General features: G+C 47.1%; 93 pseudogenes; 2 read left to right on the forward strand and 91 right to left on the reverse strand.

Moving 5' to 3' along the window:
* Nucleotides 1-25,203: 25,203 nt before the first annotated feature.
* Nucleotides 25,204-25,322, reverse strand: LOC143936500 (5S ribosomal RNA; annotated as a pseudogene).
* A 404-nt stretch (nt 25,323-25,726) lies between these two features.
* LOC143936461 (5S ribosomal RNA) lies at nt 25,727-25,845 on the reverse strand (annotated as a pseudogene).
* Nucleotides 25,846-26,395: 550 nt separating this feature from the next.
* LOC143936801 (5S ribosomal RNA) lies at nt 26,396-26,514 on the reverse strand (annotated as a pseudogene).
* A 333-nt stretch (nt 26,515-26,847) lies between these two features.
* LOC143937067 (5S ribosomal RNA) lies at nt 26,848-26,966 on the reverse strand (annotated as a pseudogene).
* Nucleotides 26,967-27,083: 117 nt separating this feature from the next.
* On the reverse strand, nt 27,084-27,202 carry LOC143937781 (5S ribosomal RNA; annotated as a pseudogene).
* A 286-nt stretch (nt 27,203-27,488) lies between these two features.
* On the reverse strand, nt 27,489-27,607 carry LOC143936520 (5S ribosomal RNA; annotated as a pseudogene).
* A 107-nt stretch (nt 27,608-27,714) lies between these two features.
* LOC143936390 (5S ribosomal RNA) lies at nt 27,715-27,833 on the reverse strand (annotated as a pseudogene).
* A 5,869-nt stretch (nt 27,834-33,702) lies between these two features.
* On the reverse strand, nt 33,703-33,821 carry LOC143936639 (5S ribosomal RNA; annotated as a pseudogene).
* Nucleotides 33,822-33,929: 108 nt separating this feature from the next.
* LOC143937188 (5S ribosomal RNA) lies at nt 33,930-34,048 on the reverse strand (annotated as a pseudogene).
* Nucleotides 34,049-34,155: 107 nt separating this feature from the next.
* LOC143936450 (5S ribosomal RNA) lies at nt 34,156-34,274 on the reverse strand (annotated as a pseudogene).
* A 107-nt stretch (nt 34,275-34,381) lies between these two features.
* On the reverse strand, nt 34,382-34,499 carry LOC143937125 (5S ribosomal RNA; annotated as a pseudogene).
* A 107-nt stretch (nt 34,500-34,606) lies between these two features.
* On the reverse strand, nt 34,607-34,725 carry LOC143936580 (5S ribosomal RNA; annotated as a pseudogene).
* Nucleotides 34,726-35,272: 547 nt separating this feature from the next.
* Nucleotides 35,273-35,391, reverse strand: LOC143937672 (5S ribosomal RNA; annotated as a pseudogene).
* Nucleotides 35,392-35,499: 108 nt separating this feature from the next.
* On the reverse strand, nt 35,500-35,618 carry LOC143937426 (5S ribosomal RNA; annotated as a pseudogene).
* A 109-nt stretch (nt 35,619-35,727) lies between these two features.
* LOC143936881 (5S ribosomal RNA) lies at nt 35,728-35,846 on the reverse strand (annotated as a pseudogene).
* Nucleotides 35,847-36,182: 336 nt separating this feature from the next.
* On the reverse strand, nt 36,183-36,301 carry LOC143936549 (5S ribosomal RNA; annotated as a pseudogene).
* A 108-nt stretch (nt 36,302-36,409) lies between these two features.
* Nucleotides 36,410-36,528, reverse strand: LOC143936338 (5S ribosomal RNA; annotated as a pseudogene).
* A 108-nt stretch (nt 36,529-36,636) lies between these two features.
* Nucleotides 36,637-36,754, reverse strand: LOC143937236 (5S ribosomal RNA; annotated as a pseudogene).
* A 547-nt stretch (nt 36,755-37,301) lies between these two features.
* Nucleotides 37,302-37,420, reverse strand: LOC143937715 (5S ribosomal RNA; annotated as a pseudogene).
* A 327-nt stretch (nt 37,421-37,747) lies between these two features.
* On the reverse strand, nt 37,748-37,866 carry LOC143937463 (5S ribosomal RNA; annotated as a pseudogene).
* A 107-nt stretch (nt 37,867-37,973) lies between these two features.
* Nucleotides 37,974-38,092, reverse strand: LOC143936748 (5S ribosomal RNA; annotated as a pseudogene).
* A 111-nt stretch (nt 38,093-38,203) lies between these two features.
* LOC143937229 (5S ribosomal RNA) lies at nt 38,204-38,322 on the reverse strand (annotated as a pseudogene).
* Nucleotides 38,323-38,659: 337 nt separating this feature from the next.
* On the reverse strand, nt 38,660-38,768 carry LOC143936873 (5S ribosomal RNA; annotated as a pseudogene).
* Nucleotides 38,769-39,077: 309 nt separating this feature from the next.
* LOC143937635 (5S ribosomal RNA) lies at nt 39,078-39,196 on the reverse strand (annotated as a pseudogene).
* Nucleotides 39,197-39,304: 108 nt separating this feature from the next.
* On the reverse strand, nt 39,305-39,423 carry LOC143937190 (5S ribosomal RNA; annotated as a pseudogene).
* Nucleotides 39,424-39,530: 107 nt separating this feature from the next.
* LOC143937441 (5S ribosomal RNA) lies at nt 39,531-39,649 on the reverse strand (annotated as a pseudogene).
* A 320-nt stretch (nt 39,650-39,969) lies between these two features.
* Nucleotides 39,970-40,088, reverse strand: LOC143936696 (5S ribosomal RNA; annotated as a pseudogene).
* Nucleotides 40,089-40,421: 333 nt separating this feature from the next.
* On the reverse strand, nt 40,422-40,540 carry LOC143937438 (5S ribosomal RNA; annotated as a pseudogene).
* A 460-nt stretch (nt 40,541-41,000) lies between these two features.
* On the reverse strand, nt 41,001-41,119 carry LOC143937269 (5S ribosomal RNA; annotated as a pseudogene).
* A 108-nt stretch (nt 41,120-41,227) lies between these two features.
* On the reverse strand, nt 41,228-41,346 carry LOC143936802 (5S ribosomal RNA; annotated as a pseudogene).
* A 108-nt stretch (nt 41,347-41,454) lies between these two features.
* On the reverse strand, nt 41,455-41,572 carry LOC143936778 (5S ribosomal RNA; annotated as a pseudogene).
* A 13,307-nt stretch (nt 41,573-54,879) lies between these two features.
* LOC143937432 (5S ribosomal RNA) lies at nt 54,880-54,998 on the reverse strand (annotated as a pseudogene).
* A 1,002-nt stretch (nt 54,999-56,000) lies between these two features.
* LOC143937352 (5S ribosomal RNA) lies at nt 56,001-56,119 on the reverse strand (annotated as a pseudogene).
* Nucleotides 56,120-56,226: 107 nt separating this feature from the next.
* LOC143936407 (5S ribosomal RNA) lies at nt 56,227-56,345 on the reverse strand (annotated as a pseudogene).
* A 334-nt stretch (nt 56,346-56,679) lies between these two features.
* Nucleotides 56,680-56,798, reverse strand: LOC143936704 (5S ribosomal RNA; annotated as a pseudogene).
* Nucleotides 56,799-57,365: 567 nt separating this feature from the next.
* LOC143936874 (5S ribosomal RNA) lies at nt 57,366-57,474 on the reverse strand (annotated as a pseudogene).
* A 309-nt stretch (nt 57,475-57,783) lies between these two features.
* LOC143937646 (5S ribosomal RNA) lies at nt 57,784-57,902 on the reverse strand (annotated as a pseudogene).
* A 108-nt stretch (nt 57,903-58,010) lies between these two features.
* Nucleotides 58,011-58,129, reverse strand: LOC143937192 (5S ribosomal RNA; annotated as a pseudogene).
* A 107-nt stretch (nt 58,130-58,236) lies between these two features.
* LOC143937442 (5S ribosomal RNA) lies at nt 58,237-58,355 on the reverse strand (annotated as a pseudogene).
* A 320-nt stretch (nt 58,356-58,675) lies between these two features.
* LOC143936697 (5S ribosomal RNA) lies at nt 58,676-58,794 on the reverse strand (annotated as a pseudogene).
* A 333-nt stretch (nt 58,795-59,127) lies between these two features.
* LOC143937439 (5S ribosomal RNA) lies at nt 59,128-59,246 on the reverse strand (annotated as a pseudogene).
* Nucleotides 59,247-59,706: 460 nt separating this feature from the next.
* LOC143937270 (5S ribosomal RNA) lies at nt 59,707-59,825 on the reverse strand (annotated as a pseudogene).
* Nucleotides 59,826-59,933: 108 nt separating this feature from the next.
* On the reverse strand, nt 59,934-60,052 carry LOC143936915 (5S ribosomal RNA; annotated as a pseudogene).
* A 108-nt stretch (nt 60,053-60,160) lies between these two features.
* LOC143936779 (5S ribosomal RNA) lies at nt 60,161-60,278 on the reverse strand (annotated as a pseudogene).
* Nucleotides 60,279-67,879: 7,601 nt separating this feature from the next.
* On the reverse strand, nt 67,880-67,998 carry LOC143937433 (5S ribosomal RNA; annotated as a pseudogene).
* A 1,003-nt stretch (nt 67,999-69,001) lies between these two features.
* LOC143937666 (5S ribosomal RNA) lies at nt 69,002-69,120 on the reverse strand (annotated as a pseudogene).
* Nucleotides 69,121-69,454: 334 nt separating this feature from the next.
* LOC143937283 (5S ribosomal RNA) lies at nt 69,455-69,573 on the reverse strand (annotated as a pseudogene).
* A 108-nt stretch (nt 69,574-69,681) lies between these two features.
* Nucleotides 69,682-69,800, reverse strand: LOC143936985 (5S ribosomal RNA; annotated as a pseudogene).
* Nucleotides 69,801-70,137: 337 nt separating this feature from the next.
* On the reverse strand, nt 70,138-70,256 carry LOC143937713 (5S ribosomal RNA; annotated as a pseudogene).
* A 333-nt stretch (nt 70,257-70,589) lies between these two features.
* LOC143936384 (5S ribosomal RNA) lies at nt 70,590-70,708 on the reverse strand (annotated as a pseudogene).
* Nucleotides 70,709-71,036: 328 nt separating this feature from the next.
* LOC143937724 (5S ribosomal RNA) lies at nt 71,037-71,155 on the reverse strand (annotated as a pseudogene).
* A 1,222-nt stretch (nt 71,156-72,377) lies between these two features.
* Nucleotides 72,378-72,496, reverse strand: LOC143936972 (5S ribosomal RNA; annotated as a pseudogene).
* A 108-nt stretch (nt 72,497-72,604) lies between these two features.
* Nucleotides 72,605-72,723, reverse strand: LOC143936856 (5S ribosomal RNA; annotated as a pseudogene).
* A 988-nt stretch (nt 72,724-73,711) lies between these two features.
* On the reverse strand, nt 73,712-73,830 carry LOC143936333 (5S ribosomal RNA; annotated as a pseudogene).
* A 6,557-nt stretch (nt 73,831-80,387) lies between these two features.
* LOC143936330 (5S ribosomal RNA) lies at nt 80,388-80,506 on the reverse strand (annotated as a pseudogene).
* A 334-nt stretch (nt 80,507-80,840) lies between these two features.
* LOC143936551 (5S ribosomal RNA) lies at nt 80,841-80,959 on the reverse strand (annotated as a pseudogene).
* A 108-nt stretch (nt 80,960-81,067) lies between these two features.
* On the reverse strand, nt 81,068-81,187 carry LOC143937065 (5S ribosomal RNA; annotated as a pseudogene).
* A 109-nt stretch (nt 81,188-81,296) lies between these two features.
* On the reverse strand, nt 81,297-81,415 carry LOC143936416 (5S ribosomal RNA; annotated as a pseudogene).
* A 545-nt stretch (nt 81,416-81,960) lies between these two features.
* On the reverse strand, nt 81,961-82,079 carry LOC143936303 (5S ribosomal RNA; annotated as a pseudogene).
* A 335-nt stretch (nt 82,080-82,414) lies between these two features.
* Nucleotides 82,415-82,533, reverse strand: LOC143937706 (5S ribosomal RNA; annotated as a pseudogene).
* A 12,980-nt stretch (nt 82,534-95,513) lies between these two features.
* LOC143937185 (5S ribosomal RNA) lies at nt 95,514-95,632 on the reverse strand (annotated as a pseudogene).
* A 108-nt stretch (nt 95,633-95,740) lies between these two features.
* Nucleotides 95,741-95,849, reverse strand: LOC143936871 (5S ribosomal RNA; annotated as a pseudogene).
* A 107-nt stretch (nt 95,850-95,956) lies between these two features.
* Nucleotides 95,957-96,075, reverse strand: LOC143937652 (5S ribosomal RNA; annotated as a pseudogene).
* A 302-nt stretch (nt 96,076-96,377) lies between these two features.
* LOC143936276 (5S ribosomal RNA) lies at nt 96,378-96,496 on the reverse strand (annotated as a pseudogene).
* A 108-nt stretch (nt 96,497-96,604) lies between these two features.
* On the reverse strand, nt 96,605-96,723 carry LOC143937151 (5S ribosomal RNA; annotated as a pseudogene).
* A 107-nt stretch (nt 96,724-96,830) lies between these two features.
* Nucleotides 96,831-96,949, reverse strand: LOC143937537 (5S ribosomal RNA; annotated as a pseudogene).
* Nucleotides 96,950-97,284: 335 nt separating this feature from the next.
* Nucleotides 97,285-97,403, reverse strand: LOC143937696 (5S ribosomal RNA; annotated as a pseudogene).
* Nucleotides 97,404-97,511: 108 nt separating this feature from the next.
* Nucleotides 97,512-97,630, reverse strand: LOC143937230 (5S ribosomal RNA; annotated as a pseudogene).
* Nucleotides 97,631-97,738: 108 nt separating this feature from the next.
* On the reverse strand, nt 97,739-97,847 carry LOC143936872 (5S ribosomal RNA; annotated as a pseudogene).
* A 107-nt stretch (nt 97,848-97,954) lies between these two features.
* Nucleotides 97,955-98,073, reverse strand: LOC143936898 (5S ribosomal RNA; annotated as a pseudogene).
* A 302-nt stretch (nt 98,074-98,375) lies between these two features.
* LOC143936706 (5S ribosomal RNA) lies at nt 98,376-98,494 on the reverse strand (annotated as a pseudogene).
* A 334-nt stretch (nt 98,495-98,828) lies between these two features.
* On the reverse strand, nt 98,829-98,947 carry LOC143937350 (5S ribosomal RNA; annotated as a pseudogene).
* Nucleotides 98,948-99,055: 108 nt separating this feature from the next.
* LOC143936768 (5S ribosomal RNA) lies at nt 99,056-99,174 on the reverse strand (annotated as a pseudogene).
* A 109-nt stretch (nt 99,175-99,283) lies between these two features.
* On the reverse strand, nt 99,284-99,402 carry LOC143937667 (5S ribosomal RNA; annotated as a pseudogene).
* Nucleotides 99,403-99,493: 91 nt separating this feature from the next.
* On the reverse strand, nt 99,494-99,612 carry LOC143936800 (5S ribosomal RNA; annotated as a pseudogene).
* Nucleotides 99,613-99,703: 91 nt separating this feature from the next.
* Nucleotides 99,704-99,822, reverse strand: LOC143937318 (5S ribosomal RNA; annotated as a pseudogene).
* A 108-nt stretch (nt 99,823-99,930) lies between these two features.
* Nucleotides 99,931-100,049, reverse strand: LOC143936769 (5S ribosomal RNA; annotated as a pseudogene).
* Nucleotides 100,050-100,158: 109 nt separating this feature from the next.
* Nucleotides 100,159-100,277, reverse strand: LOC143937668 (5S ribosomal RNA; annotated as a pseudogene).
* A 91-nt stretch (nt 100,278-100,368) lies between these two features.
* On the reverse strand, nt 100,369-100,487 carry LOC143937131 (5S ribosomal RNA; annotated as a pseudogene).
* Nucleotides 100,488-100,578: 91 nt separating this feature from the next.
* LOC143936301 (5S ribosomal RNA) lies at nt 100,579-100,697 on the reverse strand (annotated as a pseudogene).
* A 255-nt stretch (nt 100,698-100,952) lies between these two features.
* Nucleotides 100,953-101,071, reverse strand: LOC143937150 (5S ribosomal RNA; annotated as a pseudogene).
* A 335-nt stretch (nt 101,072-101,406) lies between these two features.
* On the reverse strand, nt 101,407-101,525 carry LOC143937719 (5S ribosomal RNA; annotated as a pseudogene).
* A 2,247-nt stretch (nt 101,526-103,772) lies between these two features.
* LOC143937577 (5S ribosomal RNA) lies at nt 103,773-103,891 on the reverse strand (annotated as a pseudogene).
* A 515-nt stretch (nt 103,892-104,406) lies between these two features.
* LOC143937458 (5S ribosomal RNA) lies at nt 104,407-104,525 on the reverse strand (annotated as a pseudogene).
* Nucleotides 104,526-104,858: 333 nt separating this feature from the next.
* Nucleotides 104,859-104,977, reverse strand: LOC143936716 (5S ribosomal RNA; annotated as a pseudogene).
* Nucleotides 104,978-105,539: 562 nt separating this feature from the next.
* LOC143936577 (5S ribosomal RNA) lies at nt 105,540-105,659 on the reverse strand (annotated as a pseudogene).
* Nucleotides 105,660-105,769: 110 nt separating this feature from the next.
* On the reverse strand, nt 105,770-105,888 carry LOC143937662 (5S ribosomal RNA; annotated as a pseudogene).
* A 498-nt stretch (nt 105,889-106,386) lies between these two features.
* LOC143936489 (5S ribosomal RNA) lies at nt 106,387-106,505 on the reverse strand (annotated as a pseudogene).
* Nucleotides 106,506-106,838: 333 nt separating this feature from the next.
* Nucleotides 106,839-106,957, reverse strand: LOC143936799 (5S ribosomal RNA; annotated as a pseudogene).
* Nucleotides 106,958-107,065: 108 nt separating this feature from the next.
* LOC143936855 (5S ribosomal RNA) lies at nt 107,066-107,184 on the reverse strand (annotated as a pseudogene).
* A 107-nt stretch (nt 107,185-107,291) lies between these two features.
* On the reverse strand, nt 107,292-107,410 carry LOC143936321 (5S ribosomal RNA; annotated as a pseudogene).
* Nucleotides 107,411-107,711: 301 nt separating this feature from the next.
* On the forward strand, nt 107,712-107,830 carry LOC143936776 (5S ribosomal RNA; annotated as a pseudogene).
* Nucleotides 107,831-107,938: 108 nt separating this feature from the next.
* Nucleotides 107,939-108,057, forward strand: LOC143937268 (5S ribosomal RNA; annotated as a pseudogene).
* Nucleotides 108,058-120,219: the final 12,162 nt, after the last annotated feature.

A 120,219-nucleotide genomic window follows, 5' to 3' on the forward strand; every position in this document is an offset into this window, starting at 1 on the left:
AGGGCATTGCAGGGTATTGCAGAGTACTGGCAGGTTATGTATTGCAGAGTATTGGCAGGGTATTGCAGAGTATTGGCAGGGTATTGCAAAGCACTGGCAGGGTATGTATTGCAGAGTATTGGCAGTGTATTGCATAGTATTGGCAGGGTATTGCAGAGTATTGGCAGGGTATTGCAGAGTACTGGCAGGGTGTGTATTGCAGAGTATTGACATGGTATGTATTGCAGAGTATTGGTAGAGTAAGTATTGCAGAGTTTTAGCAGGGTATGTATTGCAGAGTATTGGCAGGGTATTGCAGAGTATTGGCAGGGTATTGCAAAAGATTAACCGGGTATTGCTGAGTACTGGCAGGGTGTGTATTGCAGAGTATTGGCATGGTATTGCAAAGGATTGGCAGGGTATTGCAGAGCATTGGCAGGGTATTGCAGAGCATTGGCAGGTTCTTGCAGAGTACTGGCAGGGTATGTATTGCAGAGTATTGGCAGGGCATTGCAGAGTATTGGCAGGGTATTGCAGAGTACTGGCAGGGTATGTATTGCAGAGTATTGGCACAGTATGTATTGCAGAGTATTGGCAGGGCATTGCAGAGTATTGGCAGAGTATTTCATAGTATTGGCAGGGTATTGCAGAGAACTTGCAGGGTATGTATTGCAGAGTATTGGCAGGGTGAGTACTGCAGAGTATTGGCAGGGTATTGCAGAGTACTGGCCGGGTATGTATTGCAGAGTATTGGCAGGGTATTGCAGAGCATTGGCAGGGTATGTATTGCAGAGTATTGGCAGGGTATTGCAGAGTACTGGCAAGGTATGTATTGCAGAGTATTGGCATGGTATGTATCGCAGAGTATTGGCAGAGTAAGTATTGCAGAGTATTGGCAGGGTATGTATTGCCTAGTATTGGCAGGGTATTGCAGAGTATTGGCAGGGTATGTATTGCAGAGTATTGGCATGGTATTGCAGAATATTGGCAGGGCATTGCAGGGTATTGCAGAGTACTGGCAGGTTATGTATTGCAGAGTATTGGCAGGGTATTGCAGAGTATTGGCAGGGTATTGCAAAGCACTGGCAGGGTATGTATTGCAGAGTATTGCCAGTGTATTGCAGAATATTGGCAGGGTTTTGCAGAGTACTGGCAGGGTATGTATTGCAGAGTATTGGCTGGGCATTGCAGAGTACTGGCGGGTATGTATTGCAGAATATTGCAGGGTATTGCAGAGGATTGGCAGGGTGTTGATGAGTACTGGCAGGGTATGTATTGCAGAGTATTGGCAGGGTATTGCAGAGTATTGGCAGGGTATTGCAGAGTACTAGCCGGGTATTGCTGAGTACTGGCAGGGTGTGTATTGCAGAGTATTGGCATGGTATTGCAAAGGATTGGCAGGGTATTGCAGAGCATTGGCAGGGTATTGCAGAGCATTGGCAGGTTATTGCAGAGTACTGGCAGGGTATGTATTGAAGAGTATTGGCACAGTATGTATTGCAGAGTATTGGCAGGGCAATGCAGAGTATTGGCAGAGTATTTCATAGTATTGGCAGGGTATTGCAGAGAACTTGCAGGGTAAGTATTGCAGAGTATTGGCAGGGTGAGTACTGCAGAGCATTGGCAGGGTATTGCAGAGTTCTGGCCGGGTATGTATTGCAGAGTATTGGCAGGGTATTGCAAAGGATTGGCAGTGTATTGCAGAGCATTGGCAGGGTATGTATTGCAGAGTATTGGCAGGGTATTGCAGAGCATTGGCAGGGTATGTATTGCAGAGTATTGGCAGGGTTTGTATTGCAGAGTATTGGCAGAGTAAGTATTGCAGGGTACTGGCAGGGTAAGTATTGCAGAGTATTGGTAGAGTAAGTATTGCAGAGTATTGGCGGGGTATGTATTGCAGAGTATTGGCAGGGTGAGTACTGCAGAGTATTGGCAGGGTGAATACTGCAGAGTATTGGCAGTGTATGTATTGAAGAGTATTGGCAGGGTATTGCAGAGCATTGGCAGGGTATGTATTGCAGAATTTTGGCAGGGTATTGCAGTGTATTGGCAGGGAATGTATTGCAGAGTATTGGCAGGGAATGAATTGCACAGTATTGGCAGGGGATTTCATAGTATTGGCAGGGTATTGCAGAGTACTGGCAGGATATGTATTGCACAGTATTGGCAGGGCATTGCAGAGTATTGGCAGAGTATTGCAGAGTACTGGCAGGGTATGTATTGCAGAGTATTGGAAGGGTATTGTAGAGTATTGGCAGGGTATGTATTGCAGAGTACTGGCAGGGCATTGCAGAGTATTGGCAGGGTATTTCACAGTACTTGTAGGGTTTGTATTGCCTAGTATTGGCAGGGTATTGCAGAGTATTGGCAGGGTATGTATTGCAGAGTATTGGCATGGTATTGCAGAGTATTGGCAGGGCATTGCAGGGTATTGCAGAGTACTGGCTGGTTATGTATTGCAGAGTATTGGCAGGGTATTGCAGAGTATTGGCAGGGTATGTATTGCAGAGTATTGACAGGGTATTGCAGTGTATTGGCAGGGAATGTATTGCAAAGTATTGGCAAGGAATGAATTGCAGAGTATTGGCCGGGAATTTCATACTATTGGCAGGGTATTAAAGAGTACTGGCAGGATACGTATTGCACAGTATTGGCAGGGCATTGCAGAGTATTGGCAGAGTATTGCAGAGTACTGGCAGGGTATGTATTGCAGAGTATTGGAAGGGTATTGTAGAGTATTGGCAGGGTATGTATTGCAGAGTACTGGCAGGGCATTGCAGAGTATTGGCAGGGTATTTCACAGTACTTGTAGGGTTTGTATTGCCTAGTATTGGCAGGGTATTGCAGAGTATTGGCAGGGTATGTATTGCAGAGTATTGGCATGGTATTGCAGAATATTGGCAGGGCATTGCAGGGTATTGCAGAGTACTGGCAGGTTATGTATTGCAGAGTATTGGCAGGGTATTGCAGAGTATTGGCAGGGTATTGCAAAGCACTGGCAGGGTATGTATTGCAGAGTATTGCCAGTGTATTGCAGAGTATTGGCAGGGTTTTGCAGAGTACTGGCAGGGTATGTATTGCAGAGTATTGGCTGGGCATTGCAGAGTACTGGCGGGTATGTATTGCAGAATATTGCAGGGTATTGCAGAGGATTGGCAGGGTGTTGATGAGTACTGGCAGGGTATGTATTGCAGAGTATTGGCAGGGTATTGCAGAGTATTGGCAGGGTATTGCAGAGTACTAGCCGGGTATTGCTGAGTACTGGCAGGGTGTGTATTCCAGAGTATTGGCATGGTATTGCAAAGGATTGGCAGGGTATTGCAGAGCATTGGCAGGGTATTGCAGAGCATTGGCAGGTTATTGCAGAGTACTGGCAGGGTATGTATTGCAGAGTATTGGCACAGTATGTATTGCAGAGTATTGGCAGGGCATTGCAGAGTATTGGCAGAGTATTTCATAGTATTGGCAGGGTATTGCAGAGAACTTGCAGGGTAAGTATTGCAGAGTATTGGCAGGGTGAGTACTGCAGAGTATTGGCAGGGTATTGCAGAGTTCTGGCCGGGTATGTATTGCAGAGTATTGGCAGGGTATTGCAAAGGATTGGCAGTGTATTGCAGAGCATTGGCAGGGTATGTATTGAAGAGTATTGGCAGGGTATTGCAGAGCATTGGCAGGGTATGTATTGCAGAGTATTGGCAGGGTATTGCAGTGTATTGGCAGGGAATGTATTGCAGAGTATTGGCAGGGAATGAATTGCACAGTATTGGCAGGGAATTTCATAGTATTGGCAGAGTATTGCAGAGTACTGGCAGGGTATGTATTGCAGAGTATTGGCAGGGTATTGTAGAGTATTGGCAGGGTATGTATTGCAGAGTACTGGCAGGGTATGTATTGCAGAGTAATGACAGGGTATTGCGGAGTATTGGCAGGGGATTGCAGAGGATTGGCAGGGTATTGCAGAGTACTGGCAGGGTATGTATTGCAGAGTATTGGCAGGGTATTGCAGAGTATTGGCAGGGTATTGCAGAGTACTGGCAGGGTATGTATTGCAGAGTATTGGCACGGTATGTTTTGCAGAGTATTGGCAGAGTAAGTATTGCAGAGTACTGGCAGGGTAAGTATTGCAGAGTATTGGTAGAGTAAGTATTGCAGAGTATTGGCAGGGTATGTATTGCAGAGGATTGGCAGGGTGAATACTGCAGAGTATTGGCAGTGTATGTATTGAAGAGTATTGGCAGGGTATTGCAGAGCATTGGCAGGGTATGTATTGCAGAGTATTGGCAGGGTATTGCAGTGTATTGGCTGGGAATGTATTGCAGGGTATTGGCAGGGAATGAATTGCGCAGTATTGGCAGGGAATTTCATAGTATTGGCAGAGTATTGCAGAGTACTGGCAGGGTATGTATTGCAGAGTATTGGCTGGGTATTGTAGAGTATTGGCAGGGTATGTATTGCAGAGTACTGGCAGGGTATGTATTGCGGAGTAATGACAGGGTATTGCGGAGTATTGGCAGGGGATTGCCGAGTACTGGCAGGGTATGTATTGCAGAGTATTGGCAGGGTATTGCAGTGTATTGGCAGAGGATTGCAGAATACTGGCAGGCTATGTATTGCAGAGTATTGGCAGTGTATGTATTGAAGAGTATTGGCAGAGGATTGCAGAATACTGGCAGGCTATGTATTGCAGAGTATTGGCAGGGTATTGCAGTGTATTGGCAGGGAATGTATTGCAGAGTATTGGCAGGGAATGAATTGCACAGTATTGGCAGGGAATTTCATAGTATTGGCAGAGTATTGCAGAGTACTGGCAGGGTATGTATTGCAGAGTATTGGCACGGTATGTATTGCAGAGTATTGGCAGAGTAAGTATTGCAGAGTACTGGCAGGGTAAGTATTGCAGAGTATTGGTAGAGTAAGTATTGCAGAGTATTGGCAGGGTATGTATTGCAGAGGATTGGCAGGGTGAGTATTGCAGAGTACTGGCAGGGTAAGTATTGCAGAGTATTGGTAGAGTAAGTATTGCAGAGTATTGGCAGGGTATGTATTGCAGAGGATTGGCAGGGAGAGTACTGCAGAGTATTGACAGGGTGAATACTGCAGAGTATTGGCAGTGTATGTATTGAAGAGTATTGGCAGGGTATTGCAGAGCATTGGCAGGGTATGTATTGCAGAGTATTGGCAGGGTATTGCAGTGTATTGGCAGGGAATGTATTGCAGAGTATTGGCAGGGAATGAATTGCACAGTATTGGCATGGAATTTCATAGTATTGGCAGAGTATTGCAGAGGACCGGCAGGGTATGTATTGCAGAGTATTGGCAGGGAATTGTAGAGTATTGGCAGGGTATGTATTGCAGAGTACTGGCAGGGTATGTATTGCGGAGTAATGACAGGGTATTGCGGAGTATTGGCAGGGGATTGCCGAGTACTGGCAGGGTATGTATTGCAGAGTATTGGCAGGGTATTGCAGTGTATTGGCAGAGGATTGCAGAATACTGGCAGGCTATGTATTGCAGAGTATTGGCAGGGTATTTCAGAGTATTGGCAGGGCATTGCAGACTACTGGCGGGGTATGTATTGCAGAATATTGGCAGGGTATTGCAGAGGATTGGCAGGGTATTGCAGAGTACTGGCAGGGTATGTATTGCAGAGTATTGGCAGGGTATTGCAGAGTATTGGCAGGGTATTGCAGAGTACTAGCCGGGTATTGCTGAGTACTGGCAGGGTGTGTACTGCAGAGTATTGGCATGGTATTGCAAAGGATTGGCAGGGTATTGCAGAGCATTGGCAGGTTATTGCAGAGTACTGGCAGGGTATGTATTGCAGAGTATTGGCACAGTATGTATTGCAGAGTATTGGCAGGGCATTGCAGAGTATTGGCAGAGTATTTCATAGTACTGGCAGGGTATTGCAGAGAACTTGCAGGGTATGTATTGCAGAGTATTGGCAGGATATTGTAGAGGATGGCAGGGTATTGCAGAGTACTTGCAGGGTATGTATTGCAGAATATTGTAGAGGATGGCAGGGTATTGCAGAGTACTTGCAGGGTATGTATTGCAGAATATTGGCAGGGTATTGCAGAGTATTGGCAGGATATTGCAGAGTACTGGCAGGGTGTGTATTGCAGAGTATTGGCATGGTATGTATTGCAGAGTATTGGCAGGGTATTGCAGAGTATTGGCAGGGTATTGCAGAGGATTAGCCGGGTATTGCTGAGTACTGGCAGGGTGTGTATTGTAGAGTATTGGCATGGTATTGCAAAGGATTGGCAGGGTATTGCAGAGCATTGGCAGGGTATTGCAGAGCATTGGCAGGTTCTTGCAGAGTACTGGCAGGGTATGTATTGCAGAGTATTGGCAGGGCATTGCAGAGTATTGGCAGGGTACTGCAGAGTACTGGCAGGGTATGTATTGCAGAGTATTGGCACAGTATGTATTGCAGAGTATTGGCAGGGCATTGCAGAGTATTGGCAGAGTATTTCATAGTATTGGCAGGGTATTGCAGAGAACTTGCAGGGTATGTATTGCAGAGTATTGGCAGGGTGAGTACTGCAGAGTATTGGCAGGGTATTGCAGAGTACTGGCCGGGTATGTATTGCAGAGTATTGGCAGGGTATTGCAAAGGATTGGCAGGGTATTGCAGAGCATTGGCAGAGTATGTATTGCAGAGTATTGGCAGGGTATTGCAGAGTACTGGCAGGATATGTATTGCAGAGTATTGGCACGGTATGTATTGCAGAGTACTGGCAGAGTAAGTATTGCAGAGTACTGGCAGGGTAAGTATTGCAGAGTATTGGTAGAGTAAGTATTGCAGAGTATTGGCAGGGTATGTATTGCAGAGGATTGGCAGGGTGAGTACTGCAGAGGATTGGCAGGGTAAATACTGCAGAGTATTGGAAGTGTATGTATTGAAGAGTATTGGCAGGGTATTGCAGAGCATTGGCAGGGTATGTATTGCAGAGTATTGGCAGGGTATTGCAGTGTATTGGCAGGGAATGTATTGCAGAGTATTGGCAGGGAATGAATTGCACAGTATTGGCAGGGAATTTCATAGTATTGGCAGGGTATTGCAGAGTACTGGCAGGATATGTATTGCACAGTATTGGCGGGGCATTGCAGAGTATTGGCAGAGTATTGCAGAGTACTGGCAGGGTATGTATTGCAGAGTATTGGAAGGGTATTTTAGAGTATTGGCAGGGTATGTATTGCAGAGTACTGGCAGGGCATTGCAGAGTATTGGCAGGGTATTTCACAGTACTTGTAGGGTTTGTATTGCCTAGTATTGGCAGGGTATTGCAGAGTATTGGCAGGGTATGTATTGCAGAGTATTGGCATGGTATTGCAGACTATTGGCAGGGCATTGAAGGGTATTGCAGAGTACTGGCAGGTTATGTTTTGCAGAGTATTGGCAGGGTATTGCAGAGTATTGGCAGGGTATTGGAAAGTACTGGCAGGGTATGTATTGCAGAGTATTGCCAGTGTATTGCAGAGTATTGGCAGGGTATTGCAGAGTACTGGCAGGGTATGTATTGCAGAGTATTGGCAGGGCATTGCAGAGTACTGGCGGGGTATGTATTGCAGAATATTGGCAGGGTATTGCAGAGGATTGGCAGGATATTGCAGAGTACTGGCAGGGTATGTATTGCAGAGTATTGGCAGGGTATTGCAGAGTATTGGCTGGGTATTGCAGAGTATTGGCAGGGTATTGCAGAGGATTAGCCGGGTATTGCTGAGTACTGGCAGGGTGTGTATTGCAGAGTATTGGCATGGTATTGCAAAGGATTGGCAGGGTATTGCAGAGCATTGGCAGGGTATTGCAGAACATTGGCAGGTTATTGCAGAGTATTGGCACAGTATGTATTGCAGAGTATTGGCAGGGCATTGCAGAGTATTGGCAGAGTATTTCATAGTACTGGCAGGGTATTGCAGAGAACTTGCAGGGTATGTATTGCAGAGTATTGGCAGGGTGAGTACTGCCGAGTATTGGCAGGGTATTGCAGAGTACTGGCCGGGTATGTATTGCAGAGTATTGGCAGGATATTGCGGAGGATTGGCAGGGTATTGCAGAGTAATGGCAGGGTATGTATTTCAGAATATTGGCAGGGTATTGCAGAGTATTGGCAGGGTATTGCAGAGTACTGGCAGGGTGTGTATTGCAGAGTATTGACATGGTATGTATTGCAGAGTATTGGTAGAGAAAGTATTACAGAGTTTTGGCAGGATATGTATTGCAGAGTATTGGCAGGGTATTGCAGAGGATTGGCAGGGTATTGCAGAGTATTGGCAGGGTATTGCAGAGGATTAGCCGGGTATTGCTGAGTACTGGCAGGGTGTGAATTGCAGAGTATTGGCATGGTATTGCAAAGGATTGGCAGGGTATTGCAGAGCATTGGCAGGGTATTGCAGAGCATTGGCAGGTTCTTGCAGAGTACTGGCAGGGTATGTATTGCAGAGTATTGGCAGGGCATTGCAGAGTATTGGCAGGGTATTGCAGAGTACTGGCAGGGTATGTATTGCAGAGTATTGGCACAGTATGTATTGCAGAGTATTGGCAGGGCATTGCAGAGTATTGGCAGAGTATTTCATAGTATTGGCAGGGTATTGCAGAGAACTTGCAGGGTATGTATTGCAGAGTATTGGCAGGGTGAGTACTGCAGAGTATTGGCAGGGTATTGCAGAGGATTGGCAGGGTATTGCAGAGCATTGGCAGGGTATGTATTGCAGAGTATTGGCAGGGTATTGCAGAGTACTGGTAGGGTATGTATTGCATAGTATTAGCACGGTATGTATTGCAGAGTATTGGCAGAGTAAGTATTGCAGAGTACTGGCAGGGTAAGTATTGCAGAGTATTGGTAGAGTAAGTATTGCAGAGTATTGGCAGGGTATGTATTGCAGAGTATTGGCAGGGTGAGTACTGCAGAGTATTAGCAGGGTGAATACTGCAGAGTATTGGCAGTGTATGTATTGAAGAGTATTGGCAGGGTATTGCAGAGCATTGGCAGGGTATGTATTGCAGAGTATTGGCAGGGTATTGCAGTGTATTGGCAGGGAATGTATTGCAGAGTATTGGCAGGGAATGAATTGCACAGTATTGGCAGGGAATTTCATAGTATTGGCAGGGTATTGCAGAGTACTGGCAGGATATGTATTGCACAGTATTGGCAGGGCATTGCAGAGTATTGGCAGAGTATTGCAGAGTACTGGCAGGGTATGTATTGCAGAGTATTGGAAGGGTATTGTAGAGTATTGGCAGGGTATGTATTGCTGAGTACTGGCAGGGCATTGCAGAGTATTGGCAGGGTATTTCACAGTACTTGTAGGGTTTGTATTGCCTAGTATTGGCAGGGTATTGCAGAGTATTGGCAGGGTATGTATTGCAGAGTATTGGCATGGTATTGCAGAGTATTGGCAGGGCATTGCAGGGTATTGCAGAGTACTGGCAGGTTATGTATTGCAGAGTATTGGCAGGGTATTGCAGAGGATTGGCAGGGTATTGCAGAGCATTGGCAGGGTATGTATTGCAGAGTATTGGCAGGGTATTGCAGAGTACTGGTAGGGTATGTATTGCATAGTATTAGCACGGTATGTATTGCAGAGTATTGGCAGAGTAAGTATTGCAGAGTACTGGCAGGGTAAGTATTGCAGAGTATTGGTAGAGTAAGTATTGCAGAGTATTGGCAGGGTATGTATTGCAGAGTATTGGCAGGGTGAGTACTGCAGAGTATTAGCAGGGTGAATACTGCAGAGTATTGGCAGTGTATGTATTGAAGAGTATTGGCAGGGTATTGCAGAGCATTGGCAGGGTATTGCAGAGTACTGGCAGGGTATTGCAAAGTACTGGCAGGGTATGTACTGCAGAGTATTGCCAGTGTATTGCAGAGTATTGGCAGGGTATTGCAGAGTACTGGCAGGGTATGTATTGCAGAGTATTGGCAGGGCATTGCAGAGTACTGGCGGGTATGTATTGCAGAATATTGGCAGGGTATTGCAGAGGATTGGCTGGGTATTGCAGAGTACTGGCAGGGTATGTATTGCAGAGTATTGGCAGGGTATTGCAGAGTATTGGCAGGGAATTGCAGAGATTGTCAGGGTATTGCAGAGTACTGGCGGGGTATGTATTGCAGAGTATTGGCAGGGTATTGCAGAGTATTGACAGGGTATTGCAGAGTATTGGCAGGGAATTGCAGAGATTGGCAGGGTATTGCAGAGTACTGGCGGGGTATTTATTGCAGAGTATTGGCAGGGTATTGCAGAGGATTGGCAGGGTATGTATTGCAGAGTATTGGCATGGTATTGCAGAGTATTGGCAGGGCATTGCAGGGTATTGCAGAGTATTGGCAGGTTATGTATTGCAGAGCATTGGCAGGGTATTGCAGAATATTGGCAGGGTATTGCAAAGTACTGGCAGGGTATGTACTGCAGAGTATTGCCAGTGTATTGCAGAGTATTGGCAGGGTATTGCAGAGTACTGGCAGGGTATGTATTGCAGAGTATTGGCAGGGCATTGCAGAGTACTGGCGGGTATGTATTGCAGAATATTGGCAGGGCATTGCAGAGGATTGGCTGGGTATTGCAGAGTATTGGCAGGGCATTGCAGAGTATTGGCAGGGTATTGCAGAGTATTGGCAGGGAATTGCAGAGATTGGCAGGGTATTGCAGAGTACTGGCGGGGTATGTATTGCAGAGTATTGGCAGGGTATTGCAGAGGATTGGCAGGGTATTGCAGAGTACTGGCAGGGTATGTATTGCAGAGTATTGGCAGGGTATTGCAGAGTACTGGCAGGGTAATGCAGAGTATCGGCAGGGTATTGCAGAGTATTGACAGGGTATTGCAGAGTATTAGCCAGGTATTCCTGAGTACTGGCAGGGTGTCTATTGCAGAGTATTGGCATGGTATTGCAAAGGATTGGCAGGGTATTGCAGAGCATTGGCAGGTTATTGCAGAGTACTGGCAGGGTATGTATTGCAGAGTATTGGCAGGGTATTGCAGAGGATTGGCAGAGTATTGCAGAGTACTGGCAGGGTATGTATTGCAGAGTATTGGCAGGGTATTGCAGAGTATTGGCATGGTATTGCAGAGTACTGGCCGGGTATGTATTGCAGAGTATTGGCAGGGTATTGCAGAGTACTGGCAGGGTATGTATTGCAGAGTATTGGCAGGGTATTGCAAAGTATTGGCAGGGTATTGCAGAGTACTGGCAGGGTATGTATTGCAGAATATTGGCACGGTATGTATTGCAGAGTATTGGCAGAGTAAGTATTGCAGAGTACTGGCAGGGTAAGTATTGCAGAGATTTGGTAGAGTAAGTATTGCAGAGTATTGGCAGGGTATGTATTGCAGAGTATTGGCAGGGTGAGTACTGCAGAGTATTGGCAGGGTGAGTACTGCAGAGTATTGGCAGGGTATGTATTGAAGAGTATTGGCAGGGTATTGCAGAGCATTGGCAGGGTATGTATTGCAGAGTATTGGCAGGGTATTGCAGTGTATTGGCAGGGAATGTATTGCAGAGTATTGGCAGGGAATTTTATAGTATTGGCAGGGTATTGCAGAGTACTGGCAGGATATGTATTGCACAGTATTGGCAGGGCATTGCAGAGTATTGGCAGAGTATTGCAGAGTACTGGCAGGGTATGTATTGCAGAGTATTGGAAGGGTATTGTAGAGTATTGGCAGGGTATGTATTGCAGAGTACTGGCAGGGCATTGCAGAGTATTGGCAGGGTATTTCACAGTACTTGTAGGGTTTGTATTGCCTAGTATTGGCAGGGTATTGCAGAGTATTGGCAGGGTATGTATTGCAGAGTATTGGCAGGGTATTGCAGAGTATTGGCAGGGTATTACAAAGTACTGGCAGAGTATGTATTGCAGAGTATTGCCAGTGTATTGCAGAGTATTGACAGGGTATTGCAGAGTACTGGCAGGGTATGTATTGCAGAATATTGGCAGGGTATTGCAGAGGATTGGCAGGGTATTGCAGAGTACTGGCAGGGTAGGTATTGCAGAGTATTGGCAGGGTATTGCAGAGTATTGGCAGGGTATTGCAGAGGATTTGCAGGGTATTGCAGAGTACTGGCGGGGTATGTATTGCAGAGTATTGGCAGGGTATTGCAGAGGATTGGCAGGGTATTGCAGAGTACTGGCAGGGTATGTATTGCAGAGTATTGGCAGGGTATTGCAGAGTACTGGCAGGGTAATGCAGAGTATTGACAGGGTATTGCAGAGTATTTGCAGGGTATTGCAGAGTATTAGCCGGGTATTGTTGAGTACTGTCAGGGTGTCTATTGCAGAGTATTGGCATGGTATTGCAAAGGATTGGCAGGGTATTGCAGAGCATTGGCAGGTTATTGCAGAGTACTGGCAGGGTATGTATTGCAGAGTATTGGTAGGGCATTGCAGAGTATTGGCAGGGTATTGCAGAGTACTGGCAGGGTATGTATTGCAGAGTATTGGCACAGTATGTATTGCAGAGTATTGGCAGGGCATTGCAGAGTATTGGCAGAGTATTTCATAGTACTGGCAGGGTATTGCAGAGAACTTGCAGGGTATGTATTGCAGAGTATTGGCAGGGTGAGTACTGCCGAGTATTGGCAGGGTATTGCAGAGTACTGGCCGGGTATGTATTGCAGAGTATTGGCAGGATATTGCAGAAGATTGGCAGGGTATTGCAGAGTACTGGCAGGGTATGTATTGCAGACTATTGGCACGGTATGTATTGCAGAGTATTGGTAGAGTAAGTTTTGCAGAGTATTGGCGGGGTATGTATTGCAGAGTATTGGCAGGGTGAGTACTGCAGAGTATTGGCAGGGTGAGTACTGCAGAGTATTGGCAGGGTATGTATTGAAGAGTATTGGCAGGGTATTGCAGAGCATTGGCAGGGTATGTATTGTAGAGTATTGGCAGGGAATTGCAGAGTATTGGCAGGGTATTGCAGTGTATAGGCAGGGAATGTATTGGAGAGTATTGGCAGGGAATGAATTACAGCGATTTGGCAGGGTATTGCACAGTATTGGCAGGGGATTTCATAGTATTGGCAGGGTATTGCAGAGTACTGGTAGGATATGTATTGCACAGTATTGGCAGGGCATTGTAGAGTATTGGCAGAGTATGGCAGAGTACTGGAAGGGTATGTATTGCAGAGTATTGGCAGGGTATTGTAGAGTATTGGCAGGGTATGTATTGCAGAGTACTGGCAGGGTATGTATTGCGGAGTAATGACAGGGTATTGCGGAGTATTGGCAGGGGATTGCCGAGTACTGGCAGGGTATGTATTGCAGAGTATTGGCAGGGTATTGCAGTGTATTGGCAGAGGATTGCAGAATACTGGCAGGCTATGTATTGCAGAGTATTGGCAGGGTATTTCAGAGTATTGGCAGGGTATTGCAGAGTACTGGCAGGGTATGTATTGCAGAGTATTGGCAGGGTATTGCAGAATATTGGCAGGGTATTGCAGAGTACTAGCAGGGTATGAATTGCAGAGTATTGGTAGGGTATTGCAGAGTATTGTCAGAGTATTGCAGAGTACTGGCAGGGTATGTATTGCAGAGTATTGGCAGGGTATTGTAGAGTATTGGCAGGGTATGTATTGAAGAGTACTGGCAGGGTATGTGTTGCGGAGTAATGACAGGGTATTGCGGAGTATTGGCAGGGGATTGCCGAGTACTGGCAGGGTATGTATTGCAGAGTATTGGCAGGGTATTGCAGTGTATTGACAGAGGATTGCAGAATACTGGCAGGCTATGTATTGCAGAGTATTGGCAGGGTATTTCAGAGTATTGGCAGGGTATTGCAGAGTACTGGCAGGGTATGTATTGCAGAGTATTGGCAGGGTATTGCAGAATATTGGCAGGGTATTGCAGAGTACTAGCAGGGTATGAATTGCAGAGTATTGATAGGGTATTGCAGAGGATTGAAAAGTCTGAAAAGTTCAGTTTTACGAGCCAAAGCTGGATAAGCGCCACCTCTACAAAGAAGTTCAGCCATCAACCTGGGGACCGTCTAAGACCTCATGGAGTGTGTTCTGCCATGTTCAGACTCCCCCGCCTGGGAAGGAGGGACGATCTCAGAATCCTCGATATCTGCCGCCTGAGACATGATCTGATTTGGCATAAGCGGCAGTGAGTTAGGCCACGTACACACGGGCGGATTGTCTGCCCAACTAAGTTCGTCAGACAATCCGACAGACAGTCCGTCCAAATTTTGAATGAACGGACTTGACCACACACGATGAACAGACAGTCCGCTGAAAACTTGCGCGATGACGTGTACAGCAAGTACGACGGGACTAGAAAAACGACGTCCAATACACTGCAATGCAACCTTCGGCCGTGTAAATCCTTTCTGAGCATGCGCCATACTTAGTCCGCCCAACTTGCCTACACACGAGCGGACTGTCCGCTGAAACCAAGTTTAGACGGACAAAACCAAGTTTGGACGGACAAAATTACGGAAATTCCGAAAGACAAAGTCCGCCAGACTGTCCGCTGAAAAAGTCCGCTGAAGCCCACACACGAGCGGATTGTCCGCTGAAACACGGTTCAGCGGACTAAGTTGGGCAGACAATCCGCCCGTGTGTACGCGGCCTCAGGAAAACCAACCTGAAAAACCTAACCCGAGACTAGAGTGAGTGCTGATACCATGAAATGATGACCCCACCCCCCCTCCCCCAACCAACCAATCCTCCCGAAAACCAACATACCAACCTTCCCGTGCGTAAATTGCGATAAAGAGAGAAAACTGGGAAAGTGTTTGACATGAAATGGATAGAGCCAAGCCACCTGTGATTCCACAGGCAATTAAAAACATACACTCAGGCCCCAAGAACCTGAAAATGTGTCAGGTAGGATAATAAGAAAGGTGAAATGATATAGCATGAAATTAGTGAAATGGATAAACGACTTGCCACTAAGCAATCCTGGACAACCTAGACCGACCTTCTCCCAACCTGTACACATACAAATAAAATAAGTACCTCAGTGGTGAAGCCGTGTTGCGAAACCCAACTTGGTGACCTCCCACCTGGCCCTTACCATGAGGTAACGAACCCCTAAGTAACCCGAACCTAGGTGAACTGCAAATCTAAAGAAGAAGACACCCCTGAGGTCCTGCAACCGTGCCGACACTTGACAGTACGTAGAACTGACTAAGGACAAAAGAAATGAGACAAGCCAAATAACCATGCGACTCGCCGCTGAATCAACAGAAACCAAGACCTGACCAGAGCAACATACAACTGATCCCACCCGTGTAAAACGTACCGAGAAAATACCCCGAAAATACCCCAAAGGAAATGAGAGAGGCCCTGATGATAAATAAGCTTACCACGACCATGATCACAGCAACATAAGAGGCTCCCTTTCCCCCCTCCCCCAAAACATCCCCTGACCATCTGGACCAAAGGCACACCCCCCTTTCCCCGAAAAACCACCCTAAACCCTGCATGTGTGCCCTGCCTGGACCCCACACTGACCGAGCTGACAACCTGCGACTACCCCCGCTCCCCCGGAATAAATGCCCCCCAAGAAAATGCCAACCCCCCACCAACTACCTGACCTTGCATGACGGCAGAGAGAATAGGAGCCCACCACCGCTGAACACCCCCACAAGATGCACCGGAAATGCCGTCCGCGGTCGCACCGGAAATGGCACGTGCGATCGTAACCCAGCCGCCTACGTCCCGCCTCCCCACATGTTGTTGGCATCGACGACCTGTTTTGTTTTTCTGCTTGTTTGCAGAGGTGACCATCATGGCGTTTGTCAAGAGGGTTGAGAATGGCCAGCAAGATTGCCTAAGGCCACATCATCCTGAATGCGCCCGATCTTGTCTGATCTTGGATCCTAAGCATGGTCGTACCTGGATGGGAGACCGCCTTGGAATACCAGGTGCCGTAGGATTTTTTTGATATGTTGTTGGCGTCGATGACCTGTTTTACTTTTCTGCTTGTTTGCCGAGGTGACCATCTCCCATATACTCTAGTTGTAGTGCAGGAATGAGCCCTGCTGCAAAGCATTGCATCAAAAATTGTAATTAAACGCCCCTGTTAAACAGGGGCTGAAAAATTGGGCTGGTGGCACTGGTGCCACGACACTGCAACCTCACCCATATACTCTAGTTGTAGTGCGGGAATGAGCCCTGCTGCAAAGGCGGTCTCCCATACAGGTACTAAACAGGCCCGACCCTGCTTAGCATCTAAGATCAGGTGCATTCGGGGTGATGTGGCCATAGGCAATCTTGCTGGCCACTCTCAACCCTCTTGACAAATGCCAAGATGGTCACCTTGGTAAACAAGCAGAAAAATAAAACAGGTCGTTGACGCCAACAACATATTAAAAAAAGTCTAAGGCACCTGGAATTCCCAGGCGGTCTCCCATCCAGGTACTAACCAGACCCGTTCCTGTTAATTGTTAAACAATGGAATTCATTATAGAGATTAACCCTATAATGGATGCAAGCGGGCTGAGTGGGTTATAGTGATTCAAATAGCAAGTAAATAAATTATATGATGACATGGGTGAACTTGATGATAAATTGGATGAAAAATATATATAGAAAATATATTTTAAATGTATTTTAAGCGAAAAAGGGGAAATGTGGGATAGGATATGAGGATAAAATCTAATTTAATATAAGAAGGAGCTAGATATAAATAAAAATAAAAAATAAAAAATAGAAATAAAGATGAGAATGAAAGTGAAAATGGGAATAAAAATTAAAATAAAAATAGAGCTGAAAATAATAAGTATGAGTGTGGTAAGATCTAAGAAATATAGATAACAATAGGAAAAAAGTGAATGTGGGAAAAATTTTCAATAAAAATAAAAGTAAAAATTTAATATAAGTGAAAAATAAATAATGAAAAATAAAAATAAAAATAAAAAATGGAAATAAAAATAAATATAAATATAAAAAGTATGCTGAGAGGAAAAAATAATAAATAAAAATAAAAATGAAAATAGAAGTTGAAATAAAAATAAAAATAGGAATAAAAATAAAAATAAATATAAAAATAAATTGAGAATTTAAATTTAAAAACAAAATACAAGTAAATGTAGATATAGATGGAACATAAAAATGATAAAGAATTTAAATACCAGAAGTATTGAAGATTTACAAAATTGAGGGATGCTTATGAAAATAAAAGTTAAGGACATGAGTAATGTATAATAATTATAATAATAACAATAATATTATTAATAATAATAATAATAATAATAATAATAAATCTTGACTAGTTAAAAAATTTTATGGATAAGGGATGGCGTTCCTTCATAATAATAGCAAATAATCGGGAGCATTATTTCCGTTACAGTCCCGGATTGATGCGACTTTGTAGCATTCTTGAATACACAACAAAAATACTAACGGTAGAAATCATTATATGGGAATTACATGTGGGAACTACCGACAGAATTAATTTAAATAATACCAATAAAATATATATAAAGGAGGATTGCATATGACACTTCACAATGAAATTATATACCCAAGGTTTGTATGTACATAAAAAAAGTTTTGTATCAAAGAAATTGCATATAAAAATTATATAAAAATCATATACATGGAAAAAGAAATGTATATATAAAAAATATATAACATGTATATACAAAAGAAGGGGGGAGGGGGGGATTTGAGATGAAAGCCCTTCCGGGAAGAAAAGGGTGGTTGAGATCTCTGATTTGTCAGAAGGAGCTATTTCAAAGAATAGCGTGGATCTCGATTTCTTAATTGAGGCCATTGGGGGCGAGGATGTCTAAAGAGAAAATCCAATAAGTTTCACGCTCACACTATCTGGAGAAACGTTCTGCCTCAAAGTCGCATCAATCCGGGACTGTAACCGAAAATTACGCTCACGATTATTTGCTATTATTATGAAGGAACACCATCCCTTATCCATAAAATTTTTTAACTAGTCAAGATTTTTTATTATTATTATTATTATTATAATACATTACTCATGTCCTTAGCTTTTATTTTCATAAGCATCCCTCAATTTTGTAAATCTTCAATACTTCTGGTATTTAAATTCTTTATCATTTTTATGTTCCATCTATATCTACATTTACTTGTATTTTGTTTTTAAATTTAAAGTCTCGATTATTTTTATTTTTATTTTTATTCCTATTTTTAGTTTTATTTCCACTTCTATTTTCATTTTTATTTTTATTTTTATTTATTTTTTCCTCTCAGCATACTTTTTATATTTATATTTATTTTTAGTTTCATTTTTATTTTTATTTTTCATTATTTATTTTTCACTTATATTAAATTTTTACTTTTATTTTTATTTTATTTTTATTTATTTTTAAATCAGAGAAAGTTTATTGAATAACAACAAAACATTTGAGTACAACTTGCAGCTTACATCTCAAGTACATATCTTTGACACAGTATACAAACTTGTTCACCCTTACAAAAGGAATATACAGACATTTATTTCACCACTTCACATGCCCCATCATCCCAACCTCCTCAGATATTGTCGCATTATATTCTAGCTGTACCCTGAATCACCCATACAGAATCATTTATTTACAGTGGGTGCCTAGCAGTCACTGCCCCCCCCTACTCTAATTTCACTCCCCTAGCTCTTATCTCAGCATTCTGTCCAGAACTAGATCAACCGAGGAAAGGCCAGGAGTATCCAACCAAAATGCCCAGAGTTTCTCAAATTTTTCAAGGTCGCCCTCTATGTTGAAAAATTTACTTTTCCATCCTAATAGTATCCCCCATTTGGGCGATCCATTCTCCCAGTGTTGGAGGCTCGGGCGCCTTCCAGTGCCGAAGAATCATCTTCCGTGCTTGGAACAGGGCCCTGGCCACGGCCTGTCCACTATTGTTCCCCAAGCAAACGTCATCTAGGATCCCAAGTAGACATGGTTTCGGGTCTGAGGGTATGGTAATCTGAAACACTCTGTTAATAGTGTCCAGTACCCCTGTCCAGAATTGGAGTAGTTTGGGGCATATCCACAGTAGGTGGATCAAATCCCCGTGATCCCTAGCACACCTGGGGCAATCTGAGTCCTGTCGCACCCCCATCCTAAACAGCCTGTCCGGCGTGTAATGTACTCTGAGCACAATATATAGTTGAGATAGCCGCTGGGCCACATTTAGCAAGCAATATTGTACTGCCTGTAGTGCCTCCTCCCATTGCTCATCCTCAAATGTACTGCAATCCCTCTTCCATTTATTTAGTGCCGTCTGCAGGAATCCCCCAAGGCAGGCAGTTAGGACCATGGAGTAAGTGCTGGAAATAAAGCCCTGGAACTGTGTTACGTTAGCCATAGATCGAAAGATCGGGGTCGGTGAAAGAGCCCACGGGGACCCCCCATCTGCGCCTTCACTGCATGTTGCAGTTGTAAGTAGTAGAAAAGCATAGACTGCGGCAGGTGAAATCTCTCCCTCAAATCGGGGAAGGGAGTCAGCCTCCCTGCTGTAAAAATTTGTCCCAAGTACGTGACCCCGTGTCTCCTCCACCGAGCACCACAATCCAGCAGTAGTAACTCCTCGTAATGCTTACTCTCCCATATAGGGCTTTACTCAGTGAAGCCCTCCACCCCCTGTATTTGTCGCAGTTTATTCCAGATTTTCTGCATAAGGGCATAGGTGGGCAGTCATTTTTTGATTTTGCGTATGCCAAGGCCTCCATTCCCGAGGGTACATCCCCATGGCCAGAGGTCAGGCACATCAGGGCCTTAACTGGGTCCAAACATATGGTCTCCTCCTCTCCCCCTGTCCCCCCCTGCATAGCCCTTACTATATGCTGTGCCTGTGCTGCCAGGTAGTAGGCCCAAGGATTAGGGAGGGCGAGGCCCCCCGCCTCCTTGGACCATTGTAGCTGTTCCAATTTAATCCGTGGGGGTCTATCTAACCAAATAAAAGCTCTAAAAATTGAGTTAATAATGCGAAAGAATTTCAGAGGGATTACCATAGGGGTATTGTGCAGAATATATAAAAGTTGGGGCATAAAGATCATCTTTATCAAATTTATCTTAAGACGGGACCAGATTTTAGTTTTGCTTCGAATTCTATTTAAAAGTGGGGTTAGGTTAAGGGAAACATAGTCAAGAGGTTCTGACGTGACCTGTATACCCAGGTACTTCATACCCGTGGACACCGGCACGCCATGTATCATCCGACCTCCACTGTCCAGATTGGCATCCAGCAGCAGCAGGGAGGATTTGGTCCAGTTTATAGTCAGTCCTGAATAAACCCCAATTCCTATTGTCTCCATAGCCTCCCGCAGGGAATCAGATGTGTCTCCCAAAAGTAGCATAGTATCGTCTGCGTATAGCATGATTTTTTCCTGAAATCTCCCATTCTGGAAGCCTCCTATCCTCTGATTTGCTCTAATCAAGGATGCCATGGGGTCGATGGCCACGGCAAAAAGGAGGGGCGACAGTGGGCACCCTTGCCAAGTGCCCCTGTGCAGGGTGAATGGGGCGGAAATGTGGCCCGCCTCTCTGATAGTCGCCCGAGGTGAGCAGTATAATAGCTTCACCCAAGACAAAAACCCTTCGCCGAAGCCAAACTTACCCATGACAGCCCATAAATATTCCCACTCCACGCTGTCAAATGCCTTGTGGGCGTCCAGAGAGAGCAAGGCCCTGTCACCCACATTCTCTCCTTGTGTTTGAAGATTCAGGTAAAGCCTACGGAGATTAATGGCTGTAGACTTTTGGGGCATAAAACCTGCCTGGTCCACGTGTATGATGGAGAAGATAACCCCATTCAGTCTCAAGGCCAAAACCTTGGCCAGGAGTTTGATATCGCTCTGCAAAAGTGAGATCTGTCTATATGAGCCCCGGGTCTAAAGGGTCTTTACCTGGTTTCAGAAGGAGAACAATATTAGCCCTGGTCATGGAGTCAGGCAGGCTTTGGCATTCCCTAGCATAATTAAGAACCCTCAACAGGCGAGGCAGAATTGCCTCCTCGTATTGTTTGAAGATCTCCATTGGGAGACCATCGTCCCCTGGGGCCTTTGAGTTCGGAAAGAGGCTAAGAGCCCCTTGCAGTTCCTCCAGGATAATTGGAGAGTCCAGGAGTGCTCTGTGAGAGTCAGAAAGCTTAGGCAGATCAATTCCCTGCAGGTAATTCCCTAAGTCAGTGGTTGAATAAGACGCCCTGGATTTGTACAAATCTGAGTAAAACCTCACCAATTCTGCCATAACTTGAGTTTGGGTGTTCACCAGCCTCCCCCCTCAGTGCGCAACGCTCCAATAGACGGGGACATCTCTGAGACCTTAACAATTTTGGCCAAAAGGCAGCCCATTTGCTCTCCCTCCTCAAAGAAGGCCTGCTTGTTGAAAACCCTTTTCCTGTCAGCTGCCTCCTTGGAAATCCGGGTAACCGCCTTCTGAGCGGCAAGCCACGCCACCCTAGCTGCCTCAGAGGGGTCGGCAATGTAGTCTGCCTCCAGTCGGCTTACCAGTCGTTCTGTTTGCTCCCTGATAGCATGTGATTTGGATTTAATTTCCACCACCTCATTGATCAAGAGTCCCCTGAGATACGCTTTAAATGTCTCCCATACAAGCCTTAAATCAGGGTGGTCCTCATGTCCTCTCCAAAACTGAGATCTCAGTCAACACCCTGTCATGAGAAGGAAATAGATTAAGCAAACAAGGAAACCAATAGGGGCGAATGATCGGATATACCCCTCACCAAATATTTAATGTCCTCCAATAAATGGGTCACTTGAGGTGAGCAGAGACACAGATCAATTCTCGACATGGAGAGGTGGGTCTTCGAAAAACAAGAAAATTGTTTCTGTAGTGGGTTACGATTGCGCCACGGATCAGCCCATCCAAACTCCTCTGTAAACTTCCGCAGTGCCGTTCGAGTCCTCGTGCTGGAAGCCGCCGGAGGTGGATGCTTATCCAGGACTTGATCCATGTAGCAATTGAAGTCGCCCACAATAATAAAGGGTACATCTGAGTGGCCCAATTGATAAGTCAGCATGACCCTCAGCACCTCTGTCATGAAAGGAGGTGGCACATATACAGCAGCAATTATACAATGCAATTGGTAAATTTTACACGATAGTATCACATATCGTCCCTCAGCATCTATCAATTTGTCCAGCAGTTGGAAATCTATGGCCCGGTGCACCAGCACACTCACCCTCCTGGAATATGAGGTGTGAGTGGAATGGAATGCGCTACCCACCCAGGGAAATCCCAGGCAGGAGATCGTCTCCAGCACCAAGTGAGTCTCCTGCAGTGCATAAATGGCAGGGGAGTATTTCCTAAGGATAGTAAATACCATAGATCGTTTCAGAGGATTCTGAATGCCCCTAATGTTCCAAGACAACAAAGATACAGTACTCATTAAATTACCCAATGAAAGGAGTCCGCCATGGCATGGAAGGCGAAACAGCATAAAACACAGTTCCTCCTGTACGCCTGCCGGTTCCTACTCAAGCTGAAGCTGCGGTAATAACAGAACAAAAAAAGAAGAATCACAACTGCAAGGCAAAAAATCTCCCGGTCCCCGTGGGTACAGAGAGGGTAACACTCTCCAAAAAGTGATAGTGGTTTCACCATCTGGCAAAATAGAGGGTAAGTATCATTCAATTGGATGGGGGAAAACCGAGAGAAAGAGTATACAAAAAAACGTGGGTTGAACATACCCAAAACTCCAAATGTCTCTTTGGTTAAACTACTAAATGTTCCAATCCAAAGTGCTGCTTAACTGTATTAAAGATAACTTCACTTACTCTCGTCGCTTGTGGAAGAACAGTAGGTATTGGCTTCCCAGCCCAATTGTGTAATGATAATCGCTATACAATCATGCTTAAATGGAGGTCTGGTCAGTCTCCTTCTGCCGCATTTCTTCCCGCTTGTCTGATAATGTGTTCATTGGCATCCAGCCACGCGGACACCTCGGCAGCCGCCTCAAAAAAGTGGGATTGGCCCCCCGCCGTAATCCGCAGTTTCGCCGGGAACAACATGGCGTATGTTGCTCTAAGCCTTTGCAAACGTTTTTTAACATCAGTAAATCTTGCTCTGCGCTTCTGTATCTCCGCTGAGTAGTCAGGATAGAATGAGATGCGTGCCCCGTTATATTGGACATTGCGACGCTCTCTTGCCTGGCGCAGTACTATTTCTTTATCTTTAAAGTTGAGTAACCTGGCTATCATAGTGCGGGGCGGATGCCCTGGTGGAAGGGGCCTGGGCGGTACCCTGTGCTCGCGTTCAACCGAGTATAATGGTGTGAACACTTCTTTCCCAAACACCTCCAATAGCCATTGTTCAACAAAGTCTGTGGGGTCCCTACCCTCCGTCTTCTCAGGGAGCCCCACAATATGGATATTATTCCATCTCAGGCAATTCTCAATTTTGTCAGATTTCAGTTCATTCGCTCTAGCAATCTTGGCTGTAATTTGCGTATCTCTCAGCAGGGGTGTCAGCTTGTCCTCTATCTCACTGATGTGGCCTTCCGCCGCGGTGGTGCGCTCCCTCGTTTTCTGTAGATCATGCCTAATAAACCCCAGTTCTTCCTTCAGGCCACCAAACTGATCCTGCAGAGTATGAACTGAAGCTGTGCATCGCTGTACTGCCCGTAGTATGTCTGCTAGGGAGGGCTGAGCTGCTTCCTCTCCCTCATCCTCCTCCTCCATTGCAGGAAGGCTCTGGCTGGGGGACGCCACAGGGCCCTGTGCGTCGCTCCCCTCCTCCTGCTGAGTGTGAAACACCGCGGGGGGGCAGACATGTCCTCCCCACTCCCCTAGGCCGTCTGGGGCCCTATTTTCTGAGCATAGTATAACATGTCCCTGGGGGGTCTTTCACTGTACTTGTAGGGGTCTTAGGAGTCTTACCGGTATCTTTATGCTTCTCCTTGCCACGAGCACGCTGTGAGGGAGGGGCTGCGGCGCCATGTTGGGAATCTGGCATCCCGGTCTCCGCATGTTTTCGGGTCATCATAATCTACACAGACCGCGGCCACAATCCCAGGCACACCAGTGGGGTCCCCTGTGCTGAGTTCAGCCCGATTTCGGGTGTTTTAGCTGGCTGGGAAGAGGATCTTTGCAGGATCAGTGCAGGAGCTCCATGATGCACGTCCTCTCACATGCCGGTCTCGGCCACGCCCCCTTTTTTTTAATTTTTTATTTTTCCCACATTCACTTTTTTCTCTTCATTGTTATCTATATTTCTTATATCTTTCCATACTCATACTTATTATTTTCAACTCTATTTTTATTTTTATTCCCATTTTCACTTTCATTCTCATCCTTATTTCTATTTTTTATTTTTATTTATATCTATCTCCTTATATTGAATTAGATTTTATCCTCATATCCTATCCCACATTTCCCCTTTTTCGCTTAAAATACATTTAAAATATATTTTCTAGATATATTTTTCATCCAATTTATCATTAAGTTCACCCATGTCATCACATAATTTATTTGCTTGCTATTTGAATCACTATAACCCACTCAGCCCGCTTGCATCCATTATAGGGTTAATCTCTATAATGAATTCCATTTTTTAACAATTCTCCTATTTAAAAGCCGTCCACCGCCATCCTGCCTATATTTACACTTGACAAAGAGAGTGCACATGCCCGAACGAGGCATGCGCACGCTCAGAAACGCGTTGTGTCCTCGGGTATCCCCTGGCTGACATCATACGCTGCCTATGAGCTGGTCTGTGTTTCTGTGTACCACAGAACACAGCGGAGCTTCCCCTAGCGTGCTGTAGAGTAGGATTATTTATATCTGCATCCTGGGACTGTGCCAGCTAAAGGGAACAGCGAACCGACTACCAAATGTATAACAGCAATCATGGATGTAAGTGAGACTTTTATTTATTGAATTAAATAAATGCATTTTTTTACTGACTTGGCGCTCTTCTATATTCTTTATTGGTATCCTATTCATGAGATGACTTCACTCTAAGAAGCAGCTGCCGCCGGTGATTGTGCACACACATCCCCTATTCACTAAAAGACAGCAAGTATCTCCTTTAGGATTCCCAGCAAAGCCCAAGTACTGTTTTCAAATAATCTTTCTTTGATAAAAAAAACTTTTTTGAATCACCTCTAATGAACTATACAGACTGAACTGATAAATATACACCAGAAGCTTTCAAGCGCTAGTATTTTGTGTTGTTTCTTATCGTAGGCGATCTTGCTGGCCACTCTCAACCCTCTTGACAAACGCCAAGATGGTCACCTCGGCAAACAAGCAGAAAAATAAAACAGGTCGTCGACGCCAACAAAATATTTAGAAAAACCTACGGCACCTGGTATTCCCAGGCGGTCTCCCATCCAGGTACTAACCAGGCCTGACCCTGCTTAGCGTCTGAGATCAGATGAGATCGGGAACATTCAGGGTGATGTGGCAGTAGGGGATCTTGATGGCCACTCTCAAACCTCTTGACAAATGCCAAGATGGTCACTTCGGTAAAAAAGCAGAAAAATAAAACAACTCGTCGACGCCAACAACATATTAACTCTACACTCTAAACCCTCTTGACAAACGCCAAGATGGTCACCTCGGCAAACAAGCAGAAAAATAAAACAGGTCATCAACGCCAACAACATATAAAAAAAAAGCCTACGCATCCAGGTACTAACCATGCCTGACTCTGCTTAGCATCCAAGATCAGACGAGATCGGGCGCACTCAGGGTGATGTGGCCGTAGGCGATCTTGTTGGCCACTCTCAACCCTCTAGACAATAGCCAAGATGGTCACCTCAGCAAACAAGCAGAAAAATAAAACAGGTCGTCGATGCCAACAACATATTAATAAAAGCCTACGGCACCTGGTGTTCCCACGCGGTCTCCCATCCAGGTACTAACCAGGCCCGACCCTGCTTAGCATCCAAGATAAGACAAGATCGGGCACATACAGGGTGATGTGGTCATAGCCGCTCTTACTGCCAGCTCTCAACCCTCTTGACAAACGTCAAGATGGTCACCTTGGCAAACAAGCAGAAAAACAAAACAGGTTGTCGACGCCAACAACATATTAAACAAAAGCCTATGGCACCTGGAATTGCCAGGCGGTCTCCCATCCAGATATTAACCAGGCCCGAGTGCTTAGCATCCCAGATCAGATGAGATCAGGCGCATTAAGGGTGATGTAGCCATAGGTGATCTTGCTGGCCACTCTCAAACCTCTTGACAAACGCCAAGATGGTCACCTCGGCACCCAAGCAGAAAAATAAAACAGGTCGTTGATGCCAACAAATTATTTTAAAAAAGCCTACGGCACCTGGTATTCCCAGGCAGTCTTCCATCCAGGTACTAACCAGGCCCGACCCTGCTTAGCATTCGAGATCGGGGGCATTCTGGGTGATGTGCCTGTAGGCGACCTTGCTGGCCACTCTCAACCCTCTTGACAAATGGCAAGATGGTCACCTCTGCAAACAAGCAGAAAAATAAAACAGGTCGTCGACGCCAACAACATATTAAAAATAAAACTAAGGCACCTGGTATTCCCAGGCGGTCTCCCATCCAGGTACTAAACAGGCCAGACCCTGTTTAGTATCCGAGATCAGACAAGATCAGGCGCATTCAGGGTGATGTGGCCATAGGGGATGAGATCAGGTGCATTCAGGGTGATGTAGCCGTAGGCCATCTTGCTGGCCACTCTCAACCCTCTTAACAAACGCCAAGATGGTCACCTCAGCAAACAAACAGAAAAATAAAACAGGTCTTTGACGCCAACAATATATTTAAAAAAATCCTACAGCACCTGGTATTCCCAGGCGGTCTCCCATCCAGGTACTCACCAGGCCCAACCCTGCTTAGCATCCGCAAAACTAGACCAGATCAAGAAAATTCAGGGTGACAAACGCCAAGATGGTCACCTCGGCAAACAAGCAGAAAAATAAAACAGGTCGTCGACGCCAACAACATATTAAAAAAAAGCCTATGAGAGCTGGTATTCCCAGGCGGTCTCCTATCCTGCTACTAACCAGGCCCGACACTGCTTAGCATCCGAGATCAGATGAGATCAGGTGCATTCAGGTTGTTGTGGCCATAGGCAATCTTGCTGGCCTCTCTCAACCCTCTCAACCCTCTTGACAAATGCCAAGATGGTCACCTCGGCAAACAAGCAGAAAAATAAAACAGATCGTCGACGCCAACAACATATTAAGAAAAACCCTACGGCACCTGGTTTTTCCAGGCGGTCTCCCATCCAGGTACTAACCAGGCCTGACCCTGCTTAGCATCTGAGATCTAATAAGATAGGGTGCATTCAGGGTGATGTGGCCGTAGGCAATCTTGCTGGCCACTCTCCACCTTCTTGACAAATGTCAAGATGGTCACCTCGGCAAGCAAGCCTACGGCACTCGGTATTCTCAGGCGGTCTCCCAAGCAGGTACTAACCAGGTCCGATGCTGCTTAGCATCCCAGATCAGATGAGATCGGGCATATTCAAGGTGATGTAGCCAAAGGCCATCTTGCTGGCCACTCTAAACCCTCTTGACAAACGCCAAGATGGTCATCTCGGCAAACAAGCAGAAAAATAAAACAGGTCGTCGACGCCGACAACATATTAAAAAAAACCTACGACACCTGGTATTCCTAGGCGGTCTCCCATCCAGGTACAAACCAGACCTGACCCTGCTTAGCATCTGAGATCAGACGAGATCGGGCGCATTCAGGGTGATGTGCACATAGGCAATCTCTTTGGCCACTCTCAACCCTCTTGACAAACGTCAAGATGGTCACCTAAGCAAACAAGCAGAAAAATAAAACAGGTCATTGACGCCAACAACATATTAAAAAAAGCCTACGGCACCTGGTATTCCCAGGTGGTCTCCCATCCAGGTACTAACCAGGCCTGACCCTTCTTATCATACGAGATCAGATGAGATTGGGAACATTCAGGGTGATGTGGCCATAGGGGATCTTGCAGGCCACTCTCAACCCTCTTGACAAATGCCAAGATGGTCACCTCGGCAAACAAGCAAAAAAATAAAACAGGTCGTCGTCGCCACCAACATGTTAAAAAAAAACATACGGCACCTGGTATTACGAGGCGATCTCCCATCCAGGTACTAACCAGGGCCAAGCCTACTTAGCATCCGAGATCAGACGAGATCGGGTGCATTCAGGGTGATGTACAGTAGGTGATCTTGCCAGCCACTCTCAACCCTCTTGACAAACGCCATGACCCGTGTAGTCATAATGTCCCCTTCTTCCACTGTTACCCTTCTTCACCCTTTTCTTACCCCTATAATAACGAGACCACACTTTCTCTTTGGAGTAAACTGGCCACAACAGCCTTTATTAAACAACCAATAATTACTCACTCCAAAGATATATATATAAATAAATATATAAATATATATATATACAACCATAACAAACATTAAACAAAACACTTTTACTGAACCCAGTCTGGTGATCTCTGACGGTGACCCACTTTACCACATAACACCACCTCTCTGCGGTACCTTTTACCATAACAGGCCTCCAGCTGTGACCGCTCGGAGACAACCCATTCCTGCAGTGAAACCACCCCAGTATTCCGTCCACCGCTCAGGAATACACCGGAGGGGCCCACATTACCAATGATCCCCCCACCCCTTTTTGATCACCTCTGTTTACCGTCACCGTCAAAGAACACCAGAAAGATAACGCCACAGCCTGAAAAGGTGACCACCTTACCCTTGAGGGCAACCCCACACCCGCAAGGCCTTTTGAATGCCATCCTGCAACCCCAGGGACCATAAATCTATGCCAACGTCGGAGAGATGTACCCCATCCCTTCTCAAATAAAGGCCCACATTGGACTCCAGTTCCCTGTGCCTGATCACCAAACCCCCGTTCTGGACCCCAAGCCTCCCCACCACCTTATTAATCTGAATCCGGGTCTTCTGGATGCTAGCCACTGATCTAGCCCACCGCCAATTTGTCCTGGCCACAATGTCAGACCACAACAGGACGGTATCAGGAAATCTCTCCACTTCCCCCATAACCCTGTCCCACTTCATTCTAGGGATGCCCAGCCAATGCTAGACAGCTTCACTACTGGAAATCCCCAGTTGCCTACCATCCAGCCTCATGTCTCCTCTCCTGGCCCCCCAACACAAATATGAGTGGCCTATGATCCAAACGAGGTGTACTGCACCTCCATCTGAAACGAGAACCACAACAGACTGGCAAAACATACATTACAACATCACCACTAGCCAGCCCTTAACCATAAAACCCCCCACCGCTCGCCTAACCCCTGTCAAATTAGGTCCATACCCCAGTACAGTGTCCTTTTAGTTTTGTTTTGTTTTTTTAGTTTTTTTAGCAATGCTAGGGTGAAAACCCAACCACCAGCTGCGGTCGGATGTATGACCGAAACCTCCACGACTCCCACCTGCCGATTCTGCGCACCGATGCCTCATCCAACCCACATCTGGCAGCCTCCGTGGCTGCCCCAATGCGGAAGGAGTGTGAGGCATACTCCGATCCTACTAAACTCACAGCCCGCAAACCTCTTCGGAAAACCGCCACGAACTGAAACCGCGACAAAAAGGACCCATCCTCTTGCATAAGGAACGGCCCCTCTCTCCCGGGTCTCACCCCCCGATACTCCCACACTGCGGCCACCGGGCAATCCGGGAAACCCCGGCAGCGCAAACAGGCACACCCGTTTGGACCGTTTTGGACCTACTGATATGCAAACACACCCTATCATCTTCCAGCCACACATCCCGATCCAACAGCCCCCCGGGCACCCATTTTGCCGGGCTGACCAACTCCCCCATCCGAAACACCCCGTAAAATGCCAAGGTAAAAGCTGCTGTAAATAACAGCGCCTCAAACCGAGACGTGCAAATTGAGCCCAACTCTGCACATAGGACCACCAAATTCTCAAAAGTGACCGGACGTCTCTTATCCACACTCTTGTTCTGTTTTCTAAAACCCTTCAGCATCTGCCGCACCCAAAAGTCTTTAGTCCAATCCTCAGAACCCTGCAACTTGAAAAGAAACGTCAAGCCCACCATTTCCTTGTCAAGTGCGGACGCCGACCGCCCGCCCTCCATATGTCTAGCAACGAAATATAAAACCAACAGGCGTCCATCACCAGCATCGCCGTCCACACCTGCCTGCAGCACCAACCTCTCCCATTCCTGCCATACCTTCACGTATGCCTTCCATGTGGAACCACTTACGGACCTCCGAATCCATCCCGCAGCGACTCCAAGGGCAGCGCCCAGATCCACTCCGGGCAAGGAACTCCGGCCGCTGCTGCGCCTGGTGCCAGTTCCCTGAACTTGTCCCACTGAAACCGAGACAGTGAGTGAGCCAAGGAGTTGTCCACCCCCGGGATATGAACTGCATACATAAAAACATTCAACCGGAGGCAACGAAGCACCAATAACAGTTTGATGACCGGAGGCGAAGACGCAGACATGTGATTCACCACCTGCACCACCCCCATGTTATCACAATTAATCCTCAACTTCAGATTCCTGCATTCCTCCCCCCACAGCTCCATAGCCAGCACCACCGGAAATAGTTCCAGCAACACTAAGTTGCCCAGGAAACCTGCGGCCTCCCAAGACCGTGGCCACGGCTCCGCACTCCACTTGCCCTGGAAAAATGCCCCATAACCCGTCAAGCCCGCCGCATCAGTGACTAATTCCATGTCGAAATTGCTCACTGGTCCGGACATCCACACCGCCCATCCATTGTAGGACAGGAAATCGTGCCACACTTCCAAATACTCCCTATGCTCGTTCGTCAAGCGAATGAAGTGATCAGGGGCTCGCACTCCAGCGGGCGCCGCCGACAGCCATCGGCTGAACACCCGCCCCATAGGGATGATTCTGCACGCAAAGTTCAGTTTTCCAAGTAACGACTGTAAGCTCCGCAACTGTACCTTACGTCAGCTATGGATGTCCCGAATCTCCCCCTGCAAATCCTCCAGTTTGTCCACCAGCAACCTGCACTCCATGGCCTTGGAATGTATCGTTATGCCCAGAAAACTAAATTCCTCCACTGGACCCTCCGTCTTCTCCGCCGCCAAAGGCACCCCGAAAATGCGATGTGCTGCAACGTAGCAAGGAGAATCGCACACACACAGTGGAAGCCGGAGGGTCGATGTAGAGGAAGTCGTCTAGATAGTGAATGATAGAGCCAAGGCCGGACACGTCTCTCACCATCCACTCTAGAAATGAACTAAACGTCTCAAACATGGAACAAGAAATGGAGCAACCCATGGGCACACACTTGTCCACGTAAAACTGCTCGCGCCAGTGACAACCCAACAGCAGGAAGCTGTCCGGGTGCACCGGTAGCAGGCAGCAACCGAAATGCCGGCTCGATGTCCGCCTTCGCTATAAGCGCCCCTCTCCCATACCGCCGCACCCATCTGACCGCCACATCGAAGGAGGTCTAGGAAACCATGCACATCTCCGGATCAATAAAATCATTGACCGATCCACCCTTGGGGAAAGACAAGTGGTGTATGAGCCGAAACTTGTTGGGCTCCTTCTTGGGGTCAACCCCCAGTGGAGACACCACCAGATCACCCCAAGGCTTGACCACAAAGGGTCCCCCCATACACCCCAGGTCGACTTCCTTATCCAATTTGTCGTCCATCACCGGGGTGTGCTTCAAAGCCGACTTAAGATTCCGTGCCACCAGCGGCACCACCGTCAGCCCACAAGGTGTCCGAAAACCCACTCGGAAACCATCCGCCAACAGCCGAGCAGCCCCCCCATCCGGGTACCTATTTAGGAAAGGAAGCATACTTTCCACCCTCACCGGCATCCTCCCTCTTGTTCGCAGCGTCGCAGTCACGTTATCCCTGCTTGAAACGCTTGAAACACAGAGACAACCTGTGGGCTCCCCCGCAACCCGAACATTCGTGCTTAAATTGGCACACACCCCCAAACCTGCAGGCACCCTCGTTGAACTGCCAGCACACTCCCCGCTTTTTTCCGGCTGACAGTCCTGAGGAGGGTGCACCCCCGGCTCCCCCTGAAAAAATGGAGGCGGAGCCCGCGCCGAGTACATAAGCCTCGTCCAGAGGCTAATATCCTTGTGATCCCAGCGCAACTCTGGTTGCACCTGCCTTCCACTGCCGGAATTTCTCATCATACCGGAGCCAGGCAACCCCCCCATACACCCTGTGCGCTTCCCCGATGGCGTTCATATAGCAAAACAACGCCGAGCAGTGCTCAGGGTTCTTTTCGCCAATGACACGCCGCTTCTCCTCATCGTCCTTCTTGGAGTCGTTGGGCTTAACCCTATCCAAGTTGAACTTCTCCAGCAGTAGCAGCGAGAGGATCTCCACATACTCACCCTTGGAGATCTTTTCCCACACTTCCGACTTCAAATGCGCTCCCAGCGGTCCCTCGAAGCACACATACACCTCGCACTTAACTGCATCCCCAATCCGTACCACATCTGACCGGCCCGATGCTATCTCCCCCGCCTTGTCCCCATTTGTCCCACCGACCGCCACTGGAGCCCCCCGAGGGAACCGGGGGCACTGCCACTGGATGGTGCACCACCACCGCCTACCCGCCGGCCACTTCCGCCCCCCAAGGCGCCGCTTGGGCCGGACGGCCCTGGCCCCCCCAAACCTATCCACCAATGCCCGCAGCCCCTCTAAGAGGTCCTGCATGAGCAGTGCAGGCCCAGACAAAGCAGGTCCAAGCCCTTCCATTGGCTGGTCCGGCACCCCCCCAGCTCACTGGCGCCACCGGCCCCCCCCGAGCCACCCTGAACCACCCCCAGCAACCCCTGTAAAGCATCAGACAGCAAAACATGATCAATGGACTTACCGATCTGACCAGGAAGATGCCCCGCAGCTGTTCTCCCACTCTCCACCGCTGTCACCGGCAACTCTTCTTCAGAGGACACTTCGCCTTCGGACCACGCATCCAGGTTCACCTCCGGCCGTGTGGTGAGCCCCCTGGGTGAGTCCGCCCCAGAGGCCGCTGCCCGTGGGAGTGTGTCTTTCTCCTGCAACAGGGGCCCTATTCCCCCCAGACCGGCAGTGCATACCGGACCTGGGTAGCCCCCGTGGCACTTCCGGTGACTATCCGCATCCACTCCTCGCCTGCTGTCCATCCGCTCTGCTCCGCCCCCGCATCACCGAACTAGGCCTCTGGCCGGCCTCCACATCCCCAGCCGCTGCTGCCTGGTCTCTCCCACCATCCCCCTTGCTCGTGCTGGGGCCCCCATTCGGTCCTCTCACGTGACGGCGTGTTGACCTCCTAGTGCCCAATGTGCCATGCTGCCTCCGTTTTGCGGGGGGACTGATCGGTCCTCCCCCGGGCTCCACTGCCCACGAGGTGGCCGGGGTGCAGGCTCAGTAGAGAAGCGCGCCGGAGGCCGGGACCTCCGTATGTGCTGCGTGGCTCCGCCCATGCTACTCACTCCGTCCCTGACAGCCAGCCACCTGCCGCTCCAGCCACTCCGACCCTCGTACTGCCGCCTGGATCCTCAGCCGCCCCAACACCGCCTTGATTGCCGCCATTGTGGAGGAGCAGTGGAAAAGATGCCTCCTCACGCTCGTCTGTTCACCACGATGTCCTCCCGCGTGGCTCCACCCCCTTTTATACTACTCCTCCCCCTTTCTTCATTTCTAACCCCACCCTTAACCCTTCCTGTGCAGGCTCCACGGACACAACGGTCATATCCGCCCCTGCATTACCCCCCTTTTACGGGTTGTCCATTCTCGGGGCTCTGTAGATGGTCACCTCAGCAAACAAGCAGAAAAATAAAACAGGTCGTCAACGCCAACAACATATTAAAAAAATGCCTATGGCACCTGGTATTCCTAGGCGGTCCCTCATCCAGGTACTAACCATGCCCGATCCTTCTTAGCATCCAAGATCAGACGAGATCGAGCGCATTCAGGGTGATGTGGCCATAGGCGATCTTGTTGGCCACTCTCAACCCTCTTGACAAACGCCAAGATGGTCAGCTCGGCAAACAGGCAGAAAAATAAAACAAGTCGTCGATGCCAACAACATATTAAAAAAAAGCCTACGGCACCTGGTATTCCCAGTCGGTCTCCTATCCAGGTACAAACCAGGCACTACCCTTCTTAGCATCCGAGATCAGACAAGATTGGGCGCATTCTGGGCAATGTGGCTGTAGGCGATCTTGATGGCCACTCTCAACCCTCTTGACAAACACCAAGATGGTCACCTCGGCAAACAAGCAGAAAAATAAAACAGGTCGTCGACACCAACTACATACTTAAAAAAGCCTACGGCACCTGGTATTCCCAGTCGGTCTCCTATCCAGGTACTAACCAGGCACTACCCTGCTTAGCATCCGAGATCAGACAAGATTGGGCGCATTCTGGGCAATGTGGCTGTAGGCGATATTGATGGCCACTCTCAACCCTCTTAACAAACGCCAAGATGGTCACCTCGGCAAACAAGCAGAAAAATAAAACAGGTCGTCGACACCAACTACATATTTAAAAAAGCCTACGGCACCTGGTATTCCCAGTGGTCTCCCATCCAGGTACTTTCCAGGCCTGCCCCTGCTTAGCATCCGAGATCAAACAAGATCGGGCGCAGTCTGGGTGATGTGGCTGTAGGTGATCTTGCTTGCCACTCTCAACCCTCTTGACAAACACCAAGATGGTCACCTAAGCAAACAAGCAGAAAAATAAAACAGGTCGTGGACGCCAACAACATATTAAAAAAAGCCTACGGCACCTGGTATTCCCAGTCGGTCTCCTATCCAGGTACTAACCAGGCACTACCCTGCTTAGCATCCGAGATCAGACGAGATTGGGCACATTCTGGGCAATGCGGCTGTAGGCGATCTTGATGGCCACTCTCAACCCTCTTGACAAACGCCAAGATGGTCACCTCGGCAAACAAGCAGAAAAATAAAACAGGTCGTCGACACCAACTACATATTAAAAAAAGCCTACGGCACCTGCTATTCCCAGTGGTCTCCCATCCAGGTACTTACCAGGCCTGCCCCTGCTTAGCATCCGAGATCAAACAAGATCACGCGCAGTCTGGGTGATGTGGCTGTAGGTGATCTTGCTTGCCACTCTCAACACTCTTGACACACACCAAGATGGTACCCTAAGCAAACAAGCAGAAAAATAAAACAGGTTGTGGATGCCAACAACATATAAAAAAATACCTATGGCACCTGGTATTCCCATGCAGGTACTAACCAGGCCCGACCCTGCTTAGCATCCCACATCAGACAAGATCGGGAACATTCAGGGTGATGTGGCTGTAGGGGATCTTGCTGGCCACTCTCAACCCTCTTGACAAACGCCAAGATGGTCACCTCGGCAAACAAGCAGAAAAATAAAACAGGTCGTCGACGCCAACAACATATTAAAAAAAAGCCTACAGCACCTGGTATTCCTAGGCGGTCTCCCATCCAGGTAATAATCAGGCACGATCCTGCTTAGCATCCGAGATCAGATGAGATTGGGCGCATTCAGGGTGACGTGGCAGTAGGCGATCTTGCTGGCCACTCTTCATCCTCTTGACAAATGCCAAGATGGTCACATCTGCAAACAAGCAGAAAAATAAAACAGGTCGTCGATGCAAACAACATTTAAATAAAAAACCTACGGCACCTGGTATTCCTAGGCGGTCTCCCATCCAGGTACTAACCAGGCCCGACCCTGCTTAGCATCCCAAATCAGATGAGATTGGGAACATTCAGGATGAAGTAGCCGTAGGCGATCTTGCTGCCCACTCTAAACCCTCTTGGCAAACGCCAAGATGGTCACCTCGGCAAACAAGCAGAAAAATAAAACAGGTCGTCGACGCCAACAACTTATTAAAAAAAATGCCTACGGCACCTGGTATTGCCAGGTGTTCTCCCATGCGGGTACTAACCAGGCCCGACCCTGCTTAGCATCCAAGATCAGACGAGAATGGGAACATTCATGGTGATGTGGCCGTAGGAGATGTTGCTAGCTACTCTCAACCCTCTTGACAAATGCTAAGAGGGTCACCTCGGAAAACAAGCAGAAAAATAAAACAGGTCGTCAACGCCAACAACATATTAAAAAAAAAGACTACAGCACCTGGTATTCAGAGGCGGTCTCCCATGCAGGTACTAACCAGACCCGACACTGCTTAGCATTCGAGATCAGATGAGATCGGGCACTTTGAGGGTTATGTGGACTTAGGCAATCTTGCTGGCCACTCTCAACCCTCTTGACAAACGCCAAGATGGTCACCTTGGCAAACAAACAGAAAAATTAAACAGGTCGTCGATGCCAACAACATTTTAAAATAAAGCCTACGGCACCTGGTGTTCCCAGGCAGTCTCCCATCCAGGTATTAGCCAGGCCCAACCCTGCTTATCATCCGAGATCAGACGAGATCATGAACATTCAGGGTGATGTTGCTGTAGGTGTTCTTATTGCCAATTCTCAACCCTCTTGACAAACGCCAAGATGGTCACCTCGGCAAACAAGCAGAAAATTAAAACAGATCGTGGACGCCAACAACATTTTAAAAAAATGCCTACAGCACCAAGTATTCCCAGGCGGTGTCCCACCCAGGTACTAACCTGGCCCGACCCTGCTTAGCATCCGAGATCAGATGAGACCAGATGCATTCAGGGTGATGTAGCAGTAGGCCATCTTGCTGGCCAATCTCAATCCTCTTGACAAATGCCAAGATGGTCACCTCGGCAAACAAACAGAAAAATAAAACAGGTCTTTGAAACCAACAACATATTAAAAAATGCCTAAGCCACCTGGGATTCCCAGATGGTCTCCCATCGAGGTACTAACCAAGCCCGACTCTGCTTAGCATCCGAGATCAGATGAGATTGGGCACTTTCAGGGTGATGTAGCCATTGTGCTGGCCACTCTCAACCCTATTGACAAACGCCAAGAGGGTCACCTCGGCAAAAAACCAGGAAAAAAAAAACTGGTCATTAACGCCAACAAAATATTGAAAAAAAAATACTACGGCACCTTGTATTCCTAGGCGGTCCCCCATCCATGTACTAACCAGGCACGACCCTCCTTTGCATCCGAGCTCAAGCGCATTCAGGTTGATGTGGCTGTAGGCAATCTTGCTGGCCACTCTCAACCCTCTTGACAAACGCCAAGATGGTCACCTCAGCAAACAAGCAGAAGAATAAAACAGGTCGTCGACGCCAACAACATATTAAAAAAAAGCTTACGGCACTCTGTATTTCCAGGCGGTCTCCCATCCAGGTACTAACCAGGCCCGACCCTGCTTAGCATCCCAGAACAGACGAGATCGGGAAAATTCAGGGTGATGTGGATGCAGGGGATCTGGTTGGCCACTCTCAACCATCTTGACAAACACCAAGATGGTCACCTCCGCAAACAAGCAGAAAAATATAACAGGTCGTCGACGCCAACAACATATTAAAAAAAGCCTACGGCACCTAGTATTCCCAGGCGGTCTCCCATCCAGGTACTAACCAGGCCCGACCTAGCTTAGCATCCGAGATCAGACAAGATCAAGTGCATTCAGGGTGATGTGGCAGAAGGCGATTGTGCTGGCCACTCTCAACCCTCTTGACAAACGCCAAGATCGTCACTTTGGCAAAAAAGCTGAAAAATAAAACAGGTCGTCGACGCCAACAACATATTAAAAAAGCATACAGCACCTGGTATTCCCAGGCTTTCTCCCATCCAGGTACTAACCAGGCCAGACAATGTTTAGCATTTGAGATCAGACGAGATCGAGCGCATTCAGGGTGATGTGGTGTAGGCAATCTTGTGGGCCACTCTCAACCCTCTTGACAAACGATGGTCACCTCGGGAAAAAAAGCAGAAAAATAAAACAAGTCGTCGACGCCAACAACATATTAAAAAAAGCCTATGGCACCTGGTATTCCCAGGCGGTCTCCCATCCAGGTACTAACCAGGCTTGACCATGCTTAGCATCTGAGATCAGATGAGATCGGGTGCATTCAGGGTGATGTGGCCATAAGGGATCTTGCTTGCCACTCTCAAGCCTCCTGACAAACGCCAAGATGGTCACCTCGGCAAACAAGCAGAAAAAAAAACAGGTCGTCGACGCCAACAACATATTAAAAAAAAGCTTACGGCACCTGGTATTCCCAGGTGGTCTCCCATCCAAGTACTAACCAGGCTCGACCCTACTTAGCATCCAAGATTTGGCGAGATCAGTCGTATTCAGGGTGACGTGGCCATCGGCGATCTTGATGGCCACTCTCAACCCTCTTGACAAACGCCAGAATGGTCACCTCGGCAAACAAGCAGAAAAATAAAACAGGTCATCGACGCCAACAACATATTAAAAAAGAAAAGCCTACGACACCTAGTATTCCCAGGTGGACTCCCATCCAGGTACTATCTAGGCCGGACCTTGCTTAGGATCCGAAATCAGACGATATCGGATGCATTCAGGGTAATGAGGCCGTAGGCGATCTTGTTGGCCACTCTCAACCCTCTTGACAAACGGCAGAATGGTCACCTCGGCAAACAAGCAGAAAAATAAAAAAGGTCGTCGACGCCAACAACATATTAAAAAAAAAGCCTACGGCACCTGGTATTCCAATGCAGTCTCCCATTGAGGTGCTAACCAGGCCCGAACCTGCTTAGCATCCAAGATTATACAAGACTGGGAACATTCAGGGTGATGTGGCCATAGGGGATCTTGCTGGCCACTCTCAACCCTCTTGACAAATGCCAAAATGGTCACCTCGGCAAACAAGCAGAAAAATAAAACAGGTCGTTGACGCCAACAACATATTTAAAGAAAAGCCTACGGCACCTGGTATTCCCAAGCGGTCTCCATTCCAAGTACTAACCAGGCCCGACCCTGCTTAGCATCTGAAATCAGGAGCATTCAGGGTGATGTGGCCATAGACAGTCTTGCTGGCCACTCTCAAACCACTTGACAAACGCCAAGATGGTCACCTCGGCAAACAAGCAGAAAAATAATACAGGTTGTCGACACCAACAACATATTAAAAAAAAAGCCTACGGCACCTGGTACTAACCAGGCCCGACCAAGCTTAGCATCCAAGATCAGACGAGATCGGGCGCATTCAGGGTGATGTCGAGTAGGCGATCTTGCTGGCCACTCTCAACCCTCTTGACAAACGCCAAGATGGTCACCTTAGCAAACAAGCAGAAGAATAAAACAGGTCATCTACGCCAACTGCATAATAAAATAAAGCCTACAGTACCTGGTATTCCCAGGCGGTCTCCCATCCAGGTACTAACCAGGCTCGACCCTGTTTGGCATCCGAGATCAGACGAGATCAGATGCATTTAGTGTGATGTGGCTGTAAGGGATCTTGCTGGCCACTCTCTACCCTCTTGACAAACGCCAAGATGGTCACCTCGGCAAACAAGAAGAAAAATTAAATAGGTTGTCGAAGTCAACAATATATATAAAAAAAGCCTTTGGCACCTGGTAATCCCAGGTGGTCCCCCATCGAGGTCCTAACAAGGCCCGACCCTGCTTAGCATCCAAGATCAGACGAGATCGGGCACATTCGGAGTGATGTGGTCGTAGGCGATTTTGCTGGCCACTCTCAACCCTCTTGACAAATGGCAAGATGGTCACCTTGGCAAACAAGCAGAAAAATACAACAGGTCGTCGATGCCAACAACATATTAAAAAAAGCCTACATCACCTAGTATTCCCAGGCGGTCTCCCATACAGGTATTAACCAGGCGCGACCCTGCTTAGCATCCGAGATCAGACGAGATCGGGCACATTCAGGGTGATGTGGCCATAAGCAATCATGCTGGCCCCTCTCAACCCTCTTGACAAATGCCAAGATGGTCACCTCGGCAAGCAAGCAGAAAATTAAAACATCAGGTGCTAACCAGACCCGACCCTGCATAGCATCCAAGATCAGACGACATTGGCACATTCAGGGTGATGTGGCCATAGGCGACCTTGCTGGCCACTCTCAACCCTCTTGACAAACGCCAAGATGGTCACCTCGGCAAACAAGCAGAAAAATAAAATAGGTTGCCGACGCCAACAACATATTACATAAAATATAACATAAAATAATAAAACAGGTCATTGATGCCAACAACATATTAACAAAAAGGCTACGGCACCTGGCATTGCCAGGCGGTCTCCCATCCAGGTACTAACCAGGCCCAACCCTGCTTAGTATCAGAGATTAGACAAGATCGGGAGCATTCAGGGTGATGTGGCCGTAGGCGATCTTGCTGTCCACTCTCAACCCTCTTGAGAAACGCCAAGATGGTAACCTTGGCAAACAAGCAAAAAAAAAAACAGGTCATCGACGCCAACAACATATTTAAAAAAAGCCTCCGGCACCTGGTATTCCCAGTCGGTCTCCTATCCAGGTTCTAACCAGGCCCGACCCTGCTTAGCATCCCGGATTAGATGAGATCGGGAACATTCCGGGCGATGTGGCCATAGGGGATCTTGATGGCCACTCTCAAACCTCTTGACAAACGCCAAGATGGTCACCACGGCAAACAAGCAGAAAAATAAAACAGGTCGTCGATGCCAACAACATATTTAAAAAAGCCTATTGCACCTGGTATTCCCAGGCAGTCTCCCAACCAGGTACTAACCAGGCCCGACCCTGCTTAGCATCCGAGATCAGACGAGATCGGGAGAATTCACGGTGATATGGTCACAAGCGATTTAGCTGGCCACTCTCAACCCTCTTGACAAACGCCAAGATGGTCACCTCGGCAAACAGGCAGAAAATTAAAACATCAGGTACTAACCAGGCCGACCCTGCTTAGCATCCAAGATCAGACGAGATTGGCGCATTCAGGGTGATGTGGCCATAAGCGATCTTGCTGGCCACTCTTAACCCTTTTGACAAACGCCAAGATGTTCACCTCGGCAAACAAGCAGAAAAATAAAATTGGTCGTCGACGCCAACAACATATTTAAAAAAAAAAGGCACCTCCCATCCAGGCCTGACCCTGCTTAGCATCTGCGATTAGACAAGATCAGGCGCATGCAGGGTGATGTGGCTGTAGGCAATCTTGCTGGTCACTCTCAAGCCTCTTGACAAATGCCAAGATGGTCACCTCGGCAAACAAGCAGAAAAATAAAACAGGTCATCGACGCCAACAACATATTAACAAAAGGGCTACGGCACCTGGTATTCCCAGGCGGTGTCCCATCCAGGTACTAGCCAGGCCCGACCCTGCTTAGCATCCGAGATTAGACAAGATCGGGCGCATTCAGGGTGATGTGGTCGTAGGCGATCTTGCTGGCCACTCTCAACCCTCTTGACAAACGCCAAGATGGTCACCTCGTCAAACAAGCAGAAAAATATAACAGGTCGTCAACGCCAACAACATATTAACAAAAAGGCTACGGCACCTGGTATTCCCAGGCAGTCTCCTATTCAGGTACTAACCAAGCCTGACCCTGCTTAGCATCCGAGATCAGACGAGATCGGGCGCATTCAGGGTAATGTGGCCATAGGCAATCTTACTGGCCACTCTCAACCCTCTTGACAAACGCCAAGATGGTCACCTCGGCAAAAAAGCTGAAAAATTAAACAGGTCGTTGACGTCAACAACATATTTAAAAAAAGCTTACGGCACCTGGCATTCCCAGGTGGTCTCCCATCCAGGTACTAACCAGGCCAGACCCTGCTTAGCATCCAAGATCAGACGAGATCGGGTGCATTCAGGATGATGTCGAGTAGGCAATCTTGCTGTACGCTCTCAATCCTCTTGACAAACGCCAAGATGGTCACCTCAGCAAACAAGCAAAAAAATAAAACAGGTCGTCGACACCAACAACATATTAAAGAAAAGCCAATGGCACCTGGTATTCCCAGGTGGTAAAACATTTTAGGCATTGGCCCATGTCCCCTGGGGCAGGAGCCAGGTCCCCAAACCCTTTTTAGGACAGTATCTTGCATATTAGCCATGACATCTGTTGGACTCTAAGCCCAGTATATTCCATACCTTTTACCTTAAACAAACGACTGGACTACATATGGATTAAATGGCCATCTGGCTGTAATTTATTTAACAAAATCTGTTTCATAAATAAGATAAATAGCTTTAAAATAACCGTAAACCTTCCCAGCCTTTAAATGGATCATGGTTACTAGCATAACAACATACTGGTCACTGCGAATGACTTCCAACTTTAGACCTCTTGACCTCTAGACGGAATCCCCTGTCTCGGAGGCTATACCCAAACCGTTGCAGTGACCTACCCCTTTTAACCCTTCCAGGTTAACCCCTCTTAACCTGGAAGTAACATTAAACCACCCCCATCCATGGATGGGTACAACAGTTTACTACCCGTACCTCACATTATTTCCTTAAAATTCCCAAAGAACCGCCTAGCTCCCCCTGGAGCACGAAGACCCCGAAACGACCCCCCACTCTATACCCAGGGAGGGTGGGTGGGGATCACTTCCCCCGCCGCCTTGCGAGTGATAGCAGAGCGCTCTGCTATCACAGAGCTGACGCTGGCTCCGCCTACCTGGTTTCCTTAAAGCGGCCATACTTCCCCCTAAAGAAGGCGACTGTGCGGTCCAGCACATTTCATGCCATCCCTGTGCCCAACCCCTGTGGCTGCTAGCTCCGGGACTCCCTTTAAAATTAGCACTTTTTATTTCGAACTTTCGGGTCCCATAAACTTCAACGGGGTTCTAAAGTTCGTACGAATTTTCAGTCCGTTCGAAAGTTCTGATGCGAACCGAACTGGGGGCCACTTCAGCCCCGCAAGGTTCACTTTCGCTTTCTTTTGGTGGTATTTGATCACCTCTTCGGTTTTAATTTTTTGAGCTACAAACAAAAAAAGACCGACAATTTTGAAAAAAAAAAAATATCCAAAAAAAATGTAAGAAATCTAATTTCTTCCTCAGTTTAGGCCAATATGTCTTCTTCTACATATTTTTGGTAAAAAAAAAAATCCCAATAAATGTATATTGATTGGTTTGAGCAAAAGTTATAGCTTCTACAAACTAAGGGATATTTTTATGGAATTTTATTGATTTTTTTTAACTAGTAATGGTGGCGATCTGTGATTTTTAGCGGGACTGCGACATTGTGGCAGACAGATCAGACACTTTTGACATTTTTTGGAGACCAGTGACACCAGTCCAGTGATCAGTGCTAAAAATATGCACTGTCACTGTACTAGTGACAGTGGAGGGGAAGGGGTTAACATCAGGGGCAATAAAAGGGTTAAACTTGTTCCCTAAGGGGTGCTTTCCAACCTGAGGGGGAGGTTTGCTGTGACTGGGGAAAGAAAGAGATCAGAAACAGAAGAACGATATCTTTCCCTCACCGATTGGCAATCTGCCTTATTTACGTAGGTAGACTGCCGTTCTGCCATTCCTGTGAACAACTAGCTGGTCCCGGTGGACATCGCGTCCCATTGGACCCACTGATTGGCTCCCACTTTGTCCAATCACAACGTGAGCGAGTCACGTGCACACCCCCCAAACCTTGTGCACTAACTCACGTACGGGAACGTGATTTCGCACAGCCGGGCCGGCCTGCCACAGTATATATGCGTGGAGCGGTCTGGAAGCGGTTAATTCCACTGGTCCCCAAAAAAAGTGTCAAAAGTGGCACTTAGTGTCCGATTTATCCACCATTTACTTATTTATTTTTTTACCAAAAATATGTAGCAGAATACATGTTGGCCTAAATTACTGAAGACATTTTTTTTTTTTCCATTTTTTTTATTGGATATGTTTTATAGCAGAAAATTCGATTTTTTTCCCCAAAATTGTCAGTCTTTTTTTGTTTATATTGCAAAAAAAAATGTATAAAAAAAAAAAAACGCAGAGGTGATCAAATACCACCACGAGAAAACGGAAAATTCCTATCAGAATACTTACCGTAATTTTCCTTTCCTGATGGACTCCATGGCAGCAACGTGTGGGTTAAGTCCCGCCTCCACTACCCTATAGGACACTACTCCCATAAATCTTTGCTCCCTGCCCATGGCCGTGTTCGATAACTAGCCTACTCCAGCCATTTTGGGAGGGAACTCCTGCTGCCATGGAGTCCATCAGGAAAGGAAAATTACGGTAAGTATTCTGATAGGAATTTTCCGTTTTCCTGACAGACTCCATGGCAGCAACGTGTGGGAAATAACTCGCCAAACACACTCGGGTGGGCAAAAATGCTGAACCAAGATTTATTTAACACTGTCCACTGACAGCACCTTTAAACCAAAATCAACAGAAGATAAACTGGCAGGTTCGACACAATAGTGAGCCATAAATGTATGAATGGACGACCAAGAGGCAGCCTTGCAGATAACCTCAGGAGCCACATGACGTGAAGCTGCCCAAGAAGTAGAGAGACTTCTCGTGGAATGTGCCGTAACCGCCTCAGGAGGAGCCAAGCCCTTCTCTTTATAAGCCCACTGGATCGCCTGAACCACCCACGTGGAGATGGATCTGACCGAAGCCCTAAGGCCTTTGTTTTTGCCATGAAAAAGAACAAAAAGGTAATCCGATTGCCGGAAAGAAGCTGTCGCCTCCAGGTACCGTTTCAGAATAATTCCCATGTCGAGAGGATGAAGATCCTGACTCCCAGTAGAATTAAAGGTAGGAAGAGTAATGTCCTGATTTTCGTGGAAGACCGAGGTAACCTTTGGGTTTGAACCCAGCATTGGCACTAGGACCACTCTGTCAGGGAAGAATGTGAGGAAAGGTTCCTTTGATCCTAAAGACTGAATCTCAGAGACTCTCTTCGCTGAGGATATGGCTACCAAAAAAGATGTCATTAGGGACAATTCTTTGACTGAAAGTGATCTGTCCAGTTGAGAGAAGAAGTCGAGAACTAAGGGTAAATCCCACTTGGGGAATCTGGGTTTCCTCTGTGGTCTAAGTCTAATTGCTCCTTTAAAAAATTGCTGAACCAAAGGATGTTTAGCCCAAGATACTCCAGAAAAGGCTGAAATTGCCGAGACTTGCACACGAAGAGCGCTGACAGATAGGGGAATGTCTAGTCCGGACTGTAAGAAACTTAGAACATCCTGAACCGTCAAATTACCATTGGAGCAAGACCTGGAAGATAAGTGATTTGTGAATCTAGACCAAATCCTCTCATACACCTGGTTGGTACTTTTCCTTCTAGCACTCATGAGAGTAGGGATGGCTTCCTTTGGACAACCCAGAGCCTCTAACCTTCCCCTCTCAAAAACCAGACCCTCAGACATAGATGGGCCGGGCAGGGATGGAGCTTCGAGCCCTGGGACAGAAGATCGGATCTGAGAGGTAAGGGAATCGGATCCCTGACACTGAGGAGCATTAGAAGCGGAAACCATGGCCTGTTGGGCCAATAAGGTATTACAGCTATCACCTCTACTGCTTCTGATTTGAGTCTCCGCAGGAACTGTAGGATAATAGGAGTTGGAGGAAAGGCGTAGGCTTTGTTGAACCACCATCGATCCGTCAGAGCATCCACTCCGTAGGCCTGAGGATCCCGAAACCTGGAATAGTATCTTGCCAGTTTCTTGTTGCAAGGGGAGGCAAATAGGTCGACCTCTGGGACGAACCACAATGTTAGAATCCACCTGAAAACTTCTACGTGAAGGGACCATTCGTTGTTGTCCAGACTGACTCGAGACAGAAAGTCCGCCTGGACATTCTGTGTTCCTGGAACATAAGTTGCTGTAATGTTGACCAGGTTCTTCTGAGCCCAAGACATGATTGGCTCTACCTCCTGAAGAAGGGAGAGACTCCGAGTACCTCCTTGTCTCCTTATATATGCCACTGCTGTTGTGTTGTCTAGTCTGAGTAGGACCGAGGTTCCTGAGACCAGATGACGAAAGGCCAGGAGTGCCTGAAAGGCTGCCCTCAATTCTAGAATATTCGACACCGTCCCCCTGGAAGGGAAGTCCCAGGTGCCTTGTGCTACTTCCGACAAACAGTGGGCGCCCCAGCCCCTGTTGCTGGCATCCGAAGTTATTGTTATCCACGAGATGGGGAGAATGGAATGACAATTGAATAGGTTCACCTTCTGAAGCCACCAGGGCAGAGAGATTCTCATTGAAGATGTGATCCGGATAGGTTGAGTCTTGTCGCCTAGCCATTGGTGAAGAAAACCTTTTTGAAACGGTCTCATCTTCCATTGGGCCCACTTCACCATCGGAATCGTTGCCACCATGGTGCCAATAATTCTCAAGCACTGAAGAGCCGGAAGATGGGAGGCTGAGAGGGCCGGACGGATTCTGTCCCGAATTACCACTACTTTCTCCTCGGGTAATGAGATGGTACCCCTCACTGTATTGAAGAGTGCGCCTAGGAATACCAGAGACTGGGAAGGAATTAACTGACTCTTTTCTAGATTCAGGATCCAACCGAATTCTTGAAGAGTGGAGATGACCTGCTCCTTGTGCACTAACAGACGTTCTCTGTCCTGGGCTAGCAGCAGAAGATCGTCTAAATAGTGGTGAAGACGAATTCCCTTGGTTCTCAATAGAGCCACTACGGCCAACAACACTTTTGAAAACACTCGGGGGGATGTTGAAAGTCCGAACGGGAGACAAACGAACTGGAGATGTAGTTTTCCTACTGAGAATCGCAGAAACTGCTGAAAATCTTCTGCCACAGGGACATGAAAGTACGCGTCCTTTAGATCTATTGAAATCATCCAGTCGCCTGACTGGACTGACTGTTGTATTGTCGACAAGGTTTCCATCTTGAACCTTTCCTTTCTGATAAAATGATTCAGATGTGTAAGGTCTATGACTGGTCTCCAAGAACCGTTTTTCTTTTGGACCATAAAAAGAGGAGAATAAATTCCTCTCCCTCGTTGATCGTCTGGCACGGGTACGGCAGCGCCTTGAGCCAATAAAGATTTCACGTAGGCCAACAAGATCTGCCTTTTTTCTTCTGAGGCTGGAAGGGAGGTGGGAACAAACTTTAGTCTTGGGGACCTGCTGAAGGTCCAAGAATGGCCTGAAGAGACCGTTCTGACGGTCCAGAAGTCCTTGATTGAGGCCGCCCAGACATGCCGAAAATGTAGAAGGCGAGCCCCCACCTGGCCTATCTGAGCGGGCCCAATCTCAAAAAGATTTGGTTGGTTCCCTCTCTCCTGTCGCACTGCTCTTGGCAGATTTCTTGAAGGATGACTGCCTTGATTTCCATGATCTAGAATATTCCCGACCCGGTCTATAGCTACGGGCCTCCCTGGCTTGCTCCTGATACTGTTTTTTAGGAAAAAATCTCTTCTGGCTTTTTAGACGTCTGTCCTGAGGAAGAAACCCCGATTTACCACCAGTGGCCCGGGATATGGCGCTATCCAATTTATTCCCAAAAAGGGAAGAACCTTCGAAAGGGATACGGCACCACACCTGTTTTGAAGCTGGATCAGCCAGCCAGGGACGGAGCCATAGGGCCCGCTTTGCGGTTACAGCCGAAAGCATAACCCGGGACACTAGGCGGATGATGTCAATCGAAGCCTCCCCCAGAAAAGCCGAAGCAAGCCGTAACTCCTGAACCGGAGAACTTTTAGCGACTTCCTCCGAAATGTTTCTGAGGGTATCATCCACACCGTCCGTCCAGACTTCCATGGCTTTGGACATTGCCGCTAAAGCCAATGCTGGCTTGCATGCCATACCGGCAGTGAGGTAGACTCTCTTTAAATCGGAATCAATCCGTCTATCTAAAGCATCCTTAAATGAAACTGTATCCTCCAAAGGAAGGGTCACATGTTTTACTAGTCTCATCACCGCTGCATCCACAAGAGGAGCCGATTCCAGATGCTTGACCTCATCCTCCTTAAAGGGATATAACCTTAGGACTTTTGAGAGCATACTATTCTTTTTCTCCACTTTACTCCATTCATCCGTGATGACCTCACCAAGTTCAGACAGAAATGGAAAGTTAAGACGCTCCCTTTTAAGTTGCTTAAAATACTTCCTTTGCTTGGAAGGATTAGCCACCTCATCTTCCCAGTTCAAAGCCTCTCTGATGGCCTTCACCAAGGGGGAAAGTAAAGCAAAGTCAAAACCCACACAGGGACTATCTTCCTCAGATTCACTGTCTGAAGCAGCAGCTGAATGATGGCTGGTTAAAGAGGATTCCCAGAGCTCTTGAGCATGCGACTCCCTGACTGGTGACTGAGGTGACTCTGATTGAGGTACAGGGGTCTGATTGGCCCCGATCCCCTTGAGGGACTCCTTCACCACTTTTTCCACAAGGGATCTTAGTTGCTGGTCCGTACCCCCTCTCTCACTAGAGGCTTTGGAAAAGCAGAGGTCACACAGGGATTTTCCAATGGGAACTTGTGATCTGCATCCCCAGCAAGAGTTGATAACTGAGTGGCTGGAATGAGCCCTGGAGGAGCGAGATCGATCCTCGCTACGGCGCCCAGATCTAGAGGGTGAGCCGTGATGCTTAGACTTGGAATATGAGTGCCGGTGGTAAGATTTAGAAGAATCGCTTCCTCTGTGCGTTGAGCTGCGTTGCTGTTCTGATCTAGATGGGCTAAGACAGAGATAGAAGAGACATACAGATAAGGAAAGATAACAGACTGACTAATACCGGACCCCTCCCCCCCCCTTACTTCCCCCCCAGACAGTACCTATTATGAGAGGGCTGGCCACATACAGGCGGAGGTGAATCCGTATCTCTAAGGGTCTCCATAACTGCTGCAAAGACATATAAGTAAGGCTGAGGATGCTATAAACACACACACATGCCCACCCCCATCTTCCCAGAAGGCCACCTACCTCCACAGCAGAGAACCTGGACAAGGGGAAGTCATGAAATAACCTGCAAGCATTCCCAAGGCTTGCAGGCTATATCCCATGTTTAAATAAGGCGCCTAAATGACGTCATCACCGCGTCCCGTGCGCCGCTACCGCGCATGCGCGAATAGCGTCACTTTGCCGCTATCGCGCATGCGCGAACCAAGCCTCGATCCTGAGTCGTACTCGCGCATGCGCAGAACGAACGTATTAACGAAAACCAGGAAGTGAGCGACGGCTGGAACGCAGGCTAATCCGACCGCAATGTCTAAACCCATATACCTATACACAGGAAAAAACGAACAGAAAAGAAGGGAAGAAGGCAAAGAACAAACACAAACTGCTGCCATGAAAAAAGAGGAACAATCTTACCGCTCCCACACGAACGTCTCCAGGCCGAAGGTAAGCACAATACATACCGGACTTCTTAGGGCACAATAGGTCACCTGCTATTTAGCTGGGCTATCCGACCAAATGCGCAGCCTGCCTGCCAGTGGCTAGGCTCCTGGCTTTCCTCCAGCGCTTATATACAACTGCCCACTCCATACCCCGCTAGTAGCTAGGGCTTAACGGAGATATGCGACAACTTCGTCCACAGTCGCTTTTCGGCCAAACCAACGACGGAACCGTGTGGGAGCAATCTTCAGGTAGAAAGACCATACGTCTGGTCCTACGGAGGAGGACAAAAAAAGAACACGGCCATGGGCAGGGAGCAAAGATTTATGGGAGTAGTGTCCTATAGGGTAGTGGAGGCGGGACTTAACCCACACGTTGCTGCCATGGAGTCTGTCAGGAAAGTTTTATTTGTGGGGAAAAAAAAAAGGAAAAGGACAATATTTGGGCATGACGTCGCTCTTACTGTATGCAAATTTGTATTCGTTGTTTGAAGGGGTTACTTTTATTTTTAGAACGGGCGTTTGGCTTTTTAGTGATAACACCCAAAGGCGGCTAAAAGCCCTTGGTCCCTCCACAAAGAGTACCGGTCACATGCCTATCACTGTCACAAGGGATATTTACATTCCTTGTGACAGCAATAAAAGTGATCAGAATTTTTATTTTATTTTTTAAAGCACCCCCCTCCCGTCTTCACATGCTTGCGCAGCAAAGAAGATGCATATGTAAGTCACGCCGCATATATAAATGGTGTTCAGATCACACGTGAGGTATTGCCACAATCGTCAGAGTAACAGCAATAATACTAGCACTAGATCTCCTCTGTAACTCTAAAGCCGCGTACACACGGGCGGACTGTATGGCCAACTTAGTCCGTCAGACAATCCGACGGACAGTCCGTCCTACTTTCGAATGAACGGACTTGACCACACACGGATGCACAAACAGTCTGTCGAAAGTTTGCGCGATGACGTGTACAGCACGTACGACGGGACTAGAAATAGGAAGTCCAATACACAGCAATGCAACCTTTCACCGTGTAAATCCTTTCTGAGCATGCACCATACTTAGTCCGTCGAACTAGCCTACTCACGAGCGGATTGTCCGCTGAAACCAAAGTACGACGGACAATATTACGGAAATTCCGAAATACTTAGTCCGCCAGACTGCACGCTGAAAAAGTCAGCTGAAGCCCACACACGAGCGGACTGTCCGCTGAAATGTGTTTCGACGGACTAAGTTGGCCAGACAGTCCGCCCGTGTGTACGCGGCTTTACCTGGTAACCGTTACATTATTTTTAAAAGCAGTGTGCACAATGGAAATTTATTAGGTACCTTAGTTTGTCGCCATTCCAGTAATGTTCACAAGCACGACATGTTAGGTATCTATTTACTTGGCGTAACATCATCTTTCACATTATAGAAAAAAATTGGGCTAACTTTATAGGTTTTTTTTTTTCATAAAAGTGTATTTTTTGTCCCCAAAAAATGTAATGAAAGAGCACTGCGCAAATATCATGAGACAAAAAAAAACGATTTCAACGATCACCAATTTATTAGCTAGGGTCTCTACTAAAAAAAAAAAAAAATATATATATATATATATATATATATATATATATATATATATATATATATATATATATATATATATATATATTAATGTTTGGGGGTACCATGTCATTCTCTAGCACACAAAAAAACAGATTTTAACATGTAAGCAACAAATGTCAGAAATAGGCTTCGGGATGAAAGGGTTAAAGTAACGCAGTGCCATATCGCAAAAAAAATGGCCTGGTCATGAAGGGGGGGTAAACATCACATACATTAACTACATTAACTACATTAACGTGTATATATAACACATCCTAATACACAGGGGTCAAGGAGGCCTGAAGATAATTTAGTTACACATAGCATTTGGCAAAACTCTCCTCCAAAGTAAATTTACAAGCAGCACCGTAGTATTGTACATTAGACTGTAGCAATGTAGAAGTTTCATCATTAACTACTAGCCGATATACGTCGGCACAATGGCAGTAGTGGGCAAATGGGTGTACCTGTACATCCCCTTTAAGTGTACTGGCTGGGCTAGCACGCAGAGCATGACCGTGCCCGTGGAACTGGCAAACTTGATGTCCGCCGGTCTCTTGGCGATCGTGTCACGGAGTGGCAGAATGGGGAAGTGCCTATGTAAACAAGGCATTTCTCTGTCATCGGGAGCAGTGATCGCTGTCATGTGAGTAGTAGCCCCCCACATTTAGAATCACTCCCAAGGACACACCTAACCCATTGATTGCCCCCTAGTGGTTAACCCCTTCCCTGCCAGTCTCATTTACACAGTAATCAGTGCATTTTTATAGCACTGATCACTGTATAAATGCCAGTGGTCCCAAAATAGTGTCAAAATTGTGTCCGCCGTAATGTCACAGTCACAATAAAAATCACAGATTTTATTGCTCTGGTCAGGAAGAGGGTAAAATATTCAAGAGCTGAAGTTGTTCATTTAGGTTTTCATCGATGAGTAATCAGTAGAGGAAAATCAACTGTTTCAGAGATAGTTATTGAAATCTGAATGGGATCAGAAGCTCTGAATGCCACTTTGTGGCCATAAATTGCAAATGGGTACACAATGTGAAGAGTAAGCATGAGCTGAGGCGTGTTCGCATGGTCCACGTGCAGAGCCTGCCAGGAAGTCGGCGCAGCGCTGCACTAATCACAGGCAGTGGGACATTGCCCCGATGCCCGGCTGCTGAGATCGGGCAATGTCTCACTGGCTGTGATTAGCACAGCGCTGCACCGACTTCCTGGCGGGCTCTGCACGTGGACCATGCAAACGCGCCTGAGCTCATCCCTAGTGGAGAGGGTGATACAGGGACAAGGTTGCAAGCCAAAGCTTTGAACTTTTACTATATGCTGCAATGGTATAACTTGATATAATATACAAAGCTTGGTTTGGTTCCATGGTGGTGGCTGGATGGAGGGTAAGCAGACTTTATTGAAAGGCGTGAGCCATAGTACATGGAAATACAGTTTGTGATCCAAATCTAACATTGTCTTACCTTCTTGATGTCAGGTAGCCATTGTACCATTAGACAAACTGAATGTGAGGATCCACCTTCTCCAACACATCCCTGAACCAGTGAGTGAGTATCTGATTCATTACTGGTGTTGATGTTGCTAATGCCGCGTACACACGTAGTGGACTATCTGGCGGACTTAGTCCGGCGGACTTCCCGCCGGACTATCCACCGGACTTTCCGAACGGGCTACTTGCCCACACACGGCACTTTTTCAGTGGACTAATACGGCGTACTAAGTTCGCCGGACTATCCGCCGTTCTTTTGAAATGAACCGACTCGCCCACATACACGGAGGAAAATCCGCTCATTTTGAGCGTGTCTCCAGGTAGGCGGGCCCGCAAAGGATGCGTCGCTGGCCCCACCACCTGGTATGGACTTAAAGGGAAACCCCAACACCGAAAAAATCGGCGTGGGGGTCCCCCCAGGTCCACATCAGACCCTTGTCTAAGCACGCTACTCGGCCAGCCAGGAAAGGGGGGACGAGTGAGCGCCCCCCCTCCTGAGCCGTACCAGGCCGCGTGCCCTCAACATGGGGGGGTGTCTTGTGGAAGGGGGGGGCGCGCGACCCCCCCACCCCAAAGCACCTTGTCCCCATGTTGATGAGGACACAGGCCTCTTCCCAACAACCCTGGCCGTCGGTTGTCGGGGTCTGCGGGCGGGGGGCTTATCGGAATCCGGGAGCCCTCTTTTAATAAGGGGGCCCCCGGATACCGGCCCCCCACCCTATGTGAATGAGTATGGGGTACAATGTACCCCTACCCATTCACCTGTAAAAAAAAGTAAAAAAAAACACAACACACAAGTGTTAAAATAGTTTATTGCACAGCTCCGGGGGTCTTCCGTCTTCGGGGCTCTTCTCGCCGGACTCCTCCGCTATCTTCTTCTAGCTCTTTTACTAGTGGAGGAGCCCGGCTTTCTTCCTCGCCGCCGCCCTCTTCTTCCGACTTCGGGGGTCTTGTCCCCCTCTTCGGTTCTTCTTGCCAGGCCACCGCGCCTTCTTCTGTTCACGTATCTCCATTGGCTGTGGAGCGGCTTGCACAGGGGTCCTGTGCGTCTTTGGCTCCATTTCAGGGCAGAATTCAGGTAAAAATTTGGCCTCACTGGATCTAGAGATGCCACCTCATCCCTTTAAACCCAAACACATATGAATTACACAGGTTCTGAAACCAATTTAATGCAGATAAGGCACCAAGTGAGTTTAATTACCACCTGAATCAGCCACAGAACCCGTGAAATTCACATGTGTTTGGTTGTAAAGGGATGAAAGAGCAACTCTAAGCCCCCGTACACACGGTCAGACATTCTGCCAACCAAATCCGTTGGATTTTGTCAGATGGATTTTGTCCTACGGATTTAGTCCGAAATTGTTGCATATACACGGTCGGACCAAGTTGTCGGATTTTGCGGTTGCCAAGAACGCGGTGACGTAAGCCGTGTACGGCGGGACTAGAAAAGGGAAGTTCAGCACCACGTCCCTTTGGGCTCCTTCTGCTGATCTCGTGTTAGTAGAAGTTTGGGGAGAGACAATTCGCACTTTTCAGGTTTGTGATTCAGATCGCTACTGCTCTTCAGTTTGTGCTTGTCTTTGCGTATCTGATAATCAGTGCGTGCAGTCAGTAAGTATTTGTTCATCATTGTGGACTATATCTTGGTATAGTACGCTTTGAAAGGCATTTTTTAGTGTCTGCTTGCTTCTGCTATTCAGGTCGTTCTTTCAGGCCTTGCTTTTTATCGGTGCTTTCTGGTGTCCGTTCTGACCAGCCGACCGTTTTCAATCCAAGTTTCGTCTACGTACTCGTCGTAGAGTTTGTGCTGTTCAGGGGCTTTGTGTTGGGGTTCTTACTTTGGCACAAGCCCGATCCATGAACAGGGAGGGGAGGTGTTTGTGGACCAAGAATTGGTTACGCCAGCGTGACCAGTTCTCGCACATGCCTTTGCTCTGTGAGATCCGCGAGAATAATCCTGATGATTTCAGGAATTATCTCCGGATGACAGACCCCGTTTTTCACTGTCTACTGGCTTTGCTGACCCCTTATATCACCAGGCAGGATACCTTCATGCGGCAAGCCATCACTCCGGAGCAGTGGCTCATCGCCACGTTGCGCTACTTGGCGACTGGGAGAAGCCTTCAGGACCTCAAGTTCTCTACAGGCATCTCCCCCCAGGCTCTGGGGATCATTATTCCAGAGACCTGTTCTGCCATCATTCAGGTCCTGCAGAAGGACTATATGAAGGTAAGTTTTAATATCACATTCTATGTATTTCATGCTTGCTAATGTCTTGCATTTCTTTCCTCATTCTCTGCTTACCATCATTGCAATATGCTCTAATTCATATACTCTGCCCCTTTGTCCTCAGGCATATTTGCCTCACTAACTTCACCACCATGCTCTTCTTGGCCCATAAAACTATAGTCTAGTCACCTACCAATGTCTTTTGTCAGCTCTATAGTATTGCTGGTGCTCGCCTTCCAACGGGTGGTGGGTCTGATCGGACCCCCTCCCGCTGGATGCGGCGGTCCGTTTTGCTTCAGGAGCAATCCGGGATGAGGGTATGGCTGTTGGTTTCTGGCCATCCCCTATCGATCGCTCCTGGCGAATGAGAAGCTTCCCCCCGCTGTGTATAGTAAACACAGACAGGGAGGAAGTGATGTCATTCTCCTCGGGGCGGTCTTATTGACCAGACTACGAGGAGAACAGTGAAAGTAAGTGTGCACCAACACTACACTGACGTGTAGGCACACATAGGCAAGCAAGCAGAAAAATAAAACAGGTCGTTGATGCCAACAACATATGAAAAAATAGCCTACGGCACCTGGTATTCCCAGGCGGTCCCCCATCCAGGTACTAACCAGGCTCGACCCTGATTAGCATTAAATATCAGACGAGATTGGGAACATTCAGGGTGATGTGGCCGTAGGGGATCTTGCTGGCTACTCTGAACCCTCTTGACAAACGCCAAAATGGTCACCTCAGCAAACAAGCAGAAAAATGAAACAGGTCGTCAAAGCCAACAACATATTAAAAAAAAGCCTATGGCACCTGGTATTCCCAGGCGCTCTCCCATCCAGGTACTAACCAGCCACAACCCTGCTAAGCATACAAGATCAGCCGAGGTCAGGCACATTCTGTAGGCAATCTTGCTGGCCACTCTCAACCCTCTTGACAAATGCCAAGATGGTCACCTCGGCAAACAAGCAGAAAAATAAAACTGGTCGTGGACACCAACAACATATTAAAAAAATGCCTATGTCACCTGGTATTCCCAGGCGGTCTCCCATCCAGGTACGACCATGCTTAGGATCCGAGATCAGACAAGATCGGGCGCATTCAGGATGATGTGGCCTTAGGCAATCTTGCTGGCCATTCTCAACCCTCTTGACAAACGCCATGATGGTCACCTCTGCAAACAAGCAGAAAAACAAAACAGGTCGTCGATGCCAACAACATGTGGGGAGGCGGGACGTAGGCGGCTGGGTTACGATCGCACGTGTCATTTCCGGTGCGACCGCGGACGGCATTTCCGGTGCATCTTGTTGGGGTGTTCAGCGGTGGTGGGCTCCTATTCTCTCTGCCATCATGCAAGGTCAGGTAGTTGGTGGGGGTTGGCATTTTCTTGGGGGGCATTTATTCCGGGGGAGCGGGGGGTAGTCGCAGGTTGTCAGCTCGGTCAGTGTGGGGTCCAGGCGGGGCACACATGCAGGGTTTAGGGGGGTTTTTCGGGGAAAGGGGGTGTCCAGGTACTAACCAGGCCCGACCCTGCTTAGCATCCAAGATCAGATGAGATCGGGAACATTCAGGGTGCTGTGGCTGTAGGCGATCTTGCTGGCCACTCTCAACCCTCTTGACAAATGCCAAGGTGGTCACCTCGGCAAACAAGCGGCAAAATAAAATAGGTCGTAGACACCAACAACATATAAAAAAAGCCTACGGCACCTGGTATTCCCAAGCGGTCTCCCATCCAGGTACTAACCAGACCCGACCATGCTTAGCATTTGAGATCAGATGAGTTCGGGCGCATTCTGGGTGATGTGGCCGTAGGCGATCCTGCTGTCCACTCTTAACCCTCTTGACAAACGCCAAGATGGTCACCTCGGCAAACAAGCGGCAAAGTAAAATAGGTCGTTGACGTCAACAACATATTAAAAAAAGCCTATGGCACCTGGTATTCCCAGGCAGTCTCAAATCCAGGTACTAACCAGGCCCGAACATGCTTAGCATCCAAGATCAGATGAGATGGGGCGCATTCAGGGTGATGTGGCCATAGGCGATCTTGCTGGCCACTCTCAACCCTCTTGACAAACGCCAATATGGTCACCTCAGCAAACAAGCAGAAAAATAAAAAAGGTTGTTGATGCCAACAACATATTAAATAATAGCCTGCACAACCTGGTATTCCCAGGCGGTCTCCCATACAGGTACTAACCAGGCCCGATCCTGCTTAGCATCCGAGATCGGGTGCATTCTGGGTGATGTGGCTGTAGGCGATCTTGCTGGCCACTCTCAACCCTCTTGACCCTCTTGACAAACGCCAAGATGGTCACCTCGGCAAACAAGCAGAAAAATAAAACAGGTCGTCGACGTCAACAACATATTAAAAAAAAGCTTACGGCACCTGGTATTCCCAGGTGGTCTCCCATCCAAGTACTAACCAGGCTCGACCCTACTTAGCATCCAAGATTTGGCGAGATCAGTCGCATTCAGGGTGACGTGGCCATCGGCGATCTTGATGGCCACTCTCAACCCTCTTGACAAACGCCAGAATGGTCACCTCGGCAAACAAGCAGAAAAATAAAACAGGTCATCGACGCCAACAACATATTAAAAAAGAAAAGCCTACGACACCTAGTATTCCCAGGTGGACTCCCATCCAGGTACTATCTAGGCCGGACCTTGCTTAGGATCCGAAATCAGACGATATCGGATGCATTCAGGGTAAGGAGGCCGTAGGCGATCTTGTTGGCCACTCTCAACCCTCTTGACAAACGGCAGAATGGTCACCTCGGCAAACAAGCAGAAAAATAAAAAAGGTCGTCGACGCCAACAACATATTAAAAAAAAAGCCTACGGCACCTGGTATTCCAATGCAGTCTCCCATTGAGGTGCTAACCAGGCCCGAACCTGCTTAGCATCCAAGATCATACAAGACTGGGAACATTCAGGGTGATGTGGCCATAGGGGATCTTGCTGGCCACTCTCAACCCTCTTGACAAATGCCAAAATGGTCACCTCGGCAAACAAGCAGAAAAATAAAACAGGTCGTCGACGCCAACAACATATTTAAAGAAAAGCCTACGGCACCTGGTATTCCCAAGCGGTCTCCATTCCAAGTACTAACCAGGCCCGACCCTGCTTAGCATCTGAAATCAGGAGCATTCAGGGTGATGTGGCCATAGACAGTCTTGCTGGCCACTCTCAAACCACTTGACAAACGCCAAGATGGTCACCTCGGCAAACAAGCAGAAAAATAATACAGGTTGTCAACACCAACAACATATTAAAAAAAAAGCCTACGGCACCTGGTACTAACCAGGCCCGACCAAGCTTAGCATCCAAGATCAGACGAGATCGGGCGCATTCAGGGTGATGTCGAGTAGGCGATCTTGCTGGCCACTCTCAACCCTCTTGACAAACGCCAAGATGGTCACCTTAGCAAACAAGCAGAAGAATAAAACAGGTCATCTACGCCAACTGCATAATAAAATAAAGCCTACAGTACCTGGTATTCCCAGGCGGTCTCCCATCCAGGTACTAACCAGGCTCGACCCTGTTTGGCATCCGAGATCAGACGAGATCAGATGCATTTAGTGTGATGTGGCTGTAAGGGATCTTGCTGGCCACTCTCTACCCTCTTGACAAACGCCAAGATGGTCACCTCGGCAAACAAGAAGAAAAATTAAATAGGTTGTCGAAGTCAACAATATATATAAAAAAAGCCTTTGGCACCTGGTAATCCCAGGTGGTCCCCCATCGAGGTCCTAACAAGGCCCGACCCTGCTTAGCATCCAAGATCAGACGAGATCGGGCACATTCGGAGTGATGTGGTCGTAGGCGATTTTGCTGGCCACTCTCAACCCTCTTGACAAATGGCAAGATGGTCACCTTGGCAAACAAGCAGAAAAATACAACAGGTCGTCAATGCCAACAACATATTAAAAAAAGCCTACATCACCTAGTATTCCCAGGCGGTCTCCCATACAGGTATTAACCAGGCGCGACCCTGCTTAGCATCCGAGATCAGACGAGATCGGGCACATTCAGGGTGATGTGGCCATAAGCAATCATGCTGGCCCCTCTCAACCCTCTTGACAAATGCCAAGATGGTCACCTCGGCAAGCAAGCAGAAAATTAAAACATCAGGTGCTAACCAGACCCGACCCTGCATAGCATCCAAGATCAGACGACATTGGCACATTCAGGGTGATGTGGCCATAGGCGACCTTGCTGGCCACTCTCAACCCTCTTGACAAACGCCAAGATGGTCACCTCGGCAAACAAGCAGAAAAATAAAATAGGTTGCCGACGCCAACAACATATTACATAAAATATAACATAAAATAATAAAACAGGTCATTGATGCTAACAACATATTAACAAAAAGGCTACGGCACCTGGCATTGCCAGGCGGTCTCCCATCCAGGTACTAACCAGGCCCAACCCTGCTTAGTATCAGAGATTAGACAAGATCGGGAGCATTCAGGGTGATGTGGCCGTAGGCGATCTTGCTGTCCACTCTCAACCCTCTTGAGAAACGCCAAGATGGTAACCTTGGCAAACAAGCAAAAAAAAAAACAGGTCATCGACGCCAACAACATATTTAAAAAAAGCCTCCGGCACCTGGTATTCCCAGTCGGTCTCCTATCCAGGTTCTAACCAGGCCCGACCCTGCTTAGCATCCCGGATTAGATGAGATCGGGAACATTCCGGGCGATGTGGCCGTAGGGGATCTTGATGGCCACTCTCAAACCTCTTGACAAACGCCAAGATGGTCACCACGGCAAACAAGCAGAAAAATAAAACAGGTCGTCGATGCCAACAACATATTTAAAAAAGCCTATTGCACCTGGTATTCCCAGGCAGTCTCCCAACCAGGTACTAACCAGGCCCGACCCTGCTTAGCATCCGAGATCAGACGAGATCGGGAGAATTCACGGTGATATGGTCACAAGCGATTTAGCTGGCCACTCTCAACCCTCTTGACAAACGCCAAGATGGTCACCTCGGCAAACAGGCAGAAAATTAAAACATCAGGTACTAACCAGGCCGACCCTGCTTAGCATCCAAGATCAGACGAGATTGGCGCATTCAGGGTGATGTGGCCATAAGCGATCTTGCTGGCCACTCTTAACCCTTTTGACAAACGCCAAGATGTTCACCTCGGCAAACAAGCAGAAAAATAAAATTGGTCGTCGACGCCAACAACATATTTAAAAAAAAAAGGCACCTCCCATCCAGGCCTGACCCTGCTTAGCATCTGAGATTAGACAAGATCAGGCGCATGCAGGGTGATGTGGCTGTAGGCAATCTTGCTGGTCACTCTCAAGCCTCTTGACAAATGCCAAGATGGTCACCTCGGCAAACAAGCAGAAAAATAAAACAGGTCATCGACGCCAACAACATATTAACAAAAGGGCTACGGCACCTGGTATTCCCAGGCGGTGTCCCATCCAGGTACTAGCCAGGCCCGACCCTGCTTAGCATCCGAGATTAGACAAGATCGGGCGCATTCAGGGTGATGTGGTCGTAGGCGATCTTGCTGGCCACTCTCAACCCTCTTGACAAACGCCAAGATGGTCACCTCGTCAAACAAGCAGAAAAATATAACAGGTCGTCAACGCCAACAACATATTAACAAAAAGGCTACGGCACCTGGTATTCCCAGGCAGTCTCCTATTCAGGTACTAACCAAGCCTGACCCTGCTTAGCATCCGAGATCAGACGAGATCGGGCGCATTCAGGGTAATGTGGCCATAGGCAATCTTACTGGCCACTCTCAACCCTCTTGACAAACGCCAAGATGGTCACCTCGGCAAAAAAGCTGAAAAATTAAACAGGTCGTTGACGTCAACAACATATTTAAAAAAAGCTTACGGCACCTGGCATTCCCAGGTGGTCTCCCATCCAGGTACTAACCAGGCCAGACCCTGCTTAGCATCCAAGATCAGACGAGATCGGGTGCATTCAGGATGATGTCGAGTAGGCAATCTTGCTGTACGCTCTCAATCCTCTTGACAAACGCCAAGATGGTCACCTCAGCAAACAAGCAAAAAAATAAAACAGGTCGTCGACACCAACAACATATTAAAGAAAAGCCAATGGCACCTGGTATTCCCAGGTGGTAAAACATTTTAGGCATTGGCCCATGTCCCCTGGGGCAGGAGCCAGGTCCCCAAACCCTTTTTAGGACAGTATCTTGCATATTAGCCATGACATCTGTTGGACTCTAAGCCCAGTATATTCCATACCTTTTACCTTAAACAAACGACTGGACTACATATGGATTAAATGGCCATCTGGCTGTAATTTATTTAACAAAATCTGTTTCATAAATAAGATAAATAGCTTTAAAATAACCGTAAACCTTCCCAGCCTTTAAATGGATCATGGTTACTAGCATAACAACATACTGGTCACTGCGAATGACTTCCAACTTTAGACCTCTTGACCTCTAGACGGAATCCCCTGTCTCGGAGGCTATACCCAAACCGTTGCAGTGACCTACCCCTTTTAACCCTTCCAGGTTAACCCCTCTTAACCTGGAAGTAACATTAAACCACCCCCATCCATGGATGGGTACAACAGTTTACTACCCGTACCTCACATTATTTCCTTAAAATTCCCAAAGAACCGCCTAGCTCCCCCTGGAGCACGAAGACCCCGAAACGACCCCCCACTCTATACCCAGGGAGGGTGGGTGGGGATCACTTCCCCCGCCGCCTTGCGAGTGATAGCAGAGCGCTCTGCTATCACAGAGCTGACGCTGGCTCCGCCTACCTGGTTTCCTTAAAGCGGCCATACTTCCCCCTAAAGAAGGCGACTGTGCGGTCCAGCACATTTCATGCCATCCCTGTGCCCAACCCCTGTGGCTGCTAGCTCCGGGACTCCCTTTAAAATTAGCACTTTTTATTTCGAACTTTCGGGTCCCATAAAGTTCAACAGGGTTCTAAAGTTCGTACGAATTTTCAGTCCGTTCGAAAGTTCTGATGCGAACCGAACTGGGGGCCACTTCAGCCCCGCAAGGTTCACTTTCGCTTTCTTTTGGTGGTATTTGATCACCTCTTCGGTTTTAATTTTTTGAGCTACAAACAAAAAAAGACCGACAATTTTGAAAAAAAAAAATATCCAAAAAAAATGTAAGAAATCTAATTTCTTCCTCAGTTTAGGCCAATATGTCTTCTTCTACATATTTTTGGTAAAAAAAAAAATCCCAATAAACGTATATTGATTGGTTTGAGCAAAAGTTATAGCTTCTACAAACTAAGGGATATTTTTATGGAATTTTATTGATTTTTTTTAACTAGTAATGGTGGCGATCTGTGATTTTTAGCGGGACTGCGACATTGTGGCAGACAGATCAGACACTTTTGACATTTTTTGGAGACCAGTGACACCAGTCCAGTGATCAGTGCTAAAAATATGCACTGTCACTGTACTAGTGACAGTGGAGGGGAAGGGGTTAACATCAGGGGCAATAAAAGGGTTAAACTTGTTCCCTAAGGGGTGCTTTCCAACCTGAGGGGGAGGTTTGCTGTGACTGGGGAAAGAAAGAGATCAGAAACAGAAGAACGATATCTTTCCCTCACCGATTGGCAATCTGCCTTATTTACGTAGGTAGACTGCCGTTCTGCCATTCCTGTGAACAACTAGCTGGTCCCGGTGGACATCGCGTCCCATTGGACCCGCTGATTGGCTCCCACTTTGTCCAATCACAACGTGAGCGAGTCACGTGCACACCCCCCAAACCTTGTGCACTAACTCACGTACGGGAACGTGATTTCGCACAGCCGGGCCGGCCTGCCACAGTATATATGCGTGGAGCGGTCTGGAAGCGGTTAATTCCACTGGTCCCCAAAAAAAGTGTCAAAAGTGGCACTTAGTGTCCGATTTATCCACCATTTACTTATTTATTTTTTTACCAAAAATATGTAGCAGAATACATGTTGGCCTAAATTACTGAAGAAATTTTTTTTTTTTCCATTTTTTTTATTGGATATGTTTTATAGCAGAAAATTCGATTTTTTTCCCCAAAATTGTCAGTCTTTTTTTGTTTATATTGCAAAAAAAAATGTATAAAAAAAAAAAAAACGCAGAGGTGATCAAATACCACCACGAGAAAGTTTTATTTGTGGGGAAAAAAAAAAGGAAAAGGACAATATTTGGGCATGACGTCGCTCTTACTGTATGCAAATTTGTATTCGTTGTTTGAAGGGGTTACTTTTATTTTTAGAACGGGCGTTTGGCTTTTTAGTGATAACACCCAAAGGCGGCTAAAAGCCCTTGGTCCCTCCACAAAGAGTACCGGTCACATGCCTATCACTGTCACAAGGGATATTTACATTCCTTGTGACAGCAATAAAAGTGATCAGAATTTTTATTTTATTTTTTAAAGCACCCCCCTCCCGTCTTCACATGCTTGCGCAGCAAAGAAGATGCATATGTAAGTCACGCCGCATATATAAATGGTGTTCAGATCACACGTGAGGTATTGCCACAATCGTCAGAGTAACAGCAATAATACTAGCACTAGATCTCCTCTGTAACTCTAAAGCCGCGTACACACGGGCGGACTGTATGGCCAACTTAGTCCGTCAGACAATCCGACGGACAGTCCGTCCTACTTTCGAATGAACGGACTTGACCACACACGGATGCACAAACAGTCTGTCGAAAGTTTGCGCGATGACGTGTACAGCACGTACGACGGGACTAGAAATAGGAAGTCCAATACACAGCAATGCAACCTTTCGCCGTGTAAATCCTTTCTGAGCATGCACCATACTTAGTCCGTCGAACTAGCCTACTCACGAGCGGATTGTCCGCTGAAACCAAAGTACGACGGACAATATTACGGAAATTCCGAAATACTTAGTCCGCCAGACTGCACGCTGAAAAAGTCAGCTGAAGCCCACACACGAGCGGACTGTCCGCTGAAATGTGTTTCGACGGACTAAGTTGGCCAGACAGTCCGCCCGTGTGTACGCGGCTTTACCTGGTAACCGTTACATTATTTTTAAAAGCAGTGTGCACAATGGAGATTTATTAGGTACCTTAGTTTGTCGCCATTCCAGTAATGTTCACAAGCACGACATGTTAGGTATCTATTTACTTGGCGTAACATCATCTTTCACATTATAGAAAAAAATTGGGCTAACTTTATAGGTTTTTTTTTTTTCATAAAAGTGTATTTTTTGTCCCCAAAAAATGTAATGAAAGAGCACTGCGCAAATATCATGAGACAAAAAAAAACGATTTCAACGATCACCAATTTATTAGCTAGGGTCTCTACTAAAAAAAAAAAAAAATATATATATATATATATATATATATATATATATATATATATATATATATATATATTAATGTTTGGGGGTACCATGTCATTCTCTAGCACACAAAAAAACAGATTTTAACATGTAAGCAACAAATGTCAGAAATAGGCTTCGGGATGAAAGGGTTAAAGTAACGCAGTGCCATATCGCAAAAAAAATGGCCTGGTCATGAAGGGGGGGTAAACATCACATACATTAACTACATTAACTACATTAACGTGTATATATAACACATCCTAATACACAGGGGTCAAGGAGGCCTGAAGATAATTTAGTTACACATAGCATTTGGCAAAACTCTCCTCCAAAGTAAATTTACAAGCAGCACCGTAGTATTGTACATTAGACTGTAGCAATGTAGAAGTTTCATCATTAACTACTAGCCGATATACGTCGGCACAATGGCAGTAGTGGGCAAATGGGTGTACCTGTACATCCCCTTTAAGTGTACTGGCTGGGCTAGCACGCAGAGCATGACCGTGCCCGTGGAACTGGCAAACTTGATGTCCGCCGGTCTCTTGGCGATCGTGTCACGGAGTGGCAGAATGGGGAAGTGCCTATGTAAACAAGGCATTTCTCTGTCATCGGGAGCAGTGATCGCTGTCATGTGAGTAGTAGCCCCCCACATTTAGAATCACTCCCAAGGACACACTTAACCCATTGATTGCCCCCTAGTGGTTAACCCCTTCCCTGCCAGTCTCATTTACACAGTAATCAGTGCATTTTTATAGCACTGATCACTGTATAAATGCCAGTGGTCCCAAAATAGTGTCAAAATTGTGTCCGCCGTAATGTCACAGTCACAATAAAAATCCCAGATTTTATTGCTCTGGTCAGGAAGAGGGTAAAATATTCAAGAGCTGAAGTTGTTCATTTAGGTTTTCATCGATGAGTAATCAGTAGAGGAAAATCAACTGTTTCAGAGATAGTTATTGAAATCTGAATGGGATCAGAAGCTCTGAATGCCACTTTGTGGCCATAAATTGCAAATGGGTACACAATGTGAAGAGTAAGCATGAGCTGAATCGTGTTCGCATGGTCCACGTGCAGAGCCTGCCAGGAAGTCGGCGCAGCGCTGCACTAATCACAGGCAGTGGGACATTGCCCCGATGCCCGGCTGCTGAGATCGGGCAATGTCTCACTGGCTGTGATTAGCACAGCGCTGCACCGACTTCCTGGCGGGCTCTGCACGTGGACTATGCAAACGCGCCTGAGCTCATCCCTAGTGGAGAGGGTGATACAGGGACAAGGTTGCAAGCCAAAGCTTTGAACTTTTACTATATGCTGCAATGGTATAACTTGATATAATATACAAAGCTTGGTTTGGTTCCATGGTGGTGGCTGGATGGAGGGTAAGCAGACTTTATTGAAAGGCGTGAGCCATAGTACATGGAAATACAGTTTGTGATCCAAATCTAATATTGTCTTACCTTCTTGATGTCAGGTAGCCATTGTACCATTAGACAAACTGAATGTGAGGATCCACCTTCTCCAACACATCCCTGAACCAGTGAGTGAGTATCTGATTTATTACTGGTGTTGATGTTGCTAATGCCGCGTACACACGTAGTGGACTATCTGGCGGACTTAGTCCGGCGGACTTCCCGCCGGACTGTCCACCGGACTTTCCAAACGGGCTACTTGCCCACACACGGCACTTTTTCAGTGGACTAATACGGCGTACTAAGTTCGCCGGACTATCCGCCGTTCTTTTGAAATGAACCGACTCGCCCACATACACGGAGGAAAATCCGCTCATTTTGAGCGTGTCTCCAGGTAGGCGGGCCCGCAAAGGATGCGTCGCTGGCCCCACCACCTGGTATGGACTTAAAGGGAAACCCCAACACCGAAAAAATCGGCGTGGGGGTCCCCCCAGGTCCACATCAGACCCTTGTCTAAGCACGCTACCCGGCCAGCCAGGAAAGGGGGGACGAGTGAGCGCCCCCCCCTCCTGAGCCGTACCAGGCCAGGTGCCCTCAACATGGGGGGGTGTCTTGTGGAAGGGGGGGGCGCGCGACCCCCCCACCCCAAAGCACCTTGTCCCCATGTTGATGAGGACACAGGCCTCTTCCCAACAACCCTGGCCGTCGGTTGTCGGGGTCTGCGGGCGGGGGGCTTATCGGAATCCGGGAGCCCTCTTTTAATAAGGGGGCCCCCGGATACCGGCCCCCCACCCTATGTGAATGAGTATGGGGTACAATGTACCCCTACCCATTCACCTGTAAAAAAAAGTAAAAAAAAACACAACACACAAGTGTTAAAATAGTTTATTGCACAGCTCCGGGGGTCTTCCGTCTTCGGGGCTCTTCTCGCCGGACTCCTCCGCTATCTTCTTCTAGCTCTTTTACTAGTGGAGGAGCCCGGCTTTCTTCCTCGCCGCCGCCCTCTTCTTCCGACTTCGGGGGTCTTGTCCCCCTCTTCGGTTCTTCTTGCCAGGCCACCGCGCCTTCTTCTGTTCACGTATCTCCATTGGCTGTGGAGCGGCTTGCACAGGGGTCCTGTGCGTCTTTGGCTCCATTTCAGGGCAGAATTCAGGTAAAAATTTGGCCTCACTGGATCTAGAGATGCCACCTCATCCCTTTAAACCCAAACACATATGAATTACACAGGTTCTGAAACCAATTTAATGCAGATAAGGCACCAAGTGAGTTTAATTACCACCTGAATCAGCCACAGAACCCGTGAAATTCACATGTGTTTGGTTGTAAAGGGATGAAAGAGCAACTCTAAGCCCCCGTACACACGGTCAGACATTCTGCCAACCAAATCCGTTGGATTTTGTCAGATGGATTTTGTCCTACGGATTTAGTCCGAAATTGTTGCATATACACGGTCGGACCAAGTTGTCGGATTTTGCGGTTGCCAAGAACGCGGTGACGTAAGCCGTGTACGGCGGGACTAGAAAAGGGAAGTTCAGCACCACGTCCCTTTGGGCTCCTTCTGCTGATCTCGTGTTAGTAGAAGTTTGGGGAGAGACAATTCGCACTTTTCAGGTTTGTGATTCAGATCGCTACTGCTCTTCAGTTTGTGCTTGTCTTTGCGTATCTGATAATCAGTGCGTGCAGTCAGTAAGTATTTGTTCATCATTGTGGACTATATCTTGGTATAGTACGCTTTGAAAGGCATTTTTTAGTGTCTGCTTGCTTCTGCTATTCAGGTCGTTCTTTCAGGCCTTGCTTTTTATCGGTGCTTTCTGGTGTCCGTTCTGACCAGCCGACCGTTTTCAATCCAAGTTTCGTCTACGTACTCGTCGTAGAGTTTGTGCTGTTCAGGGGCTTTGTGTTGGGGTTCTTACTTTGGCACAAGCCCGATCCATGAACAGGGAGGGGAGGTGTTTGTGGACCAAGAATTGGTTACGCCAGCGTGACCAGTTCTCGCACATGCCTTTGCTCTGTGAGATCCGCGAGAATAATCCTGATGATTTCAGGAATTATCTCCGGATGACAGACCCCGTTTTTCACTGTCTACTGGCTTTGCTGACCCCTTATATCACCAGGCAGGATACCTTCATGCGGCAAGCCATCACTCCGGAGCAGTGGCTCATCGCCACGTTGCGCTACTTGGCGACTGGGAGAAGCCTTCAGGACCTCAAGTTCTCTACAGGCATCTCCCCCCAGGCTCTGGGGATCATTATTCCAGAGACCTGTTCTGCCATCATTCAGGTCCTGCAGAAGGACTATATGAAGGTAAGTTTTAATATCACATTCTATGTATTTCATGCTTGCTAATGTCTTGCATTTCTTTCCTCATTCTCTGCTTACCATCATTGCAATATGCTCTAATTCATATACTCTGCCCCTTTGTCCTCAGGCATATTTGCCTCACTAACTTCACCACCATGCTCTTCTTGGCCCATAAAACTATAGTCTAGTCACCTACCAATGTCTTTTGTCAGCTCTATAGTATTGCTGGTGCTCGCCTTCCAACGGGTGGTGGGTCTGATCGGACCCCCTCCCGCTGGATGCGGCGGTCCGTTTTGCTTCAGGAGCAATCCGGGATGAGGGTATGGCTGTTGGTTTCTGGCCATCCCCTATCGATCGCTCCTGGCGAATGAGAAGCTTCCCCCCGCTGTGTATAGTAAACACAGACAGGGAGGAAGTGATGTCATTCTCCTCGGGGCGGTCTTATTGACCAGACTACGAGGAGAACAGTGAAAGTAAGTGTGCACCAACACTACACTGACGTGTAGGCACACATAGGCAAGCAAGCAGAAAAATAAAACAGGTCGTTGATGCCAACAACATATGAAAAAATAGCCTACGGCACCTGGTATTCCCAGGCGGTCCCCCATCCAGGTACTAACCAGGCTCGACCCTGATTAGCATTAAATATCAGACGAGATTGGGAACATTCAGGGTGATGTGGCCGTAGGGGATCTTGCTGGCTACTCTGAACCCTCTTGACAAACGCCAAAATGGTCACCTCAGCAAACAAGCAGAAAAATGAAACAGGTCGTCAAAGCCAACAACATATTAAAAAAAAGCCTATGGCACCTGGTATTCCCAGGCGCTCTCCCATCCAGGTACTAACCAGCCACAACCCTGCTAAGCATACAAGATCAGCCGAGGTCAGGCACATTCTGTAGGCAATCTTGCTGGCCACTCTCAACCCTCTTGACAAATGCCAAGATGGTCACCTCGGCAAACAAGCAGAAAAATAAAACTGGTCGTGGACACCAACAACATATTAAAAAAATGCCTATGTCACCTGGTATTCCCAGGCGGTCTCCCATCCAGGTACGACCATGCTTAGGATCCGAGATCAGACAAGATCGGGCGCATTCAGGATGATGTGGCCTTAGGCAATCTTGCTGGCCATTCTCAACCCTCTTGACAAACGCCATGATGGTCACCTCTGCAAACAAGCAGAAAAACAAAACAGGTCGTCGATGCCAACAACATGTGGGGAGGCGGGACGTAGGCGGCTGGGTTACGATCGCACGTGTCATTTCCGGTGCGACCGCGGACGGCATTTCCGGTGCATCTTGTTGGGGTGTTCAGCGGTGGTGGGCTCCTATTCTCTCTGCCATCATGCAAGGTCAGGTAGTTGGTGGGGGTTGGCATTTTCTTGGGGGGCATTTATTCCGGGGGAGCGGGGGGTAGTCGCAGGTTGTCAGCTCGGTCAGTGTGGGGTCCAGGCGGGGCACACATGCAGGGTTTAGGGGGGTTTTTCGGGGAAAGGGGGGTGTCCAGGTACTAACCAGGCCCGACCCTGCTTAGCATCCAAGATCAGATGAGATCGGGAACATTCAGGGTGCTGTGGCTGTAGGCGATCTTGCTGGCCACTCTCAACCCTCTTGACAAATGCCAAGGTGGTCACCTCGGCAAACAAGCGGCAAAATAAAATAGGTCGTAGACACCAACAACATATAAAAAAAGCCTACGGCACCTGGTATTCCCAAGCGGTCTACCATCCAGGTACTAACCAGACCCGACCATGCTTAGCATTTGAGATCAGATGAGTTCGGGCGCATTCTGGGTGATGTGGCCGTAGGCGATCCTGCTGTCCACTCTTAACCCTCTTGACAAACGCCAAGATGGTCACCTCGGCAAACAAGCGGCAAAGTAAAATAGGTTGTTGATGCCAACAACATATTAAATAATAGCCTGCACAACCTGGTATTCCCAGGCGGTCTCCCATACAGGTACTAACCAGGCCCGATCCTGCTTAGCATCCGAGATCGGGTGCATTCTGGGTGATGTGGCTGTAGGCGATCTTGCTGGCCACTCTCAACCCTCTTGACCCTCTTGACAAACGCCAAGATGGTCACCTCGGCAAACAAGCAGAAAAATAAAACAGGTCGTCGACGTCAACAACATATTAAAAAAAAGCCTACGGCACCTGGTATATCCAGGCGGTCTCTCATCCAGGTACAAACCAGGCCCGACCCTGCTTAGCATCCGAGATCAGATGAGATCGGGTGCATTCAGGTTGATGTAGCCATAGGCCATGTTGCTGATCACTCTCAACCCCTCTTGACAAACGCCAAGATGGTTACCTCGTCAAACAAGCATAAAAATAAAACAGGTCGCAGACGCAACAACATATTAAAAAATAGCCTACGGCACCTGGCATTCACAGGTGCTCTCCCATTCAGGTACTATCCAGGCCCGACATTGCTTAGCATCCGAGATCAGATGAGATCAAGCGCATTCTGGGTGATGTAGCCGTAGGTGATCTTGCTGGCCACTCTCAACCCTCTTGACAAACGCCAAGATGGTCAACTCAGCAAACAAGCAGAAAAATAAAACAGGTCATTGACGCCAACAACATGTTAAAAAAAGCCTACGGCACCTGGTATATCCAGGCGGTCTCCCATCCAGGTTCTAACCAAGCCCGACCCTGCTTAGCATCTGAGATCAGAAGAGATCGGGAACATTCCGGGTGACGTGTTCGAAAGCGATCTTGCTGGCCACTCTCAACCACTTGACAAATGCCAAATTGGTCACCTGGGCAAACAAACAAGCAGAAAAATAAAACAGGTCATTGACGCTAACAACATATTAAAAAAAAGCCTACGGCACCTAGTATTCCCAGGCGGTCTCCCATCCAGGTACTAACCAGGCCCGACCTTGCTTAACATCCGAGATCAGATGAGATCAGGTGCATTCAGGGAGACGTGGCAGAAGGCGATTGTGCTGGCCACTCTCAACCCTCTTGCCAAACGCCAAGATGGTCACCTCTGCAAAAAAGCAGAGAAATTAAACAGGTTGTCGACGCCAACAACATATTAAAAAAAGCCTACGACACCTGGTATTCCCAGGCGGTCTCCCATCCAGGTACTAACTAGCCCGGACCTTGCTTAGGATCCGAAATCAAATGATATCGGACGCATTCAGGGTGATGTGCCGTATGCGATCTTGTTGGCCACTCTCAACCTTCTTGACAAACGCCAGAATGGTCACCTCGGCAAACAAGCAGAAAAATAAAAAGGTTTTCGACGCCAATAACATATTACAAAAAATGCCTACGGCACCTGGTATTCCAATGCAGTCTCCCATCCAGGTGCTAACCAGGCCCGACCCTACTTAGCATCCGAGATCAGACGAGATCAGGCGCATACAGGGTAATGTGGCCAAAGGCAATCTTGCTGGCCACTCTCAACCCTCTTGACAAACGCCAAGATCGTCACTTTGGCAAAAAAGCTGAAAAATAAAACAGGTCGTCGATGCCAACAACATATTAAAAAAAAGCATGCGGCACCTGGTATTCCCAGGCGTTCTCCCAACCAGATTCTAACCAGGCCAGACAATGCTTAGCATTTGAGATCAGACGAGATCGAGCGCATTCATGGTGATGTGGCGTAGGCAATCTTGTGGGCCACTCTCAACCCTCTTGACAAACAATGGTCACCTCGGCAAACAAGCAGAAAAATAAAACAAGTCGTCGACGCCAACAACATATTAAAAAATGCCTATGGCTCCTGGTATTCCCTGGCGGTCTCCCATCCAGGTACTAACCAGGCTTGACCCTGTTTAGCATTTGAGATCAGATGAGATCAGGCGCATTCAGGGTGACGTGGCCATAGGCAATCTTGCTGGCCACTCTCAATCCTCTTGACAAACACCAAGATGGTCACTTCGGCAAACAAGCAGAAAAATAAAACAGGTCGTCGACGCCAACAACATATTAAAAAAGAAAAGCCTACGACACCTGGTATTCCCAGGTGCTCTCCCATCCAGGTACCAACTAGGCCGGACCCTGCTTAGCATTCAAAATCAGATGAGATCAGGCGCATTCAGGGTGATGTGGCCATCTGCGATCTTGATGGCCACTCTCAACCCTCTTGACAAACGCCAGAATGGTCACCTTAGCAAACAAGCAGAAAAATAAAACAGGTCGTCGACACCAACAACATATTAAAAAAGAAAAGCCTACGACACCTGGTATTCCCAGGTGGTCTTCCATCCAGGTACTAACTAGGCCGGACCTTGCTTAGGATCCGAAATCAGACGATATCGGACGCATTCAGGGTGATGTGGCCAAAGGCGATCTTGTTGGCCACTCTCAACCCTCTTGACAAACGCCAGAATGGTCACCTTGGCAAACAAGCAGAAAAATAAAAAAGGTTGTCGACGCCAACAACATATTTAAAAAAAAGCCTACGGCAACTGGTATTCCAATGCAGTCTCCCATTGAGGTGCTAACCAGGCTTAGCATCCAAGATCAGACAAGATCGGGAACATTCAGGGTGATGTGGCCATAGGGGATCTTGCTGGCCACTCTCAACCCTCTTGACAAATGCCAAGATGGTCACCTCAGCAAACAAGCATAAAAATAAAACAGGTCGTCGACGCCAACAACATATTAAAAAAAAAAGCCTACGGCACCTGGTATTCCCAAGCGGTCTCCATTCCAGGTACTAACTAGGACCGACCCTGCTTAGCATCCAAAATTGGGCACGTTCAGGGCGATGAGGCCATAGGCAATCTTGCTTGCCACTCTTAACCCTCTTGACAAACGACAAGATGGTCACCTCTGCAAAAAGGTGGAAAAATAAAACAGGTCGTCGACGCCAACAACATATTAAAAAAAAGTCTACGGCACCTGGTCTTTCCAGGCGGTCTCCCATCCAGGTACTAACCAGGCACGACCCTGCTTAGCAACCAAGATCAGGAGCATTCAGGGTGATGTAGCCATAGGCAATCTTGCTGGCCACTCTCAAGCCACTTGACAAATGCCAAGATGGTCACCTCGGCAAACAAGCAGAAAAATTAAATAGGTTGTCAAAGTCAACAATATATTAAAAAAAATCCTTTGGCACCTGGTAATCCCAGGCAGTCTCCCATCCAGGTCCTAACAAGGCCCGACCCTGCTTAGCATCCAAGTTCAGATGAGATCAGGCACATTCGGGGTGATGTGGCCATAGGCAATCTTGCTTGCCACTCTCAACCCTCTTCACAAACGGCAATATGGTCACCTCAGCAAACAAGCAGAAAAATACAACAGGTCGTTGACGCCAACAACATATTTAAAAAAAAACTACATCACCTAGTATTCCCAGGCGGTCTCCCATACAGGTATTAATCAGGCACGACCCAGCTTAGCATCCGAGATCAGACGAGATCGGGCACATTCAGGGTGATGAGGCCATAGGCAATCAAGCAGGCCCCTCTCAACCCTCTTGACAAACGCCAAGATGGTCACCTCGGCAAGCAAGCAGAAAATTAAAACATGCAGGTACTAACCAGACCCGACCCTGCATAGCATCCAAGATCAGACGAGATCGGCGCATTCAGGGTGATGTGGCCATAGGCGATCTTGCTGGCCACTCTCAACCCTCTTGACAAACGCCAAGATGGTCACCTCGACAAACAAGCAGAAAAATAAAATAGGTTGCCGACACCAACAACATATTACATAAAATATAACATAAAAAAATAAAACAGGTCGTCGACGCCAACAACATATTAACAAAAAGGCTACGGCACCTGGCATTGCCAGGCGGTCTCCCATTCAGGTACTAACCAGGCCCAACGCTGCTAAGCATCCGAGAATAGACAAGATCGGGCACATTAAGGGTGATGTGGCAGTAGGCGATCTTGCTGTCCACTCTCAACACTCTTGAGAAACGCCAAGATGGTCACCTCGGCAAACAAGCAGAAAAATAAAACAGGTCGTCGACACCAACTACATATTAAAAAAAGCCTACGGCACCTGATATTCCCAGTGGTCTGCCATCCAGGTACTTACCAGGCCCGCCCCTGCTTTGCATCCGAGATCAAACACAATCGGGCACATTCTGGGTGACGTGCCTGTAGGTGATCTTGCTTGCCACTCTCAACCCTCTTGACAAACGCCAAGATGGTCACCTCAGCAAACAAGCAGAAAAATAAAACAGATCGTGGACGCCAACAACATATTAAAAAAATACCTATGGCACCTGGTATTCCCATGCAGGTACTAACCAGGCCCGACCCTGCTTAGCTTCCCACATCAGACAAGATCGGGAACATTCAGGGTGATGTGGCTGTAGGGGATCTTGCTGGCCACTCTCAACCCTCTTGACAAACGCCAAGATGGTCACCTCGGCAAACAAGCAGAAAAATAAAACAGGTCGTCGACGCCAACAACATATTTAAAAAAAGCCTACAGCACCTGGTATTCCTAGGCGGTCTCCCATCCAGGTAATAATCAGGCCCGACCGTGCTTAGCATCCCAGATCAGATGAGATTGGGAACATTCAGGATGAAGTAGCCGTAGGCGATCTTGCTGCCCACTCTAAACCCTCTTGGCAAACGCCAAGATGGTCACCTTGGCAAACAAGCAGAAAAATAAAACAGGTCGTCAACGCCAACAACATATTAAAAAAAAGCCTACTGCACCTGGCATTCCCAGGCCGTCTCCCATCCAGGTACTAATGAGGCCCGACCCTGCTTAGCATCCGAGATCAGTTGAGATCAGATGAGATCAGGCGCATTCATGGTGATGTAGCAGTAGCCCATCTTGCTGGCCACTCTTAACCCTCTTGACAAACGGCAAGATGGTCACCTCGGCAAACAAGCATAAAAATAAAACAGATCGTTGACGCCAACAACTTATTAAAAAAATGCCTACGGCGGGGCGTGGCTTAGCGGCTGATGAAAGAAGACGTGCATGCCTTGAGCTCCGCCGGCCATCCGTGCTTACATCCTACAAGGCTAGTCTGAAACGCTGTTTTTTGGAGCCATTACATCCCGCTGCATTCGGAGAGTCATCCCGGAACACCGCGGCATACCTCAGGACCCCGCCGCAATGTCCAGACGCCACACCGGAGGGAAGGGGCAGACGGACCCCCCAGGCCAAGATGGCGCCGGCGCCCGGCGTGCAGCCAGAGGCCAGTACAAAGAGGCGGCACAAAAGCTCCTGTATGGCGGTAAAACATATAAAGATGCCCTGGCTGGCCAGCCCTCGCCCCAAGCTACCCCTGGGAGTTCTCCTGAGGCAGATGACACAGTCCCCTTGGAGGATGAAGATGGATTGTCCGCAGCATGGCGCGCAGTGAGTACCCCTAGAGCAGTGCTTCTCAAATAGTGGGGCGCGCCCCCCCTGGGCTCCGTAAAGGGGGGCTCGTTTGACCTCGGCAAATACTGTCATATTGGATGTCTAGATCGGATCATCTGACTCACTCACAAGCGGCGTCCCACACGGTGTTGGTTGCCTAGCAACTCTACGGCTGGAGAGAGGGGCCAGCGCGGCACGAACACTGGAGATTGTCCCAGCGCAGCCCCAGTAGCAGCCCGACGCGGAGGACCACGTGACCGCCAACGCACGTGACACATGCAGAGGACCCGATTGGATAGACATGATTGGATTGGCCAAACTCGCCCGTGTGACTTTTAGACCCGGAAATCGGTCCTCTGTACAGAAAAACGCCTAAAAGAAAGGAGTTGAAGACACATAAAAGGGGACACCGCCGATTCAGCCAAAAAAGGTCAGTGTTCTGATGAAAAGGCTTTTATTGTGCTCCGTTAAATCCTGTGCTCCTGTAAATCTTTTCTGCTACAGTTAATAAAGCTATTTTTTCTTGTAAATTGATCCACATTTCTTTCTTTTTTTTATTCTCATATACGTTAATAAGGATACAGTGTTATGTAGAGGTGTACTTATAACAATTTTATAGACAAATTATACTATTTACAGTCACGCGGGGGGCGCGAAATGTTTTCTTCTTCCTAGGGGGGGCATGACAGAAAATAATTGAGAAGCACTGCCCTAGAGATACTGATAGACCTGAGACACAGACCATTCCTTCTCCTACATCTGAGGGAGAGCCTACGCTGAGGGACATATTTACTGCTGTTACCTCTTGTAATCAGTCTATTGCTGCTCTCTCAGAGGATATCAAGGGGGTTAAAGCTGAAATAACTTTTGTTCGCCATGATATGCAAAAACTCAGGGAGAGGACATCCGCTCTAGAAGGCAGGCTGAGCACAGTAGAAGATGATCTCGGCACCCATGCAAAGGGATTTGAAATATAATTGTCAACTTACCGAACAACACGCTATGCGACTTGATGAGATGGAAAATAGCATGAGACAAAACAATATTCGCGCCTTGGGAATTCCAGAACGTGTTGAGGGTAAAAACCCGGTTGACTTTATTGAAAACTGGTTAATTACCACATTTGGTAGGGACTCCTTATCACCACTTTTTGCCGTGGAACGCGCCCATCGGGTGCCCTCTCGCCCCCTACCTCCGGGCAACCGCCCCAGGCCCTTCTTGTTCAAACTACTCAATTATAGAGACAGAGACGCCATCCTTTCCAAAGCACAGGGGTTTTCAGACAAAATGGAAATTGAGAACTCTAGGATTTCGCTATTTCCGGACTTTTCGGCAGAACTTCAAAAAAAGCGTGCAACATTTCTTGATGTTAAGCGGAGACTTTGGGACCTTAACTTCAATATGGTATGCTATATCCAACCCGGCTCTGTGTTACGGCTCTGGGCTCAGCGCACTTTTATGATCGCCTTGCGGCAGCGGCACAGTGGTTAGACCAAGAACACAACGCACTCAAAGCCGCAAAACATCAAAGATCTCCTCCACAACAATAAAACTTTCAGACAAGTTGACTGGACTTACATTTCTTCAGGCCCGGTGGAAGGCAAAGGACTCTGGTTCCGTCACCGACCCACCAGTGCTACATGTTGCCTGCACATGTGAAACCCTGTCTACCATCTAGAAACATTTTCTATGGGTGTTTCCATGGCCTTCCCCCCGCCCCAGACTTCGAAACGGAAGCTTCCACAGTTTTATATTGTTTAACTATTTTTCTTTTCTTTTTCCTTTTTTCAAATTTTTTCTCTCTCAGACCCACACAGGACACTGACTCTATCCCAAAATTTCTGCACCCACTTGTGCGACTTTTCTATGGTACTGCAGCTCTTAAACAAATTTTTTCACTCCTTTTTTGGGGCATCTCAGGTGATGCGACTTGCCAGTCGCTTGTTGCTACTGTGTATGTGTTAAATGTATTTTCCCACCCTAGTTTATTACGGTTGTTGGTAATGCCACTCCTGTTTACACTTATGCTTTTTATCAATGATGGCGAAGGTTAGATTTCTCTCTTGGAATGTCAGAGGGCTAGGCAGCCCGGTAAAACGGTTGGCGGTGTTGAAACACCTCAGAGATATGACGGCTGGAATTGTGTGCTTGCAGGAGACACACTTTGCTCCTGATGGTATGCCTAGCCTTGGGCCTAGATTATTTACCACGCAATTCCACTCTACATACTCAGCTTATGCAAGGGGAGTGAGTATCCCGATCAGGCAAAATACACAATTCTTTTGCTCCCAACAAGTTATTGACCCAGGGGGAAGGTACATCTTTTTGTTGTGTAAGATTGCTACTGTGAATTGTATTATTGCCAACATATATATTCCACCCCCGTATTCAGCTGAGGTTCTCAGGCGCCTGGCTGGGTTTATGGCACAGTTTCCTAATATACCCCTACTGGCAATGGGAGACTTTAATAACTATGTGAATGGCATTTGGGATAAGATTCCCGTGCCCCCTTTGGTTCCCTCCCGTCCTAATGGTGATATTCCCTTTGCTGCACTACTGGCTGAACTTGGGCTAGTGGATGTGTGGCGGAGAGCCCACCCCCGCACAAGACTGTACTCCTGTTGCTCTCCAGCGTTTGGGAGCTTATTTAGAATAGACTTGGGGCTGGGGAACTCCACCCTGCTCCCCCTAGTAGGTGACTCTGGGTATGGGGATAGACACGTATCCGACCACTCCTCCCTGTGGATTGAGATGTCCCTATCCACTGATCTCAAACCTAGGAGCTGGAAGCTTAATCCCTTTTGGCTTACACTCTTTCCGCAGCCTGACCCAATAGCAAGTGACCTTAAACTCTTCCTGCAGGACAATATAGACTTGGCCCCTATAGGCACAGTTTGGGGCGCAGCTAAGGCTTTTCTCAGGGGGCAATTTATCACTACTATAAACGGTATAAAAAAGAATACTAAAGCTTGGGAACTGGAGGTATGTAGGGCACTTAGAGAATCGGAGCAGACCTATATTGCCAATCCCTCAGAGGACACTAAGAGAGCTTGGTTGGGGGCGCAGTCTATGTCCAGACAGGTAGCATTGCAACTAGCAGAAAATAAAAACGTTTTTCCTACAACAAACACACTTTGAGGAAGGGGAATCGACAGGTCATATGCTGGCTCTACTAGCAAAGGCTCAGGGTTCTACCCCTATGATTACTTCGCTGTGCGATTCGCAGGGGGTGGCCCACTCGGACGCCCCCGGGATTTTACAGATTTTTTGGTCCTTTTATTCAGACTTATACTCATCCAAAGTGCAACCAAGTGATGGGGAGATTTTAAGCTTCCTGGACGGATGCGATCTTCCATGCTTGTCTACATCGGATGGGGAGATGCTGAATGCCCCCATAACTGAGAATGAACTGGCCTCTGCACTGGAACACTCCCATAATAACAAAGCTCCTGGGGCTGACGGCCTTCCGTCCGAGGTATATAAGCGATACGCCGGTGTTTTAATGCCCACTCTTTTAAGAGTATTTAACAATGCCTTAGAGACAGGTGTTTTGCCTGACTCTATGAACGAAGCAATCATAATAGTACTTCTAAAACCGGGCAAGGTAGCGACATCCCCGGACGCATACTGGCCCATCTCCTTGCTCACGACGGACATTAAACTGCTGGCACGGGTATTGACAACGAGACTGTCCCTGGTAATACAAAAACTGATTCATAGAGATCAATCTGGGTTTATTCCCACACGATAAACTGGGACAAGTCTGTATTAGTGCCCTTATCCCCACTGATGGCACCTCTTCCCCCTTGCGCAACCATGATTCAGACGGTCGCGTCCTTCCGCTATCTAGAGGTGCAGGTGTCCCCAGAGGTGACGAACTACGCCAATCTGAATCTTCTACCTCTATTACTTAAATTCAGGGAGAAATTTAAAACTTGGTGCAAACTACCGCTTTCGGTAGTGGGAAGGGTGAACCTTATAAAAATGTGTGGACTCCACAATTACTTTACATTTGCCATAACTCGCCAACCTGCATTCCAAAACATTGGTTCGATAAAATTGACTCTCAGTTTCGGGAATTAATATGGTGTAGGAAGACAGCCAGGCTTAGTTTACTTACCCTGCAATACAAAAAGGACGAGGGGGGGTTAGCACTACCTCATGCTAGATTGTATTTTTTGGCTTCACAACTGCAACACCTGGGTGGTTGGGGGTCGGATGATCCCCTGGACCCGATACGTAGGCTACTTGACGACATTGATGACCCAGACTAGGCATTGTCCAGGTTGGAAGCAGGTTTCCCACACATGGACAGGAGTTCCCCAACTATTATCTTGCTAAATACTTTATGGTCTTATGTTAAACGACTGCTACAAATACGTGGTTTTCTTGGACCCCTATCTGGAGGAATGCTAACTATGGTGAGCTCTTTAAACTTAGGGGATTTGGCACTTGGAGAATGAGTGGCCTCCGGTACCTCTCACAGCTGTATAGTGGACAAGTGCTGAAATCCTTAATGGAACTGCAGGCTGAGTTTGGCTTACCGCGTAGGGACTTTTTTAAATACTTGCAGCTACGCCATGCGCTACAGGTGCAATCCCGCTGTGTGCCGCTTTGCCTGACGGACCATGCTGTGGTACATGGGATACTAATGCAAACTGAAAGAAAAGGTATGATATCTAGAGGGTATGACATTCTTCTTAATGCACTACAAGACTCATCACATCTCCCATGTCAGCAGAAGTGGGAGGCGGACCTGGGACCGATGGACGGGGAGACCTGGAACCTATGCCTGTCCTCCGCTCCCTTGGTGTCGGTCTCGGCCTCCCATAAACTCTCCCATCTCTATCTACTACATAGGGTTTATAGAACGCCAGTTAAACTGTACAGCTGGGGTGTCAGGGATTCGCCCCTATGCCCTAATTGTATGCGGGACCATGGTGATCTCCTGCATATGTTCTGGAGGTGCCCAAAACTAAAATGGTATTGGGATGGGATCCTCGAAACTATCTCCTCTGTATTCTCGGTTAACATTCCGAGGAGTCCGCTGATCTGCCTGTTGGGTGCCCTAGACGAAGAATCGCTAACACCATCGGCTCATACAGCCATTATTCAGTTATTATATGTAGCCAGAAAATTAATAGCTCGATTGTGGATAACACACAGGGTTCCAACCAGGCAGCAATGGACAGACCAAGTGAACCAGATGCTGATCAGGGAAAAAATAACCTACCAGCATAGAAACGCACCGCACAAATTCTATACTATGTGGCAGGGGTGGATCGAGGTTCCGGGGCTAGTACCTCACCAACTTATACAGGACGGATTAATACAGGGCTGAATGTGGGTCCCGGGTCATGTGCACGGAGGAGCATAGACAATAATAAGCAATTAGTAGTGCTGCTCCTGTGTTTCTCTCTCTCCCAGCATCTATGAGGGGAGAGAGTAGGGACCGGCATGACTGGGTAATTGGGAACCGGAAGTTGTGCTCAAATATGTACTCATATAGCTGTTACAAACTGCAATGTGGTCTCAGAGGGAACACCATTTCTTTATGTCCATGTTTTATTTCCCCCTTTTCTTTGTTCTGTTTCTTTTTAGTTTAAACTGCACTCCTTATGTTTCAGCTGTTTACAAGTCGGATTTACTTTATACATTGTACTACCAGTATTTTTATGACCGCAAAAATCAACACTATTGTACGACTACATTGTCTGTCTATGTTTGGCTTGTACCATGTATATTTTGTAATAAAAACATATTTGATTTAAAGAAAAAATACCTACGGCACCTGATATTCCTATGTGGTCTCCCATACGGGTACTAACCAGGCCCGACCCCGCTTAGCATCCAAGATCAGGTGAGATCGGGAACATTCATGGTGATGTGGCCATAGGAGATGTTGCTAGCTACTCTCAACCCTCTTGACAAACGCTAAGATGGTCACCTCGGAAAACAAGCAGAAAAATAAAACAGGTCGTCACCGCCAACAACATATTAAAAAAAGCCTACAGCACCTGGTATTCCCAGGCGGTCTCTCATGCAGGTACTAACCAGGCCTGACACTGCTTAGCATCCGAGATCAGATGAGATTGGGCACTTTGAGGGTGATGTGGACTTAGGCAATCTTGCTGGCCACTCTCAACCCTCTTGACAAATGCCAAGATGGTCACCTTGGCAAACAAACAGAAAAATTAAACAGGTCGTCGATGCCAACAACATTTTAAAATAAAGCCTACGGCACCTGGTGTTCCCAGGCGGTCTCCCATCCAGGTATTAACCAGGCCCGACCCTGCTTATCATCTGGGATCAGACGAGATCATGAACATTCAGGGTGGTGTGGCTGTATATGTACTTATTGGCCATTCTCAACCCTCTTGACAAATGCCAAGATGGTCACCTCGGCAAACAAGCAGAAAATTAAAACAGATCGTGGACGCCAACAACATATTTAAAAAATGCCTACGGCACCAAGTATTCCCAGGCGGTGTCCCATCTCAGGTACTAACCTGGCCCGACCCTGCTTAGCATCCAAGATCAGATGAGACCAGACACATTCAGGGTGATGTAGCAGTAGGCCATCTTGCTGGCCACTCTGAAACCTCTTGACAAACGCCAAGATGGTCACCTCGGCAAACAAGCAGAAAAATAAAACAGGTCTTTGAAACCAACAATATATTTAAAAAAAGGCCTACGGCACCTGGTATTCCCAGATGGTCTCCCATCCAGGTACTAACCAAGCCCGACTCTGCTTAGTATCCGAGATCAGATGAGATTGGGCGCATTCAGGGTGATGTAGCCATTGTGCTGGCCACTCTCAACCCTCTTGACAAACGCAAAGATGGTCACCTCGGCAAAAAAGCAGAAAAATAAAACTGGTCATCAACGCTAACAAAATATTGAAAAAAAATACTACGACACCTTGTATTCCATGGCTGTCCCCCATCCATGTACTAACCAGGCCCGACCCTCCTTTGCATCCGAGCTCAAGCGCATAAAGATTGATGTGGCTGTAGGCAATCTTGCTGGCCACTCTCAACCCCCTTGACAAACGCCAAGATGATCACCTCAGCAAACAAGCAGAAAAATAAAACGGGTCGTCGACGCCAACAACATATTAAAAAAAAGCCTACGGCACTCGGTATTCTCAGGTGGTCTCCCATCCAGGTACTAACCAGGCCCGACCCTGCTTAGCATCCCAGAACAGACGAGATCGGGAAAATTCAGGGTGATGTGGATGTAGGGGATCTGGTTGGCCACTCTCAACCATCTTGACAAACGCCAAGATGGTCACCTCGGCAAACAAGCAGAAAAATAAAACAGGTCGTCGACGCCAACAACATATTAAAAAAAGCCTACGGCACCTAGTATTCCCAGGCGGTCTCCCATCCAGGTACTAACCAGGCCCGACCAAGCTTAGCATCCGAGATCAGATGAGATCAGGTGCATTCAGGGTGATGTGGCAGAAGGCGATCGTGCTGGCCACTCTCAACCCTCTTGACAAACGCCAAGATGGTCACCTCTGCAAAAAAGCAGAGAAATTATACAGGTCGTCGACGTCAACAACATATTAAAAAAAGCCTACGACACCTGGTATTCCCAGGCGGTCTCCCATCCAGGTACTAACTAGGCTGGATCTTGCTTAGGATCCAAAATCAGACGATATTGGACGCATTCAGGGTGATGTGGCCGTATGCGATCTTGTTGGCCACTCTCAACCTTCTTGACAAACGCCAGAATGGTCACCTCGGCAAACAAGCAGAAAAATAAAAAAGGTCGTCGACGCCAATAACATATTAAAAAAAAAGCCTACGGCACCTGGTATTCCAATGCAGTCTCCCATCCAGGTGCTAACCAGGCCCGACCCTATTTAGCATCCGAGATCAGACGAGATCAGGCGCATACAGGGTAATGTGGCCATAGGCAATCTTGCTGGCCACTCTCAACCCTCTTGACAAACGCCAAGATCGTCACTTTGGCAAAAAAGCTGAAAAATAAAACAGGTCGTCTACGCCAACAACATATTAAAAAAGAGCATACGGCACCTGGTATTCCCAGGCATTCTCCCATCCAGGTACCAAAAATATGTAGCAGAATACATATTGGCCTAAATTACTGAAGAAAAATTATTTTTTTTTCCATTTTTTTATTGGATATGTTTTATAGCAGAAAATGCAATTTTTTTCCCCAAAATTGTCGGTCTTTTTTTGTTTATATTGCAAAAAATAATTAATTAAAAAAAACAAAACAAAAAACGCAGAGGTGATCAAATACCACCACGAGAAAGTTTTATTTGTGGGGGGGGGGAAAGGAAAAGGACAATATTTGGGCATGACGTCGCTCTTACTGTATGCAAATTTGTATTCGTTGTTTGAAAGGGTTACTTTTTTTTTTTTAGAACAGGCGTTTGGCTTTTTAGTGATAACACCCAAAGGCGGCTAAAAGCCCTTGGTCCCTCCACAAAGAGTACCGGTCACATGCCTATTACTGTCACAAGGGATATTTACATTCCTTGTGACAGCAATAAAAGTGATCAGAATTTGTTTTTGTTTTTTTAAAGCACCCCCCCCTCCCGTCTTCACATGCTTGTGCAGCAAAGAAAATGCATACGTAAGTCACGCCGCATATATAAATGGTGTTCAAATCACACGTGAGGTATTGCCACAATCGTCAGAGTAACAGCAATAATACTAGCACTAGATCTCCTCTGTAACTCTAACCTGGTAACCGTTACATTATTTTTAAAAGCACTGTCTATGGAGATTTATTAGGTACCTTAGTTTGTCGCCATTCCAGTAATGTTCACAAGCACGACATGTTAGGTATCTATTTACTTGGCGTAACATCATCTTTCACATTATAGAAAAAAATTGGGCTAACTTTATAGGTTTTTTTTTTTCATAAAAGTGTATTTTTTGTCCCCAAAAAATGTAATGAAAGAGCACTGCGCAAATATCATGAGACAAAAAAAAACTATTTCAACGATCACCAATTTATTAGCTAGGGTCTCTACTTATATATATATATATATATATATACAGTGGTGTGAAAAAGTGTTTGCCCCCTTCCTCATTTCCTGTTCCTTTGCATGTTTGTTACACTTAAGTGTTTCGGAACATCAAACCAATTTAAACAATAGTCAAGGACAACACAAGTAAACACAAAATGCAATTTGTAAATGAAGGTGTTTATTATTAAAGGTGAAAAAAAATCCAAATCATCATGGCCCTGTGTGAAAAAGTGATTGCCCCCCTTGTTAAAACATACTATAACTGTGGTTGTCCACACCTGAGTTCAATTTCTCTAGCCACACCCAGGCCTGATTATTGCCACACCTGTTCACAATCAAGGCATCACTTAAATAGGAGCTGCTTGACACAGTAAGGTCCACCAGAAGATCCTTAAAAGCTACACATCATGCCGAGACCCAAAGAAATTCAGGAACAATTGAGAAAGAAAGTAATTGAGATCTATCAGTCTGGAAAGGGTTATAAAGCCATTTCCAAAGCTTTGGGAATCCAGCGAACCACAGTGAGAGCCATTATCCACAAAGGGCGAAGACATGGAACAGTGGTGAACCTTCCCAGGAGTGGCCGGCCGCCCAAAATTACCCCAAGAGCGCAGCGACGACTCATCCCAGAGGTCACAAAAGACCCCACAACAACGTCCAAGGAACTGCAGGCCTCACTTGCCTCAGTTACGGTCAGCATTCATGCCTCCACCATCAGGAAAAGACTGGGCAAAAATGGCCTGCATGGCAGAGTTCCAAGGAGAAAACCACTGCTGAGCAAAAAGAACATCAAAGCTCGTCTCAATTTCTCCACAACACATCTTGATGATCCCCAAGACTTTTGGGACAACATTCTGTGGACCGATGAGACAAAAGTGGAACTCTTTGGAAGGTGTGTGTCCAAGTATATCTGGCGTAGAAGGAACACTGCATTTCATAAAAAGAACATTATACCAACAGTAAAATATGGTGGTGGTAGTGTGATGGTCTGGGGCTGTTTTGCTGCTTCAGGACCTGGAAGACTTGCCGTGATAAAAGGAACCATGAATTCTGCTGTCTACCAAGAGATCCTGAAGGAGAATGTCCGACCATCTGTTCGTGTACTCAAGCTGAAACGAACTTGGGTTCTGCAGCAGGACAATGATCCTAAACACACCAGCAAGTCCACCACCGAATGGCTGAAGAAAAACAAAATGAAGACTTTGGAGTGGCCTAGCCAAAGTCCTGACCTGAATCCTATTGAGATGTTGTGGTATGACCTTAAAAAGGCCGTTCATGCTCGAAAACCCTCTAATGTAACTGAATTAGGACAATTCTGCAAAGATGAGTGGGCCAAAATTCCTCCAGGACGCTGTAAAAGCCTCATTGCACATTATCGCAAACGCTTGGTTGCAGTTGTTGCTGCTAAGGGTGGCCCAACCAGTTATTAGGTTTAGGGGGCAATCACTTTTTCACACAGGGCCATGATGGTTTGGATTTTTTTTCACCTTTAATAATAAACACCTTCATTTACAAATTGCATTTTGTGTTTACTTGTGTTGTCCTTGACTATTGTTTAAATTGGTTTGATGTTCCGAAACACTTAAGTGTGACAAACATGCAAAGGAACAGGAAATGAGGAAGGGGGCAAACACTTTTTCACACCACTGTATATATATATATATATATATATATATATATATATATATATATATATATATATATATTAATGTTTGGGGGTACCATGTAATTTTCTAGCACACAAAAAAAACTGATTTAAACATGTAAGCAACAAATGTCAGAAATAGGCTTTGGGATGAAAGGGTTAAAGTAACGCAGTGCCATATCGCAAAAAAATGGCCTGGTCATGAAGGGGGGTAAACATCACATACATTAACGTGTATATATATAACACATCCTAATACACAGGGGTCAAGGAGGCCTGAAGATAATTTAGTTACACATAGCATTTGGCAAAACTCTCCTCCAAAGTAAATTTACAAGCAGCACCGTAGTATTGTACATTAGACTGTAGCAATGTAGAAGTTTCATCATTAACTACTAGCCGATATACGTCCTCACAATGGCAGTAGTGGGCAAATGGGTGTACCTGTACATCCCCTTTAAGTGTACTGGCTCGGCTAGCACGCACAGCAGGACCGTGCCCGTGGAACTGGCAAACTTGATGTCCACCGGTCTCTTGGCGATCGTGTCACGGAGTGGCAGAATGGGGAAGTGCCTATGTAAACAAGGCATTTCTCTGTCATCGGGAGCAGTGATCGCTGTCATGTGAGTAGTAGTCCCCCCACATTTAGAATCACTCCCAAGGACACACTTAACCCATTCATTGCCCCCTAGTGGTTAACCCCTTCACTGCCAGTCTCATTTACACAGTAATCAGTGCATTTTTATAGCACTGATCACTGTATAAATGCCAGTGGTCCCAAAATAGTGTCAAAATTGTGTCCGCCGTAATGTCACAGTCAGAATAAAAATCACAGATTTTATTGCTCTGGTCAGAAAGAGGGTAAAATATTCAAGAGCTGAAATTGATCATTTAGGTTTTCATCGATGAGTAATCAGTAGAGGAAAATCAACTGATTCAGAGATAGTTATTGAAATCTGAATGGGATCGGTAGCTCTGAATGCCACTTTGTGGCCATAAATTGCAAATGGGTACACAATGTGGAGAGTAAGGATGAGCTCAGGCGTGTTCGCATGGTCCACGTGCAGGGCCTGCCAGGAAGTCGGCGCAGCGCTGCACTAATCACAGGCAGTGAGACATTGCCCCGATGCACGGCTGCTGAGATCGGGCAATGTCTCACTGGCTGTGATTAGCACAGCGCTGCGCCGACTTCCTGGCGGGCTCTGCACGTGGACCATGCAAACGCGCCTGAGCTCATCCCTAGTGGAGAGGGTGATACAGGGACAAGGTTGCAAGCCAAAGCTTTGAACTTTTACTATATGCAGCAATGGTATAACTTGATATAATCTACAAAGCTTGGTTTGGATCATGTGTAGAGCATGACCTGCATAGCCCAAATGTCCCCTTTTCTTATTATTAACCCAATACCACCTCTAGCCCCTTCTTATCAACCTTTAATAATAATAATGAGACCACGCCTTCTCTTTGGAGTAAACTGGCCACAACAGCCTTTATTAACAAACCAAATTTTTAACTCACTCCAAAGATATGTATATAAATATATAAATACGTATATACAACCATAAACAACATTTTAAACCAAAATCCAGTCTGGTGATCTCTGACGGTGACCCACTTTATAACCAAAAACACCAACCTCACTGCGGTACCATTAACATAACCAGGCCTCCAGCTGTGACCGCCCGGAGACAACCAATTCCTGCAGTGAAACCTCCCAGTATTCCGTCCACCGTTCAGGAATACACCGGAGGGGCCCATATTACCGATGAGCCCCCACCCCTTTTAGATAACCTCCATTTACCGCCACCGTCAAAGACCACCAGAAAGATAACGCTGCAGCCCCCAAAAGGGCCGTTTTCACTGTTGTGACGACCAAGCATCTGCCCCTGAAAGAAAGAAAGAAAAACAACGACCAGCCAGATACCGATAACCTTAATGCTCAAACAACCCCACATTAGGGAGGGAGGGTGGGAAAGCTGCCTCCTCCTGTGAATTCCCCACGTGCACTGGCGCAGCATAAGCTCCGCCCCCTTTTTATACAGCTCCTCCCCTCGCTTCTCTTAGTTACTTACCACTCCCCTTTCTTTCCATTGGTTCCTGGCACCAGGTCATGCCCGCCCCTCCATTACCCCTCCCCTTGGGGTCGGATCATTCCGTGGCTCCCTTTTTGATCGGACCAAGTGCCACGCATGCTTACATTCAAATTCCGACACAGAAGTGCTCGTTCAGGTAAAACTACTGCTCGTAAGCGATATAGCACATTCGTCACGCTGCAATGTTAAAAATTCATTCATCAAGCTCATTCTCTTGTTCTTTAACAATGCTGCAAGAACGAACTTCTTTTGATGCTCATAGTCACACACACTTCTCCCGAACGGATTTCATTACTCTTTTTAACCATTTCAGCAATACAATTTTAGTTTGCGTCACATCTACACAATTTTTGATTTGGTTTTTTATTTTTTGGATGTTTTTGGGAGGGGGATTCCCTAAAAATCTCCTTTAAAGACACTTTGCTCATTTCTCCTTATTTTTTTTATTTTTATTTTTTGTGTGTAAACATACAACAACATTATTGTATTTTTTATATTTTCTTTTTCTTTTTTTAATCTACAGGAGGTTGTTTAGTGTTGGTACCCCTTGTTATTTAGTTCACTTTGTACTTTGGAAATGTACCTGCCTGCTCGCAAATAAACTGTACTTTTTGAAGGAAAACACATTACACAAGTATTTCATCAAAGAAAAAAAAATTATTTTGTTTGCTAGAAAATAAAACTAGGAACGCAGCACTGGAGAAACTTCTTAACAATGAGCTATTAAAAAATTGGTGGCCTGAGGAGTAGATATCTCAGGGAGAGAAGTCTGGTCCCGAAGTCCTAGAGAGCAGGAAATTCAGATGCCATTTCTGTCCCCAGGATGTGGATCTTCAAGAGGCTGCATATTCTGGCACACCAGACTCAACCCAGGCCATCACTCTCTGGTCTTCCTTTGGGACTTCCCACCAGGCATCCTTCCAGGCTGTGGCTGGGCTCCTGTAGCTGGGGCAGGAGGAGTAGGGCGTTGGAGGACCTCCTGGCTGCCACTTGCCACAGCCTCCCCCCGACTGAGGTCATCCTGTGTATGAAAAGGGGACATAGTTTTAGTTTTTTGATCATCAATCACACCATTTTGTGCTCCTGGCTTTTGCTAATTGAATGTTACCAAATAGAACAGACTATCATTCTGACACCAGCATTTTTCTTTCCCATCCCAATCACTTTTTGGTCACTACTGTCTATTGAGATGTAAACCACTTGGAGAAATCTCAACTTACTGATCAATAAGAACATCTAGTTAACATCATTAAATGTAACACAAGAAATATGTTCAACAATGCAATACCTGTCTCAAGCTGGGCCCCACCACATGGTGCTGCCTGAAAGGCCCAGGTTGGACATCAGAAGCCTCAGCTGGGGGTGAAGGATGCCTTGGAGGAAGCCTGGAGAGTGGTGGCATGGGTACCCCTTGGTCTACCAGAAAATGCAGCCTGTCAAAGTGCACCATCCTGGGGTAATAAACAGCATCTGTATCTCCTGCTCTCAAGGACTCCAGGTGCTTCTTTTTCTCCCTGAAATATGTAAGCTTCATGGCCACAATTTTGCGATTCAGATAGGTCATGTCTGCCGTGGGGACCATGATCTGCAACAAAGCAAGCAGTTTCTCCAGTGCTGCGTTCCTCTTTGATCTGTCATTATAAAACTTGTTGTGGAACTGCCACAGGCAGGGCATCTCCATGTACAGTTCTATGAATAGCCCCATAAAGTTGGCATTGTTGAATGGATCCATTTTGTCTGCAAGACACAACACAAGACAAACCCTCAAATACTAATAATGCAATTAAAATCCCTCCTAATCGTGTCCCAACATCAGCCTAGATACAAGCATTCTATTCTAGTGAAGCACCAAGTTAAAAATGTTACCTTCGTTTGCACGTTCGCCACGTCCGTGCCTCACACTCTCCTCCCAGATCGTATGGATGATACACATGTGTTGCGTTTTATATACAGTGCGCATGCGTGAAACTCCGCCCGCCCCTGACGTTCTTTCCAGACTATTCCCTGCCCCTTCGCTTCTCGCGCAGTGGGGAGAGCACATGACGGAGAGAACGCAGGTGTGCACTAATAGTTCCACTAACGAGGAGGAGGGGGAGGAAAGCCCAGAGCCTGAAACGTCCCGATCCAGGAAGACAAGATTTAAGGCCTCAAATATGTTTTTTGGAGAGATGTTGGAGATGGTTGACATATTGAACAGGACCGACTATGATGGGAAGTATGGACCTTACCCAAACCCAAATATCAGAAAGGCCAAGATCATGAATAAAGTTGTGAAGAGTCTTCTGAAGAATTTTGGGGTACGCCGATCCAAGGATCAACTGAGAAAACGCTGGTCAGACCTGAAACTGAGGGAGCACAAGCAGTACCTAAGGATCAAGCGTGTTCTTAAAAAAAGTAAGTAGTTGTCGTGTGTTCATATGATTATTCTTGCTTGCATACATGCTCCATGTGCTTTGATTTCATGTTGTGCATTTTAAAATGGCCACTTTCAAGGTCATGGTTTCGTTCGTTCGTATGAAACATCGTTCTGCAGGGAAGTATTCCAGCTTAACAAAGTGTCCCCAATAATGTTCTCACCTTGTAACTCGGCCCAAAAACACAATTGTACAACACTTCCAAGCAATGTTTCAGATTCCTATTTCTGCCCTCTGTGTGCTAATTAATCTTTGTTTACATTCTCATAGGGGAGAGAAGACTCTGCAAGTATGAGGACACCAGGAACCATGAGGACACCAGGGACCACACCCCTCCCAAAGAAGGGCAACTTCCAAAAGAAGAAACAGAGGAGCAGGAGCAGGAGGAGGAGAAGGAAGGAGAGATCGTGGAGGTTTGACAAATTGTCACCACAACAGGTGAGTGTCGGAGAACACAGCTTCCGGTAAGCTCATCAATGTATATCACCATATTTGGATTACATGGTGTGTTTGTTTGCTTTGTTTTCTAGGTGATGTGGAGGAAGATTCCTGTTTTACCAGTGAAAGTGCCCAGATCTTGATCGGGGAGACAATGGGGTGCAATAGGGATTTGGAAATTGTACAACAAAACATCAATGATGTTAAAAATAAAATGAAGAACATCATTGATGTTTTGGGGAGAGTGTGAAAACTAAAAAGCTAGATAGGGTTTTATTTTTTATTTTTAACATAAAAATGTTGTATTTTGCATAATTAAAAATTTGGAAGATGCACAGAGTGTGTAAACATGCGCTATCTCCCATCATGGGGGATCAATGTACATGTTTTGTGGAAAGTGTCTGAGATTAAAGAGGAAGTAAACCCTTCCAAACAACTTGGACCTATAGGTAAGCCTAGATTTAGGCTTACCTGTAGGTCCAAGCAATATCTCCTAAACCTATATGGTTTAGGAGATATTTGCCCGAAAATGGGCACCGCTGTCTACGGCGCATGCGCCGTAGACAGCGGCGCGCATGCGCACTAAATGCGGCAAATCCAAGAATGGATTTGCCAAATTTGTCGACTCCCGTGCGCATGCGCGGGAGTGACGTCATTGCGGCCTCGCCGTATGACAGCGGCGGAGCTGCGAGGCACGACTCCCGTGCGCATGCGCGGGAGTGACGTCATCGCGGCTTCGCCGCTGTCATTGGTCGGAGCTGCGAGACGCCACCAGCAAGATGGACACGGCGGACTACAGGGATCAGCGGCGACTTCGCTGGCTCCTGTGTCAGGTAAGTGACACATAATGAGCTACTATGCGATGCATAGTAGTCCATTATGCTTTACCTTTGCAGGGAAAAAAAGAGGAAGTAAACCCATCAGGGTTTACTTCCTCTTTAAGGGGTTGCAGCCCCAAAGCATGTACATTGATCACCCATGATGGGAGTTAGCACATGTTGACACACTGTGTGCATCTTCCAAATTTGGATTTTTCAGGGGTCACACCCCATGTGATTAAGGCAATATCAGCCCAGTTTGTACATACTCATGTCTGATATTGTCTTCACTTTTCCAAGTTGAACTTTGTAAGTTCCTGTGCCAAAGTGGGAGGCCACAGTCTGCCATTCCTGTGGTGTTGAAGGACACTATGTAGTGACACAAGAAAAAAAAATAGTAATTTGACAAATCAACATTGCATGTAGATTAGACACCCACATTTTTTGGCAAAATTAGTATAACATTTTTTTAAATGAGTATTTAAAGCCTAAAGTATAAGGTCCCCTTATGAGAGTCATATCCCCCCCCCCCCCACCTGATGGGCCCTTGCTAAAAAAAAAAAAATGAGGGGGGATGTTTAGGACAGGTAATGCTCTCCACTTGATTGAGAGCTGAATGCCTAAATAATGTGTGAAACTTTGTGAAGCCCCTCCTTAGTTACACTATTGGCAGCCCACCGGACAGGTAAGAACTGTCATAATAACAAAATGGAAGGACATTTTGACATTCTGCTATTACATAGCAAGAAAATTAATGTGTTAAAAAATAAAAATAGCATTTGGAAGTATTGAGGCAGGCCCTTACACTACATGCTTTGGTGAATTTGTCCATAAGGCTGGGTTCACACTGCAGCGGTGACGAGAATCGGATGTGATTCGCACCGCACTGCAGTGCAAATCACATCCGATCTCTGTGCCACTCCACAGCCATCCGACTTGAAGTCGTCCCAAGTTGCCTCAAGTCGCGCAATATGATAAAATCAATGTAAGTGAATGAGAGCCATCTTAGTGTACACTACTGAAGTCGCTCCGACTTCAGAAAAGGTTCCTGCACTACTTCAATCCGACTTCTAGGCAACTTGTACATATTGATTTCAATAGAAGTTGCCCCCAAGTGTGATCCCCTGTCTTAACTGAAGCAACTTTCCAGGAAGTAAAAATAGTTTTCTAGGCAAACCCTTCCCTCCCACAGAGCTGATTATTATGTGATTGAACACTGGTAAAGTCCCCTGTCCTGGAAGCAACTTCAAGTTGCCTTATAAGTTGCCTCAAGACGTGCTGTGATTCATACTCAAGTCGTGTCCAAGTTGCCTCCCAAAGTCTCGCTCGAAGTCATGTTGCCCCGTGTGAATGGACTGTAACTGGACCCCTGCTGCGAGCCACATCTGTCTACCAATCCTTAAGCCTCGTACACATGATCGGATTGTTGGCCAACAAAACGTCAGACTTTTGTCCGAAAGGCGTGTGCCGTGAACTTGTCCTGCATACAAGATTGTACACAATTGTCGGCCAACAAGCACGAACACAGTGATGTACTACGTGGAATTTCAGCTCTTGAGCACCACCTTTTGGGCACCTTCTGCTAATGTCGTGTTTGGTGAGCATTGATTCCGCTCATGCGTGTTTGTACTTTGGACTTTTGTGCGACGAGCTTGTGTACATACGATGCAAAAATCTGACAACAGACTGCTGTCTGCCAAAAATTTACTAGCATGTCATCTAACATTTGTTGTGATTGGGCACAGCTGATCACATGGTAAAGAACCTATGTCAGAGGCTCTTTAGCTAGATCGAAGATGCGGTATGTCAAACTGACACACCACACCACCGATCGCTGCGATGCACGCCCTCACGGGCACACGACCGCATCTTATCCTGTTGGATGTCATATGTTGCCCAGTCAGGATAATGAAACCACTTCTCAGATGTAATTTTGTTATATGGCAGTTGGGAAGTGGTTAACCACATGCTGACCGCGCTATAGCCAAAATATTGGTCTTGTGTTTGTGGACTTAGGAAGGACACACTTCACTATAATCCCACTATACTGACACAGTACACTATACTCACACCATACTTAAACCCTACACTGAAACTACACAATATTGACACACTATACTCAAACTATACTCACACTATACTAACACTTTCCACTGAGCCACAATAACACACTAAGTCTCTAGTAGCAAACTGAGTCCTGCTCTATCTATCGCCACTCCAACAACACACTGCAAAAGCTTCCTGTGGGAAGGAACCTTTTATAGTGTGGGGTGGGACTATGATCACTGAGAAATCATTGAGCAAAGTCTTCATGACTTTGTCCAATCATGGCTCTGACAGTGTTCTGTGCACCAATTAGGTGAAGCTTTGCACCTGACCAGTGGTCAGATGCATTGCTTCAGCCAATCAGGGCCCTACTATGCACTGTGCATTGTAGGGTGCTTGGCGGGCGAACATCCCACAGAGAGCCCCGCAAATTCAGGTGTTTGCTAAACAGGCGATGTTCGGGCCGAACTTTTTCTTGGCTAAAACCGTTCACCAAACTCTAGCTGCAAACAAGGGTCTGCTACCCCTTAAATTCCTTTCTTGTGGACTAGTTCCCTAATCTGCTTCCAGTGATGTTCTCCTGAAGTAGATCCTTGGGTGAGGCCTAGTGTCATGTGGCATCACTACTGTGGAGGGGCTCCTCCTTCACAAACTTTTATGTGCAAAGTTTTTTTTTTGCCAGCAGTATTATAAGCTCCTGTTAGCAGAATGTACAGATAATTTGTTTAGTCTGAGGATGTATTTTCTTCTGTTTCTTGCAGTACCATCATGAACGGCTGTCGTCTAGTTCTGGACTTTTAGGACTGTTCCTGCTATTCTTACAGTCATGCTGGGAGGGTTTCTCTTTTGGGGGAGATGCTCCATAAAACATGTACATTAGGGATGAGCTGAACACCCCCCGGTTCGGTTCGCACCAGAACTTTCGCACGGACCGCAAATTCGTGCGAACTTTAGAATCCCATTGAAGTCTATGGGACTCGAACGTTCGAAATAAAAAGTGCTAATTTTAATGGCTAATATGCAAGTTATTGTCCTAAAAAGGGTTTGAGGACCTGGCTCCTGCCCCAGGGGACATGGGTCAATGCCTAAAATGTTTTTAAAAAACGGCCATTTTTTCGGGAGCACTGATTTTAATGACGATTAAAGTGAAATAAAAAAGTGAAATATTCCTTTAAATATCATGCCTGGGGGTGTCTATAGTATGCCTGTGATGTGCCATATGTTTCCCGTGTTTAGAACAGTCCCTGCACAAAATGACATTTAACGGAAAAAAAAATCATTTAAAACTGCTTGTGGATTTAATGTAATATCTGGTTCCGGAAATATTGATGAAAATCATTGAGAAAAATGGCTTGGGTAGCCCCCCTGCCCATTACCAGCCCCTTTGGGTCTTGTACGGATATTATGGGGAACCCCGTACCCATATTTAAAAAAGGAAAGACGTGGGGCCTCCAGGCCCTTTATACTCAGAACAGCAGTATACAGGCGGTGCAAACAAGACAGGGACTGTGTAGGTTTGTTGTGTTAAGTAGAATCTGTTTGTAATTTTGAACTGGTACATTTTTAAAGTGTAGCTCCAGTCAAAAAATCTATTTTTAAGCTTTTTGGAAAACATAGGGAAGGGTTATCACCTTGTATAATTTTTTTTGCCGTACGTCTTTTTTCATCTCATATGCTCTGCAGATATGGCGGAACAAGGTGTTGGTGTTGCCACAACATTGTAAGCCCTCAAAGTGACTCTTGGTGGGCGCTGGAGCACCCTGCTGTGAACGATTATATCAAGAATTGTAATTACATGCCATTGATGAACAGTGGTAGAAAAATTGGGCCTTTGGTGGTTGTGGTGGAGGTGGTGCTGGTGCCACAACACTATATGTCCTCACAGTTACTCTCGGTGGGCACAGGAACGGGCCCTGCTGTGAAATATTATATCAAGAATTGTAATTACATCTCCCTGTTAAACAGAGGCTTAGAAATTGGGCCTTAGGCACTGGTGCTGGTGCCACGACACTGCAACCTCTCCCATATACTCTAGTTGTAGTGCAGGAAGGAGCCCTGCTGCAAAGCATTGCATCAAAAATTGTAATTACATGCCCCTGTTAAACAGGGGCTGAAAAATTGGACCTTAGGCACCGCAACCTCTCCCATATACTCTAGTTGTAGTGCAGGAATGAGCCCTGCTGCAATGCATTGCATCAAAAATTGTAATTAAACGCCCTGATAAACACGGGCGGAAAAATTGGGCCTTAGGCATTGGTGCTGGTGCCATGACACTGCAACCTCTCCCATATACTCTAGTTGTAGTGCAGGAATGAGCCCTGCTGCAAAGCATTGCATCAAAAATTGTAATTACATGCCCCTGTTAAACAGGGGCTGAAAAATTGGGCCTTAGGCAGAAAAATAAAACATGTCTTTGATGCCAACAAGATTTTAAAAAAAAAAGCCTACGGCACCTGTTATTCCCAGGCGGTCTCCCATCCAGAAAATAACCAGGCCCAACCCTGGTTAGCATCCGAGATAAGACGAGATTGGGCGCATTCAGGGTGATGTGGCTGTAGGCGATCTTGCTGGCCACTCACAACCCTCTTGACAAACGCCAAGATGGTAATCTCGGCAAACAAGCAGAAAAATAAAACAGGTCGTCGACGCCAACAACATATAAAAAAAAAGCCTACAGCACCTGGTATTCCCAGGCGTTCCCCCATACAGGTACTAAACAGGCCCAACCCTGCTTAGCATCTGAGATCAGGCGTATTCAGGGTGATGTGGCCATAAGCGATCTTTCTGGCCACTCTCAACCCTCTTGACAAACGCCAAGATGGTCACCTCAGCAAACAAGCAGAAAATAAAACAGGTCGTTGATGCCAACAACATATTAAAAAAAAGCCTACGGCACCTGGTATTCTCAGGCTGTCTCCCTTCCAGGTACTAACCAGGTCCAACACTGCTTAGCATCCAAGATCAGACGAGATCGGACGCATTCAGAGTGATGTGGCCGTAGGCGATCTTGCTGGCCATTCTCAATCCTCTTGACAAACGCCAAGATGCTCACCTCAGCAAACAAGCAGAAAAATAAAACAAGTCGTCGACGCCAACAACATTTTAAAAAGAAGCCTACAGCACCTGGTATTCCCAGGCGGTCTCCCATCCAGTTAATAACAAGGCATGACCCTGCGTAAGCAACCGAGATCAGACAAGATTAGGCACATTCAGGGTGATGTGGCTGTAGGCGAACTTGCTGGACACTCTCAACCCTCTTGACAAACGCCAAGATGGTCACCTCGGCAAACAAGCAGAAAAATAAAAGACTACGGCACCTGGTATTCCCAAGCGGTCTCCAATCCAGGTACTAACCAGGCCAGATCCTGCTTAGCATCTGAGATCACACGAGATCAGGCACATTCAGGGTGATGTGGCCGTAAGCGACCTTGTTGGCCAGTCTCAACCCTCTTGACAAACGCCAAGATGGTCACCTCGGCAAACAAGCAGAAAAATAAAACAGGTCGTTGACGCCAACAACATTTTAAAAAAATGCCTACGGCACCTGGTATTACCAGGCGGTCTCCCATCCAGGTGCTAACCAGGCCCGACCCTGCTTAACATATGAGATCAGACCAGATCGGGCGCATTCAGGGTGATGAGGCCTTAGGCAATCTTGGTGGCCACTCTCAACCCTCTTGACAAACGCCAAGATGGTCACATCGGCAAACAAGCAGAAAAATAAAACAGGTCGTTGACGCCAACAACATATTAAAAAAAGCCTACGGCACCTGGTATTCCCAGGCGGTCTCCCATCCAAGTACTAACCAGGCCCAACCCTGCTTAGTTTTTGAGATCAAACGAGATCAGGAACATTCAGGGTGATGTGGCTGGAGAGGATCTTGCTGGCCACTCTCAACCCTCTTGTCAAATGCCAAGATGGTCACCTCGGCAAACAAGCAGAAAAATAAAACAGGTCTTTGACGCCAACAACATTTTAAAAAAATGCCTACGGCGCCTGGTATTACCAGGCGGTCTCCCATCCATGTGCTAACCAGGCCCGACCCTGCTTAGCATCCGAGATCAGACCAGATCAGGCGCATTCAAGGTGATGAGGCCTTAGGCAATCTTGCTGGCCACTCTCAACCCTCTTGACAAACGCCAAGATGGTCACCTCGGCAAACAAGCAGAAAAATAAAACAGGTCGTTGACGCCAACAACATATTAAAAAAAAGCCTACGGCACCTGGCATTCCCAGGCAGTGCCCCATCCAGGTACTAACCAGGCCCGATCCTGCTTAGCATCTGAGATCACACAAGATCAGGCACATTCAGGGTGATGTGGCCATAAGCGACCTTGTTGGCCACTCTCAACCCTCTTGACAAACGCCAAGATGGTCACCTCGGCAAACAAGCAGAAAAATAAAACAGGTCTTTGATGCCAACAAGATTTTAAAAAAAAGCCTACGGCACCTGGTATTCCCAGGCGGTCTCCCATCCATAAAATAACCAGGCCCAACCCTGGTTAGCATCCGAGATAAGACGAGATTGGGCGCATTCAGGGTGATGTGGCTGTAGGCGATCTTGCTGGCCACTCACAACCCTCTTGACAAACGCCAAGATGGTAATCTCGGCAAACAAGCAGAAAAATAAAACAGGTCGTCGACGCCAACAACATATAAAAAAAAAGCCTACAGCACCTGGTATTCCCAGGCGTTCCCCCATACAGGTACTAAACAGGCCCAACCCTGCTTAGCATCTGAGATCAGGCGTATTCAGGGTGATGTGGCCATAAGCGATCTTTCTGGCCACTCTCAACCCTCTTGACAAACGTCAAGATGGTCACCTCAGCAAACAAGCAGAAAATAAAACAGGTCGTTGACGCCAACAACATATTAAAAAAACGCCTACGGCACCTGGTATTCTCAGGCTGTCTCCCATCCAGGTACTAACCAGGTCCAACACTGCTTAGCATCCAAGATCAGACGAGATCGGGCGCATTCAGAGTGATGTGGCCGTAGGCGATCTTGCTGGCCATTCTCAATCCTCTTGACAAACGCCAAGATGGTCACCTCAGCAAACAAGCAGAAAAATAAAACAAGTCGTCGACGCCAACAACATTTTAAAAAGAAGCCTACAGCACCTGGTATTCCCAGGCGGTCTCCCATCCAGTTAATAACAAGGCACGACCCTGCGTAAGCAACCGAGATCAGACAAGATTAGGCACATTCAGGGTGATGTGGCTGTAGGCGAACTTGCTGGACACTCTCAACCCTCTTGACAAACGCCAAGATGGTCACCTCAGCAAACAAGCAGAAAAATAAAAGACTACGGCACCTGGTATCCCCAGGCGGTCTCCAATCCAGGTACTAACCAGGCCAGATCCTGCTTAGCATCTGAGATCACACGAGATCAGGCACATTCAGGGTGATGTGGCCGTAAGCGACCTTGTTGGCCAGTCTCAACCCTCTTGACAAACGCCAAGATGGTCACCTCGGCAAACAAGCAGAAAAATAAAACAGGTCGTTGACGCCAACAACATTTTAAAAAAATGCCTACGGCACCTGGTATTACCAGGCGGTCTCCCATCCAGGTGCTAACCAGGCCCGACCCTGCTTAACATATGAGATCAGACCATATCGGGCGCATTCAGGGTGATGAGGCCTTAGGCAATCTTGGTGGCCACTCTCAACCCTCTTGACAAACGCCAAGATGGTCACCTCGGCAAACAAGCAGAAAAATAAAACAGGTCGTTGACGCCAACAACATATTAAAAAAAGCCTACGGCACCTGGTATTCCCAGGCGGTCTCCCATCCAAGTACTAACCAGGCCTAACCCTGCTTAGTTTTTGAGATCAAACGAGATCAGGAACATTCAGGGTGATGTGGCTGGAGAGGATCTTGCTGGCCACTCTCAACCCTCTTGACAAATGCCAAGATGGTCACCTCGGCAAACAAGCAGAAAAATAAAACAGGTCGTTGACTCCAACAACATATTAAAAAAAAGCCTACGGCACCTGGCATTCCCAGGCAGTGCCCCATCCAGGTACTAACCAGGCATGATCCTGCTTAGCATCTGAGATCACACAAGATCAGGCACATTCAGGGTGATGTGGCCATAAGCGACCTTGTTGGCCACTCTCAACCCTCTTGACAAACGCCAAGATGGTCACCTCGGCAAACAAGCAGAAAAATAAAACAGGTCGTTGACGCCAACAGCTTTTTAAAAAAAATGCCTACGGCACCTGGTATTCCCAGGCGGTCTCCCATCCAAGTACTAACCAGGCCCAACCCTACTTAGTTTTTTAGATCAGATGAGATCAGGAACATTCAGGGTGATGTGCCTGTTGGGGATCTTGCTGGCTACTCTCAACACTCTTGACAAACGCCAAGATAGTCACCTCGGCAAAAAAGCTGAAAAATAAAACCAACATATTAAAAAAAGCCTACGGTACCCGGTATTCCTAGGCGGTCTGCCATCCAGGAACTACCCAGACGTGACCCTGCTTAGCAACTGAGATCAGATGAGATCAGGTGCATTCAGGGTGATGTAGACATAGGCCTTCTTGCTGGCCACTCTAAACACTCTTGACAAACGCCAAGATGGTCACCTCGGCAAACAAGTCCTCGATGCCAACAACATATTTAAAAAAAGCCTACGGCACCTGGTATTCCCAGGCGGTCTCCCATCCAGGTACTAACCAGGCCTGACCCTGCTTAGCATCTGAGATCAGACGAGATCGGAAACATTCAAAATGATTTGGCCGTAGGCGATCTTGCTGGCCACTCTCAACCCTCTTGACAAATGCCAAGATGGTCACCTCGGCAAACAAGCAGAAAAATAAAACAGGTCGTTGACGCCAACAACATATTAAAAAAAAGCCTACGGCACCTGGCATTCCCAGGCAGTGCCCCATCCAGGTACTAACCAGGCATGATCCTGCTTAGCATCTGAGATCACACAAGATCAGGCACATTCAGGGTGATGTGGCCATAAGCGACCTTGTTGGCCACTCTCAACCCTCTTGACAAACGCCAAGATGGTCACCTCGGCAAACAAGCAGAAAAATAAAACAGGTCGTTGACGCCAACAGCTTTTTAAAAAAAATGCCTACGGCACCTGGTATTCCCAGGCGGTCTCCCATCCAAGTACTAACCAGGCCCAACCCTACTTAGTTTTTTAGATCAGATGAGATCAGGAACATTCAGGGTGATGTGCCTGTTGGGGATCTTGCTGGCTACTCTCAACACTCTTGACAAACGCCAAGATAGTCACCTCGGCAAAAAAGCTGAAAAATAAAACCAACATATTAAAAAAAGCCTACGGTACCCGGTATTCCTAGGCGGTCTGCCATCCAGGAACAACCCAGACGTGACCCTGCTTAGCAACTGAGATCAGATGAGATCAGGTGCATTCAGGGTGATGTAGACATAGGCCTTCTTGCTGGCCACTCTAAACACTCTTGACAAACGCCAAGATGGTCACCTCGGCAAACAAGTCGTCGATGCCAACAACATATTTAAAAAAAGCCTACGGCACCTGGTATTCCCAGGCGGTCTCCCATCCAGGTACTAACCAGGCCTGACCCTGCTTAGCATCTGAGATCAGACAAGATCGGAAACATTCAAAATGATTTGGCCGTAAGCGATCTTGCTGGCCACTCTCAATCCTCTTGACAAATGCCAAGGTGGTCACCTCGGCAAACAAGCAGAAAAATAAAACAGGTTGTCGAAGACAACAACATATAAAAAAAGCCTACGGCACCTGGTATTCCCAGGCGGTCTCCCATCCAGGAACATAACCAGGCCGGACCCTGCTTAGCATCAAACGCCAAGATGGTCACCTCAGCAAACAAGCAGAAAAATAAAACAGGTCGTTGACACCAACAACATGTTTAAAAAAACCTACGGCACCTGGTATTCTCAGGCGGTCGCCTATCCAGGTACTAATCAGGCCCGACCCTGCTTAGCATCCAAGATCAGACGAGATCGAGCGCATTCAGGGTGATATGGCCGTAGATGATCTTACTGGTCACTCTCAATCCTCTTGACAAATGCCAAGATGGTGACCTCAGCAAACAAGCAGAAAAATAAAACAAGCCGTTGACGCCAAAAACATTTTAAAAAAAAGCCTACGGCAACTGGAATTCCTAGGCGGTCTCCCTTGCAGGTACTAACCAGACCCAAACCTGCTTATCATCCCGGATCAGACGAGATCGGGAACATTCAGGGTGATGTAGCCGTAGGGAATCTTGCTGGCCACTCTCAACCCTCTTGACAAACACCAAGATGGTCAGCTCGGCAAACAAGCAGAAAAATAAAACAGGTCGTCGACGCCAACAATATATTTAAAAAAAAACTACGGCACCGGGTATTCCCAGGCGGTCTCCCATCCAGGTACTAACCAGGCCCGAACCTGCCTAGCATCCGAGATCCGATGAGATCAGGCGCATTCAGGGTGATGTAGCAGTAGGCCAGGCATGTCCAAAGTCCGGCCCGCGGGCCAATCGCGGCCCGCAGTCCGGTTTTGAACGGCCCGCCTGGTGTGCTGCGGGATCAGGGCTGTCAAATGAGCCGATCCCCGGCACTGTGTGAAGCTCCGTCGGCTTCAAAAGTGAAAGTAAAGTGCAGAGGAGTGTGCTGTGCTCTCTGCTTCCCCCTACAGTGCAGTACCCGGCTGAATGAGGAAATGGAATGGAAAGGTACTGTACTACAAGCTAGATTCGTTTTAAAAAGGCTTTATTTATGTGTATGTGTGTGTGTGTGTGTGCATGTGTGTCTGTATGTCTGTATGTGTGTACATGTGTGTCTGTATGTGTGCATGTGTGTCTGTATGTATATGTGTGCATGTCTGTCTGTATGTATGTGCATGTGTGTCTGTATGTGTGTGTGTGTGCATGTCTGTATGTATGTATGTGTGTGCATGTCTGTATGTATGTATGTGTGTGCATGTCTGTATGTATGCATGTGTGTGCATGTCTGTCTGTATGTATGTATGTATGTATGTATGTATGTATGTATGTATGTGTGTATGTGTGTGTGTGCATGTGTGTCTGTATGTATGTGTGTCTGTGCATGTGTGTGCATGTCTGTATGTATGTGTGTGCATGTCTGTATGTATGTGTGTGCATGTCTGTATGTATGTGTGTGCATGTGTGTCTATATGTGTGTGTGTGTGTGTGCATGTCTGTCTGTATGTATGTGTGTGTGTGTGTATGTGTGTCTGTATGTGCATGTGTGTGTGTGTCTGTGCATGTATGATTGCATGTGTGTGTGTGTCCATGTATGTCTGTATGTATGAGTATGTGCATGTGTATCTGTATGTATGTGCGTGTATGTCTGTCTGTATGTGTGTTTGTATGTGTGTGCAGCATGTGTGTCTGTATGTATCTGTGTGCATGTATATGTGTGTGTGTGTGTGTGTGTGTGTATGTATGTCTGTATGTGCGTGTATGTCTGTATGTATGTATGTGTGTATGTGTGTGCATGTGTCTGTATGTGTGTGTGTGTGCATGTGTCTGTATGTATGTAAGTATATGCATGTGTCTGTATGTGTATGCATGTGTCTGTATGTGTGTATGTCTGTGTGTATGTGTGTGCATGTGTGTTACTTTTAATCCAGACCCCCCCCCATTCTTGTACCATCAGAACTGCTTTTGTGGTGCTTGTGTGTGTGATAGCAGCCAGGATTGCTGCTCCTCTGAAAAGCAATCCATATACAGATCGCTTTTCAGAGGCATTTGAAAGGTGGTAAAGAGGCATTATGTTGCCTCCTCACCACCTGTTTTAAGCCCGTAAATGTAGCATCACTATACCGCAACTGTGCAGTCTACACAGTTGCGGGGTAGTTGCAGTGCAGGCCCATTCACCCTGAGCATACCTCCAGCTGCAGCCACAGCATGTGTACACCCCCAGCTGCTCCCTCTGCAGCTAAAGGGGGAGAAGTTGGGGGTGGTAAAAACAGCTTAACCATGTAGTTTTACTGCCCCTCCAATAAGCCCTTGGTTCACATCTGCATGGCTGCATGCTGTGTGTAGGGCAGCCCATGCATTTCAATGGGCTTCCATACCCACAAAAATGCAGGGAAAGAAGTCCCAGAGCTTTTTATTTTTTTTTAATTGCGCTGCACCAAAAGCACCCCATGTTTCCAATGTGTGGGGTACCATTAAGACTTAACGGTACCCCCAAAGAACAGAGCATTCGTCTGTGTGTCAGGCAAACGAGCGCGACAAAGGCACGAGAATTTTTGTTGGGCCAGGTATGAGTGCTCGAATGACCGAATTTTAATGGTTCAAAGAATGTCAGGCAAAATGGTCGGCCCTCACACATGTTCACTTCATCGAATCTGGCCCTCTTTGAAAAAAGTTTGGACACCCCTGCAGTAGGCCATCATTATGGCCACTCCCAACCCTCTTGACAAACGCCAAGATGGTCACCTCGGCAAACAAGCAGAAAAATAAAACAGGTCGTTGACGCCAACAACATTTTAAAAAAATGCTTACGGCACCTGGTATTCCCAGGCGGTCTCCCATCCAGGAACATAACCAGGCCTGACCCTGCTTAGCATCTGAGATCAGACAAGATAGGGCACATTCAGGGTGATGTGTCCGTAGGCGATTTTGCTGGCCACTCTCAACCCTCTTGACAAATGCCAAGATGGTCACCTCAGCAAACAAGCAGAAAAATAAAACAGGTCGTTGACGCCAACAACATGTTAAAAAAAACCTACGGCACCGGGTATTCCCAGGCGGTCTCCCATCCAGGTACTAACCAGGCCCGACCCTGCCTAGCATCCGATATCCGATGAGATCAGGCGCATTCAGGGTGATGTAACAGTAGGCCATCATTCTGGTCACTCCCAACCCTCTTGACAAACGCCAAGATGGTCACCTCGACAAACAAGCAGAGAAATAAAACAAGTCGCCGATGCCAACAACATATTAAATAAAGCCTACGGCACCTGGTATTCCCATGCGGTCCCACAAACAGGTACTAAACAGGCCCAACCCTGCTTAGCATTTGAGATCAGGCGCATTCAGGGTGATGTGGCTGTAGGCAATCTTGCTGGCCACCTCGGCAAACAAGCAGAAAAATAAAACAGGTTGTCGAAGACAACAACATATAAAAAAAGCTTACGGCACCTGGTATTCCCAGGCGGTCTCCCATCCAGGAACATAACCAGGCCTGACCCTGCTTAGCATCTGAGATCAGACAAGATAGGGCACATTCAGGGTGATGTGTCCATAGGTGATTTTGCTGGCCACTCTCAACCCTCTTGACAAATGCCAAGATGGTCACCTCAGCAAACAAGCAGAAAAATAAAACAGGTCGTTGACGCCAACAACATGTTAAAAAAAACCTACGGCACCTGGTATTCTCAGGCGGTCTCCCATCCAGGTACTAATCAGGCCGGACCCTGCTTAGCATCCAAGATCAGACGAGATCGGGCGCATTCACTGTGATATGGCCATAGGCGATCTTACTGGCCACTCTCAATCCACTTGACAAATGCCAAAATGGTCACCTCAGCAAACAAGCAGAAAAATAAAACAAGTCATCAACGCCAAAAACATTTAAAAAAAAGCCTAAGGCAAGTGGAATTCCTAGGCGGTCTCCCATGCAGGTACTAACCAAACCCGAACCTGCTTAGCATCCCGGAGGAGACAAGATCAGGAACATTCAGGGTGAAGTGGCTGTAGGGAACATTGCTGGTCACTCTCAACCCTCTTGACAAACACCAAGATGGTCAGCTCGGCAAACAAGCAGAAAAATAAAACAGGTCGTCGACGCCAACAATATATTTAAAAAAACCTACGGCACCTGGTATTCCCAGGTGGTCTCCCATCCAGGCACTAACCAGGCCCGACCCTGCTTGGCATCCGAGATCAGACCAGATCGGGCATATTCGGGGTGATGAAGCCTTAGGCAATCTTGCTGGCCACTCTCAACCCTCTTGACAAACGCCAAGATGGTCACCTCGGCAAACAAGCAGAAAAATAAAACAAGTCGTGGACTCCAACAACATATTAAAAAAATGCCTACGGCACCTGGTATTCCCAGGCGTTCTCCCATGCGGGTACTAAGCAGACCCGACCCTGCTTAGCATCCCAGATCAGATGAGATCGGGAACATTCAGGGTGATGTGGCCAGAGAGGATCTTGTTGGCCACTCTCAACCCTCTTGACAAATGCCAAGATGGTCACCTCGGCAAACAAGCAGAAAAATGAAACAGGTTGTTGACAACAACAACATTTTAAAAAAATGCCTATGGCACCTGGTATTGCCAGGCGGTCTTCCATCTAGGTGCTAACCAGGCCCGACCCTGCTTAGCATCCGAGATCAGACCAGATCAGGCGCATTTGGGGTGATGAAGCCTTAGGCAATCTTGGTGTCCACTTTCAACCCTCTTGACAAACGCCAAGATGATCACCTCGGCAAACAAGCAGAAAAATAAAACAGAGCGTCAAGGCCAACAACATATTAAAAAAATGCCTACGGCACCTCGTATTCCCAAGCGGTCTCCCATCAAGGTACTAACCAGGCCCGACCCTGCTTAGCATTCAAGATCAGACAAGATTGTGCGCATTCAGGGGGATGTGGCCAGAAGGCAATCTTGTTGGCCACTCTCAGCCCTCTTGACAAAAAACGCCAAGATGGTCACCTCGGCAAACAAGCAGAAAATTAAAACAGGTCGTCGACGCCAACAACATAGTAAAAAAAGCCTACGGCACCTGATATTCCCAGGCGGTTTCCCATCCAGGTACTAACCAGGCCCTATCCTGCTTAGTATCCGAGATCAGTCGAGATCGGGCGCATTCAGGGTGATGTGGCCATAGGCAATCTTGTTGGCCTCTCTCAACCCTCTTGACAAACGCCAAGATGGTCACCTAGGCAAACAAGCAGAAAAATAAAACAGGTCGTCGATGCCAACATATTAAAAAGAAGCCTACGACACCTGGTATTCTAAGGCCGTCTCCCATCAAAGTACTAACCAGGCCAGACCCTGCTTAGTATCAGAGATCAGAGGAGATTGGGCGCATTGAGGTTGATGTGGCCATAGGCAATCTTGCCGGTCACTCTCAACCCTCTTGACAAACGACAAGATGGTCACCTCGGCAAACAAGCAAAAAAATAAAACAGGTCGTTGACGCCAACAACATATTAAAAAAAGCCTACGGCACTCGGTATTCCCGGGCAGTCTCTCATCCAGGTACTAACCAGACCCGAACCTGCTTAGCATCCAAGATTCAGGCATTGAGAAACGACAACCCTCTTGACAAACAACAAGGTGGTCACCTCGGCAACGCCAACGCCAACGCCAACAACATATTAAAAAAGCCTACAGCACCTGGTATTCCCGAGCAGTCTCCCATCCAGGTACTAACCAGGCCAGACCCTGCTTAGCATCCAAGATCAGATGAGATTATGCGCATTCAGGGGGGTGTGGCCGTAGGCGATCTTGTTGGCCACTCTCAACCCTCTTGACAAACGCCGAGATGGTCACCTCGGCAAACAAGCAGAAAAATAAAACAGATCGTCGATGCCAACAACATATTAAGAAAAGTGTAAGGCATTTAGTATTCCTGAGCAGTCTCCCATCCAGGTATTAACCTGGCCTGACCCTGCTTAGCATCCAAGATCAGACAAGATTGGGCGCATTCATGGTAATGTGGCTGTAGGCGATCTTGTTGGCCACACTCAACCCTCTTGACAAATGCCAAGATGGTAACCTCGGCAAACAAGCAGAAAAAAAAACATGTCGTCGACTCTGACACTATATTACAAAAGAGCCTACGGCACCTGGTATTCCCAGGCAGTCTCCCATCCAGATACTAACCAGGCCTGACCCTGCTTAGCATTCAAGATCAGACATGATCAGGTGCATTCAGGGTGATGTGGTTGTAGGCAATCTTGCTTGCAACTCTCAATCCTCTTGACAAACGCCAAGATGGTCACCTCAGCAAACAAGCAGAAATATAAAAAAGGTCGTAGACGCCAACAACATATGAAAAAGAAGCCTACATCACCTGGTATTCCCAGACGGCATCCCATCCAGGTACTCACCAGGCTCGACCCTGCTTAGCATCCGAGATCAGGTGAGATTTGACGCATTCAGGGTGATGTCGCCATAGGCGATCTTGCTGGCCACTTTCAACCCTCTTGACAAACGCCAAGATGGTCACCTCGGCAAACAATCAGAAAAAAAAATAGGTCGTGGACGCCAACAACATATTAAAAAAAAGCCTACGGCACCTGAAATTCCCAGGCAGTCTCCCATCCAGGTACTAACCAGGCTTGACCCTGCTTAGCATGTGAGATTAGACAAGATCAGGCGCATTCAGGGTGATGTGGCCGTATGCAATCTTGCTGGCCACTTTCAACCCTCTTGACAAATGCCAAGGTGGTCACCTCGGCAAACAAGCAGAGAAATAAAACAGGTCGTCGACGCCAACAACATATTAAAAAAAAGCCTACGGTACATGATATTCCCAGGCGGTCTCCCATCCAGGTACTAACCAGGCGAGACACTGCTTAGCATCCGAGATCAGATGAGATCGGGTGCATTCAGGGTGATGTGGAAGCGGGTGATCTTGCTGGCCACTCTCAACCCTCTTGACATCTTGGTGTTTGACAAGAGGGTTGAGAGTGGCCAGCAAGATCGCCTATGGCCACATCACCCTGATTGCACCTGATCTCGTCTCATCTCGGATGCTAAGCAGGGTCAGGCCTGGTTAGTACCTGGATGGGAGGCATCCTGGGAATACCAGGTGCTGTATGTTTTTTTTTAATATGTTGTTGGCGTCGACGACCTGTTTTATTTTTCTGCTGGTTTGCCGAGGTGACCATCTTGGCGTTTGTCAAGAGGGTTGAGAGTGGCCATCAAGATCGCTTACGGCCACATCACCCTGAATGCACCTGATCTCGTCTGATCTCGGCTGCTAAGCAGTGTCGGGCCTGGTTTGTACCTGGATGGGAGACCGCTTGGGAATGCCAGGTGCTGTAGGCTTTTTTTTTTAATAAGTTGGTGGCATCGAAGACCGGTTTTATTTTTTGCTTGCTTGCCGGGGTGACCCTCTTGGCGTTTTTCAAGAGGGTTGAGAGTGGCCTGCAAGATTGCCTATGGCCAATTCACCCTGAATGCGCCTGATCTCATCTGATCTCGGATGCTAAGCAGGGTCAGGCCTGGTTAGTACCTGGATGGGAGACCACCAGGGCCGGACTGGGAATAAAAACCAGCCCACCAGCATAACATCATTATTTTCTTGTTCATGAAAGGGAAAACCATACATTTTAAAGAACATTTGATGAAGAGTGTATTATATATAGATATGACGTCACATAGGGATATATATATATATGCAAATTCCAGTTAAAAGTGGTAAGTGGACAATCATCAAGGGGGACCCCAGGAACTCAGAACGTGGGTTGGGGACCACCTTCCACAGAAAGAATACACTAAGGTAAAGGAGACGGGTGCTCACCAAATGCAGCTTTACTCTGCCTGTGAATGCAGTCTCACTGTGCCCACAAATGCGGCCTTACCGAGCCCACCATTGCAGCCTCACTGTGCCCATTATTGCAACCTTGCTGTGCCCATCAAATGCAGTTTTACTGTGCCCATGAATGCAGCCTTACTGAGCCCATGAATGCAGCCCCTCCTGTGCCCCATGTCCCAGTCTGCAGTCCCTGTCTGTGGGAAGGTATGTTGTTGATGCTCGGTACAGTACCTTGCATACCAGCAGGATATCCATGACGGCCAGCAGCAGGCAGGGTCTGTTATCGTTTTGGATGGGGACAGTGCTCCTTCCAGAGGATCTGTTTGCTGTGAGATGGAATGGTCCCTGGCCATATGCACCTTCAGCCGTCCCCATTTTACGGCCCCAGTCAACCTGTCCTCTGGTCTTGGGGAAGTGGAGAGTACTGGGTGGGAGGTGGAGAGAAGGGGGAGCAGAGAGTATTGGCAGGGTTGGAGAACACATGGGTGGGGGCAAAGAGCAGGGGGTAGTGGAGATCACAGGGGTGGGGAGCAGAGAGTGCTGGGGGGAACTTGAGAGTACTTGGGGGGCCAAAAATAACAGGGGTGGAGAGCATGGTGGGCTGAGAGCACTGAGGGGGCTAAGAATGTGGGGTGGCGAAGAGCACTGGGGGGGCAGAAAAACAGGGATGGAGAGTACTGGGGGGGTACAAAGAGTAGGGGTGAGAGCTTGAGAGCACCAGTGGGGGCCAGAAAGAACAGGGGGAAAAGCACGGGAATTGGAGAGCATTATGGGAGGTGGAGAGCATTGGCAGGGTTGGAGAGCACATGGGTGGGGGCAAAATGCAGGGGGGAGTGGAGAGTACATCGGTGGGGAGTGGAGAGTGCAGGGGAGAGCCAAAAAGAACAAGAGTAGAGAGCACGGGGGGGTAGAGAGCACTGGGGGGGCTGGAGAGAGATGGGTGGAGCTTGAGAGCACCAGGGGGCCATAATGAACAGGGGTGGGGAGAATGGAGGGATGGAGAGCACTGTGGTGGGAGCTGGAGAGTGATGGGGAGAGCTGGAGAGCACTGGGGAGGTGAGAAAGAACAGGGGGGAGAGCACTGGGGGGAGTGGAGAGCACTGGGGGGGAAGAACAGGGGGAGAGCACTGGGGGGAGGAAGAACAAAGGGGAGGGGGAAACAAGGGCGGAGAGCACTGGGGGGAGTTGAGAGCACTGGGGGGGGGAAGAACAGGGGGAGAGCACTGGGGGAGGAAGAACAAGGGGGAGGGGGAAAACAAGGGCGGAGAGCACTGGGAGGAGTGGAGAGCACTGGGGGGGGTGGAACAGGGGGGAGAGTGAGAAGAACAAATTGTGGGAGCCTGCAAAGAACTTAATAATTGTGACAGTGAATCACAATTGCAAGACTTTCTCCAAGACGGAGGATGTACATGGGTCTTTAATCCTCCACACTCCTCACATATGGGTGGCATCTGGGAGAGACTTATAGGTATTGCCAGGTCGAATCTTGGATGCTATGTTGCTACAAACCAAACCTGCTCAGTTGACCCTTGAGACTTTACGCACCTTTATGGCAGAGGTTACGGCTATTATGAATGCCAGGCCTATAGTTCCTGTGTCCTCAGACTCAGATACACCTATGGCCCTTACCCCAGCAATGTTGTTGGCTCAGAAGGTGAACTCTTTGTCTGCTCCATCTGGAACCATAAGTACAACACAATTTCATGCAAAACAATGGAAGTACAATGCTTGACAGACACATTTTGGAAGATGGAAAAGAGTATCTGTCAAATCTGCAATGCCTTAGGAAATGGACTGAGTGGGTGATGTTATGTTGAAGGACAGCCAGGAGGGCAGGAATGAGTGGCCCGTAGGACTTGTTAATGCTCTAAGCAGGGATGGCAAGGTTAGAAAGGTGGAGGTCAAGATTGTGAAAAATGAGACCGCCAGAATTTATCTCAGACCTGTAACTGACAGTTTTGATCTTGGACTAGCTAGGATTCCATTTTCCTGTTTATATGTTTTTTCTGCATAGCAGTAGTTATTTAGGTAGTGACATAATAAATTATGCCAGTGTTCTGCCCATATTTTTTATGTGCTGTTACAGATTATACTGCAATGTTAGTTTCACGTTGCTGCCATCTAGTGGTCAGAGTTAGTTATTATTTTGCCACAGCTTGACAGGAAGTGATATTTTCTTCACAGTGAAAGCTGGAACTGTATTTCCTTAATTTTATGATTGCTCCTTGATCCAAGCTGACTGAATGCAGTAGAGCTCTTAACTATTCCTGGGCTAATGGTGGAATTGTCTGTGAGTACTTTCACTGATAGAGTGAGGCTGCTGTATAATGGTTTTAATGCACTGACACATTTGTTTATGCTTATGTTGTAGTTTTACAAAGTTATTTGGAAAAAAGAATACATACAGATCTGATGTCTCATGTTTCTTGACTTCTGAATTATTTTTAAGCTGTCTGACTAGTGTTATACAACAGTTCAATAACGCAAAGCAGAACAATGGGCGTTGCAGTGCGTTTTCAAACCGCACAGCAAATTGCATTTTCTGTTTGGGTTGCGTGTTCGGAAATGTGTAGATGGATTCAGACACTGCCTAAATGGAAGCGCACACGCTATGCACATTTGTTGCCTGTTTGGAAACATGTAGAAAGGTTTTGCTGCCAAAACGCGCAATGCTCCATGACCAAAACGTTTCTTTAAACTACTTTGGGGCGTTTGTCGCTTATAGGGCAGCCCATTCAAGTGATGCTTGTTTACATGGGAAAAACACAAAAAAAAGTGAAGCAGGAGTAAGGGGAGTAAGCTTTTAGGCAGCAAGGATAACTAGGGAGGAGAGGGGGGTGGGTCAAAAAACAAAAACACTACATCAGAAGTCTCAAAGATTAAGACAAAACGTACCCCCTAGCTGGCGATTTTACAATGGGAGTCGTGCTACACCAGAGTCACCAAAAAATACTGAAAGACTCAATTCACTGAATTTAAGACAGCACCCATTGAAATCTGTGTGTTTTCACTTTACCTGAGTAGCAGGTCACCAATAAATAGTCAATATGTATTAGTTCACAGGAACCATGAGGTAGATCAAAAACAGATTATAGGTGACTCACCTATAATCTGTTTTTGATCTACCTCATGGTTCCCGTGAACTGATACATATTGACTGAGCGCATTATTTATATAGCTGGTAGCTTTATGTGGCATATACTGTATAAAACAGCTTTGCTTTGCTCAGTTTTTTCCACAGTTTTTTGCATATACAATTTATTTTTTTGCACTATTTGCACATATTTTTTGGAGGTTTTTTTGCACTCTGCACTTTATGGACACAAGAGATATACAGTTTTGCACTATTTTTGGACTTTTATTGATCCTTGATTAACGTTGGATGTTATATACAATATACGATATTTAAGACACTTATATTCTAGTCCACATTAACCACTTGCCACCCGCCCATTGTCAAATGACGGCGGCAAAGTGGTTTCAAAATCCTGACTGAACGTCATAGACCGTCCTCAGGATTTTGAGCCACTGCGCGCCCGGGGGGGTACGCATCACGGAGATCATTGTTGCGGGGTGTCAATCTGACACCCCTCAATTACGATCTCGGTAAAGAGTCTCCGACTGAGACTCTTTACCAAGTGATCAGCCGTGTCCAATCACGGCTGATCACAGTGTTAATAGGACGAGCCGGTGATCGGCTGTTCCTCACTCGCGTCTGTCAGACGCGAGTAGAGGAAAGCCGATCGGCTGCTCCTCTGAGAGGGGGGGTCTGTGCTGCACACTGGACCACCAGGAACTCCACCAGACCACCAGGGATGCCCAGCAGCAGGTAAGCCACCCTAGACCACCAGGGATGCCAGTCAGTGCCCACGATGTATGCCAAACAGTGCCCACAATGAGCATCACTGATTGGCATGCATTATTATTTTTTTTAACAGAAACGTTTTTATTGGTCTCTTAACGAATACAGCAATGCATCACATCATATTTTTTACATATAAAATATAAAATACAATGTAACAAGCACAAAGAAGAAAAAAAGGATCAGAGCAGAATCAAGCTATGGAGTATAGCGTACATTCAGATTTAGCAGTCATATTCCGCAGAACATATCCGCACTGCACTTATCCCAGTATTAGTAGGGGACAACTCCTGAATTTGGCTGCTATAAAGGGTCAGGCCATTTGGTCATAATACAGCACCTAACCATCTACAGTAGGGAGGGGGGGGAGGGGGGGCCGCGAAAGCGGGAGGGCCTGGAAAACTGAGGACCAACGCATCAATACAGGTCAGCCCTGTGTCTTATAGTGCGCTTCTCTCTTGCACCCAACATCCCCAGATCTTAGTAAATTTTGTACCTTGTACAGCGGGAGGGCAGAATCAATCAGGGATTTCCAGTGGGCTACACTAGGTGGGTCCGATTTCTTCCACTGCATAAGAATAGTCTTTCTGGCATAGAACGCCGTATAAAACACAAACAGCTATTTATATGTATTTGGCGCCACCCTGTCACACACGCCCAGCAGTAAAACTACTGGATCTAATCCCAACGAGAGGTCCCCAACTTCGTTGATCTCCCGCACCACACCTTCCCAAAATTGTCTTATAACCGGGCACTCCCACACCACACGTATAAAGGATCCCATCTCAGTGGGACACTTCGGGCATCTATCCGAGTATCCCGGGTATATTCTGGAAAGGCGTTGCGGGGTATAGTATGCCCTATGAATACATTTCAACTGTATGTACCTGTCCTTAGCTGATATCATCAATGGCAAATATTGTTGTATCCACTCTTCCCAATCATCAGTCGCCAGCGTGGGGAGGTCCTCCTGCCATTTCTGGAAGAGGCTAGCCCTCCCCCCCTGGCCGACCCCGTCGAGATCCTAAGATAAAGAGAGGAAAGGACACGATCCGCCTCCTGGGCTATGAGAAATTTCTAGACAATGTGGGAGTGTAAGATTACTCCTGAAGGAAATTGTGCTCTCAGTGCGTGGCGTAATTGTATGTAGCAAAAAATCATTCTGGAGGGGAATTGGTATTCTTCTCTAAGGGAATCAAAGGGGATAAGTGATCCCCTTGGCATCACCTGTTGCAGAGTTGTGACACCATACCTAGCCCAAAGGGCAGGGTCCGGGACCGAGCTGAGGTGTTTCAACTTTGAGTTTTCCAACAGTGGGGTGTATGGCGACAGTGCGGCGGGCGGGTTCAATCGAGTCGTAACCTGATATCAAACCCGAAGCGTAGTTCGCATAGGGATAGTGACCTCAGGGTGAGCCTTCGGCCCTCTAAAGACTAAGTTACTCAATGCAGCATAGGAGCCTAAAATTGCCGACTCCAGATTAACACACGGGTTAGAGCGGAGCTGCATGAACCACCACTGCACTGTAACCTGTACCGCTGCCCAATAATATTCCTTCAGACAGGGAAGGGCTAGACCCCCAAGTGACAGGGGCAATTGGAGGGTAGTTATTGCTATACTTGGGGTCGCCCCGGCCCATATAAAGGTGTTCACTATCTGTTCTACCTTCTTAAAAAATGAATTGGGGATCGGGACCGGGGTGTTTCGAAAGACATATAAAAACTTCGGGAGAAACGTCATCTTGAGCAAGTTGACCCTACCCACTGGTGTCAGGGGTAGAGTTTTCCACGTCTGGCACTTAGCCACTGGGTCCTGTAAGACTAGGTAAACATTATCTGTCAGATACTGCTTGGGCTCCCTCTAAACCTCTATTCCTAGGTAGCGAAATGTATCTGCAGTCCGTAGAGAGGTACAGGTAGATACAACGAGGGGAGCGGGTGACAGGGGGAACAGTAAAGACTTATCCCAGTTGATGTGTACCCCCGAGAAGGAGCCCAATTCATCTATGAGATTAAGGGCCATTTCCAATGTCGAGGACGCATCTGGGAGATAGAGGAGAGCGTCGATTGGCATGCATTATTGTTTGGCACTGATTGGCATCCATCAGTACAATACAATGCCGCCTATCAGTGCCCATCCGTGCCACCTATCAATGCCCATCCATGCCACCTATCCATGCCCTTTGTGCCACCTATCCATGCCAATCCATGCCAGCTATCCATGCCAATCCGTGCCAATTTGTGCCACCTATCAGTGTCCATCCGTGTCACCCATCAGTGCCACCTATCAGTGCCACATATCAGTGCCCATCAATGCCACCTCATCAGTGGCACTTCATTGGTGCCACCTCATCAGTGCTGCCTTATCAGTGCCGCCCCACCAGTGCCCATCAGTGAAGGAGAAAACGTACTTATTTACAAAGTTTTGAAACTGAAACAAAAAAATAATTTTTAAAAATTTTCTGTCTTATTTTATTTGTTTAGCAAAAAATAAAAACTGCAGAGGTGATCAAATACCACCAAAAGAAAGCTCTATTTGTGGGAAAAAAATGAAAAAAATTCATTTGGGTACAGTGTAGCATGACCATGCAATTGTCATTGAAATTGCGACAGCGCAGAAAGCTCAAAATTGGTCTGGGCGGGAAGGTGTTTAAGTGCCTGGTATTGATGTGGTTAATTTCTTATATTTTATGTATTATTATTTCTATTATTATTTGTTGTTGTCCTTTACTTACCTTTGTGGATTTTGTAATGGCCTGATATAGTACGATCTAGCAGTGTGAGCACACAAGAGGGGATTCACTCTACTTTTTAGAGTATATGGTGGGCATCAATACGGGGTAAACCTTCATGCACAGTGTTGGATATTATAATTTAATATACCTAATTCTGTGGGAGGGGATACTCTACTGTATGTTTCTAGTTGTGTTTTTTAATATTAGAGGAGACATAGTGTGTCTCTCTCCCACCCATATATTGGATGTTGATGACTTTGTTTTAAGTATAATAAAAATCCAACTTATGAAGAAATTTTGTATGCAGATTTTTTTAATTGAGTCTAAGTTTACTCTTCTGCCAATGTGTTTTGGTGTGTGCATTGCACAAAGGGAATATGTGTGCGTAATGCCCATACATATATTCTATTTTTGCTAACTGCATATGATTATGTGAGGGGTTAGCTCGGTAGCGGGTGTGTGTGACCCCCTGGATGGGTTCACAACACAAAGTCAGGCACAGTAGACAGCGGTGTAGGTGCAAAAAACAAAAGATCCGGTTTATTTAGGCTACATGCAGTGATACATATAACAGCCAAACAAAATAAAACAAGAAAATAAATCCTGGTCAGCTTGACCTCTAACTACACACGTAGACTCCCTGTCTAACAACTGGGTGCAGCCTTGTGCTGCCCCAGTCCCTGTCTCTATTGTAGGGGTTTGCCACACAGGCGTTAACTCACCGCACAGAACAGATCTCAGACTCCCCAGTCTATACACACAAAACTGGTTCCAGGATGGAGCATCTCCCTATGCATGCTGGGGTTTTTTGTAGAGGCCTTAATGAGCCCACTTACTTCAGCTGGGCTCATTAACTCTTCCCCTCTAATTGTAAAAGTCTGCATAAAGCCTGAATCTAGGACACACATATTTACCATCCTGGATACAACCAGGTGACTTTACCTGCCTGCTGCCACATACCCCCCCCCTCTTGTTTCAACCTTGGGGTTGTAACACCAGCAGTCAGACACGCATGTATCCGAGACAAAGCATCCACATTCCCCATTTTAACACCAGGGCGATGCTTAACTGTAAAGTTAAATTCCTGTAGGGCTAGGAACCACCTATTTACCCTTCTATTGGTCTCCTTGTTCTGAGCCATCCACTTTAAAGGAGCGTGATCAGTCACCAGGTCAAAGTGCCTACCTAGCAGATAGTACCGAAGGGAATCTAGAGCCCACTTCACTGCTAAACATTCCTTCTCAATCGTGGAGTAATTTACCTCATGGGACTTTAACTTCCTGCTGAGGTAAATGACTGGGTGCTCTTCCCCGTTCCAGACCTGGGATAACACTGCTCCTAACCCAACGTCTGAGGCATCAGTTTGTACAACAAAGTCCTTAGAGAAGTCTGGTGAGTACAACACTGGCTGGCTACATAAGGCTATTTTTAAGGACTGAAATGCTTCCTCAGCCTCTGGGGACCATTTAACCATGACCGACTCTTTCCCTTTTGTCAGGTTGGTGAGGGGCACAGCCTGAGAAGCAAAATGGGGAATGAAGCGTCGATAATAGCCAGCGATTCCCAGAAAGGCTCGTACCTGTTTCTTGCTGTTGGGACGTGGCCAACTCTGTATGGCCTCGACTTTATTGACTTGGGGTTTTATCACCCCCCTCCCAATAGTGTACCCAAGATATTTGGCCTCCTCCTGTCCAATGGTACACTTCTTTGGATTGGCCGTAAACCCAGGTTCCCGGATAGAGTCTAGGACTGCTTGTACTTTTGGCAAATGTGAGACCCAGTCTGTGCTATGGATAATCACATCATCCAGGTAAGCTGCAGCATATTTCTGATGGGGCCTCAGAATCTTATCCATTTTCCGTTGGAATGTTATTGGTGCATTCTGTAACCCAAACGGCATTCTCTTATATTGGAATGCCCCATCTGGGGTTACAAACACAGTTTTCTCCTTGGCCGATTCGGCCAGGGGAATTTGCCAATACCCTTTGGTGAGATCAAGAGTTGTCATATATCGGGCTGTTCCCAGCCGGTCAATCAACTCATCTATACGCGGCATGGGGTAGGTGTCAAATTTTGTAACTTTATTCAATTGTCGAAAATCGTTACAAAACCGCCAGCTCCCATCAGGTTTGGGCACTAGTACGATAGGACTGGACCAGTCACTCTGGGACTCCTCTATCACACCCAATTCCAACATCCTTTGAACCTCCGCACGTATTGCCTCCCGTCGGGCCTCTGGTATTCTATAAGGTTTTAGTTTTACCCTTTCTCCTGGCGGGGTGATAATGTCATGCTCTACGCCAGATGTTTGTCCCGGAAGATCAGAGAAAATCTATTTGTTACGAAGTACAAACTCTTTAACCTCCTGTTGTTGGGGTTTCGATAAGGTGTCTGCTATTCCAACCTCAGGAACTAAGCAATTAGGCTGTACTTGTGACAAAGTCTCTGCGACTAGGGATTCCCTATCCCTCCAGGCTTTCAGCAGATTGACGTGATAGATCTGCTCCGGCTTTCGCCTTCCTGGCTGTCTAACCCTGTAGTTCACCTCACTAATTTTTTCAATTACTTCATATGGACCTTGCCATTTGGCCAGAAATTTGCTTTCAACCGTAGGGACTAGCACCAAGACCCTATCCCCCGGGGAAAAAGTACGTGTCTTGGCCCCACGGTTGTACACTCTCTGCTGTGCTAACTGCGCTTGGGTTAAATGTTCCTTTACAATTGGCATTACCTGTGCAATTCTATCTTGCATCAGGGCGACATGCTCAATCACATTCCTGTGAGGAGAACTCTCATTTTCCCAAGTTTCCTTGGCGATATCCAGCAGCCCTCTTGGGTGTCTCCCATAGAGCAACTCGAAGGGTGAGAAACCCGTAGAGGATTGGGGTACCTCCCTAATGGCAAACATCAGATAGGGTATTAGACAATCCCAATTCTTTCCATCTCTATCCACCACCTTCTTTAACATTTGTTTTAGGGTTTTGTTGAATCTTTCAACCAACCCATCTGTTTGGGGGTGATACACAGATGTACGCAATTGCTTCACTTTGTACAACTTGCATAATTCTTTCATAACCCGGGACATAAAGGGTGTACCTTGGTCCGTAAGCAGTTCCTTACAAATACCCACGCGGCTAAAAACAAGACATAGCTCTTTGGCTATGGTTTTGGCCAAGGTATTTCGGAGAGGAATTGCTTCCGGATAACGGGTGGCATAGTCCAATATAACCAAAATGTACTGATGCCCCCTGGCGGACTTCATTATCGAACCTACCAAATCCATTGCGATCCTTTCAAAGGGGACCTCAATGATAGGAAGAGGTACCAGTGGGTTACGGAAATGTGGCATAGGTGCCGACTTCTGACACACAGGGCAGGAGGAACAATAATTTTCTATTTCCTTCATGACCCCAGGCCAATAGAATCTCTGCAATACCCTCTCTCTGGTTTTCTCTGTCCCCAGATGACCTCCCAGAATGTGCCCATGGGCCAATTCTAACACCAACTTCCTGTAAGGTTTGGGCACTACAAGTTGCTCAATGGTTTCTTCTGCCCTTTGAGCCACTCGATACAGCAGGTCCCTTTCCATAGTGAAGTAAGGATAAGTGCAAGTCTTATCTGGGTTCACTAACTCGCCATCTATTTTCACCACATTTTCCCGTGCCTTTATTAGGGTGGGGTCTTTTAACTGTTCTGTGGCAAAATTTTCCCTGTGAACCTCAAGATCCGAAAACTCCACAGACGGCATGTTTTCATCTGAGGATGTTGGCTCCTCCCCAGTTTCTCGAGTTCCCCCCGCCAATACCGACAAGGGAAATTCAGGAGAGTCCTCACCACCCCTAGAGGAATTCTGGTCATCTTCCTGGTTTATAGGGGCACCAGTGGGGGGCTCAGGACAATCCCAGAGTTCCCAGAATTTTGGAAAATCCCTTCCCACAATAGCATCATGTGGTAAGTGAGACACTAACCCCACCTGATGAGAAAGGTTACCTTTGGGGGTCTCAAAAAACACTGAAGTTACAGGATACTCTCGGGTGTCCCCATGCACACAAATAACAGCCACCCTGTTCTTCCCAGAGACCTCTGTAGTAACTAATTCAGCTTTTATCAACGTTACCAGGCTACCTGAATCCAGCAACACATCAACATTTCTACCATTAATACACATTTTACATAAATGTTTCTCAGGTCCCCGAATGGCAGTGCATGCAACTGTCGCAAACAGCGACTGACGTCTCTCCCTTATAAAGTCACATTGCATAGGCTCATCCACAACTGGGCAATTGGCTGCAATATGTCCCTCTTGCCGGCAGCGGTAGCAAATAATCTTTTTCGCTGCCTCTTGCAGCATGGGCTTCCTGGGCTGCTCCCGCCAGACCTTAGGTAGAACTCCCACCCTCTCACTCTCTCCACCCTCACCCCTTGGAGTCATCTTACCCGCCACTGGGGATGATCTGGTCTTAGGGGGGAAAGTCCGTGAGTCCCTGGAAGAGGTGGTCAGGTTCTCTGTAGCCAAGTACCTCTCAACCAGATCCACAAGTTTATCTGCATTTTCTGGGTCTCCATGGCTTACCCATTTTTGGATGGCAGTAGGAAGAGCTCTCAGGAAACGATCCATAACCACACGTTCCACAATGTTTGGTGCGGTCAAAATCTCTGGCTGCAGCCACTTCCTGCTCAGGTGAATGAGATCATACATTTGAGATCTGGGGGGTTTTCCAACCTGAAAAGTCCAATTATGCACACGCTGAGCCCGGACGGCCAGGGTGACACCCAGCCGTGCCAAAATTTCTGTTTTTAGTACCACATAGTCTTTTGCTTGGTCAGGCTCTAGGTCATAATAAGCTTTCTGCGATTCCCCAGTTAACAGAGGGGCCACCAGTCCAGCCCACTGCTCCTTAGGCCACTTTTCCCTTTCAGCAGTCCTTTCAAATGTGGTCAAAAACACCTCCGGATCATCCTCTCCAGTAATTTTTGTCAGTAAACGGTTCACACCAAAGGATGCGGTATTATTGTAACCACTTGCTTCATTGGTCTGCGGACGTTGCTGTATCAATGTCTCTATTTGCTGTTGAA

This window comes from Lithobates pipiens, unplaced genomic scaffold (genome assembly GCF_037356315.1).
Source record: "Lithobates pipiens isolate NorthernLeopardFrog02 unplaced genomic scaffold, aLitPip1_a1.2 Scaffold_28, whole genome shotgun sequence".
Classification (NCBI taxonomy): Eukaryota; Metazoa; Chordata; class Amphibia; order Anura; family Ranidae; genus Lithobates; species Lithobates pipiens.